The sequence below is a fragment of the Hyalella azteca genome, unplaced genomic scaffold, assembly GCF_000764305.2.
Source record: "Hyalella azteca isolate HAZT.00-mixed unplaced genomic scaffold, Hazt_2.0.2 contig5432, whole genome shotgun sequence".
Classification (NCBI taxonomy): Eukaryota; Metazoa; Arthropoda; class Malacostraca; order Amphipoda; family Hyalellidae; genus Hyalella; species Hyalella azteca.
The window spans coordinates 88,116-232,294 of NW_025935622.1; the positions used below are offsets into that span (position 1 = coordinate 88,116).

Below are 144,179 nucleotides of genomic sequence, written 5' to 3' on the forward strand. Positions count from 1 at the left end.
GCCACCAGCGGCCAGATCTGAGGGAGCCTCCAGCAGCGGCCAGATCTGAGGGAGCCTCCAGCAGCGGCCAGATCTGAGGGAGCCACCAGCAGCGGCCAGATCTGAGGGAGCCTCCAGCAGCGGCCAGATCTGAGGGAGTTGCCACCAGCGGCCAGATCTGAGGGAGCCTCCAGCAGCGACCAGATCTGAGGGAGCCTCCAGCAGCGGCCAGATCTGAGGGAGCCTCCAGCAGCGACCAGATCTGAGGGAGCCTCCAGCAGCGACCAGATCTGAGGGAGCCTCCAGCGACCAGATCTAATCTGAGGGAGCCTCCAGCAGCGACCAGATCTGAGGGAGCCTCCAGTAGCGACCAGATCTGAGGGAGCCGCCAGCAGTGGCCAGATCTGAGGGAGCCGCCATCAGCAGCAGTCAGATCTGAGTGAGCCGCCATCAGCGGTCAGAGCTGAGGGAGCCACCTGTAGCGGCCAGATCTGAGGGAGCCACCAGTAGCGGCCAGATCTGAGGGAGTTGCCATCAGCGGCCAGATCTGAGGGAGCGACGCCGGTTCTCTTATCGACTTGGTCCATTGCAATAAGCTAAATTAATGGGCCTATGGGAAATATTTCACAGCTGACCCTAATTTGGCCCAGAGAGAAGCATGGAGTGGAAGGGACCTGGGAACGGGGCTTAGGAATGTCGAGGCTCCGATTCCAGAACTGGAATCTCGAGCTGTGCTCGCTCCAGTATGCCAATGAACAGAAAAATACGATGCGTTTTGGACGCTGAAATGAAGTCTCGAGGCTTGGGTAGCTCATCAGGAAATTTAATTTAAATTTTCCAAATTAATTTGGGAAATTTTTTAGGCATTTATACACTTTTATTTATGATAAATCACGTTCGAGTATAAGAATGAATGTCCCGATACGATTAGTTTCATCAGTATTATGAGTTCCATCAAAGTTCAATAATTAATTTTTTCAATCAGTCATGTGATGCATGATTAAAATTTTTATGTGGACATCACACTGACACAAAAAAATGACAAAAAAGCAATAAATTTTCCCCCACTTGGAGTTTGAATAAATTTTTTAAAGAAATATACTGAAAAATTAGCATTAGATACATTGCAAGTTTTAGAAACGGATTTTTACGATATGAAATATTAGTTTGATTGCTGAGAATAATCGTAGTCATAAAGGAATAATAAAACGATGCTTTCTATTAATTTTTTTTCAACTATCTGCTGACGTTCAGAATACTTTTGGAGTGGAGATTACTTGGAAATGATCGATTGAATTTATAAAAGTAAATAAAAACACCCAGGATTCAATTGAGGAAAATGTGAAAAGATTAATAGAAAATATTTTTATAAATTTAACAAAAATACACTTCAAATCAAGAAAGTCTTAGTATCATATGAAGGCGATATAAACCTTCTCATTTCATCGAGTAGTTCGTGATTTATAATATGTTCGTGATTTATAATATATATAATTACTTGTGATTGCCTTGAACTTTTTCGTCAACATTTTCCTATCGCGTGCAGGAATATTTTTGCAGAGTATTCATGCCCTTGCACTTTCTTCGTAAAAAGTTTTATAGAAACGAAAATAAAATTCAGAACAGTCTAGAAAGAGATGGCAATGCCATTCTTCTATGATAATTTCTCGTTTAGATATATTATATACTATTAGATATATTGTAGTAATTGTACACAATTGACGAGATAAATGTTTGTTTAGAAGGTAATAATAAGTACAGAGTTAATTTTCCCGATGTGTTTGCAAAATAAATAACTTAATCTATAAATTTAGTACAGCCGTTCTGTAAAAACAAATTATTCGAATTTATCAATTTAATGTAATATCCACGATTCGGAACCACATTATTATTATTATTATTATGCATTCTCTAACCTAGAATGTCATTTTATTGTATTACAGGAATCCCACCTCAAACTATCTGCAAATAAAAAATTACCGAACTATTTCCACTCCCTAACAACTAATTCAGTTTGACATGAATTTGTGTATAATTTACAACGTATCGCCGTACCTGACGCTGAATATCCTCATTAATTAATCTCGGTCTCCAAGTAGCTTTGCAAAACAAAATTTGCTGAGCTCGTCCCTGTGAGCCACAAGGGTTGTGCATTAATGAACTCCATGATTAATTTCTTTCTATTCATGTGGCGAATTGAGTCCCTTCATTTTGAGATTATTTCATCGTAAACATAAAGTAATTAATACTGATTAACCAGCAATTCTTTAATTGAAGGGTTCAGAGATGCGGCAGCTGAGGCAAATTGTCAATGAGAATAATTAGACACAGAGAGACATTGCAAATGACGAGCGTCGAGTTTATTGAACGGTAATGCGATTCTTTCTTTTTAATTGCATTTGTCCCAAATACTTGCAAATAAATTCGAGCGTTGTTCCAACATTTTAGGGAATCTACAATTCATTACATTGCCTACATGATGATTGTCCGTACAATTCTTTGCATTTTTTGCGCGACGATTGCCTGGTACAATTTTGTGAATTGCCTATTCGATGATTGCTCGCACTATTTTTTTGCATTTTTTGCGCGATGATTGCCTGTACAATATTGTGAATTGCTTAAACGATGATTGCCGACACAAACAATTCTTCGCATTTTCTGCGCGATGATTGTTCGTACATTATTATTCCTTGCATAAACGATGATTGCCCGCATAATTCTGTGTACTGCCTCCACCATGATTGTTCGTAAAATACAGTGCATTGCCTAAACAAAGATTGCCAGCTTTAATCAAACAAAAAATTTAATATATTGGACAATATCGCGAAAACTGCTGGGTTTACAATCAACGATGCATGAAGCGTGTGTGATTAAAAATGCAGAATTCAGCAGAGTGATGAAAATAGCGATTATTCCAGAGTAGTAGTTTACTTAACAGTAAAAACATAAAACAATATTGAATGAATACGATTAATCCATTATATAATAATGAAAAAATTTGATTGAAATGTTTCTATAGAAGAATATTTAATTTGGAAAATGATGCTTAAGTCTTCGGCATGTTTGTGAATGTACAAGTGCCGTTTAGAAGCCAAATTTATTCGATGATGAAGCATTTTGTAATTTGCCTGATTTAAATGATTTGAACATTTAACCATTCCATAAAGATCGGTCTGTCCATCACGACCACGCAGCAACATCAGCGCTGTGCATCACACGCAGCAACATCAGTGCTGTGCATCACACGCAGCAACATCAGCGCTGTGCATCACACGCAGCAACATCAGTGCTGTGCAACATCACAACATAATGAGCCACCACATTACCTAACATGAACATAACATGTCCGTAGCGTTACATTCCGCCTCGCACGCTACTTGTAGCGTCACGTTTATAGCGTCACGCACTCAAGCGTGCGATGATGACACGAGTCTTGCGTGACGACACTTATCGCTGCACGTTATACTGAGAAACAAATTCAAAACACATATACACTCCATTATTATGCATTTGTTTCATACATTTAAACATTGACAGTGAATTTATTATCGATTTTTATTTACACCAGAATTTGGTTTCAATTTCACAAGCACATTTCACAATCGCTTAAATTAATACTTTTTTATATAAGGTGCAATATTTTGGTAATAAAATAAATCTACTCGTTTTACATATTCCGATGGACATGAAAATTAATTATTTGACGAAAAAATTTCCCAGAAGTGACAACTTTAAAAAAACGTATTTTCTTTCATTTTCTTTCAAGATCATAGAGGATATAAGATCAACACTTTGGCATTGAGGTTTCCTTCAAAAGATTTCCTTCAATTTAAAAAAATAATGGCTCAATTATCTCAGCACTTAATCGTCAGAAAAACAAAGGCCTTTGAGCGCGGTGCTAAAAAAAACGCCTATTTTGTTCAGTGAAAACTGATGGAATATCTAGAGAATATTTTGCGGCCATCTGCTAAGTGATGATACACTTGGACAATGATACACGAGAGCAATGATACACTTGGACAATGATACACGAGAGCAATGATACACGAGAGCAATGATACACGAGAGCAATGATACACGATAGCAATGATACACGAGAGCAATGATACACGATAGCAATGATACACGAGAACAATGATACATGAAAGCAATGATACACGATAGCAATGATACACGACAGCAATGATACACGTGGATCAAGATAGACGAGAGCGATAATACCAGAGCGAGATGATGAACGGAAGCAATGATGCTAGCATCGGGTTCTGAATGGCGTGCTTCCATCATCACGACTAGAGCAGCACTCGAACAACGAGATGTAAAATACCTCAACGAGGATAAAATTTGCGAAATCAACACTTATTATTCAATGCGTGTTGAATGATACGTATTGAATAACACGTATTGAATTATACGTATTATTCAACTTTTTATCAAGCATCTTCAGAGAGTTTCGGAATTGCAGGTAGAACCTATGTAGAGTCGGAGATCTGATTTGAATTAATAATTTTTGGTTATAAAAAGAAAAAAAGAAAATGATTTAAGCTCAGAAGTTTGCAAGTAAACGTGATATTTGTAATCGAAAAAAGTCCAATAAAAAAAAAGCAGCAGGCTTAGGCGCAGTCTGAGGTGTTGCTCAAAAGAAGTAGTTGGTTAAAAAATCTAATTATATGATAAATTTATAAATGAACAAGAATAGCTACATAAAATATGCATACATGGTGGCAAGCCAGAAACGACAATAAGAAATAACACCGACAATATGACATAATTATGAACCTTCTAAAGCCTACACTAAAATTAGAAATTAATGAATGAATTAAAGACTACAACAAAATTATAAATAAATTCACCTCCTGCAGACTACCGTAATAGTAGAAATAAATTATCTTCCCGCAGACTGCACTAAAAAATTCTCCGCCTACAGATAGCTGTAAAACCATGATTATATTCATAACTTATAGCTGGTGCGAAAACTATCCAATTCTCCGTACGTTCAGTGTTGTGACGGTTGAAAATACCGCTGCGTATACAAGTAGACATGCAGGAGCGAAAGCGAGACGGAAGTTTGAGTCCCAGGGCCTATACTTTCAAAAAAAGTTAAGAGATCGTAAGTTCATCAGCCAATCATTGACGGCCTTTTGAGCAAAAACCTCCAATCATAGTCAAGAAAATAGAGCGTAAGTACTTACGTTTACTTAGCGAGTTTTGAAAGTATAGGCCCCGAATTGCAGGAAGAGCGTACTTAGAGTCATAGATCTTATTTTAATCACTTATTTTAGACGACAAAAGGCATTATCTTGAAATCAATTAAAAAATATTTGTTATCTTGTATGTACCACCTACATAGACGGTGCCTCTTTGTATAAAAGCAGACAACAGCGAAGGCAAGATGGCAGTTGTGCACCAGATGCCCCCGGTAGCGTAATTATTGTTAGTGGCTAACGAAGCAGAATGAAGACGAAACGCTCGACTTGAAGACAGGACATGGACCTGAAAAGGTGCGCCTATTAGACTTTTTGCGCAGTTAATTAGCGAGACATTTAAGACGCCTTATGCTATTAATGCTTTTTTAAAATGAGTCGGCGCTTTTAACAGCTGACACGTGGCAGTCCGGGAATACGTATAATGCAGAACATGTTGCGGGCATTCATGAGTGATAATTTTATGCGTATGCATTGAACTGAATTAGCTAATTTAACTTATTACTTGACGATACAGTATTAGAAAGTAGTAATTCTTCAGCGCTCTATACAAAGCTGGACGCAATTTAATTATACCTGCTGTAAGTGGTAATCTTGCGATCGTTACAATTATTGTCAAGTTCCTATGGCTTTGGATTAAAAAATTCAAAATTCAAGCTTAAAAATTTGGATGCACAATAAATACTTCGATTATGTGTAATTCGTTTTTTTCTATATTTCCAGCATAAAGAATATCTCAGCGCATAATTTGGTGCAAAACGTTCATATATGTCACGGAGATCTCATTCAAATCTTGAATATCAAATCAGTAATCGATTACTGCTAAAAAGACGTAACTGAGTTTAACCGTCCGTTAGAATAAGAATTGGGTGCTACCGGCTCATGTATACGGGAGCCGGAGCAGCTACACTGCCAGTAATGCTGGTGGCTCATGAGCACGGGAGCCGGATTAGCATCACTGCCAGTAATGCTGGCTCATGAGCGCGGGAGCCGGAGTAGCTACACCGCCAGTAATGCTGGCTCATGAGCACGGGAGCCGGAGTAGCTACACTGCCTGTAATGCTGGCTCATGAGCGCGGGAGCCGGAGTAGCTACACTGCCAGTAATGCTGGCTCATGAGCACGGGAGCCGGAGTAGCTACACTGCCAGTAATGCTGGCTCATGAGCACGGGAGCCGGAGTAGCTACACTGCCGGCGCTGCTGCTGCGATTTGCATGTAAATTACTGACCAGCGACCGAGGCAAGCGTTGGTGGGCTCTCCACGAACTACCGATCTCCATAAAATAAATAACGGCTTTAGAACATTAAATTAAACTCCTGCTTCTTCTAATTTACTTCAACTGATATGTGTCCGAGTAGAATACCAAATTTATTCCTATATATCCAATAATCACTTTCAAAGAAACGATTTACGAAAAAAAATTGCTGAGAAATCTTTGCAGTAGTGGCAGTTCCCTGCAATAAGAAGCGCAGCATTAGTGGCAGTTCCCTGCAATAAGAAGCGACATTAGTGGCAGTTCCCTGCAATAACTCATCACGCTTCCCAGCGTTCCCTCCACACACAATTAATGTTCCATTGCCTCGCCAGGATTTCATATAAATGAATAGTAAATGAATGGGGATTATTTCGATGTTACTGACCACCTGGAATACTAAAGCGTCGCTGGCGTCAGATTCATAATGGACTCGCTGTCAATTACGATGCCCTGCATAAATAAACTAGTCCCCGTCCAGCAAATGACGTTAAAACAACGTTCACCACGAGTTGATTTCGTGGAAACAACGTTTAAAGAACGTTATTCCAACGTCAGATGCCAGATGGGATGCGAGTCTCCATCGGGAATTACAAACTTGAAGGAGTGATGCCATCAAATTGCATGCATTGCCACAAATAGAATGAATATCGTTTTAAGGGTCACCGTTGCATATTATTCCTTGGAAACGGAATTTTCCTGTATAGGAAACTTTTCAGAAAGGCATCTAAATTCATCTTTGAATGGCAGGTTGGACAGTTTAATGTTATTACACAATGATTGCAGTACAATTTATCTTCAAACGCCAGGATATATAAGATGCCATCCAATAATACCTCATGACTATATATTCATCGCAGAACTGAGCGAGCACCCTAAATACTACAGAAATAATTTATTTAGTGATAGAAATACACGTGATTTGATGCGTCTGTAACAGCGGATACATACGATCAAGTGAAGGGTAGAACTGTAAAGACCAACAATATTTATGAGGGGTCTGCAGTATTATACTGCAAAAATCATGGATGCAGTAAATAAACTGTAAAAAATGAATGCAGCAATTTACTGCAGGAAAAATGAGATGAAGACATTTACTGGAAAGATGAGGGATGCGGCAAAATACAGCAAAAATGGAAGTACAGAAACATACGACACGAATAAGAGGAAATAAATGGAGGTACGATGGACTTTCATCTCACTTGTACTGACAAAAAAAAAATAACTTTAGCCTTGAGGGTCTTAATATATCACTGCGGATGAATAATTTGGGATGAAAAAGGGTGAAAAATTAATTAACACAACTATCAAGCAAGTAATCAATATTAATTAAAACAAAATTTAATATTATTCGATTAATAAACCCGTATCCAGAGCAGTTAATACAAATTTTATCTCAAAGAATTTTTTGTGGAGTATCATTTCACTTGCATTCTTTTCTCCCTTCTGGCCACTCTGTTGCAATTCTCTCATTCCTTCATTAAAGTGCAAGTAACACACCCGTGAAGTGAAGAGATACGTGGCCACGTGGGAAATGTTATAGTTTAATTACGAAGCCTCAGAAAGCACCCATTTGTGTCTGTAATTTCACGGACATCGACAGTTGAGCTTTGATCTAACACATCTTTTGATGAAGCAATGCTAAGAGGATCAAGAAAATTCGAGGGCGTGTTTAAATAAATACATAATTCTAACACTGATAAAACTGAACACTTGAGATGAAGCAGTGATAGAGGTCAGTCAATTCAGAGGAGGGTTTGATAAAATTAATACCTCTTTCACTGATAAATAGCACTGAATGCTTAAGATGAAGTTGTGTAGATAGATAAGTAATGAAACTTCAGTCAAAAACGCGTTTCATTGATATACCTCTCTAACAATAACACTGAATGCGTGAGGTGAAGCCATGCAGGTAAGTATAGAGGCCACAATCTATTCAGACGAGCTTTGCATTAACTTAATATCTCCAACATTGAAAACACTGAATACTTATGATGTTCCACTCATGGGAGTCGAAAGTTCTTAAAAAAACTTAAAAAAACTCAACTTCTACTGGAACAACAAAAAAATAGAACTCATAACCACAATGAGATACCAAAGAAATAAATTGTCTGAATACAATTTTTTCAAATAAAAAGTTGTGTCTGAAGGTTAGTCCACCTTGAATGACGAATTCTCATATGATAGTAATGCATTTGCGAAGAAGGCGCGAGACAGTTTTGTACGAATAAATGAAGATAGAAAATAATTTTATACGTGATAAGTGTTCATGTGGAGTACATGTAGAAAAAAATATAATTAAGACCATGGTCGTATGCCTAAGGACACAATTAAGGATGCATAAAATTCATATTGACATGAAAACAATGCCGATGCGTGCCATTGATAATAATGAATATGCAAGACCATATTGATGAATCATTCAGATGACAGGGAAAAGAGATCTTCAATATAAGTAGAAATCCTGGGATACTTGATGATTATCAAGACAAGTAGAGATTATTTCGGTAAATAAAGAATACTTCCCTACATGCAGTAGAGAGTAAGGATGACTGCCGGTATGGATACGTTAGCTTTCGTCACTGATTCTTCTTTTGAAATCCAGCGATCAAAACAAGCCTGCCTGATGCCAAGCGTATAATAATGTGCCGGAGGCAGACGCGATGTAGTCATGACGAACTTTCACAATCTGCTGAGCCCTTCTATACCCTAGAGAAGGGACAAAGTTCTCCAAGAAAAAGAAAATCCTGAGCCATATTGCGCTCCAGATCTCTCTTTCTCTCGTAACGGTCGATATTTTTCTCTAGTGACGATCACGACGCTGTCTGTCATAACTATAGAGACGTCTGACAGTTATGTCAGTGGCGAACACGGCAATTTGCTGAGCAGTTTTCTACATTTCAGCTCATCAGTAGAAAGATTTGTGCTGTTTTTAATCAGTCCTGATCATTAAGATGGCCGTATATTTTACATCCCTGTAAAAGACGCACTCAAACGGTCTAATGACGAGAAATTTTAGAAAATGATGAAAGGCGTGACGGCCACAGTGGAGAAAAACTTCCCCCATGAACATTTTATTTGCGATGTGATAGCTGAATTAATCAAGAATGAATTCTATCGACATAAATTCAATTTTACACTAACCTCATCCAACGTCAATAAATATTGTTTCAACGAGTTTTCGTTCTGTAAATACAACGCTTGTGATGTTAAGCCTCCTGGTCTTTGCAGTCGATGTTTACATCTTAGACCGAAGGTCTGGTGCCGTAGGCCTGCTGGGGATGCAAGCGTCTAGGCTTGCCGTTGCAATTTACCGCCAATTAGCGGATCTCCAGGCGCGAAGTTCATTAAAATTGCGATGTCGTGACCCAGGTTGAACGATCTAGACTGGAACGAGCACGAACTGCACAAGGTCACCGAGTTAAATTGTTGTAAATTGAAGCACGCACTGAACTACCTCACCTAATTAACAGGTACAGGCGTCCAATCAGAGAGCGCTAAGCGAACTTAGATAGTGCATCGTTGATGCTCAGGATCGAGAGTTTCCTAGTCTAGGTTTTGAAGGATAATAATTAAACACAACTTAAATATCCTTCAGATTTCAGAAGGATAATTTTAAACACAGCTTAAAAATCACCGTTGGTTGAATTTTAGTATTAATATTCACACAGAATTAATTATGAAAATCATTTATTACCCGTGTATTTTTATGTAAAAAATTTCACCAAAGAGAATGGTCAGTGCAAACGACGTCAGTGATGATAAAAAAGATTTACCAAGTAAATGTGATATATTTTAGAAGTCATCTTTTTTAATCTGAAACATCATAAGCTATTAAAAAGCTCTGGCAGAAAAAGTTATAGATTTGAGATTAAATAATTTGACTAAAATTTTCAAATAGAGGAGTTACACGATCTCTGCTTATGGCTCAAAAGAGGTAGTTGAAATATTCACAACGTGGAACGTTTCGACGAAACATTCAAATTGAAAACCTTTGGACAAGATAAGAATTATATTTGAAGTTTTTTCTTTGTTAAATAATACAACGGCTTCATCAATATATGCGGCTGCTCCATCAATAAATTTGGTGTAGTCACTGCTCCATGTTTACATGGTATTTATTCCGTAGCCGCGTGTTCAGTGCAGAAGCTATAACAGGATAGTGAGAGGACTTTCGGCTACCGCTGAAACAACAATCTAACGTACATGCACGATATAATTCAAAAGCAATTCAAAGACTGTATGTGTTCTGAAATAAAAAAAATATAACTCAGTGCTCACTGCAGTGAGTGACAGAGAGCGCATTTTCTCGTCGGCGAAAACGTGAAGTCACGGACGGACAGACAGACGGACAGACGGACATGGCGAGCACAATAGTGTATTTTTCCATAAATGAGGAAATGCGCTAAAAATATAGACTGTAAATCATGGAATAGAGTTTAATCTGAAGGAAATGGAAATATTGAAGACTGAAGTAGGACTCTAGGTCATGTGCTGCAATGCTTTGCCCGCCAGGCATCGCCTTCCGGTTAATTATTTTCTCATCATTGAATAATTCTTACAGGCTTCACTTGGATGTAGGTGACACAATTATTACAGCTAATTGATTAATAACTCGCAAAAAATGGCATGCTGAGAGATTGGCACGAGTCGGCAAGTAAACACAAAAATGTTGGTAATTGAAAACGTTAATCCAATAATAAAAGTAGATATCATAAAAATTTACTAAGCGCATCAAGGTGCCAAATTTAATATTATCTAAAGGTTTTTCTTATATTGTCTATAGGATTTTTTATATTGTCTAAAGGTTTTTCAATTAATTGCCATGGTATAAATATAAGAAAAACTCGGGAAAATTAAAGAATTCACGAGGTAACGGACACGAGCGTCGATGAGACGCGTTTTATGAGACTCCGACCCCTGCATGTTGCACGAGTCTACTGGCCGGGCGTCCACTGGCCGGGCGTCCACTGGCCGGGCGTCCACTGACCGGGCGTCTACTGGTCGGGCGTCCACTGGTCGGGCGTAAAGAGTTTGGACGTGGAACAACTACGCTAGATGTCCCATGAATAAATAGTGCAGTATCCGACCTGATGGAGAGATGCTTCAGTGTTTGTGACAAATATTACTCTTTAGTAATTTGCGTTTGTTTATGCAGGCCTCAAGATTATCCCAGGAAACTGGTGCTTGAATTTATTGAAGACAGAACAATCACGTGGACCACGTGCTCGCTGCCATCAATGACTAAGCTGCTTACAAACCGCATCGCACCAAAATTAATGCTACATACCAATCCATCCATCGTCTATCACGTATTCAGCGAGTGGTATAGACTTGGCAATAGAGAATTCAATAGCATTTTTTGCGGTAGAATGAAAGCAGAGGTCACTAGTAAAGACAATTTTATTTTTTACTCTGCAATGAAAACCGTAAAAGTAGATTAGATGCTGCCTCTAGTGAGGGACGAAGCACGGCTGTCTGTATGAAGGACAGGGGGGTCGTAATTTAAATAAGTAACAGGCAAATAAACAATAAAGTTCTTTGGTTATTATTTTAGAGGGGTTAATTTTCATTAAATGACATGGAGTGATATATAGCGCATGCCTAAATATTTACAAATCTGTCAATTATGCATACTCACAGCCGTGCGTATATTTAATATCAATTAAGAAAAATTAGCATTCATTAATAACAGTAAATAAAGTGAAAAAATACGAATTGATAATAATATAAAATAAGTAAAATATGAAATATAATGGTAAAAATGTAATTTTATTTGTGATGTTTCCGTTCAAATTAAATGCTAAATAATTCCTAAGCAAGAATAATAAAAAAGAAACCGCATGACTGCCGCTGAAGGAATTAATAAAAAAGCGACAATTTCCAAACATTTGTATTGATATTGCAAGCACACGACTTGCATAACTAAATAATTGAAGAGAAAACGTCACTGTTGAGTTTGACACTGTGCGATAATTCTTTCACAACATCACACATAAATTTCCTGATGCTACCAGTTCTTCATTTTTATTTTTTATATCAAATATTTACAATAATTTTTCACATATTTTATATTATGTATATATTTTTTTATTTATATTATAGTAGTATTTTATCATTATTTTTTCATATATTTAGAACAAGCCGTGAAGGTAAACTTCTTATTACAGCAACATTTTGCGGGACTACATTTATAAGTCAACACAACTTCAAGGGTGAGGCGAGACTGGCTTCATTGCTTCAACTATTTTCCAACACAACAATAAATTAAGACTCATTGCATTCTCATAGTTTCACATCAAATTATTTAATTCTTCCAAACACTGTTTTCTTTACGTATTCGTTTGTGCTGTCCAGTAATAAAACTTAAAAGGCCAATAAATTTAATCTCTGCACGTTACAAACATTTTATCTTATACCTAAAAATCACAGATATGAAATAAAATCATAAACATGTTAACAGGTAATTGATATTCAACTCGGCAACAGAACGGTAATAATAACACATTTCGTAAATTTCAAGCCATCTTCTAAAGCACGGAAAAAAATAATGCCTTTTTGCTTTCGTGTATAACATTTTTGAAAGGAAATAAAGCAGAGCGTCAGACGGGAGATATTTCATGAAGTGCTTTCATAATAAAAACTTGGAGCAATTCATTCATCCCTCCATGGTGCAAAGATCAAAGCTACGTCCCCCTAAAGTGCAAAGCTAAAAGAAGCTAAATTTAAATATGACGGTGCGAAACTTGCTCGCAGCTGAGACGAAATATCATAACTTTTTTGTGTAAATTTTACGGTGTAGTTTTGTGTAGAAATTGCTTCCTTCTCTATAACATGGACATCGAACGTTAAACCTTTTAGAGTTTCTTTCATCCTGCGCGTTTTCTCGTGTCACCTGCAAGCATATAGAGATACTTTTCAATCGAATTAAAAAATGTAACTCGGTACTCACTGCAGTGAGTGACTGGGAGCGCATTTTCTCGTCGACGAAAACGTGAAACCACGGACAGACGGACGGATGGACATGACGAGCAAAATAGTGCATTTTTATAAATGGGAAATGCGCTAAAAATGCATCACCTCGACGTATTGACAAAAAACAATTAAACACATATGTATATTCAGAAAGAAAGTAATTCAATCTCCAAAATGTTTGATGAGAAAATTGACATTTTAATATTGACGGAGGATTATTAGGATTATTAGGGTTTCGGCATTCGCGTGGTATAGCACTAGCGGTAAAATTAGATGTGATAAATAAAAGGTTTGCAATTTCAAGGGCTCCACACACTGGTAGCTTTTCTTGATGAAGCGAGAACATTTCTCGAGCAGAGCACCATGAATTTTTTTTGTGACTGCGAAGTATGTTGGTGTGACAAATGCGACGAAGCTGTACGCTGTAAAATTAAAAAAAAGTTTTTAGTTAAAAACATCGATGTTAGGTAAAAGAAGAATACAATGTACTCATTCTTTTACACAATGTACTCATTTACAAAGTTTAATTCAATAATACTAAATATTTTCAGTTTCCACCGAATATCGAAAAGATAAACTGATTTCAAAAACACACAATTAAGTATCACAGCTTGCACTAAAGTCCGACATTGAAATTATCAAGCGCCCTCAAAACATTCGCCATACCATCTGATTGCATGCATTTCAGAACATCAAACACTCTCAGGCTCTTCAAATTCAGTCGAATCGAAAAATTTTCAAATAAAAATCACGTGGTTTTAATTTAAATGAAGCACTTGCATCCATTTGGAGCCTCGCTCCTGATATGGAGAATTGTTGTTATGGCGCTCGCCCTGCGCTCTCCAAGCTAAAAATTGTGCCCAACATCGAACTCTTCATCAAAGTCCAACTTTTAAAGGACACTTTTTGCGAGGTGCAATTAAATGAAAACATTCCAGCGGGATCGAACCGGTGGAATAAATTTCCAGTATACCACATTCAAATTTAAAGAGGAATTAAATTTTCGAATTATTATTTGGTTAGAAAAATTAATACTGCAGCGCATGCGAGAGGATATATCATAGTTGTAATTGAAGCACGCGTGTCATTGCGTGCCTGTCGTTTTATTACGAACAACGAAATTTATTGCATTGTAATACTTGTAAAGAAACCACTAGAAGTTCTGGAAGCTCTTCTCTTGAATGAAAGTATCCTTTAATAGTTATAAAGTTTATTAAATATTCAATTGAAAACTGAACAAAAAATTGACCACAATCTTTGAGGGAAAAATGTAGGCCTCCTCTTGACAAGTAATTCATTAATTCATGAAAAAGAAAAAGAACAACACTTTAAAAATTTCAGAACAGCTTAAAAAATGGTTAGCGGATGGCAAGGCAATGTTTAATTGGCAGCGATCTGACTCTTGATTAAGTTGAGCAAGTCAAGGGCTTTAACTGAATTTATATTGACGCGGTGCTGCGGCAATCCAATAACCCTGAATTTTTTGGCGCAATGTCGACAAGTTTTCTGCGCCGCTTCGTGTTGTTCTGTTAAATGAATTACGAATTCTTCAAACTATTCTAATAAACATTCGGAAAATTCAAACCAGAAGTGAAAAATAACGTGGAATACATGCGGGAACGGAAAGCAATCAGAGGCTTGTGCTTGAAGCTGACATGTGCTGGCGTTTTAAAAATAAATATCACGCATTGGTGCCAGTAATGAACAAGCAACATTTAGGCTTATAATTGAATATTATGGATTTCTGCCAGCATTCAGGTAATATTGCAGGCAATGATACTTGAAAATTATTTTTCCTTGCAATTTAGGAAGTTTATTAAAAATTATTAAGAAGTCTTTGTGGCGAGTCAGAAAAAATCTTTCGATAGTCTAATTGATTTTAATTCTATCATTTGAAATAATACAAAGTGATTCACGGATACTTCCTGATTTCCAACCTCAATAAAAAAAGATTTAGTAAGTATATTATAACAATGTAAAATTTATTGAAAAATACATGACCTGAATTTTTGTGTCATTTAGTTGTAAAGATGTCATCGGACAAATGACGGCCCCTATTGTCAATGCATTCAGTTAGTCTATTTTTGAAGTTCCGTTCAACTCGCTGAAGCATATTGACGGGTATTTACCTCATCTCCTTGAGAGGTGATCTCCTTTGGCCGGCCCCATCCCCAGATTTGGCTCCCTGTGATTTTTTCCTGGGTTTATGTTAAATAAATTGTTTACAATGACTGTCCAAGGACCCTACCTCATTTGAAGAACAACATACGCTAGGCCGTCGCCAACATACCCGTCAATATGCTTCAGCGAGTTGAACGGAACTTTAAAAATTGACTAACGGAATGCATTGACAATGGGGCGGTTATTTGGCCGTTGCCATCTCAAATACTAAATTATAAAAAAATACAGGTAATATATTTTTTAATTGAATCGATGTTGTAATGATATCTTTAATTGTTCTTTTTTATTGTGGTTTAAAATCAGAAGTTTTTGTGAATCACTCTGGTTTTGTTCTCAGATCAATGATTCTTGTACGACTGAAAAGTGAAATTATTCTTAAAGCAATAATCGCGATTAGTAAATTTATGAGAAAATAACGATCTCAGAGATCAAATATAGTTGCCAGGTATTATATGATAAGTCGGAAAAATCGCAAGGATTTTTATCAAAAGTGATCCGAGATGAGCAATGTATTCAGAAGCGGTAAAGTTATACTTCAAAATCCACTATTTTGATCCTTTATCCGGGGAATGAATACGGTCATGAAAACTCAGATGCTAACTTTTATTATAAATGTATTATGTTAGCTGATGAAAATAATAGTGTGTAATATATAGTATCTTATGTGATGTGCTTCAGAAGTGAGACCGAGTAGGAAGAAAGCTGGTCTATAGAGATGAGGACGAAACTATTTATTTTAGTTGATGGATAGTAGTTTGTGAATGCAGGAATTAAAGACAGGCTATGTATTGTGATAGTATTCTACGTACTGTGATGTACATACATATACTACAGAGCTTCATTATAAACTTTTATTTGCGTTCCATGGAGCTTTATAAAAAAATGCAGTTAAATTACGTCCGAAATCTTCGGTCGTCAGTTAAGAAGGTTCTCACTTTTTTCAACACCGCTTAATAAATGCACAATAATTGTAGCAACAAAATCGAGTATGCGCGATAAACATTATAATTGTAGGAACCAAAATTGTTGTAACTTGTAATAAAATCAAGTATGCGCGTTAAACATTAAAATTGTACGAACCAAAATTGTTGTGGTAATAAATCAAGTGTGCGCGTTAAACATTAAAATTATATGAACCAAAATTGTTGCAATAAAATCAAGTATGCGCGTTAAACATTAAAATTTTATGAACAAAAATTGTTGAAACAAAATCAAGTATAATGCGCGTTAAACATTGAAATTATATGAACCAAAATTGTTGTAATAAAATCCAGTATGAGCTTTAAACATTAAAATTATATGAACCAAAATTGTTTTGTATGAATTTCAATTTTGCGCGTTAGTGTCGCTGCAAACCAGCATTCCATAGCGAGGATAAGGCAGAAGCTTTACGCCTGACCGGCTGGCTGTAGTTCGTCCTCGTTTTCTGCAGCCGTGCTAGTTTTTTCCTCGATGAGAGAAAGTGAAGAGCGACTCTCACGCATTAGGTTTTCGAGATCCTTATCTATGCGTAGAATAAAATCTATTGAATAAGTTCTCCCGCATTTTGTTTAATCTATGCTGTCAGTACGTGATAGAAATTTCTCCAATTGAATTCTTATGTTCGGACACAATAAGAGAACAAAACAAGTATATGTTTTTTTATATCCCCATGTGTTCATTTGAAATTTCCGAACGCGAGTTCATTAGTGAATGGCTTTACGCATGAGGTGCATATCCGCGGACCTCGGTTTCTCCGAACGGCTCATTACTGGCGGGAACCTAGCCTCACTATTCAACGCGAATAACTTATTCACTACTTCTGTTGAATGATATTAACAGCTAAATGCCAAAAATATCGCTATTTTTGATATTGAGGGAATATTTACGCATTAATTGCCGATCAACGTGGAGGTACTGGGAAACACAGGAGAGCAAGCGCTCGGAAAAGGTACAAGCACGACCGATGATAATGATTTGCTTAATCGCTGATCATCAGCTGCTCGATCAATGGTTACTATTATCTTGGCAATTGATCATCATTCGCTGAAAAGGTTGATGATCATCATTAGTCTGACCGATGATCTGGTTCACGAATGATCAATAAGGGCGGGATGATTGTTAGTAGACGTGACCATACGAGGCTTCAGATCGCATCGCAGGGCCGCGCGACGGTCAGAAAGCAGCAGTAATGACCAGCTTACCGCATGATCGACCAACAGTGCAGCATTTGACGAGATTTACGACTCGAGCGTGATAACAGTATTTATACAGAAGGTAATAGTTATTCTATTAATATCGTTATCTGCTAGTTCTCTCCGTAATGCAATTAGTGGGTTATTACCGGTATGTTGTTGAAGTTGTATAATAAAATTATATTTTATACCATATATATACGATACACAAAATATTATAATGGCATCTGTCCATTAATCCATTAATCCATCGCACGAACACGTGTGAATATATTAAAAAATATTCACACAGTTTTAAGAATTTTAATTTACATGAGTACTTTGCTGAAGGATGTATGACGCACCGAAAATATTTAAACGAGTCATTAAAGAGACTTACGCGTTGATAAAAAAGTTTGAGATCACATTCGTTAATGCGAATCTCTCACGCGGAACAAAGTCGGCACAAAAGCCACGTGTGAATCCTTGTAAAACTTGAAGGGAATAAAGCAAACCAGGTTACTTACGTTCATCATGGCGCGCTAGAGCGCTGCATGCAATTGGGACAACATGCCAGGAAAAAACTAGAATTATTTGTATTATATGTTCAAATTTGTATTGTATTATAGTATACTATTATATTATATTATATTATATTATATTACTTTATATTATATTATGGTATTACACGAGCCGGGCGCAGCTAGGGGCACCGCGCGGTGCATGCCCATGAGGAAAACATGAATTAAACTCGTGAGCAACTAATCCCTGTTGGCGCAATAGTTCATATTATTTGCAAAGTGCTTAGCATTTCATGAATTGAATTATAGCTAAAAAAGGTGGACATATGCCTCCACACTCAAAAAATTACTGGATAACATTCTCCAAATGGAGAAGCACTTTCATATCCAGAGCTCGAGCAGGAAACGTACGTAGCACTGATACGCTCTTTTGCTGGGCCAAACTAAGTCAAGACGATCCACACAAGGGCAAAAAGTGCATCGGTATTTGGACAAAGTCTCACTAATATCTCTGAGTGTAACATCACTCATGGAGGGAGCGCAAGCCGAGGCCTGCAATAACTAAGTGGCGGCAATCGTCGGCTTGTCTCATCAATCATTGCAATATTGGCATATCATCGAAACATTGCCGTCCTATCAGAATAAATATCACACAGCGGAATATAACCCTTTGTTTTTCGTATAGAGCACCGAGTGACATAATGCATACGTTACGAAAAGTGTTCTAAATTCCCTAAAAATTCGAAGTTTTCTAACATTCTTCAGAAAAGGTATGTATGGAGGATTGAAACAATTTCTTCTGTTTGTAAAATAGTTTAAGGTTATGGCAATACAAATATTTTTCAATGGCAAATAATTATGACAATAAAAGGTTATAAGATTAATAAGGTTATGAAAATAAACAATTAAAAAATTTAAATTGATGACAAATTTTTAAATATCTTTATTTGAAGAAATGTAACAACACACACAAAATTCATAGACATTCGAAATGAACATTACTGATGCGAAGAGATAGTAATGAATGGGATTGTAGCAAAATATACATATGTATTAATAATTATTTATTAATGACTGCAATTTTGAAAACAGAACATAATTTTGATCTGCTCGGTAATGATAGGCCGCAATGCAGCTTCTCAGTACTCATAAGTTTATCATAAACTTTTGAATTGTTTGGAATTAAAAATGTTTGTATTTCCGGCGGAATTCTTGTATATCTATTACAATATATAATATAATATAATATACTAATGAGAGAATTTTATTTTTATTATCAAATATTATAAGTTTTTGTTTACAAAATTAAACTAACTACACGAAAAAGGTTTTAGCCAACCATGCTCGCACTATAGGTAGATCTCGCGTAGACATACGCATGCGACCTACAAACAGCGTCTGTGCCGGGTTATGTTTAGCAGTAAAGCGCATGAGTGAGAGTGCGACGAGTTTCCACACCCGCAGCTTTAGAAAAGCGGGCCACGAACTGCCTCTTCCTTGCAGCCCCGGCGGTCTCAGTCTTCAGATTTTTTAGCTAGTCGACATTCAGATATCGTTTAAGTATTAAAAACATGTGGCGAGAAAACCCCCTAGTCTTTCTCAAGTTTTTTGACCGTGATTGGATTCTCCCTTGAATCTGGATAAATTGCCGGGACGATTCACGGTAGAAATGCAATAAAATTTTCAGGTCGGAACGGAAAATACGATAGGTATTACCATCAGCATAAGAATTCAGTGTCGAAGATTATTTTTATTATCAATATCCAATCGTTTGATATCAATGAAACTCATAAAATCATTGGTTAAGAAAATTTTTGTTGTAGGTACATCATACATGCTAAGGCCACAGTAAACGCAGTGCGTATACGGAAAAGGAAACTACGAAACACAATTCCGTACATTTGAATTAAGATCAAGGAATTAGTGGAATCGCCAGCAATGAAAAACAGTGTGTAGCCTGATTATTATATTTTCAGTAATCAACTAATCAGTGATCAACTAACTTTCAGTAAGTAATTAATTATCATTTAATGTTTCAGTGCAACTTTGATACGTTACATTAGTTGCCGTTCCAATAGCAACGAATTCATACAAAATGGAGTTAAGCATGGGTGCCACGGGTAGATATCATCACTTAATAGTAGATACCGATATCGACGGGTAGATGCCGCTATGTCGGCAAACAGATGCGGTTATTGCCGAGTAGATGTAGTTATTGACGAGTTAATATTGTTATCAGCAAAAATATGCCGTTATTGCCGAGTAGATACAGCTAATGCCGAGTAGATACAGCTATTGCCGAGTAGATGACGGTATTGACAAGTTGATGCCGTTATCAGCAAACAGATGCAGCTATTGCCGAGTAAATGCAACTTTTATTAGTAGAAATTTTGCCGATTTTTAGAAGCACCTCTGGCAATCAGCTTAGGCCACCCAGGCTATTTGCATGAGAGCTTCCTGAGCCCGCCTCGGACGCCATGCAAATGTGGCTGCATTACATTACGTATGATGGTCATGACTGCATCATAATGTTCAGGTCATGTAGACATCATAATATCCAGGTCATGTGGACATCATAATATCCAGGTCATGAATCAGAATATCCAGGTCATGTGGGCATCATAATATCCAGGTCATGTGGACATCTAATATCCAGGTCATGGCGGCATCATAATGTTTAGGTCATGTCGGCATCATAACGCGTCAGTCATGTCATGCATCATAAGGTGACGTTCATATCGGTATCATAATGTGACCGTTAAGTCGGCATCACAATGCATAGGTCACGTCGGCATAATAGCCAGTTGGTTATGTCGCCATCATAATGCGTCGGTCATGTAGCCATCATAGCAAGCAGGGTAAATGGTTAGGTTAGTCGAGCAGCATGAAGTACTTGTAAAGAATGATGCATAACATACCAAGCCAATAATAAATCAGTAATACCACCGTAATTAATTTAGAATAATGATGATCAAATGGGGATGTATTTCTGATAGTATAAGACAGGGAGCGAACACGATGGTCTTTGTACGGGTGTATGACAGCTCCAAGTAGTAGACCCACATTGAAACTCGTGTACCTTGCAAGCCTCATATGAAACTTCCCGACAAGGAGGCATTGCGTTCGCTGTTTGTTGGCATTTGTATTGATAGAAACTTCTTCACTGCCTAGGATAGTTCAAGGAAACCTCGAACTCTACACAGCCAAGTTAGACGCATGCCTACGCTGCCAGTGTATCGCATATTGTCAATACAACTGCTCCCAGAATGCCGGCCGCTTAGAAACTGATCCAGAATGAGAGGTCTCGACAACGCATGCAAGTAAACGCATAAGCGCATGAAAGTAAGCGTATGAGCGCATAAAAAGAGGCGCATAAGCACAATAAGATTAGCGCATAAACGCGTGAGAGATGAAGCGCATACGCGCAAGAGAAGAAGCGAGCGTATAAACAGGTGAGATGAAGCGCATTAGCACACGAGAAGAAGCGTATTAGCTCCTGAGAGAAAACGTATAAGTATATGAAATGAAGCTCATAAACGCATGAGAGGAAACGCATGATCGCAGGAAAAAAACGGCCTAAGTGCATGAGAGGAATTGTCCAGAGACAAAGCTTCTTGCACAACTTGTGGATGATGACGAGAAATGAAGTTGTTGGGACTAATGGCCTACTTTAAAGATCTTATTTCGCAATTATCATTATTATCAAGCTTCAAAGCTGAAAAAGCAAATATCAGCGCTCATTTTAGCATGAAATTTGCAGAAGAATTTAGTGGTAATACTAAAAAACTTTATAAATTATAATTGATGGCAAGTTTGGCAAGGCTTGGAGGATAAAAAACATTAAAATTAAACAAACAATAAAACAAACATCCTCTCTCCCCCCTGGAGAGAGGAAGAGGGACACGATTGTCTTAACTATTAATTAGAAGCCATACAAGTAGGAAGTAGAAATAGCGGAAAGTCATCTCTTGTCTACTATATAGCAATCATCAGAAGGAAATCTGTTGCCATCAGGAAGCGATCAGCAACAGAATAAGAACCGTTGATCAGCAGGCTAACGGTCGCTATTATGCATGTAACGATCCTCAGTGTCAACTTGTTTTAATTGTTGAGCGGGTTGGCTGCTGGTGGTGACTCCAGAGTGCCCATCTTAGCGAGGGACTCCACGTCGCGAGTGTAGGGAAGAGGGACACGAATGTCTTAACTATTAATTAGAACCCATCTGGAACAGGCCACCTCATCTCTAGAGAAGTTTAGAACCGTCAAGGGATGCAATGACAGGCGCTGTCTGGGTCATTGTCTTAAGTTGACGACTGATTCTCTGCCGTTCCCAACTTTAATCAAAATATTGTGGTCGTCGTCATTGTCGCCGATCGAATGTCGAGAACAGCCACCTGAAGCCCACCAGTGTTCCGGAACGCGATCAGTTTGGCTACTGTTGACTTATGCGTTGCTGTTTTACGAACTTATATACGAAAGATAAACATTCAGGGCCTATTTTTCAAAAAAGTTAAGAGATCGTAAGTTCATCAACCAATCATTGATGGCCTTTCGAGCAAAATCCACCAATCATATAGGTACAAGAAAATAGAGCGTAAGTACTTACGTTCACTTAGCGAGGTTTGAAAGTATGGCCCCCAGGTCCTGAATATTGCAGTATTTAAAGGTATTTACCGTAAATAGAAATAATTGATTGAAGTTATATTTTTGCCATTTAGTGGTATTATCATATTTTAAAGTAAAAATTCGATGAGCGAATCGGAATTTGAAACTCCGTTCATCCAGAAAAACTTTATAGCCCGGATGCTCCTAAAATTTTTTCGTTGGCATTGAAACTAGCAAAATGTATTGTGCAATTCACAGAAGATATTGGCGTTGATAAAATTCGTGAAAGTTCTTATTGGAATTTATTCATTTTTCGCGCCGGTGTAGCATAAGGCTCGTCGTCATGAATATCGAAGCAATTTCGGCAATCAGGGAACAGGTCTGGACCACACGCTCCATTTGCAGCGCCAGGCTTCGGCAGTCGCTTGCAGCAATCGCCGCTTGCGATTTACAAGAAGCATTTTCCCTCTATTGCAGAGACCGTTGGGCGCGCGAGCTCTCCGATACTGAGTTATGGCTGCGCATTGAAAGGAGCCGAACAGTGAGGGCTTCATACCATTTTTGTGGCTGCTATTGTGATTATTAAATAAATTACTTCTGTGATAAATTTCACTGCTATGAAATACATCAAGCTATACAGTACCACCTACCGAGCAAGTGAACTTGTTGCCTTATTTATTTTTATCCGTATTTAGAAGTTACATACTTGCGATAAGCACATCGTTGCATGTATATTTTAAATGGACAGTAGAGTATAGAAAAGGTGTTATTTACAAATTATAGTCGGTAGAATGAAAGAAAATTGTCTGAAGATGGCAAATAAATAAAACAGAGTACTGCTTGAATGTTTATATGAAAATTATGGCAGACTGAAATATATTTGATTCCCAAAATGATGGCTTTTGCTGCACAACTCTGAATTTAAGATAAAACCCGCATTAAGCTGAAGGCGTTAGCTGTGAAGCAAGTAAGGAAGACGTGGGAATATGCCAAACTGTTTGGGAACAGTTGTCCTGTTTTCAAGTCTTCTATTTACCAACGTGCTGTTTGACCAGGAGTTCTGTTATCTCTATCTGCCTTTTCTTCATGTGTTCTGTTCTCCCATGAGCTCCGTGACAATTATAGTACGCCATACATCTTACATAGATTATAGTAAGCCATTTATCACAATACGTGTTCAGTTTTGTCGTGTCTTTTGTTTCTTTATTCAGGACTCATTATTCACCGCTAACTCGCTAGCCTCAAGTGTAGCCTCGCAACATGGGGCTTATTCCTCAAGTCCTCTGAGTGCCCAGACTAAGTTTCAATCAAGTTCTTGTCAAGTTACGACTCGACAGAACTTCTTAAAAGCGATGCTGGCAACTCAGCCGTCTGAGGCTCGGCTTGACGAGATCATAACTCCGTTAGAAGCAAATTCACTTTACGGACTTTGCGTTAATGCCATTTCGGATTCAAGGTGGGATTACAGAACTTGAAACGTGAATCATGACCGAAAATGTAAAAATTAAATTGTTTAAATGAAAAAAAGTAAAATTTTAAATCACCGGTTAGAGCACAAAATATTGTGTGACAGATCCATGAGTGGGAACATTATAATGACACTGTTCATCTGCGGCTTTATTGGCTTTCAGTTTGTTTTAATTTTCCGTTTAGGAAATAGCGATATTTTTAGGAGAGTTGACGATTGAAAATTCAAGAATTCTGCAGTCGAATGAGCTTAAATTATTTAATGACGCAGCAAAATAAAAGTAAATTATCGTGAATGGGGATCATAACTTTAAGGGTTTCAAATTAGTTGATTTTTCACAGCTTTCAGTTCCCATTCTCGCCGAAAAGCAGATTAGCCGACGGTCACGTCCACCAGACATCTTCATCCCGACAAATGAGTCTACAACGACCGGTATTCCTGCTGGAAAAAAAAGAATCATTCTAGTTTGGCAATCTCGCGTTGGGAATTAAAACTTTCATGGCCGCTCAGGAGATGGTCAGAAAAATGGACTGGGCCTCAGAGGTTGAGAAACCGACGAAAACTGACTCTTTTATGGGGGGTGAAAATATTTTTTAACGACTCATCGAGATTTTTCCTGAAAATTTGAGAAACGCTGGAGCACGATTGCGGTTTGGGCATTAATATTGAAGTGAGATTATCAAGAATTATTAAAATGATCAGATATACCGAGCAGTCATTTTTGTGCTAACATCACATTTTCACATTTCCGTAACTTTGACGTGCGTCTTTTGATGATGTCCAAATTGAATTCATCAACTTTATTGACACATAAAGTCGAGAATTTTATGACTTTCAGCACAGCTGGACGCAGTAAAGTTGATATTTTATAACTTCTGCTCTGAAAAATTCTTCACGTTTGCCCAAAGCCGCTAGGACACCTTTCATAACAAAGGAAAACAAAAGGCTGTCTAATTTAATTTAAATCTTGGATTTGAACAGCCGCACAAGTCTTGTCGTATGACTTGACGTTAGACAATATGTTCATCGAAAAAGATTTCATGTTTGTCTCATAGAAACTGCCACAAAAATGACTATTCGATCACGAAAGTTGCGTAGGCAAATCAAGGAGTTTTCTTCAATTTTAACACCGGCTTGCCAGTGAGAAGCGTGTGGAAGCTTGCAAAAAATTGTATCACGTCATATAGTTAACTTTTTTAAATTAAAAAATGAGTTATTCTTGAATTTAAAGGTCTTTTGATCGATCGCCCTTGTAAGCAGCACGTAATTTTCATATGCAATACGAGACGAGTAAACGCACGTCTTGTTCTCGCGGCTGTTTTAAATTAGGGAGCGTACATGGACTCAGAGTCAATCTATGTTTTTTTTTATTCTCAAATTCATCAAGAATAGCAGCGCGTGGAGGCTTGGCCAACGCAAAGTCAGGAAACCTGTTTGAAAATATAAAGGAAGCCGCAGTCGAAAGCAAACTTTTCGCTTTTTGAAGTCGGACATTCATGTTTTTAACTTCAAGAGAACTTCAAAGAACGCAATTCCACGCCACCTCATGGGCTCGTCGAAACACATTTTATATATTTCACCGATAACTAAACTGGAAATCTTATATTTGGATGCGAAATAAAATATGCTACGTTTTGCAGAAGTTTGACTTACTTTGTTTCCCCGAACTGACATGCTGCAGTGCTGCGTAATACGCGAGTTTCCGTTTACTGATGAGCATCGAACATTATTTTAGTAGTTACAATTTCGCGAATCAAGATAAAATACGTATATATTTCTTGACGTTTTAACTGATGGTACAACAAATATTTTCTCCTGCGATTTTTTTTTTGAAGCTACTTGGTATTGATAGGAAGCCAATATCTTGTTGTAAACGAAATGGACACATTTATTCACAAAAAATGAATTTCCCCAATATAACTCCACAACCAATAACTCCTTCAGGTGTTTGCTTTTTCAAGATATGCGTATGAAGCTCTCACAACAGCAAAGACATTGATTAAATACTAAAAAATTCTTAAAATTAGGATCTCGTAAGCAAACTTCTAAGAAGCTTTTGCTCTGACAAATTTTTGAGTTTTTAACCCCGGGACAGTATGCCGTGGAGGCGCGCCCGAATAACAAGCGTTATTCGCTCCGAACATTTAGGAAAAAAAATGAAGGGAAGAAGTAGAGTCTCATTTGTCTGGAGACGTCCTTCAATCTCACTTATTTTTTTTACGACTCCAGCGCACCAAAATAAAAAAATGTCGGCATCAAAATTTTCTACGACCTAGAAAATCTTCAAGTTTTTGAGATCTGAGAGCAACTCAAGTGAATTGACGCGGCCACGGGGGAACGCCTTCATATTTCGAATATGCGACACATATGAATTCATATTAATTTAATCTACAGAACCTAGTGTGGAAATCAAAATAAAAGATAAATAAGACCTCAGTTATTCGAGATGAATTGCAAGGTTCAGATTTCCAATCGAGAAAATTAAAAAGTTCCCAAGGTCAGCGACCCTGAGCTCTGGAGGCTTGACAACAAAATACGATTAGAAAATATTTCCGGTACGCAAAATTGCAGCATGTATGTTCGGCAGATATCAGGCTGTCAGTTGGCCGGTCTAAGCACGGCTTTGATTATTGCTACGGTGAAACTGGCAAGAACATAAGCTGCTTAGATCTAAGACTTGCAGGAGATCAATGAAAAATTGCAGCAAACTGTTCTTATTTATCGTCGACCGAAAAATAATACGATTTTCAAGTAGCTTTCAGTACCTCGATGACTGTCGAGCTTTACATGTGAATCATGCAGCAAAATATTCCGTGAAATAGGTAAAAAATATGATTTCTAGTTGGGCATGGCAAGTCGGTTGTACTGCATTGAAATTTATTCAGAAAAAGAACGTACGGATTGTTTGAGCTTCTTCGAACTACCAACACAAGAGACGTACTGTGCCGACTCTGGTCACGGGTTCAATTAAGGGTCTCATTATAACACCACAGCCACAGAAGAAAGATTTATTGAAGTTCTTAGTACGTGATATTTTAATTATGGAGATCATAGTACGTTGTTTATGAGATCAACGACAGAGAGATCATCGAACGCTATTTATCATTCAGACATCATAGTACGCCGTTTATTATACAGATATCATCGTACGTCATTTATCATATATATAGATCGTAGTACGCCATACATCATACAGATCATAGTACGCCATTTATCATACAGAGATCCTAATAAGTCATATCATAGATCTCGGGCGTGCGTGCCAAAATGTACTTTCGCGATCGCGGCAACTGGAGCGCAACGCTGGAGCTTCTGAGCGAACTTCATGCTTCACATGAATGATTTTGATGAACGGAAAGCGTGACGACTGAAATTAACGCACACCGTAACAATATTAATTGATCTGTACTTCATCATAGCAACGAGAAATAAGGCATTATGCACACCACGGAGATAGTGAAATGATTTACGAGATCTGAAAAAAGAGGAATTGAGCCATAGGATCTGAAGAAATGGAAGCTAAGCCACGGACATAATTAAATTTAAAACTATGTATATAAAGAAGCATGAACTAAGATACGGATACGAGATTAAAAAATGGAAACTAAGCCACGCGGCCCAAATAAATGAATACTAAGTTGAGGATTACTTTAAGAAAAAATAGTCGCTGATCGGAAAATTTATTCAAATCAGTCAGGATGAAACTTGCCTTACAATACAGGGCACAATATATCATGTCTCTGTATACCCCGTTGAATGCCATATAATACAGGAAACAATTTTCACGTTTCTGTGTAAGGGAAGAGTGGCCACATAACTTGCAGTCGTTGTGTGCATGCCCGAACGATTTTTAATTAAACTTCACTGATATAAATTGAGGTGCACATGCGCTGGTGACATGACCGCAATAGACGATCAAAATTTTAATGTCGTTCGCTCCGAATGCGACTCAAAACGATGAATTTTTAGATAGTTTTTTTAGGATAATATATTAATGCATGTATTTCTACGAAAAATGTCATTTGTTTAGGAAAAAATTATTACATGCAACAAAAATTTCCTGAGACTTCGAATATAAGAATCGAGCAAGATTCGAGATTCGGGTAATCGAGATTTAAATCAAATAAGATTCAAAAGTATGGAAATTAAACGATAGGCTATTATGAACGACAAGCTTTTTTTCCAGATAGGATGATTGGGTCGACAGCTTTACTTGCAAAAAAGTAAGTATTTTATTAGTATAATCAGTAAAATTGAGAAAACTTCTTCCGTACGGAGAGCTTCATAGAATTGCCGATGGGTGAACAATGTAAGTCTTATGAGAATTACCCCTTAGCGCTCATAGTCAATGATACAAAACTACCAATATATGGGGCGAAAGTATATAGAGGCGAAACACGCGATTCTTTCGCACCAATGAGAACAAATAATTTTACTGGACTCGTACAAACACACATCTAGAAATAAATGAAACAGTCCAGATAGTTGCATCAGTACGTACTGCCTTTAATACCATCGGGACATGGTAAGCCTTGACGGTCTATAGATTCCCTCAGGGCAAACGTTGTATAGGAAGCCGAAATGCAAAAAATATCGCCCAAAAGTTTATTGGCGCATGCATGTATTTCAATTGTCAATTTTCCGGCGATAATATGCGGTATTTAAATCTTAAATGCTTCAAATAACAAAATGCAAAAATTATTAGATAAATATTAGTTTCGGGATAAATTGAAAACACCCAAAACGCAGTTGCAACGGTTTGCAGCAATCAGTAATATAACAAACTATTCTTCTAAAATTTCATATTTTTCAATGCGTTAAAGAATATTGAACATAAACGAGGCACATTCAATACAAGAAGAAACCAATTAAGCATTTAGATCTCTCCAGAGTTCAGCAACATCCCTCGTCTTTTCGTTGCAAAATTTTCTTTGCAGAAAAACGTCAGCGCAGAAAACTTGCTGAGCATCTCGAGTCTCAGGTGCGTGATTAAAGTTGATTGAGTGGAATGAGCGACTCAGCTCGTCTCTCATCACCGTAAATTGCAATAACAAATGACATCAAAGTAGCCTTAGAAGATCCTTCTAATAAAAGCATTTCGCGAAGAGCTCTCTAGATTTCTGAGGAACACTTTAAAAAATATGAAAGAGAAGATTTTTTTCGGGTGGTAATATTATCAAGGCGAAAAATGCGCGGTGATTTCAAACTTGAGATTGCAACGAATCTTATAGCAAGTATAAATTTTAGGGCATGATGGTGACGAGTGCATTCTACGAAATTATCTCGCTATCCCAATATTTTATTGTGTCTATTGATTACAAACTTCATCACTCAACCACCACAGAATCAATTAAAGAGACACCACACACTCGTGCAATAGTTTACATTTTATCACTGATCCATACTGAAAACCTAACCCAGGCTAAACCTCGCGATGAAAGTGGTCTGAAGGTGTCTGGGAGGTCGACTAAATATTGAAGGTTTGACGATTGATGGTCCGGTTAGCCACGAAAATTTTCAGCCAGCCGTCGGCAGTAAATCATTTTCACCAAGTTGTTGAATGTCAGAAAACTAAGCCTGTTTTACAGCGAATAATTAGCAAGACGAGTGACGCCGCCTGAGCGGCCTGACGCTGCAACACACGGAAGGAAAATTTCCAGCCTGGGTCGAAGAACTATGATATGTGATGCAGGTTTACCATAAACTATCAAGAAATTAGAACTATTATCATTAAGGATAATATATAAATGCTTCCATCCCTCGTAGGAAGAGAGCCCATCATTACCATATCATCACAGTTATAGTTAAAATTTATTTATTATATGGTCTTATCACTTCATTACAATTTGTTACAATGCTCGCGAACATCGGTGTAGTAACAATAAAAAATGCTGAGCACATGAATGCTGCAAGTGTTGAGAGCAAATTTTGCTAGTCAAAATATGGTTGCCAAAAAGAATTATTTTACGATAGTACAAATGCATTTAAAATGAAATTACCTACCACGTAAATTTGAAGAGCTCTGAAGCCTGGGCATGGTGAGCTGTGCCCCGCAATGGGCCCGCATGACTGCAGGCATTGGTAAATAAATTGAGCTTCTAATGTCCTCCAACTTTACGGTCTCCATATCTATTATTGGCCGAGTACACGGGTGCTTTATTTTTTAATCAGAGTAATAATATCCCGTGTGTTGAATAGAAATAATTACTCACCCAGCATGCGAAGAGTAGTCTTGAATCTCATGGCTTCAGCGCTGTAACAAAACTGATCACTCTTGAACATGTTCATAAAAGGCCTGCTTTCATTTCGAGCTCAAACACAAGTGGTCACCACTGGAACATGTCAGTTAACTCAGCTGTTAGGAGGAGCAGCTGCGGACCTCCACACTTCACGGCGTCTATCAACCGACTGAAGACCGGAGCTCGGAATCCGGAGGACTTGTTCCGGATATTCACTGGAACGGAGAATTGACAGGTCAGACTCGGCGTGGGAAATTCACTATGATCCTTAGATTCGTCGGATGTGATCAGTCTCCCGATTAGTTCCATGTTAATGAATTAACTTCCAGGACGATATTTTGCGAAAGTATTATACGAGTCATTACTCAGCGAGTTAAAATAAAATGCATAGAATAAAAAGTATAAATTAAATTGTTAATACATGAACAATATATTTAAATAAAATATACATCAAATTTAACGGCAACCAAGAGCCACTCTGCAGGCAAGAAAAACATCAAAACCAATACAAGGCTCTAAGAGATTTGGTCATTTGGCGCTTTTCAAACAAATTTTTATAGTTTTGTTAGGCCTGCACCCAATTAAATTATTTTATGATGAAAATATCTAACAAATCCATGGCGCTCGAGTACCATCGTGCCCTGAGCATCCGCGGCGATGCCTTAGACCTAAATTGGAATTTCTGCGGCCAATTCGCTCCCAAGGCTCCTGGAATCAGGGTTTTTGAATACAGAATTGAGGCATCGAGAGCTTGGCTGTCAAGGTTAAAAGGAAATATTGATAATTAGAGCCCATAATTATATAGGCGGCCTTTACAAGCAGCCTTCAGTGGCAGACATGAGTGACTCCCGTTTGTCAATTATGTCTGAAAGATTGCCAGCAGCCTACGTTAGACACGAGTGGCCTAGCCGATGGTTTAGTCTGAAAGTTTAAGGCTAAAGATGGAAACACCGTAATAATGAAATTTATGCTTTCGCTTAGCGTTCGAATGAATCTCATAATTTCCAAAATAAAAATATTAAAAAAGAATATCGGATAATGTATGTTATTTATAATCAAATGAATAGGCACTACTGATATTTTTTTTTGCAAGGTAATCTCGCACCATTAGATTCTATTATTTTTAGGACCACTGATATTCTATTATTTCTATGTTTCTACCTTTCTATGATTCTATTCTTTTTGGGACATTATAGATATAGATATATATGAATTATTTAAAAAAAATAAACAAAAGACATATAAGCAAAAGACAAAAATAAATAAATAACAAATCCATTCAAAACCAACACCTGCTGTCTTCAGATCAACTTTTATTCTTCTAAAAGCCAGTCGCTTCGTTGATGTGCGCTCGCATTAGGTACTCCACGCATAATTCCTCGATTAAATTGTGATATTACAGCTCTAGAGTTTCGAGGCTATGAGCACAGATCATGAAAATGCCGTTAACGGAGCCATAACCTGGTGTTTATGTCCGCGAGGTTGCGTCGGTCATCCGCACTCCGGCGTTCAGGGTGAACGGTGCCAGAGTTCACACAGAAAAATGTGGACATAATGTCTAAATAGATATACACTTTCTGCGCGTGACACTGTTACGCCCATTTGGTTGACCTACTCTGGTGTAAAGAGTGCATCGCTTTTTTTGACAAAGCCTCACTGGATTCGCTGAGTGAGAGTTCACGCAAGCGTTCCTCGCGAGGGTCTCGAACCCGTGACCCGAACTCTGATAAAATATGAGAAAAATGTATTCATAAGCGAGATTTTTAGGTAATTGATTTAATCTACAGATAACTTTTACAATCGCCGAGGCTGATTGTGATTGTTATCATATCGACGTCTTGCTTGGGTTATCTTAGGGAGGAAAAAAAAAGAGAGCGAGCTAACTTTTCCACAGTTGTTGATGTTCTCAATGTTTAAGAGTTGTCAAAAAATTCCAAGGGAAAAGAGTTTCGGTTAAACCCTCACGTTCCCTCGTAAGTTACAAAAGTTTCATTGTTAGAAAACATGACATAGGTTATTTTTATCAATTCTCTCCGTGAAACGAAGAACTTTGGGTTCCATCCGAAAGGTATTTTTGGGTCTCCCAGTGAACGCGAGCCATGAGCTGAATAGCCCGACTAAGTGCGGCTACTAAAGCCGCTGGGCTTTCCTAAAGTTATCATGATCTAAAGGCATTGAGATTTGTGTTCAAAGTGGACCAAGTATGGCACAACCTCAGCTTCAACGGGGCAAGACGAAAGAATTTTGAACAACATTCATGCTATACTTACTGATGAAAAGATTTTACTAAGGTAATATCTCGACATCAGTAATAGTTCACTGCTAAAAATTTTTCTGATTCAGGAAAGAGTTCTAAATATATATTCCTTAATTCTTCGTATTTTATTCTATATTTAGCATTTATTAAGAGTAATTTATCACCATCACCTAGCTGAGAGTTTGGATGAAAATTATCCGTTATCATCAGAGCTCATAACGCAAATGATAGTTTATGATTTTGTCTACGCATTTTATACGAGAGCTAAGTAGGATCTACAAAATTTTCGGATCTTGGTGCAATTCAGCAAGGTTTCTTGAAATATGTACAAAAATTATGGAGACGTAGCATTACTATTAACAACACAATGAATATAAACCAGTAAGCAGGAGACTAATATATGTTTGCAGCCTCTGATTCACCATGCCCGAACTCTATAGGTAATAAATACTCCACACTTTACCTCCTGGAACGTTGCAATACACGAGCCCGATAAGGTGAACAAAAACGTGGCGTCGATACAGACTCCGCGATACTCGCCATTTTTCTCGAATATTGGAATTCTGGGCACGTTTGAAGCGCTTGATTTACTGCGCTGAACATGACTTGGTCTCCTCAAATGCCTCAAAGAAGGACGGTCTGTTAGATGCATCAAGGGGAAACGAACGAAGCCAGCACCAAACGAACGATTGGCTTCGATTCGATTGCTCGGGTTGAAAATTTTGGGGTGGTAGAGTGTTAAGATGACAACGTTCAGAAATGATGGCAATATTCACTTCTATTTAAAAATTACTTCAACTTTAAAATTTAGAATTATATTTTCTGTTACCACCTGCAGTAAACTCAACTAACTAAAGTAAATCAAACTAAACTAACTAAAGTAAAACTCAACTAAACTAAAACTTAGATTTCCTTAACCGCGTAGTTATTAAAGTGGTCAACAAAACATCTTTCGTTAAAAAAGCCACTCGACAGCCATTTTAGATGTCATGCAATTGAATTACTAAGCGCGTTCTTCTTTTGGACGAACCATCTCTTTCTAGCACCGATTTCGAGGACAGGCTAGCGTCTTTGAAATTTTCGTTCTGTTGAATTTGGAAGGCCCAATTAGAGGCGATATTTCTCAAGTGCATGGCATTCATGATTGATTGCACGCGCTTGGGCTTTTCTTGTCTTTACAAACGCCACTTGAGCCATCCACTTTCTGCTGTATTTTTTTTTCGAGTTTCACTGACTTTCTTAAAGCGCTTTTAGGGAAGATCGTCATTGATGTTTGAATAGAGTAATTGCCCATTGAAGAATCACAGTTCGAAATTATTTGAATGCGAGTTGAATTGGGATAAACGGCACAAATAGGGTGTGCACGCGTCCAGTCGCCAATTTTTGTTTCACTTTACTCTGATTGTCGATGTTAGAAAATTATAGTCAGATAATTATAAAAAGTTTAACCAGTTTACCGTATGCAGTACATTTTTCGGTGTTACATACAGATTTCCGATGTCCTATATCATCACTTCACTTAATTGGAAGCAAACTTAAATATTAGTTTATAACTTTAGGTACGGAACTCTACTGATATATAATAAGCTATTTGCTAAAAAGATATAGTCATGATATTTACTAGCAAAGGAATGTCATGACCCGACATCAGCACACTTGACGACCTGATACACATTCTCGTCTGTGAAGAATTTAATATCTCGTGCGCGCTAAGAATTTCCAATGCATCGCTACACAGAACTTGCAGTGCAATCTCTGCTAAGTTCCGGCGCGCAGAGGCACAGAAATAGACGTAAGGTATCGAGCTTTGCAGAATTGCTCTGTGATGAAGTAACTTTGTCTCATAACATGCGAGTCCAATAATACACGAGTAATTAAATCGTTTTTAACGTGATGTAGAGTAAGGTATGAGAACGGATTTTAAAAATATGATGGCTCATACGATGAAATTTAGAACAATAATTTGACTTCATAAACCATACAAAAAAGGTTACAATTAATCAGAAGATATATTTGCCAGTTTACAAATAAACCCCAGTGCATACTTTTTACAAGGTTTTCGGTGTCTGTAATAGGTCTTACAATAAAACTTAGAAGTTTATTAGGCAGAATTTTGCACAAAATCCATGCTGTGCGTATGACATAGGAAAATTAATTTCAGAGGAGCTTATAATAGGCAAAATGCATGCTAATGTATCTAAACATTTATAAATCATATTGAAATATGATATATTGAAAAACTTTAATTAGAGGGTCTAAAGAGTGATAGACTTGTGGAAGTGATAGACTTGTGGATATACCTTGGAATTGCGAGAAAGGTTGTTCATCGAATAAATAGATTACTATGTATTTATAGGACTTTAAAGATCTGCGAACTGACGGGCCCTCTCTTTACCAAACCATTGGCTAATAATAGCATTGACAACGGTAAATGTCTCCTTAGATAAAGAGTTAAAACAGCCTGAAGAACTATTTCTACATCAAATGTTTCCAATTTTTGAAATTCGAGTAGAAAGGGTTGATTTAAGTAGAGTGACTCAAGACACTACACAATGAATTCATAGTCTTTATTTTCCGTTCATACATGATACATGATGCTGATGATGCATACATGATACTGTAAAGTTAGCAAATGCATCATCTATTCACGCAGACGTCATTGCAAGGCGGAACTCATCATAAACGAATATAGCGGCACTCAATGCAAACGCTCAGCCTGTATACGAGTCTTCATCAATTAGATGAACGTCATTATCTGCAGGCAGCTGGTGCATTCAAGCTGTGCACCATCTGCTACCTCGTCTCATAATCGGGAATGAGAAGTGCAGTTCCAGACACAGCGTTGGAATCTTGGAATCATCTTCCATGGGCCGATTAGACTGAGATCGTCGGAGCCTCAATTCTCCATGTTGACCTAGTATCAAGTTGTCAACATGTAGCGCAATATCTCTCTGGAGCGGTGGTTGCCGTATTCAGAATTAAAATTAAAAAGTCATATTTTGTATGAAATCGATTAACTTTGAGGATCAGAAGACGTCTTGGCGTCTTTGAGCGCTTTTGACGTATTTTGTGGTTTCAATATTGCACGTTTTCCAGTTTGTTATCGGGCTTCTTTCATCCACTGGTCAAAATAAAACTCCCCTCCGTTGCACATGCTCACTCATTCTGCACTATATTTCAACAGTGTATGTTAAATGTCAGAAAAAAATGTTTCCAGAAAGAGCATTTCTAGAGCGACATCTAGAGACTTTCCGCTGCAAAACACTGCCAGTACAGTACGGCAGTCCACAACAATGTCTTTTTTTCACAGGATCCTGCAATTATTTCAAGGATCTTGCAATTAATTTGTATTTCGCACACAAGCACTCTAAGGTTATTTTCAATTATATAATTTTCGTGAAGAGACTGACCTAATTATCAAACAATTTAAGCTTGAATTAGATGTTGGATTTAATAAAAATGTTTCATTATACTTGTTCATCTATTTATTGTACAATTTGCAACCTGTTTAAAAAATGAGTTATAATATTTGTGAACTTAAAACATCATATAAAATTGAGCACAGCTTAAAAGGAATGCTGTTTTTGTTGCATGCAAGACACGGTAAGATTACACAGCCTCCCTCTTCTCCAGTCGGTCACGTCTAATTGCATGTCGCTGCTCAGCCGCTGTCTTCTCACTATCCTTTGCAGGATAGAGGCGCTAACTGCTAGCTTGCTAAGCCTACCGAGTTATTTTTACTCCTTGTTTTGCTTCCTGCGGCTGTAATTAATAATGTATATTTATGGATAACAGGTACGGAATTATTAGTTGATTTTATATTACGTGACGAAATATTAGACCCATGCACTAGTTTTGATGATCAAGAAAACATTGTATTCCTGACTTAATTGCCATATGCACTGTGATTTAATTAATAGGTCATTGAATGGTCAATGCATTCCTGGCTTAACATCCTTCTTTGAATAATCGTGATGTTCAAGAAATGAAACTTTATTTACATCGGACATTTATTTATTTTCATTTATTTTATTCACAGTTATTTTGCGAAGTTGAATAAGAGCGTTTATTTCCTAATATTCACGACTGGCGATAAGAAGTTTCCAGCTTCACGAGACAATATGCAGGCTATGAAACTACAGTCAGAAAAATAATTGACGCCCTGTCAAAATTGCGATACACTTTCCGCTTTTGTGTGTGTCATCATGACCCAGTTTGGTTATGCACAAGGGCGTATCAATGCTACGTTAATTCGCTCTCCGTTAGTGCTGTGGGATAGAAAGTATCTCACTATTTGAACGATATAACGCATGAATTTTTTTAGATCGTATATAAGTACTTATATCATTAGTCTGCTTATATCGCAAGTTCACAAGGAATTTAAAAGCAAAGAAAACGCCAAGAAAATTCACCATATCGATATTGAAAACGTTTCGGAGTCCAGCTCCATCATCAGTTCGATTAAACTAAAAATGAATAAAATCACTTTAAAAGTCAAAATTCAAAGACAGACATAAAACCTAAACAGGACCTAACATTATATCGAAATAAACAGGACCAGTTAAGAACAACTTAGTCCTAGGGGTACGACAAGAATATAAAATCCTAGCGATTTACTATTTCCAGATTATATGAGCTAAACGCATTATTGAGACATGGTTTTCGTTTGAAGATATGTAAGAATTTTGACTTTTAAAGTGATTTTATTCATTTTTAGTTTAATCGAACTGATGATGGAGCTGGACTCCGAAACGTTTTCAATATCGATATGGTGAATTTTCTTGGCGTTTTCTTTGCTTTTAAATTCCTTGTGAATTTTTTTAAGTGTAGTAGCTGATATACAAGGTGAACCAGAATTAACTGACCCTTTTAATTTGTTAATAAATAAAAAACTAAGAACGTATGAAGTTGAAACTTGTTTTATATAAAAGATAACATTTTTATGTTAATATTGTATCCTATTACAATATTTTATTATTGTATGAGTTAAAATATTTATTATGTATTAATAATATGTATTAGTTAAAATATTGTATGTAATATTGTATCCTAGTTAGTTATTGTATCCTAAAAACTAGGATACAATATTACCATAAATATGTTTTTCTTTTAAATAAAACAAGTTTCAACTTCATAACATTCTTAGTTTTTTATTTATTAACAAATTAAAAGGGTCAGTTGATTCTGGTTCACCATATATATATGCTATATAAGCAACGCACTGTAATGCATGCGAGTACCAGAATTCGCAATACGTAAGTACGATTCTGAGTGGCAGAACCTGAAACTAAGAAGTTGAATCCCGCGGTTGAAATTTGAGGCCGAGTTTAGGCCGTGCTACCGGCGTCGAACGAAGCAAGCACGAGAGCTGGTTTGAGGCTGGCATGTCCGCTTTAGGGGACTATTTGCACACTCCAATGAAATTCATGTTGTATAGTGTTATAGACAAAAAAGTGGTCATGGTTTCAATTATGTTGTAAAAGTTCATCTGCTTTCACAGCCTGAGCAGAGTTCCGCACTGAATTTTCGCTGGGCTATGATTCGCACCGGATGTTATTTAATTTTCAATTAATTGATTAACGAATAAATGTCACTTCCAGTAACTAACAAAATGACTCAATGCGGAATACACCTAATTGCCGGGTCAAACAGTGTCAAAATGACGCAAAAAGGGCAAAAAGTGCACCGCTCTTCGGTCAAGTCTCCCCTATTTTACTGAGTGTAGGTACAGAGCGGGCATTTTCTTTATGGCTTCTCAAGAGCGAGAAGCAGCGAACATTTACGGGCGAGGGACCGTAAGGCTTTGACGGCACCAACAAATATTCGCTTCCAGGCGATTTATAGCAACATTGCACGCCGCCCCGACAATGGGCTTTGGCCGCATACAATGCCACGTCACCTGCTCTTACGGTAATATTGTAACCGCGTTATTGACAACCCATAACACGCGGTAACAACTTTGTGATGCAGCAAATTCGTGCTGCAATAGTTCTGTGTTGTAGTAAGCTAAAGAAATAATAACTCGGAACTGCTAGGACATTGTAATGTTTTAACGTTATTTTTATATAAATGCTATAAACGTGAACACGATTTCTTGACTGCACCGACAATGCTCACAGTCCAATTAATTTTTAGTTGATACCCTTTGTCTCATGCTTATTTATGGAAGTTTAAACTCCACAAGACGGAATATAACATTTAAGAAAATTTGCCTGGCATCTAAAATGCGTTTTCTGCATTTGCAGGGCTCAGAAAAATCTGAAAAAATTTCCGCTATACGCTTTTACTAAACCTGATCGCAGCCGCGGAAGTAAACTTGGTTCGTTTTCACCAATCTGATTGGCGAGGAGGCGAACGGTCTGGAGATGCAATTTATTGTATCCATAAGAAGCGAGAACAGTATGAGTACTTTTATCCACAGTCTGCCTAATACTCAATATTTTCTATATAGTTTAATATTCTATTTTTAATGCACATGTCCTTTATATTTTTGAACTGATGATAGGGCTGGTCTCCGAAACGTTTTCATTGGTGATGTGATGAACTTGCATGGCGTTTTCTTCGCTGTTAAATTCTTGGTGAACTGTTAGAAGTTGCAATGCCATCAACTATTGAATTACAAGCTATTACAACGCGATGATTGATCTTCCAGCTAGGCGGTCAATTGATTTATTGGTAGGCGAGACCGTTAACTGATCGGAGAGCACAATTGCATCACGAGTGTCAGGAAGGAACATTCACTCTTGCCTTAAGGGATGCGGACATTCACTCTTGTCTTTATCCCTGAATTGCTCGATCATGTTGGACAAATGTAGAGAATTATTCTTTATGGAAGCAATATACTATATAGGCTTATTTTTAACGATATGCTAAAGAAGAAGTTACACACCGCTCCTTTAGTAAACTGGTTACCTACACTACATGGAATTATATATGCCTGCTAGAGCGTCAAGCAAATTAGCGGGATTTTAACCCAAGAAAAGGTGCATATCAGTGTGGTTAAGAAAGTGTGTCACTATCTGGACAAAATTACCCATAACATTTTCTGAGTGAGCTTGTTGTTAACGGCGATTACAGTAAAGAATCGCACCAGCTTTGTTCCCATGCTAATCGTCCTTGTAATTAACGAGCTCGAAGAACATTTCTCATTTCCAACGCCTGCCTTTATTTTAATTCTAGGTGCATTTTTTGCATTTCGATTTTCCAGGAACTCTTTTCTTCGAAAAGTTAGTCGCTGTTGAAAGTCGCTGACAACGTCTGCAACACCGCAGCCTTAAGTGCCTGGTTGTCGACAAAATAGAAACTTTCTATTTTTTGTAAGAAGAAAATAAAACTTTTCAAGGGTAAAAATATATCATTAAGTTAACGTTAAAACAACTTGAAAAACAATAAGTGAGTTTTGGAGAATATGTAAATAGTTTGGCCTCTGGGTTTGCAGTGCGATACACCTGCGTAGAGAGACGATGATTGCAGTTCACACAGAGACGATGATTGCAGTTCACACAGAGACGACGATTGCAGTTCACACAGAGACGATGACTGCAGTTCACACAGAGACGACGATTGCAGTTCACACAGAGACGATGATTGTCGAAAATCCCTGTCTCTGAAATAAGGAGCACTCAAGAAAACAACCGATTAAATTGTCCAATTATATTTTTTTTACACTTTCTCACCCAGCGTGAGCAAAGAGTGGGCGAAACACTGAAACGTTTTTTGAGACAAACTGGGTCAGAATGACACATATAAACACACTTGATGTTCAATGCAGTTTTCGATGAAATGAAACAACATACAAATATTTATTGGAGCTTATGAAGACGCTATAATTTTCCCAGCTTCTGCAGTTTACTTCAATGGTGTCGTAGATAAAGTTGAGCGTAATTTATAGCTTACAATCACAGAAAAGTAATAAAATATTTATTTTGGAACTTCGACAGATCAAGGTTTGATTTGAAATACTTGCATAATTCTCAAGCCGGCAGCCAAATGCCGTAGCTTCTGAGCCTGCAACGTAGCAGGTGAAGCTGCCTTGCTGAAGCTGGCGCTGTGAAACTAAAAATACATATAAAAATAAATAATTAAATAACCGCGATGATAAACTGGAGGCAAATGAAGACGCGATGGTGGCTCTAATTAAGAGTCCATGCAATTAAAGGTAGGTTCTCGTACTATAGTTCTGCAATCCAAGAAAATTTGTCTTACAGGGTGACACAAAAAAAACAGAGCTCATAAAAAGTTGAATAATTTCCACAATACTCAAGTAATCCTGTTATTTGTTTCAGATTCATTAAGAACACGGATTGATCTAAGAGTCTACCACGTGTGAGCTTCGAGATGCCTTGGACTACAGAGCAAAAGACATTTGCAGTTGAGACATATTTTCGGCTAAAGTCTTTCCGGGAAACGCAATTGCGATTCANACAAGTCTGCCTGCAGCGCCGGGGCGCGCATCTGGAACATATCTTTGAGCGGCTGTAGAACAAAGAGTTTTTGTGGTATAGAATTGAGATTTTGCAGATGTTGGCTACATAGGTTGTACATAATTCCATAGAATTTTTGTTTCAAACTGAATAAAATTTCAGGAGTTATAAGACTTTTAGTGAGCTCTGTTTTTTTTGTGTCACCCCTGTAATTAATTGACGCAAACAGAAAAATAGTAAAATCAAGGATCGCACGCATTTATGGATATTTAGAAAAAAGCAAATGCTACACATTTGTTGGTGGTGCAAATTGGCTTACTGAATAAATTACAGAATATTTTTGTATTTCTCGCATTCGCAAAATTAATGATGCATAGAATGTCTCGTTGCTCCTGTTTGATCCGAAACTATTGCTTCTTGCTCATAAAGATGCAAGTGCATGCAAATTGTGGTACAGCCTAACTCATGTTCATTCAATAATTCGAAACCAAAGGCTGCTTTTTAGTTCATTAGGAGAGGCATTCAAGCCTAATAAACTTTACAAAATACTATAGCAACATGTCTTCAACATACGCTGTGATGAGTTCCGTAATATTCTCATTAATTAAACGCACATAATACTTGTAATGTTCTAGTCAGGATTTGACTCCATTGAGTACATTTCTCCCTCATATTCTCAGAAGTGAACGTTGTTAGCACAAACTCGACAAGCTAAAAATATATAACAAATGACGGCACGTTCCACCATTGTACACACGTCATCTCTATATACTCGAACGTCGTTACCCCAACATACCTTGTGAACTTTCACTTCTCAGTCTATTATTATGTCCAGGACGAAGTTTAATGAGCAAATACGCCAAACTCCTCGTCATTTTCTCGCGGCAAACTCGCTCGAAATAAATGGAATTAGGTCCGAATTACGGAGGCTTGAAGGCGTTTGAAATGATCGCGGTAATGAGATTACGAAGGCTCGTCGATCCAAGGCAGCTTTTCACTCCTTCAGTTTTACAGACGCAAGTCCTGAAAAATTCATTGCCTAGAGCTTATCATTTCTTAAGTTATCCAGACGACAAATTGATCACTGGCAGCTTATATAGTTTATCACTCCTCGAGCTATCAAGGCATCATTCACAACAAATTGATCACTGGCAGTTTATCACTCTTTGAGCCATCAAGGCATCATCCACAACAAATTGATCAATGGCAGTTTATCACTCTTCGAGCTGTCAAGGCATCATCCACAACAAATTGATCAATGGCAAATTATCACTCTTCGAGCTATCAAGGCATCATCCACAACAAATTGATCACTGGCAGTTTATCACTCTTCAAGCTGTCAAGGCATCATCCACAACAAATTGATCAATGGCAGTTTATCACTCTTCGAGCTATCAAGGCATCATCCAACAAATTGTTCACCGACAGCTTATCACTCCTTCAGTTATCTAGACGACAAATTGAGTACCGCCAGCTTAATAATCCTCTCAGTCGGTTTCTCTTCTCGATGTCAACGGCGCGGTGAAATAAATTATTCTGAAGATTAAGCTTTTATACCGAAGTGAAATCTTGTGATAATTCAATTAAATGAATACGTAACCAGGACTAGTTTTTTTCAAGGATATCTATCAGCTGAGGAGATTACATTCAAGCAAGCTCGCAGTTCAGTTGGAATTGATATCATCATTGCCATTGAATATAAAAATAGTTCCCAAGACTTTCGCGGAAACGATAAAAAACCATTGATTTTGCAAAACATGGATTATCGTAGTGTGATAGATAAAATAAAGTTTAACATCACCATGATTTTCGTTCTCGTCCTGTAATAGAAATGCTTTAATCAGGGACCATGATCTTAAACCCTTTATTTATCAATAATTTTTTATGAAAATGCATGCAACTAAATATGCAGCTAGGGGCAATTGGGTAACAGTATAGTTGTAGGATTCGCCAAGAATGAGAATTAATGTTAATGTAATCAACAATGCTGCTCTTCCTCCAAACGGTTTACCGTTGATATGTTATTCATTGATGTGAATTGATATTAATAGAATCAACAGTAATGTTCTTAGTGTTAGCCAATGAGAAGTAATCAATTAATGCACAAAATTAAGACGCTTTCCAAATAAATTTTGTTAATATAAGTATAATAAAAACGTATCGTCGAAAAATAGAGCCAAGCGTCGACCAACTTATATAATATAACGATGATATAATGAAATAAGTTTGTTATGTAATATAATATAATTTGGTTATAATAATGATATTAATATATATAATAATATAATAACAATTAATAAATAAATAAATACTACTTACATAATACAATATAATTTGGTTGCAACGCCTGGAAATGCAATACATGTTAGCCAATAAAGGTTTTTTGTTCATCGTCTTCACTGCAATAGATGTGTTGTAGAAAGTCGAATTTATTTACTGAAAGTTTCTCCGCCTGAAGAGCGTTACGGGAGCAGGAAGCGTCATGCCACTCGGAGCTAGCACGAGAAAAACAGCATTACGTGAGCATTAAAACATCATTCTACTCGCTGATAGCTTAAGAAAAAATACGGTGTTACCTAAAATGGAAGCGTCATGCCACTCGGAGTTAGCACGAGAAAAACAGCATTACGTGAGCATGAAAACGTCATTCTACTCGCTGATAGCTTAAGAAAAAATATGGTGCTACTGACCAGGGATGTGTTATGCCACTCGGCGTTAGCAAAAGGAAAAATGGCGTTACGGGAGAATAAAGGCGTCATGCAACTACCACCCAAATAATCAAGTGTTTTTTTAAGTACTGTAAGAATAATGGTAAAAATGTTAACTTTTTGTGAGACATTAAAGCAACGAACTTACACTGTCCCATCCGCGTGCGAATGCAGCCTTATTCTCCAGGATGTCAAGAATAAAGATAAAAAATAATGTCCTACTTTAAGGTTGAATAAAATAGAAGAATAACTGCACTATGTAAAAGTTATGAGCACACATACAAAGTAGGTAAATCCAAGTCAGGAAGGAGCAGCATTATAATTATCATCATTGTTGTATTTACGATCTGGAAGCCACGAGGCTCAAAATCGCAACACGAAATAAATGGCTGCATGAAAAGTAATTTCCCTAACAAAATTCAAGGTATGCTTCAGCCTCCGCCCCAAAGTCGCTATGCTCGCGTTAGAGTTATTCAGGGTTGGTTTGGCCACCTGACCGCGATCAGCGACTAGTCAGAATCTGCTTTCCGACTTTATAGTCGCCTTATAAGGACCAGGCTCTGGTAGCCGTCTGATTCGGGGACCGGAATGTAGACCAAAACGCGGACATAGGGATGCTGGTGGACTATGCTCCCCGAGTCCTAGGCGGTACTTAATCCAGAGCCGCCCTCGTCTCTAAATTTTGTTAGGGTTGTTTCTTGTACTGACTTGGTTGTTTTTGTTACGATTTTAGATCTGAAAAAAATTCTTTTTATGCCTATATTTTTATTGAAGCAAGTGAACGCGTTCGATGCTAATAAGTGGTTTGAAGGAAATGAGCCCCACTGTTAATAACAGGATTGAATTTTTTTAGGTATATATTTTTCCATATCTTTAATTACCAATTATGAATTATCTTATTCATTTAATTTTGACAGCTCTGACTTATAATCTATATGTACACGAACGCTCCAGCCTTTGAACTAATAGGCCTTACATTTCACGCACGAATTACACGAAACCGGGAGAGTAAATCCGGTTTTCCGGTCAGGATTTCGCCCTGTCATGACAAAGACATGCACGGCCGCAGGCTTCACAAGGACGTCTAATGCATGGTTCACGACAAGCACTTATATATAGTCCCGGGCAAAATAATATTCGTAGAAGTCAGCTGAAGAAGGATACATAGAAGCAGCTGTATGAAGCTGTTGAGAAACAGCATTCAAAGAAGATGTTTTTTCTTAGATATCTAACCCGTACTTTGCTTTTGGAAAGCCATCCAATCGGCAACAGTATGTCAAAGTTGTTAGAAATGAAGAGTAGGAAATACAAATTCTTATAGAATGTATTTGGTGTACCGGTTCGCAATATAATGAGTTTGAATAACAAAAGTCAAGAAAAGCTTACGATAATTTATTTTCGATTGGACTATATATTTTATATATATTTTATTTTCTATGTTGATTGATCCTGCAAGAGCTTGATTCTAATTAAGCAGGCTGACGAATGGGTCACTGCATGTTGCTATTGAGCTCTCGATTTCATACGATTTGAGAAATGCAATCGTACTCGAGTGCCTCAGTATACGATCAGCATGACTAACGTTGATCACGATGAGTAGCGATATGTATAACGATCATAAGTAATTTCTGATTGCATAATAATAAATTATATTTTCACTATACATTTTAAAATGAGAGTATCTATGAGGTGCTTAACATTACAACGCTCACATTTAGTGTCAAGCTTCCGAACAATTGAATGAAATCTGTACGAGTGGAAAACGCACTTGTGAAAATCTGTCTTGCAATTATTCTCCTTTCAGTGATTGGTCTCGCACTCAATTTGTTCAATTGCTCGTCTGTTCCACGTTGATAAGTTTTCTCTTACATAGGGAAATAAAAATTCACGTTAGATTGTCTATTTTGAAGTCATATATTGCGTCACTTCGAAAGCAAGGATATTAGAAACGAAGTAGAATTTCGTGTTGGAAACTTTCAGCTTAAGTGCGCTGTTGCGTAGTTTGAAATAACCTCTTAGTTCACGATATATGTTACTCATAGAAGTAATATAAGTCCTTGCTAAAAATTGTTGTCCCATTTTGAGTTAATGAGTCCACGTTGGGCGTCAAGTTCACTTGATGTTTGAGAAGTCTTCGCCATGAACAAACAATGAGCAAGTTTGCTTGTTATCTCGCCGGCGAGTTTTGCAAGCCAGCAACTCATTTCGAGGTCCGAGCTCTGAAAAATTTAGAAACTAAACTGGGTGGTCGAAACTAAATGCTGTGCGCGTGTTGTGAATAGCGACCAAGTCTGGAGAATAGTTGATCGATTTCTCTTGTTAACTTTATTCGAGTAACCGAAATGAATAGAGATAGAATGAATTAATAGTGTACGATCATTTAATTGGATCTTGGAGGAATGAGAATTATATCTAAAATAGCAATTATAAAAGTAAAGATATGCTAAATTTTTACCCGCCAGCAGTTTAGAGTGCATATGAAAGTATGCACACACAAAACATTTAAAAACGCCAAATAAAATTAAAAAAAAACCACAGTTAAACGAAACGTTAAAACATAACCAACAATCTAGAGTGCACTCGATTACTTAAATTCATTATATGATTTCATTCTGGAATGCAATGCAAATTTAGGAAAAATGTTATCCATTACATCATATTCATTGAACTACTCGATTTTTCTCATAAAAAATTAGCTCCGTTGAAATCATGTAACTTGATATATTCTCCGGGACAATATTATGATTACTTCGATTCGTTAACAAGAACCTGCATAAATGACTGCAGATGATCGATGAAAGTCGTACGGTCTGGCAGCCCCGGGCAGGCGGTGCAAAAAACTCTGAATAAAACGAGTGTAAAGTATGCCACGGGGAGGCCGCTTTGGACGTTAATTTTTTTTTCTGACGTTGTTATCTTAATCAACTCATGAGCGAAGATCGCCCAGAAGTAGTCTCCTACCAAACATGCTCGCAAATCTTTAATTGAAAATTTCAGTTCATTTTTTCCTTTAGTGAAACAGGACTGAATTTAATTTCCTTTGTGAATGCAGTTTACGTATTAGCCAAATTTAGTTATTTACGGCAGAGATATAGTCAGCATTGCCTAGTACATTTGACTTCGAGCGCTTAATAGCGAATAAGAGAAAAAATATAACTCAGTACTCACTGCAGTGAGTGTCAGAGAGCGTATTTTCTCGTCGACGAAAACGTGAAGTCACGGACGGACAGACAGACAGACGGACGGACAGACGGACATAGCTTGCACAATAGTGCATTTTTTTCCATAAATGAGAAAATAAGCCAAAAATGCCCGAATTTAATTTGAGAGTAACCCTATAATGGCGCGCACAGATATGGAAGATTTGCTCAAGTGTGAAGTATGAGTATAAGCATGAGACTCTGTTTGTGAATTCTAGATGTTCTAGAAGTAAGGAAATTGGAACTTCAATTCTGCACCTCAAAGTTACAATAAACCACTAGAATTGAAAATTTTCAGACCTATTTAGAAGACTTTTATATAGTATTGAGTAGCAAATTTAGAAGGGCACCGGAGAAAGTAGAGGCCAATATAGACTGCGTTGTTCGGAATGAGCCTCGAAGAACGACAGTTATACACAGCACAATGCATGCTCCAGGCGAAAAAAAATGAAGAAGACCAGAGAAGGAAAGCCGGTGAGTGAGAGTCTTCAGTAAGGATAGCTGGGGGTGGGACTAGGAACTTTCTTCTCCTGAAAGCGACAAGCTTGCACGGCAGCGCCGCTGCTGATCACGTCGAGAACGTTTCTTGCGAACCTTTGAAGAAAGCTACTGCAAAAACTTGCTCATGTACGCCTTTATAGGGAACTATTTTGTTGGGCGGGGTAGGCATTGGCTAGGGTAAATGAGATTCATTTCCTGGTCAGTTCTATGCATTGGAAAGTTGGCAGTTTTCATCCATTTTAATTATTGATGAAAATTTGATAATAATATTATTAAATGATTATTTAACCTATGAAAAATTCTAAATTCATTTTGTTTAATAATGAAAATGATGTTCCTATGTGATTGTTGTAAAGAATCTTCGCTATGACCATTGGAATATAGTAGAAATTACAAATCTAAGTTATTAGACCGTATTAAAAAAAATTTTTGGGTACACAGATGTGTTTGAGGGCTTCAAAATGCGAAGATTAACAGCCGATAACCGAGGAAAAATAATTAAGTCACGTCTCGCAAGCGCGAAGTGCTCGCGCTGTTACAGCTTTTTATTGAGAATTACACCACCTGGAATAGTACATTTTCAATGAAATAATGTAAATTATTTAATATCAATAAAGACAACAATTTATTTTAAACTTTGAGGTCAACGAATTGCGTTGGGAAGATTTGCAAGAATCTCTAAATTCAGAGTTTAATTGCAGACTGTGACAAGCCTTGATGCCCAGGCTATTTAATTACTGATTTCGTTCTTTGGGCACCAAAATAAATGGAAATTCAACGAAGATAATGAAACCGTTTTTTTTGCTCGCTGAATTGCGACGATTTTGCTGTACGGCCGAGCTTGTTTAATTTGAATCACATCTCGACTGCGCTATGGTGATGACGTAATAAACTCATTTAGTTAATGATATTCTTGCGCCTCTTGCTTCGTGTGACATGAAGTTAATTTTTTTCATATTATCAAGTGAACAGAAAATGCACGATTTTTTTATTTTAATTTTATTTTTAATTTGTTTTGCGCCAATCAAAGTCATGGCTGAAATTGTGTTTATCTAAAAGAATGAAATTAATTTTCAACAATTCTTTTCATCAATATCATACATCAAAACTGATCAAATTTGAAATCAACTTTCACGGACTTGAATGCATTACGAAGTTCGTTTTTTTGGGATGCCCAAATGTTGGGTTCGCATGAACAGACCAAAGTTAGTCAGTAATGCATGCTTAGGGGTTGGATGTGCCTTCCTGAATAACAATCATGTCAGGACTTCCTCATCATAACGACAATACTAACTTTGAATTTGTGTCGCTTCTGCGTACAGATCGACAACACGTGTTTAATGTATCCCCTTTAAGTGAGAGGTCGGTAATAGAACCATTTATAATTTTCTAAACCCTGAATAAAAATACATTAAAAAATTATTTAAAATCCTGTAAAATTGAAACCGATGAAATGAAAATAAAAAAATCGAATCTCAATTTTCATCATATTCAATATGCAGAATCAGGATGTTGATAATGGTTTCATATTTTTTCACTATTTGTGTGTGTTTGGAGTGTGGTGGTGTTTTAATACAAATATCCTATGAAGGAGTCGACTGTTAAGGAGTAAGAAAGTCTCTATATACCCGCATTAGGTAAAAAAAATCGCATGAAATTGCTTAATCCCTTTATCGGTCGAATAAGCACACTCCTGTGTTGTAAAGTGTCTGAATAATTAAGCGCGTATGCAACTACTGAATGATATACATCAAACAACAAACGCTATTTGAATTAAACGTTGCAATCCATAATTTCATGGGTCACAATATTGAAAATTTATCACGTGTCGTGCTCTTTACGAAACACAATTACCACCTAAGAGCAATGAAGTTAATAACTTTTTGTCTTCTGTTAAATCATTAGCAATGTCAATGACGAAGCACATGTATGCAATGACTTCAGACAATCGTAATTACCTCATTCCACATTCAGACTTACTCTATTAGCGATAACGCATCTGCGCGAGTCATATACACGCTTTCTATTTTCTGACACGAAAGGAAAAATGTAACGGTACACGTCGGGATATGGGACGTTAACTTGAGCCACGTCACCCGGCGGGATATGGGACGTTAGCTTGAGCCGCGTCACTCGACGGGATATGGGACGTTAGCTTGAGCCTCGTCACTCGACGGGATATGGGACGTTAGCTTGAGCCACGTCACCCGGCGGGATATGGGACGTTAACTTGAGCCGCGTCACTCGACGGGATATGGGACGTTAGCTTGAGCCACGTCACCCGGCGGGATATGGGACGTTAACGTCACCCGGCGGTATATGGGACGTTACCTTGAGCCGCGTCACCCGGCGGGATATGAGACGTTAACTTGAGCCTCGTCACTCGACGGGATATGGGACGTTAGCTTGAGCCTCGTCACCCGGCGGGATATGGGACGTTAACTCACGTCGCGGTGACCCGTTGGGATAAGAGACGTCAACTTGAGCCGTAATGACCAGTCCCGATATTGGACAGTTACTTGGGCACATGAGAATTTTGTGGCCAATAAAAAAAGTCCTCAGGAGGGCTGCGGCAGCGATGGCTGCATGACAATGAAGCTGTAGCCATCACAGAGATGACGCTGCCATTACGATCAAATTGCGATGTGTTGAGCGAACGCCTTTAATGACTTGAAAATTAAACGCAACTAGAATTCGTTTATTGCGTATTACTATGATGAGAGGTGTGATGATTGCTATAATTGCAGTTATTAACGCTACTCGATTTCGTTTATTGCGGATTACATGATAAGGGACAGCAGTAATAGTTACTATAGATTGTATTGAGTGCAGTTTTGCAAATATTTTCTTTCACTAAATAAAATGATAAATTTCCACAGCATGTTTTCTTTATTTAAAATTTCAACGAATTTGTTCAAATAGAATTTGAACCAATTTTATAATTTGTTTCCAACGTGAGCTTCTTTTTCCGGATTTAGGCCCGTATGCTAAATAGGGCACTAGCACTACGAAGTAGCACTATGCACTACGAAGTGTCCTGTTGGTATGCCAAATACGTCACAGACACTTAGCACTTCGAAGTAGCTCTACAATGTTTAGTGTCGCTTAGTGTCGCACTACTGATTCGTATGCAGAAAGACTTTGAAGTGCTACTTCGCTGTTAGAGTACTTTATAGTGCCGCACTACGCTATGAGTCTATTGAAGAATGGTAGTTAAGTGCTCAAATAATTAATTATTCCCTAAGTAATTCTCATTCTTTGCAGAAGATTGACGTAGAATGTCTAATTGTGATGGTAATGGTACTAGTGAAAATTGTGATGTGAGCTGAAATTCACAATGCGTCTGCGCACCTTTCTCATCATATATTCAAAGGCCACGCTTCCCAAAGACATCGAACAAAAGAGAGAAGCATGGAAAGTTCTTGCACAAGAATTCAAAATGACCCCAGAAAAAAAAACAAAAAAGAAAATTCAAAACATGGTATCAAAAACAAGAAAAGTATTTTCTACTTCTACGCTGTTTATCTGTTTCGCCAAGGAAAATGTCAGCCATAAGAATAACATGTTGTTCACTGAAGCGATACACTATTTTTTTTTATATTCATGGCATGTAGTTCCTGAGGTTTTTACGCGATGATGACTTTGCTGTAAGCCAAACAGATCCATGGTTGACGAAGTAAACAAGGTTAAATATACCGTAGTGTCGTCGTGAAGTGCGGTGTGTAGGACATTTCAGATTTTTGTAGTGCGCGTTATGCTTTTGGCCCTATTTAGCATACCAACCGTAGTGTTCCATGCCGCACTAGTAGGCACTACGGCTTGTAGTGCGTAGTGCTACTTCGTAGTGCTAGTGCCTATATTTAGCATACGGGCCTTAGTTTGACAAATTTTTTTTTTTCGTTTTTTAAAACCAATAAAAATTGGTGAAAAATAATAAAGTTTCAACAATGTCTGTCCGAATATCCCGTTGAATAATGCTTATTAATTTAATATGAGATCTTTATTCTTTGGAACATAATTTGAATTTAAAGTGAACAAAAAATACAAAAATAAGTATTGCTATTTCGTGACTTCCTCGCACACACAGAAATTGTTATCATGAAGGTTAATAATATAGTATATGTAATACTCAACTAATTACTGATCACTGATGTACGGATGCAAACCAAATTAAAATTTGCTTGAAAATTTGTTGTATCCATCAGAGCATCTTCCTATCTCATGCTCAGTTTCGACTATTAAAACTGATGATTTTATAATTTTATGAGTCAACAGTAAATTTACATCCCCTAGCCTAAGATGGTATCGCCATGACATCTCAAGGCAATCAAGTCAATTAAAGCGCGCTACTGTCACGTGACATACAAAGAAAAGGTCTCCTCGATGCCAGACGACGGTGGAATCAGTATTAAAAATACGTGCCATCTGCGTTTCTAACACAGCGTGAATGGCAAGAGAGCGAATCTTTGTGTTGATATTAGTCTTTTGTACGAGATCTGTCGTTATTCATAAGAGGCTAGGCTACGGTGTCTGCTGATGTGGAATAAAATCTAGAAGGACCTGGCTAGTGTCACGCGTACCATAAGTGTAATTGCCTGATATTTGTACTAGTTATTCTTGGGAAAACGGTCTAGACGACTACTCTGTTCAGCACCCTAAGGCTGCGGCTGGGATGGTAGTAATAATGTTAGGGGCATAGAATGCAGTGATATTGGTTTGTGCTCTCGTGCAGACTGTCTTGATTTTTCACAGAAACTTTTGTTAAAGCGTGATCAATATACAATTGTACGTATTCCGTAATTCGCTACGTCACAATGGCGAGATTGGTCTTCATTTGGTGAGTTCGTACACCATAGTGCGGGGTTTAAAAGATGCCACCATTGTAAGTCATTTCCACTTGAACTGCCCTATGTTTTTACATAAATATTAAGTTATACGATAGCGCTCAGACTTGCTGAACTTTTCAATACAGAGGAGAGACGTTTATGCATATATGCCAGGTTATTTCAATGATCAAAACGCGTGAATAAAATGTCTGAGTTTATATTGCGTTTGCCCTGTCTGAAGACCCACTGAAGTCACTACAATAATATAATACTAACCTTCCTCCACAGCCTGGCATGTTACCTTTGGATCCTATTTCCCTCCACGGAATCTACACTGTCGTCGGCTGTGAAGGACGCAGATGAGTCTAAGTCTACCCTGCAGGCTTCAATAGACTTTCTAATTCCTTCAGAGGCTTTCAAGCTATCGCCTGAAATGAAGAAGAAATTGAACAAAAAGAAATTGCTCATCAAAACCGAAGCTGCGAAGTACATAGCTCTGAAGCTGGCAAAGCTACTAGAGGTTGCCGCAGCCGTAGAATGGGGCTCTGTGAGTAGAGTCCAGAAAATATTATCGTAGTTACAGATTCTCCATAATTTGTCCATGCAATGAATATATGGGATTCCAAGCTATTGATTATGCAGAATAGCTCATGTCTGCGGTAGATTTGAATGCATATGGTTATGTGGCGTCTAAGATTTAATTTTGTCCCTTAGCTTTTGAAGAGCCAAGCAATGCACCTGGCAACAAAATCCTACAATTTGTTCCCTGACCAGACGGCGGCCGCCATCCAATGGGCATTCCACACGGTAAGCCCACCTTGCACATAGAAAAATTGACATGACATAGTCAGTGTAGCGATGCACATATATTGGTGTATAGAATGTCTTCACACAATTTGGCTAAGAGAAGTCTAGCGTCGCGATGCTGCACGCAGCAATTGTCAATTCGTGTACTAAATGACACATTCAGAGAATCCAGTAAACTGGAGAAGCATTGAAGTCCAGTGCATTTCTGCAAGTTTGCAAGCCTCCTACTTTGGTCACTTGAATGCCGTGCCTCTCCCATGCAGGATTCATCTCACGGAAAACTTTTAACCAGTTTAATTTTGTTGAATAGTCTTGCCGCTTATGCTTGAATTAAGCGGGTTGAAATTCACTTCGATCTTTGACAATGCAGCGAGTGAAGCGAATAAGAAGTCTGTTTCATAGCCATAACCCGTTTCTATTTTATTGGGCAGCCTAACCGCGACTCCTACTACAAAGTGTTCGGCAAGTCGCAGCTGCCCAACAGTTTCTTCTGCCCTAGACAAGCGAACGAGACGTTGGCCTGCGCCATCAAGATTGCTGGAAGTTCCTTCTCGAACATATTCAGCTTCTTCCTATGATGGGACGATAATATCAGTTGAACGATGTAGAACAGCTTTAAAATAAAAATTTGCACAATACGATTTTGTTCAACAAGCTACCTGTGAAAGAAATTGAATTATCGCTGTGAGTCGGAATTTCAACAGTTGCCATTACTTTTTCTATACCACTAGAATTTTGGTAGGGAATTTACGGAGAGTTTGTAGAGGACGTGTGGAAACCAACGTGGCTCTTGACTGGGAAGTAAGGTTTCCTGACAAGTGTGCCAACCTTCTTTCATCGCCGTGTTACTTTCTCGAAGAGGCTAAGGGTGTCTACATACGCGTAGTCGGGAAGACAAATGAATTGCAACCGGTCGTTAGCGCACAACAATTGATTTTCAAAAATTGCCATCAGCTTGAACGGCGTCTAAGCTTGGCAGGCCGGTATAGCAGGTCAAAGTCTTAGTTGGGCGGGTGAAATTTGACATTGAGTGGCGCGCAACTTGTATTCCTGAAAGAAGCGAAAGGTAGTTTACTTCTAATGTGGTTTATTCTTCACGTTGATTAAAATATTCGAAGACCAGTACGAGATACTGGACAACACATTCGCGTAAGTGGGCAATAGATAAATAGTCTCTAGGCATAGAAAGCCAGTGGTCGGTGTCGCTTTGGGGATCGTCAGTTTTGAACTCTGATAAGATATAGATATATTATTAGCGAATATTGACTATAGTGAATTGTTCATCTATCGCTTAAAGATGAAATATATTCTCATTCTTGAAGATCGAGAACGAGTTTCTGGCGTGACTGAAACCCACGAAAGTGGCGTGAGCCACCCAGTCACAGAAGTGCGCTCGTTTGCTTGGGAGTTCGTTAGGCTGCGATCAAAACAGATCCTGCATAACTACTTCAACTTCGAATCGATATAATTTTAAATGTATAATTTTAAACGCATTGGCGTACGATGTCATTAAAATATTCTTTTGCATCCTTGTTTACAAATTGAACTTGCTATTCTGCCAAGTTTTTAGCTGGAGAAGCGTATGGGCTGATGGTAATTAAATTTCGTACGAACTGCTTAGTTGCCCGATTCATTCGGAACCTATACTGTGATACGCGAGGAGATATAAGGGCAAAGTTAAGGTTCTAGATTCTTCCCTGCACTCTAAGAGAAAAAATTTTGTCTAGCTGGTCTCTCTTGCTTGTGAATCACGAAGGATTATTTTCATTTAAATTGGCATATAGGAGCGCGACTATAGTTTATTTTAGTTAAGCATTATGCCAAGGCATTGAGACTGAACCTAACACTAAATTTTTTATGTTTAGTATGTATTCCTTCGAATATTTAGTGCACAAGTTTACCGAAGCGATACTTTTCAGAACTAACCCGCGAACTAGCACGCGGATTCAAACGCGGAATGCAACTTTTTCGCTACCGCCCCCTTATTCTCACAATTCTAAACGTCTCTGCACGCAATTCAGAACATGAAATAATTATCAGCAATACCCGCGCCAAAAAAAGATAATTATAAATTATTTCTTTCGACATTACGTTCTAGATTAAAACGTAAAAACGAAAATTTTGAGCAACTAAACGGCTGATAAACCACAATTCTGAACGGATCAGCATGAAATTCCGGGCATGAATAATTATTAGCAATGCGCCACGATTAGAATTATTAGATTCCCGTGAAATTCATTTTTTAATTCGAACGAAACCTTAGTAAAATTAGGTTAGTAGGCGAAGAGGGGAATGATTAGGTTAGGCGATTTATTATTTAATCATAATGAACAAACGTATCCAAATTAATTAAGCTTTCCTAACGTAACGTACCTTACTCTAACCTAGTCTAACTTTTTAAGTTCAGTTTTCATCACAATACGAAATATAGCAAAAAACTTCAACAATGTCTATCGTGGAGTATTGTTTATATTTACTAATGCCCTAAATATTATGTAGACCCGTTCAGAATTGAGAGATTTATGAGCTGTTAGTTTGGAAAAGTGTCGACGAGCCAAAAAGTTTATGTGTGGTTAATGGGACCCAAGCGACAAAAGTGAATGCTTGATTTAAAATAACTAATATTATTTAATTTCAAAGCCACAATACAGTGTTATAAAGAAATTTCTATTCCAGTTAGTTTTATGATTAGTGTGAAATCAAATTAAATGAATATTCTAACAGGACAGGAATAAACTTTAGTGAACACCTAGCACAAATTTCCGATGTACTGAGAAAAAGCATAAGAGAAACAAGATACCCTTACGTAGTTCGAAACCGAATTCCTTTGATACTTCCTATTTTATGTTTCTTACGTGCAGCAGTTGTGATGAAGGCGGAATTGATAATTGCCTCCTGTAAACTTTGATTTTACACGTTTACCTCTTGAAGATGAGCGGCCGTTGAAAGTGCATCTAGGGAGGACAGTACAATATGAATGAACGCTTGCAGTATAAAATTAAATCTATATCACAGTACAGCTGTAATAACTTATTAGCCATTCCTGTTCCGTGTAAATATAGTCTATTTATGGAACACTTTTTCCGGGCGTCCTAGTTAAGCTTGTGTTCGACCTCCAACAGGTCTGAGCGGCAGTAGTTTCTGTCGGGCGGAACAGTTGCACCTATCAATGTGGTGTGGTGGATTAAGTGCTTACCGGTGTGAAGTTCAACCTACCACGCACTAGGGAAATGAAGATACACTTGTTGGTTTTGACGTTTCCAATTTATCACCTCTTGATATTCCGGTCTGTCATCGCGACCGCTGGGCTTTTCATTTAGGGTTTACATCTCGTGTTACTGCTAGTGTCTTAGTTTGAATTGCAATTATCTATTCCAGGTCTGCTATAGAGTAACTGGTGAGCTAGTATTATCCTGGGCTTGCAGGCTGCACATGAACATGTGGGTTGGACGGTGAGTCATCACCGTTAGTTTTTAAATGGCTATTGCCAGGCTCTATGACAGAATTGATTAATATAAAATATATATGAAGTGGCTTCCTGACCTTCTCGGTCCGTGGCCTAATGGGTTCGCCTGCTGTTGATATTAGACTTGTAAGGTAAGTGTGTCCGACCATTCTCGCGCATACTTAGTCACTGCCGAATTGGTTGCATTAGATTTTTAAAGTGTTGATGCATGTAGCTTTCTATCTGTAAAATTGAAAATGCTCCGATTTTTACCTAGATCGATGCTTGCCTTGGCTGTACTCTTGCTCAGCGCACGCGCTCAAGACATACATTCACACGTCGAACAAGACGCTTGGCACGCTCCTCCATCTGTTCCCTCGCAACCATCCGCTCCTCAAACTGATGGGCCAAAAGTCAACTTCTACGGCACCAGATTATCTCTGCCGAGTGCAGATCCCGAGCATGCAGAAAGGGTTTTCAAGAACTTCACAAAGATCCTTAACTCGACGGACTTCAGTAATTTCACACAGAATCTAGTAACTACGCTTTTACCCAATTTACAAGGAAACCGAAAAGGTCCCGAGGGCAGATCCACTTCAGCGCCCGCCATTTCCATGCAGGATGGGCTTATCCAGTACACTCAGAACATGCTGACCAATGTGAGTCAGGTAAGACCACCGCACTTTGTAAATTCCTGTAATTATCGAGTAGAGCCTATGAAAACCTTAGCGACTTCGGCCTAGAACACGATGACCTTAATTGACATTCGTAAGAAGTTCCTAATGCGCGGTAACAGGAAGCTTGATAGTCTGGTTTTGATGTGTCAATTGTCGCATTGCTGCCACTTGCATACGCTAAGGCTCCTCGTCTCTCGTCTCCAAACGCAGATCTTAGATGAAGCATTGGAGTTAGCCTTGAATGTGGCTTACTTCTTGGCACCTAACGCCACCGAGAGTCTTCTTCGCACCTTGGGGGTAAAGTATGCATAAAATCTAGTCGATCTGTCTATATAGCAAGCTAGCTTGGATACGAATTTTAAATCCCAAATTGAATCTCGTATTCCACATGCTCATTCCATTTCTATGGACGAGAAGACATGTTCACGATTTAGTCTGTGTTCAAAAACGGAAAGGGGGGTCAATTTATTCTGATCCTGAATTCTTCATTCAGCTCCTTAGCCCGAAGGCTAAAGTTTCAGATACCGAGAAGTTAATTATTTTAATTTAAATAGAAGTATAACTGTTCCGTGTAGACAACTTTCTGCTGATGTCAGTTGGAATTTAAAGATTGCTTCACTATGTTATTCAGGTAGAAGACGAGCCCAGCGTGACCTTCTTCCCCGAGGGAAGAAGTGCCGACACTCTGGGGAAAGATTTTTTGAAACTGGTTGCCGGTGCTTCCAAGAAGGCCCACCACAAGTGTCCACCAGACTGGGACACGTACAGAAATTGCTTCTACGTGAACTCCGTAGACTACGTGACGCACGTGTCGGAAAGATGGGCGGCGTTCATGGCGAACCTGTTTGGGTACCGCAGTAAAATTTAGCTATTATCAAAATGAAGAGGAAACTGCATCAAAGACGTGATGAATCCCGGGTGATCGTTAGAAAAACAAAGACAATTTTCTTAATAAAGAATATCCAGACTACGTAGCGTTTCTGTGCCTTGCGTAAGCCGAATTGTCTGACACTACAAATTTCAGCTAGAGTATTTTAAAGAGCGCTACTAGCTTCATAGATTCGATAATGGTAAAAAACCTTCTGGTATCGGTAGCCTGACTACGATGAAGTGGGTATCAGGATGTGAGCGCATTGCCTCTTTCGTAAAGAACCATAGGGTGGGGGGGGTGAACTTTCCATCGGCATGGCCACGAGTCAACAGTGATGGGCGAGTCTCTTACGTCGATAAATGGTCGATTGGAATTGTTTACTGAGAGACATTGATTGGAGGACAGAATTCTGAGAAGGGAGTTGGCACCGGTTCCAGAAGATTTAAAAACGTTCGGGAATGCTGGACGGAGTTATTTGACCAGATAAAGTTGACTTGACAGGCATAGATTGCAACCGAACACTAACAAGTTGAAGAAAAATTCACGTAAGAGGTTTATGAATAATGTGAAATGGTCGTGTAGGCGTTCAAATTTCGAGACTGCCAAATTGGTTTAGGGAAAACTTGGAAGCGTTATTAGTCATAGGCGCTCAAGACGAAGAAGTTCGGATAGCTCGACTAGGGAGGATTTTCTGGGGTCGCCTCACTGCAGCGTATACGACCAAAACTTAGACTCAAATCACTTATGCCTGCCTGCGGGTTTAATGTATTCGATCTAAAATCTGTTCCCATAAGTGAGTTTGTTTAGTTTTGTATCCCAGCAGCAACAAACTATTTACGCTGACCCCGGATTAGTGAATGAAATAATTGAAGTACCTGGATGTTAGGATGCCTTGCTTTCTACTTCTGTGAAATATTTAACGTTGATAATTAAAAGTAGAAAGAGAGTCGTCAACAGTAAACTGACATTTCGCATTGTCTGATGGATGGAATATAATATTCAGCAAAAATGCATGCAGGAGCTCAACAGAAGTTTCATGTCGGTCGTAAGGATGTAGTTTTAAAGTAGCCATGGAATTTCTCTGCAATATTCGTTTCTAGCATCAGACGCTAGCTGTACACAAAATAACAAATTTTAATCGTGGTAATTTTTGTTCTGGGTGCTGCATTCATGATGAACTCATAATAAATATTTTCGTAACTTCATAGAAAATATCCGATATAACTTTGCTGGGATTAATTTGCTGGTCAAAAATTCAATTCGTCTTTTGGTCTTTATATCCTCTCAAAGGACGCAATCATAACTTCAAGTTTCCGAGCGAAGTTTTCGGAGATTTTCTTACGCTCTGACGGCCTCGGATTTTGCAGGCCTAAAACTTGGCAAGTTTCTGGTAAATTTTCTTTGTTCTTCTTCAGTGTAACGCACAAGCCCTTCAAGAACAATGGTGCCTTAGCGCCGTCAGGCATGTCATGTTCCCGTCTGTAGAGGAACTTCAAACAAGAGACGTTAATGAAGAGAAGGGATTCTTATAATAACTATTATGGCGTGCGAGCGGCCATTTTAAGTCAATCGTCTTCGCATTTTGCGAGGTGCTATTGTTGCTCCTTTGAATTCTAGTCCATGATTAATTTGAAAAATATGAATAATTTGTATCACGCAACGGTTTAACGATGATAATTTAAAGATAGATTAATTGAAGGGCATAAGCAGAATGGTGAATTTCTCTCCGATTTTAAACTAAATTCTATAAGATATTATAGAATGAAGTATACGATATTCTATACGATATCTAAGAATGAAGTATACGATATTCTATACGATATCTAAGAATGAAGTATTCTTAGATATTCTATAATCTATACGATATCCAAGAATGAAGTATACGATATTCTATAATCTATACGATATCCAAGAATGAAGTATTCGATATTCTATAATCTATACGATATCCAAGAATGAAGTATACGATATTCTATACGCTATCCAAGAATGATGCATACGATATTCTATACGATATATCCAAGAACGAAGTAAACGATATTCTATACGCTATCCAAGAATGAAGTATTCGATATTCTATACGATATCCAAGAATGAAGTATACGCATTCTATACGATATCCAAGAATGAAGTAAACGATATTCTATACGATATCCAAGAATGAAGTAAACGATATTCTATACGATATCCAAGATTGGCTATGCCTCACAAAAATACCATCATGTAAGCTCTGTCCCGTGGCGTTTATCGCGATGTTTGTTCCCACTGCAGCTGTCTTCGCTGCTGCTCCCCAGCGAGAGCGGGGGGCGCGTACGTTGCCCGGCGCATGCTTGGCTTCAGTTTCAGATCCCTGACTTGTCTGCACTGGCATCAATACGCTGGTCTAGGGCTCTGTGTGTTAATCAAATTATAATCAGCGTCCAATTATCTTTCAATTGAGTTTAATTTAATCAAAATTAGCATCCAAATTTGCTCCTGCGCTCCGAACTCTATAGTTTCCTAACCTAGATGACGCGCAGTCGTGTAGTAGGAACGTGCGAACTTGCATATCATCTTCGAGGATTTCATTGTTAATTAAGATGATCGTATTAGTTTAATATTGAACTCAGTGTGCTTCTTTCCTCCCACTGGTCCTTTGACTTTCTGTTATTCGGTTTAATCATTATCGCTTTGATGTCATCCTTAAATGAAAGAAATGAGTTCAATCGAGACACGTGCAGTTGTATATGTGTTAGAAGTGTAATGGAGGAACGCACAGTTATTTTTTTTTTTAAATGTACTCAATGGAGCCAAGCACAATTGTATTTCTGATGATAATAAATTCAACAGCGGCTCATGAAGTTGAAATTTTGATCGAAAAGAATTTGATCGAGACGTACCGTTCATTCGTCGTATACCTGATGGAAACGTATTCATATTAGGCGCGTATGTCGTCGTACACCTCATAGAAATGTTTTAAATTGATACACATACATTCGTTGTACACTAGATAATAATGCGTTCAAGTCATCCATTATTATTACAATAATAGCCACTATTATGACGTGTCATGTTGCTTCTCTCTTCGACTATAACAGGTCGAACTTTAATGAAAAAATTGAAATCCCTGTCCCTCTGCCCATGCATGAAGCGACACAAACATGCGTAGCTCAATCATGCTCATGCAGCGGCGGGATGAGGATGTAAAAGACATGGATAGGATTGGCTTTCGTTCGTATTTGAAGGAGTAAATTTAAAAAGTTCAAATTCCCGGCCTTACGAGGGTAATGATCAAAATTCTATGCAAATGGATGAGACATTTATGATTAAATTATACCGATGCTGTGGATGCAAATATTTCATCACGGGTATCACGTGCGTCCGGCTGACTTTGTTTTCGAGCGCCGTTAGGCAGATACGCGCCCATTTTGTTTATTCTTTATTGTTTGGCAAATACTGCCGGTTCTGTGTTGGTCATTTGTGAAAACATTTGTTCCAAATTAAATTATTTTCAAGCCACTCCGAAATATTCGTTCTGGCGGCGTCATATGAATAGAAGTAATAGTTTAATTATTTGGCTGGAAATGCCGTAGATTGAAAAATGCAATAGAAATTTTGCTCTTTTATGCATCGTTGGATTGATAATAAACATATCAAAAGTTCTTTGTGTTGCTCGAAATAGTGATAAATAGGGATTTTCATCTATTATATATATATACTTAATGATACTATAACATGAAAAAAGACTCCGGTGGAACTGCATGATCTGGGAAACATCGGTCTTGAAATGCGGTCTTAGGTCTCGGTTTTTCAAGGCCGGTCAGCGGCGTTTGCTTTGCGCTTGACACGGTCTTCGGTGGGATCGGTGTTGGGAGCGATGCAGTGCAGGCATCCTCACAGTTTATGACCTCATTATAATGATGGAGAGGCCTCTGCCTAGGCCTACCAATATATCGTCTAGCTCCATACCCCAAACTCCTGACTCAGGAGCGCTAATTCTTTACACACTCGTCGCGTGAGGCATCCATTAAGCATATGCTACTCACGTGATAAAGAAGGATTTTAAAATATATCAATCGTGGCAATACAGATTAAGAACAAATAAAGGGTATTGGGGATACAGCGTTAAAATTAAATATTTGTAATCAGTATTTAAATACCGTATCCAAAACCTAACTTCCATTTGGACCATCGTCCTTCCTAAATTTCAATTTCAAGTGTTGCAATACTCCTGAAATTTAATGAAAATCTTGAAATACTCTACAATAGCAATACGAATATGCAATATTCATTACAAGGTTTCATTGAAGACCAGAGAATTTGTTTTATTCGTTAACGCAATATTCGCAATTTAACGAAATAATATTCGAAATTCAATTTAACGCAATATTCGCAATTTAACGCGCATTTATTCGTTTTATTCGCAATATTTATTTCGTTAACGACGTTTCGAATGTTTCTATCATTCATTATCAAGTTAAAAAGCGCATTGAGTGATTATATTATTATTATTGATTATTCATTATAATTGCATAAGTGATAATGAATATTGCATATTCGAAGCATCGCAATCTATCAAAATATTTTTTGGGAACCTGCTTTTTGTTTTGTATACGCCTGCAAGAAATTTCGTTCAATTCATTGAGAAAACGAGCAATATGAAATCATTTATAAAAACATTCACTGGTCACCAATGAAACTTGTATAAATTTTAATGGGGTATGAATGTGAATTTTCTTCTTCAAATAAAATCGATATAAGGACAAAAACTGCTACATTGAAATGGAACGACTTTATTCGACACAATAATAAACATTCAAAATAGTTTAAAACCAGTCATTTCCCTACATCTGCGTTATCATTTCCGCAATCATTTCCAAACATATAATATGTTGATCTAATGTTTATGTAAATAAGAAAAACTTTAATTAGCTTCAACATTACCGTCAAACCACCCAACTCAGGCCACCATATAGAAATTTGTCGCCCAGTGGCATTCTTCCGCTTTTGGATAGTATTTTTTTTAACCTTACAACGATCTTCACGTGGCATATAATTTCTGGTATACAATTAAAGATTAATAGTGATTTAATAAAATAAAAGATTAAACAAAATAAAAATATTTAATAAAATAATTCGTTGTCTGAGTGATTTAATACAATTAAATCACTCAGACAGCGAATACAACTTGTTATGTTGTTTTTAATTTTTTTTTTATTACGTCACAGACTTTCTTGTTTTACCAACTTGTAACTGCGCTACAATTTTTTTGGATTTATAAGTATTTTAACGCCTGTTAAATGACTATACACTGATCATATTAGCTCAAAAATTTCTAGATCGATCTAGATTTCCTCGCTTCATTTCTCTCAATTTACCATTAGAAAATACCGATTTCGCTTATTTTTTCTTCCATTATGATGTCGCAAGACCTTGAATATAATATTTTTCACTAAAGGAAATTTGTATTCCGCAATTCCATTTATCTGCTATGGCATCATTTGCGTCAATGTAGCGTCCGGCTTGATTCGACTCATATTTTGCCATTTTAAACTTAGATAATTGATGGAGATTAACGAAAAATTATTAGTTTTGCTTTATCTCTGATAAATAAGGTGCTTGTTTTGACCGACTTGTACCAAATAAATCATTAAACGCGTGGCTTCAGAAAGAATTTAACAGTGGCCAAATTTAGGCAGTTTTACGGTAACTACGTCGACGAAGAGTCACGAAATCCATTCAGTCAGTAGCTATCCATCTGGTAATTTTTAACTTGGTAAATAATTATACTAGAGTATAAATTACTGCTACTAAATTTTTCCGAAGATGAGTTGATTCGTTTGCAAGCAAGCAGTTAATTAGGTTATTTAGTTTATGAAAGCATGCCTCTTCCCCCAAAAAATTTCCACAAATTTTAGTATTTGTTGGCGTAAATTTAAGTAATTGTTGTATTGTTGAGTAGGGCAGCTATTTTCATTACTTTTCTCTGCAAACTCAGCAAATCAGAAGACTTTCAACATTCGTAAGCAACAACAATGGTTGGGCTACAAAAGACCAACAATAATCATATATCTCTAAAAATGGGGTCTTAAACTGGGTTCTGTTATAAGGTTCAGATCACAATATGGGGATATCATCAGTATTTAGGTAGTTTGATAAGAACGATGACTACACAGTTCTAACTCTAATATCTCACAAAATCTACCAAAAGCTCCGATAACAACCGAGACGCATATTATATCCATCAACGATCTATTACTAGCCTATATGAGTTCTCTTCCACAACAACTCGTGCTTGAATAATAAATTTTTAATTCCTCGATTATATAAATTCCGCCAATAGTTTAAAACTAAAACTAATACTTTCGGAAAATTCATCACACCAAGATTTCGAACCAACAAAGTGTTAGCTAATGCGACTCGTTTCTGTGGTTCCAGTTCACACTTTTCCACGACTATAAGCGTCGAAGACTTTCTATAACTGATATATTCGAAGGCTCATTCCTTGCAAATGACGTGTTTGCGGTAAAATATGCTACTTTATAGGTGTAATTAATGTAATATATTATGCAACGGCTTTACGAACGAATGTGGTATCTACAAAGACCTTGAAAAGTAAACTATTTTAAAGATAGAGATTTATGTGAAGTTATAAATGCGGGCTTAATAGCACACTCCATAACACAAGACACTATAATATCTCTCCGGATCATTGTGCGGTGGATGAAGAGTGTGCACTCAACGACGATCACATTGGCGACAGTGTCTGATGTCGACAGCGACACACCGTAATATCGATATAGTGAGTATTTATTTCTACACGACGTTTCCGGTAAAATTCTGAGTATAAACTTGATACTATTATAATTACGAAATAAATGCACAGTTATCCACGGCAAATACAAATGTTTGTTAATGATTATGCATTTCCTGCGATCGCATCAAAAATCATGCAGTGTAAAAAGACGTCGTAATTAAACTGTAATAATCTTGTACGCATGAGCTTAGAAATAAAATGTCACATAATGTCTATTTCTGAATTAAGAGAAACATAAACTAAGACTTGCACAACAACAGAAAAAATCATTTCCGTAAACGCTAATTAAAATCAAGCATAAACAGTAAGACGGAATTTCTGAATGGGAAATTTCGGACAATTGCTTACAAGAAAATTAAGTCGATTGAGAGAAAATTAAATCGCTCGAAAGAAAATTGAACAACTTGAAAGAAAATTAAATCGCTTGAAAGAAAATTAAATCTTTCGAAAGAAAATTAAATCGCTTGAAAGAAAAACAACTTGAAAGAAAATTAAATCGCTTGAAATGAAATTAAGTTGCTTGGAAGAAAATTAAGTTAACATGTACAAAGCCGGAGCCATTTTTTGATGTTTTGGTTGTGTATGGAAAAGTTTCCAATCAAATACAGGTCATAAGTCAAGTTAAATTCAATTTACTTTTCGTTTAAGGCGAGACCAAAATAACTTAGTTCAATGGATTATCTTGATGTATAGAAATTTTTTAATACTCTTAGTAATATTATGATAATTATTATAGTTATTTTCAGTTCATTTACTCCCATCCATATTTTTAGCAAATCAAAACAAATTAGATCATTCCGGTTTGATTTAACAGGTTAAATTTGAGTTTTTCATTCATATAAGCTAAGGATGTAGATAATGTGCAGTAGGAAAGTAAGATTAGATGCAATATTAACGTGTACTAGAGGAAGTGTAGGAGCAAAAATCAAAGTTCTAAAATTGAACGTTCACAGCCACTAAAGGCTGCAATAGGCTTGATGAAAAGGATGGCCGACATTAAAACACTAATAAAATTCAATAGAAACGACTAGCATGCTGCTAAAGTGCTAGCCGTATTCTAGTGACTAGAACATCTAGAAAGAAATCCACCAAGACTGGGCATGCAATCTGCCATGACCGCTACAGTTATCTCAGCTAAAACATCAACAGGTGACACCAATTCTAAAATGTCACTTGAAATCTAAAGAGACAATGTGGAGTTTGTGCATTGCTTGGCAAGAATTGTGCCCAAGGCTAAGAAATAAGTGCAAAAAAACATGAATTATTTTCATAAAACTATTTAACCAGCACAGAGCCAGCTTGAAAATATTCGTTCTAATATCTAAATCATTCGAACTGGTGTGAACTCATAACCTCTCTATTTGGGACTTAGGTAAGAATACGGAGCATTTATGAGAGAATAAAATTTCTTGTAACGACAAATTTAATCTGTGATTCAGACAACATGGTTAGAGGTGGTTTCAAATGGGAAATTGAATTTTACTAAAAATTTCAAAACATTTGAAATAAAATTTTCCTGCATATTGGTTTTATAAAGCATGCCTCACTAAATTTCTAATTCATCCTTCAAAAAGTGACAGCCACTCTTAAATTTGAATACTTCTCAATTGTATTTTCGTTCGTTAAATACAAAAATGACGTTATTAATTTCATGTCATGTTGATCTCCCAATGACAAACATAGCAAAAAAATACCATAAATTTAAAATAAAATATTTGACTCAATTCAGAGAGAGCTTCACCAGAATTTGTATGGAAATCAAATATTAAAGTATAGGATAATGAAACAGAAGGCCATTCAATTCTAACTACGATATGGGTTAAAACTTTAGGTGAATGTAATGCTTGGTATTAAATCAGTAGTAAATACAATCTCACTTCATGTTACGAGTGCTAATGTTTAAGGATTTAACTTTTCACCAACTAAGTTACAAAAATTTTCAATTATTTGAAACTTTATAAGCCATCCGCTACTACGGTTGTGGTTTACGTTAGCACAAAAATCTTTTCGAATCCGCAAGCAATACAAGTTAAATATTACTCTAATGCACAACTCAATACCATGAATCAGAACCTCAAAACGAAATTTCGATGCAAAAAAGAGCTTAGATATCGTCATCATATACTTTCATTGGAAGGCGTCAGGGGATTATACGCCTAGTCAAGGAAGCCTGTGTGTACAAGCCTCGTCTAGTCAAGGAAGCCTGTGTTGACAAGCCACGTCTAGTCAAGGAAGCCTGTGTTGACAAGCCACATCTAGTCAAGGAAGCCTGTGTTGACAAGCTTCTCCAAGAAGAACTTGACGTCTCCGAGCTCAGAGTCTTTGATGCCGAGGCTCTTCAGCAGACCGATGTCGCCGTTCTCGACAGCCATGAACACGCTTCGCAGGTGATCTACGTCGTTCTTCTCCAGGCTCAGAGTGTGGCCGAACTCATCGATGGTCTGTGATTCTGAAACGCGAAGATAAGTCAGTACGCTACTCTCCACTGCTTGGTGAATCGTGAAATTATATTTTGATTATTGTTGGCGTAGCTAATTGATAAAATATTGTGAATATTTTAATAATATTTCTGTATAGCCAGTAAAATTAGTGAATTAAACAGTTATGTGAATGAACTATTAGCGACGCAGTTATATAATTCAAGAAAAAATATAAACGAATTGGTAAAGGTTTGCTTAATATCTAATTTTGTAAATACCAAGGCTGATGATCATCCATGGGAAACTTAATATGAAAATTAAGACGCATAATTTTGCAAATGAGAAGAATGTTAAGGCGACGCGTGCCGACGATGAAGGCGACATTAATTATGATGAAGATTCAACACAGCAAAGCTTTGTCGATGCATTGCCGGTTTTTGACAGATGGGGAAACGTCAGAGGGGCCAACTCGTACCCCGTTGGGGACCTTTGATGCTTGTCACGGATCATCAAAGATCCTCTCACTCACGAGATAGTGCGATTGCCACGTTGCGGACGCCACCCATCTTCTTGAGCGCATTACGCGCCTTGACGCCGAAGAGTTTCTCGAGGTAGTTTGGCCCATGCGAGGCCAACAGGCTGTTCAAGAACGAGGCGGTCTCTTCCACCGGCGGGCGCTTGGCTGCAATGCACAAAATTGGTCACAAATGCTACTTGAAAAGATTATAGCTAATCAAGGGCCGCACTAACAAAACTCGCTTAAGTACATGTAACGGCCCGAGTACATGTTGCGACCCAAGCGTAGCGGCATAAGTGCATTGAGCGGTCGATGTACTATTTTTGATATTACGGGCCCAAATAATCACAATTGAACTGCTACTGGAACTAATTGACAAAATTAACGATGGAAAATTAAAATGTGCAATTTTAGCGCTATTGCTCAATTTCTTCTGAAACAATAACAGCCAAGACGAGCATAAATAATACTAAAAATGCAAAAACACCGTGCAAAAAAAGAAACAAAATCAACAATAACCACCGTAAAAATATGACAAAATCATTTAGACTAGGGCATAATAATAAACTTTTTTCAACGTGTTCTCCAATTCAACGGTTAAATTGGTTGTTTTTCGGATTTCTACAAAATGCTTAACCCGCTTATTTCTCTGCTATTGCTATTCTCTGCAATTCAAATTATATTAATTAATTATAATTATAAGAATATATATTTCTCTGCTATTCAAAATGCTATTCTCGCTTATTTCTCCGAGTGTTGTCAAAGGAGTCGCACCAGCAGTGCAGAGAGTCGTCTTCTCGTCGTGCCCACCAGGGCAGTCTGGTGCGCCGTCGCAGAGGTACTGGATGCTGATGCAGCCGTTGCCGTGAGGGCACCGGAACGGCTCGAAGTCGGGGCACTCCATGCCTGAAATTGTTCAACATATTTTAGTCTAATATTTATAGCCCAAGTTAGGTTAAACTATCCTATTTTATATCTACGAACAAGAGGTTTGGTTCAAATTCGGGGCTTTCCATGCCTGAAATTGTTCAACATATTTTATTACAATATTTATAGCCCAAGTTAAACCAAACTATCATATTTACTATCAACGAACAAAAGGTTTGGTTCAAATTCGGGGCAATACATGCCTGCAATTATTGAACATATTTTAGTATAATTTTAAAGCACAAGTTAGGTCAAAATATCATATTTACTATCTACGAACAAAAGGTTTGGTTAAAATTCGGGATATTCCGTGCCTGAAAATATTGAACATATGTAGTCTAATTTTTAGAACACTTCACTTCAAGTCAATTTAAAAATCAATTGACAGAAAAAATAATTTCAAAAATTTAATTTTTTAAATATAATAATATTATTAAAATTAAAAAATTAATTTATATTAATATATGGAAATAAAATTAGAAATTCATTGTAGATGTGTAACATAGGAGACACTGCATTCTTTAAAAGTGTTGTCTTTAAAAAGTAATTTTTAAACGCATATTATTCAATATTAGAAAAAAGTAAAAATAATTTTGTCTGTTACAAATCTTATAATCCATATTTGACACACTTTTACCTGTCCGATCGACTGAAAATTTGCACACTTGCATAAAGTTAGAGACAATGCATGAATCAGTTGACAGAAAAAATAATTGTGAAAATTTACAAAATTTTTATACATTAAAAAAATTTGAAAATTATTTTTTTATTGTTTTAAAATAAAATTAGAAATTCATTGTACATGTGTAACATCAAAGACACTGGATTCTATAAAAGTGTTGTCTTTAAAAAGTAATTTTAAAACGCATATTAATTTTTAGCCCAAGTTAGGTCAAACTATCACAATTACAATATACGAACATAAGGTTTGGTTCAAAATCTGGGTATTCCGTGCCTGAAAATGTTGAATATATTTTAGTATATTTTTTTGGCCAAAGTTAAGTTAAACTATCATATTTATTATCTAAGAAGTAAAGGTTCGGTTCAAAGTTGAACATATTTGAAAGAATTTGAAAAATGTGGAACGTATCTAAGTCTAATTTCTTTAGCCCAAGTTAGGTCAAACTATTTACTATCTATGATATAAAGGTTGGCTCAACTCTAGTACGTTCCGTATATGTTGCCTACATTTTATTATCATTTCGCCAACATTTTCTGTTGCCTGCAGTAGAATACGTTACCTACATTTTTTACCTGCAATAGAATATGTTGCCTACTTCATCTGTTGCCTGCATTACAATATGTAGCCTACATTATATTGTGTTTTCTGAATTTATTAATTTGTACACACAATTGTAATGAGGGTTAGTATTACCTTGAAATATAAAAATTTGCCTTAAATTCAGTGTAGATGATGACAATTACGGGGCGGAAACGACAATTAAGTTTCCCTTTGTTTTTATAGACCTTGTGTGCTATGCGAACAAAATAATAATGAGGCTTAAGACTGTCTTTATTAGAGAAGATTTGGTTGAGTTTAAAGACATTCAAACCTGTGGGGAAAATGGCCTTCAATAAGCTAATGAATTCCGAACCAACATTATAATAAAATGAGTTAGGTAATTCATTCAAATTAGTTATTCATTCAAATAATCATCAGAACTCCTAATACATAAAAATGCTGGTAAAAAAAAAACTTGTGTTGACCCAATTAGGCTCAGGTTCAGGATGTAAATATTCTGAGGATAGATCCTGAGGATATACAGATCTTGAGGCTACAGAACTTAAGGAAACAGATCTTGAGGATACAGAAATTGAGGATACAGAACTTTAGGATACAGAACTTGAGGATACAGAACATTAGGATACAGAACTTGAGGATACAGAACTTGAGGATACAGAACTTGAGGATACAGAACTTGAGGATACAGAACTTGAGGATACAGAACTTGAGGATACAGAACTTGAGAATACAGAACTTGAGGATACAAAACTTGAGGATACAGAACTTGAGGATGCAGAACTTGAGGATACAGAACTTGAGGATACAGAACTTGAGGATACAGAACTTGAGAATACAGAACTTGAGGAAACAAAACTTGAGGATACAGAACTTGAGGATACAGAACTTATGGATACAGAACTTGAGGATACAGAACTTGAGGATACAGAACTTGAGAATACAGAACTTGAGGATACAAAACTTGAGGATACAGAACTTGAGGATGCAGAACTTGAGGATACAGAACTTGAGAATACAGAACTTGAGGATACAAAACTTGAGGATACAGAACTTGAGGATGCAGAACTTGATGATACATGACTTGAGGATACAGAACTTATGGATACAGAACTTGAGGATACAGAACTTGAGGATACAGAACTTGAGGATACAGAACTTGAAGATACAGAACTTGAGAATACAGAACTTGAGGATACAGAACTTAAGGATACTGAACTTGGGAATACAGAACTTGACGATATATATTTTTAGGATATTCAGATCTCGAAGATGCATCCTGAAGATAGGTAGATTTTTAGGATACCTTCTGAGGATAGATCCTGAGGATAATTATCCCTGTAATACTACGATATACGCTCCGACCATGTGAATCTACGCCATGCTATACACGAGGCTTACGACAATCAGATCAACCATTGATTTGAACAAAAGATAAACAAATTATTTTTTTTTTATAAATTGATTGGACTGACGCGGGGGAAATCTACGGGTTTTGCTTACTTATTTGATTTACTAAATATCTCGTATTCACCTATTCTTTTGGAAGAATTTCAAGCAGCATAGTTCTCCACTGTTTGATTAAATGAAAAAAATGGCGAAAAGGTCGAATAACGTTCAGCGTGATGTCATGAAAGGTCGACTTGTGTTTTCAAAAACAAATAAAAGGTGAAGCGGCATTAGTGTAAGCATTTCCTCAATCACAGCCTGCATCATAATATATTTATGCCGAAACACTCATGCGTAAATTTTCCTGCAATGGCTTACAATTAAGGTAATAATTAATAAATTAAAGAGATGAGCTGAAATAATTTCCTCTGGTCCAGCGACCAAAAAGCCTTAGTTGGCGAAGAGACTTGTACAACACAGACAACGTAGCAATTGCGGTGAGGTAATGCACTAAAAATACTGCACATTTGTGACACATACAAACCAAAGTTTCCCTCCTGCGTCCAATTGAGCTCACTTTATTCAACAGTTAGGACAATCATCAAAGAAGTTTGTAAACATCTATACTTACTCTCTTTTCTGTTGAACTGCCGTGGTCCGTAACCTGAGGGAACGACCTTTTTGTTAATTTCAATCAAAAGAGGGAAATTTATCACATAAATAACACGATTTGCGTTTTTAAATCATGACCAACATTTTACCGTTCCACAGCTCAATAATTTGTTCCTGAAGCCTTAAATAGGTTTTTCATACACAGACAAATAGATTTGTCATACAGATCATCACTAGATTTATTTTGTGTGCCTTGAATTGCGTATCCGATAAGACATTTCCCGCAATAAATTGCAAGAAATTCTCAGGAGAATTTCGCTGTTGTGCCTCGCATGAGAAGAAGAGAGTCATGAGATCACCAATTGTTTGGAGCTAGGCAGGGTAAGGGCTAAGTTCGTCAGCAAGCTAAACAAAGTGCGGACGTTTGTGCTAGCGCCGCTGCGACGTGTGTCAACAACCGCAAATATTAGGGCGCCGGAGCTGCTTCACTTCCAATGACGCACTCGAAATTTCAGACAAAGAAAAATAATCGAGCTTTTATTTAGCTGCAATCGAATTAAAAAATAAATAAAATCAAATAAAAATAGTATAATAAACACAATTTTGCTTAATTTTGCACTTATGAATTTGGTCAGGGAATCAGACATGGATGATATTGGAATATTTAAGACGACAGAAAAAGACGCTTGCTTCTGCGTACAACAGTAGAAATTTCAATCAGAGAACTTGCTATAATTGCATTGATAATTCATAATCCTTCTGATTTTTTTTGTTAAAAGTACATTCTATAATAACGCTTGATTTAATATTATAACATTACTGGTTCTTGATCCATCTTTTTAATTTTAAAACACGTGTAAATTTTGTCTTTCGTTTGTGTTAGTGCAGGCTAACGAGATGGTTGATAATATTTTCGCTGCCACTGGATGTGAAATAGTTTTCAATGAGCTATTATACAACAATTATTGATTAATGGCGAAATTCATTGATATCATAAACATGTCTTAAATGACAAAGCCAGTTATGCTTTGTTGGGGTTAGAGTTGACAGCTTATGCTGCAGAGCAAAAATTTATTGTTAAATCGAAATGATTACTATTGGGGTCTTGTGAAATGCTTTCATTAAAATGCGAGGATTTATATTAGGTATGGTAATGGGTTCCCTCATAACAGGTCAGAATATAATTTTATTAATTGTAGATACTATTTTATGGATATGGAAAAGAAACGATATTTCTATCCAGCAACTAATAAAATTCGTCTTCTGTATTACTAAAGGCTCAATGCTTCGAACCAGCAATCCGGAGCAACTGTATATATCTTGAATCATGCGCACCGAGTTCTATTTTGGTAACTTCTTTATAATACGGCGGCCTTTTTTCCACCTGAGTACGCATTCTCATTTTATGTTGCTGATCGAATTTATTTCCTTAATAATTATGGAGGTCACTTCGTATTTCACTTTATGCTGAAAGCCATGATGCGGGCGCTGGCCTCGAGTAAGGTTTCGATTGTGTCTAATAAGTTACATGTCAGCGCGAAGTTACATTTATTAATTAGTTACATGTCTGTGTGAAGTTACATGTATTAATTAGTTACATGTCTGTGCAAAGTTACATGTATTAATTAGTTACATGTCTGTGTGAAGTTACATGTATTAATTAGTTACATGTCAGTGCGAAGTTACATGTATTAATTAGTTACATGTCAGTGTGAAGTTTCTAGTACATAGACGACTATATCCTCAGTTCATATCACATGATGTGAACTGATGACTAGGAATTGATGTGAACTGAGGACTATGAATTGATGTGAACTGAGCTTTCAGTTTATATCAGGCACAACTGATCTTGTTTTAATTACTTCCAACATCCAATCATGAGAAAATTATTTAAATTCGTTTGCGATCCCTAAGCACTTCTCGATTTTCTCGCCTTTTATTGCTAAGAATCACCAATTGCAAGTTATTGCGGGGTTGAAGAATTTAAAGTTTAATGCGATATTTTTAGAAATTAAATTATTTTTCCAGTGTGCAATGAATGATCTTTGTACATGATGTCGCCTGTATGTCGGCGGACAGATTTGGTTAGTGAACGCGTGTGAAGATGAATGACAATGTGATGAAGACTCGACAAGCTCGTCTTTAATAATTATCTCCGCAATTGATTTATGATTCAACCCAATTTTCATACGAGTTTCGGAGTTTCAACAGAATTTCAGTCCATGCAAGATATTTAAGTAGCTTAATATAAACATTCGAAACAATTATATAACAATTATCACAATGTGTTCTATAGCGAAAATAAATATTCTATTTTGCCCCTGCAAAAAAAATGGTGGCACAATTTTGCCACAGCGAAATCGTTTCGGATTTTTTCATCGCCATCGCTTCGAATGGATGTTCTTCTATCTGTGAACGTTTTATGAAAGCACAAAAGATTAACTTATTTTACCAGTCATTCCAATAATCTGAGGTATGGTTGTTTGCGATTCTTAATTGAAAAGTTTAATCTTTTGTTTAGCATATGTTTAACTGTGGATAAAATTGCGAATTTGTTATTCTATTTTCAAATTTGCAGGGAAGACAACGATCACTTAAATATCGAGGCTTTGCTTAAAATGATAAGGATGCTTTTCTGACAATTAGTTTCAATAACTTGAACTGACGCCATATGGCAGGGTTCATTTCGTAGGCTAGAGGTACACACTAATAGAAGGCTAAACTTTACAGATTAATTTTGTCCATTTATACACATTACTGTGAGAAAACTATTAACGCATTTATTTGGGGGCCATATGTACACATTTACTTTGGGGCCGTTGGTATATATTAACTTTGCGGGCCAAATGTACACATTAATTTGGGGGCAATGGGTACACTTTACTTATGGGTTCAGTTGTACACATGTACTACGGTAGGCCATATGAACACATTAATTTTGGAGGCCACTTATACACACTACTTTGAGGGCCATATATGTACACATTTACTTTGTGTTTAATATTTATACAAGCGGAATTTTTATGCCATAAAGACAATGGATAAGAATGAGCAAGATTCTGCGACAGCAAAGAGGCAAGAATGACAAGCTCACCCTGAGGCCCATAAGACATGCCGCCCCTCACTCCGCCGCGGCTGTTGTAGTGGCTGTACAGCTGAGGGCTGCCGTAGCCCTCGCCTGAAATGAGAGAAATATCAACGGTATTCCTCACGGCTCATCGACTTTATCAACGGTCTCTTCCCCATTTTATCGTCATTATCAACGGGCCTCCTCCCATTTATCTTCATTATCAACGGGCCTCCTCCCAGTTTATCGTCTTTATCAATGGTCCTCTTCCCATTTTATCGTTTTTGTCAATGGTCCTCCTCTCAGTTTATCGTCTTTGTCAACGGGCCTCCTCTCAGTTTATCGTCTTTGTCAATGATCCTCCTCTCACTTTACTGTCTTTATCAAAGGTCCTCCTCCCAGTTTATCGTCTTTATCAATGGTGCTCCTCCCAGTTTATCGTCTTTATCAATGGTCCTCCTCCCAGTTTATCGTCTTTATCAATGGGCCTCCTCCCAATTTATCGCCTGTAATAACAGCCCCCTCCCACTCGCTCGTCTCTATCAATAGTCATCCTGCCTCTCCGTCATTTTTAGCAACGGTTTTCCTCGCGGTTTATCGTCTTTTTCAACGTTCCTGCTAACGGTATGACGTCTCAAGCAACGGCGTTTCTCACGGTTTATCTGTCTGATCAAATGGTCCTCTTCACGGTTAATCGCCTTTATCAACAGTTCTCCTCACATTATATCATGCCTATCAACGGTCCTACTCAAGGTTTGTCGTCATAATCAACGATCCTCCTTCCTCTCTACGGCCTTCGTCATCATCTCTCGTCACCGTCCATCGTATTAATCAGGAATCTTGTTCTGGACCCATCGCCTATATCAACAATCCCACACAAGGTTTATTGTCTAAATCAGGAATCCTTCTCACGATTGACTTCGCAAAAAATAATGTGCATCACGGTCCATTGATTCAGTGAATGATTTTAATCTGCCTCTCGGTTGATTGTCTCATACGGAGAACAGCTTGTTCATTCATCCACAGGCTGTTAATAAAAAATGATTTCCATATTTCCATCATCATTATCGGAACGTTCATCATCATATACTTCGGAAATTTGTGCAATTAACAGAACACCGAAGGTTCATATTTTTTATCTGAAGGCAGTAATCTACCTTGCTTTAAAAATTTTCTGTGGCGACTTTTGATATTTTATTTAATAAATGAGACTCGTATTTGTTCATATCCTTATCTCGAGAATCAACCAGCTCTTCGAATTTAATGAGTTTTCAACCTGTTCTAATATCAGATGGTTATTTGCATTATTATAATTTGAACACACTAGATATTAACCTAGAATTTATGTTAGTCATATAACAAAGAGAATGCGAGCGTGAAAGGAGCACCTTAAAATGCTGAGAGTTCTTTGATCGGAATACGAGAGCAAGTTCATTAATATTACAATGCCTAGTTGCCTGAAAAGTTAAAAAAAGCTCTCAAATACTTGAGAAAACTCTTAATGGAATCTAGTTTTCCCACTACGCGAAAACGAAGATCTCTATTCAATCAACACGATGGAAAATCTAATCAAAGAATTGACTTCCCACGCAGTCTAGCTGCATCGATTTGTCTGCAGCAAGATTCACGAGTGATTGACTGCGCACTTACGTTGAATGACACAAACTTGCATTAAAACGCTTTCATCTAGTAAATGAAATATCAAAAACTCTTTATTGGTTTCTGAAATGCTTTATACCGTTTAAATTTTGTTCAGAGTATCAGTATACTAATTAAGTATACTGCTAATTTAGTTGTCACGAGACGGGAAGCATTGTTGTCAAAACAAGAAGGCGTGCGATTGGTTATGGAATGCTAATTATATATCTCTTGAAAATTACCATCATATTAATTGTTTAACAACACACAAATAAATTTATATTGCAAGCCTAGTATGATTAAATGTATTACAATGGCCGAGTGTAGACCTACGAAGAATTTTCTTGGCACACACGGACGAATTTTCAAGTCCACAGACACCATAATGCAGGAGTTGTGCATCCTTTAACTTGTGGATCTGGAGGAAATAGCGTCTAGAGTTCTCTAGGATACGCATCTGTATTTTTACCATGCTCTTTAAGCGCACAAAAGTGAGCTGAAACCCTTCCAAGCACTACACTGAAGAAGCGACGCTTAGCAAATAATTTACTCGACCGTGAGCGATGCACAAGCAAACACGGTAGTCATGCGAAAGGTACTGTGTAGTAAAATAACATAATTTTCGTTACTGCGTTCGAAATTTAAAGCTCAAATCTTCGATAAAATTGTGTGCTTAAGATCAATCAGCAAACGGTGCACTCATTCAGAGGGTCTGATGAGGAGACCGATTTTTTTCGCAGTCAATATAAATAGCGAGCAACTAGCACAGAAATGTTCAAACGCAATTATTCTGTGAATGTCATCATAAAGTCACTAAAATTTCTGTATTGCGTTGCAAGCAATCTCTTTGAATCATTATATCTTGAGACATTAAACAAAATTAAGACGTCCAGTTCAACGTCCTCAGTTTTGACCGAGCGGTAAATTTACTCAGCAACTGTGCACGCATCATTCTGGAATTATTGCAAGCCATTTGCAAGTTAAACTTCGAATGGCTTCAAGCCACGGCAAATATACGGGCGTATGTACCTGGCAAAAATGATGGAATTATTCTGCACTGCCGTAAGCCGACGAGCTTTAGCGAAGGGTGCCGTCTCGTGGACAAGTTGCAGGGGCTGTACCACATAGAGATTTTTTTATGACACGGTCAGTGAATGGGGCTTCAATGTTCGTGAAAGGGGTATTGATATTCAAACTGACTTGTTGTGTAGTCCGAGTTGTGAGAACATATCTATTATAATTTAAAATCTGTTATAATTTAAATTCGCTGAAGAGGTAGGTTTGAATCACCATCGGCTTCCAGTGAGTCTTGCTTTGAAATTTCTGGTCTCTAAAGGTGAAAGATTTATTATATGTATAATTTTCGCGAACTAGTGTTTACTTATTACTATGATGTTTCATTTTAGTTGTCATCTTTAAATAGTATTTTCGTCGTAGTGTCGTAGATGACGCTTATTCTATAAAGACTAAAAATCTCTGAAGTTAAGTTAAATTTAATAGAGTTGTGTTTGTAATAAATTAATATAATGCCGTTATTAATTAGTGTAAAGTTATATAATTTATTGCAGTGTTGTTGTTAATTACTGTAGTGTTGTTATTGTCTCCCTTATGTTCATGTTTAGGCGACATGTTGCTGCCAGTTTCATGGAAGGCTAGTTTAAGATAATCTTTTAATATTAGTTAATTTCTGTTCTCTTATCTTTATCCCATTATTATTTAACATAATTTTTATACCATCCATGTTGCCTGCAAAGTGTCTAACAAGAGCATTCAGGCGCACTAGGAAGTATTCTGTGTATTTTACTTTTCCATTTTTATCTTGTATTATTATATGTTTTGTGTTCTGTGTAAATAAAGTAATAGTTTGGCATATTTCATACAGATTTATTCGGCTGCATCTAGACCACAAAATACATTAAAATACCTTGTGATATCAGATATGCAGGAGATGGAAATGGTTTCTTTGTCAAGAGAAACCTCACTGTAGTTCCATCAAGAGAAATCAATTTGTATGAATCATGCGTACTATTTTTAATTGCATAATATTTGTATTGCATTGCGCTGTAACATGCCACAGTTCAGCGATATTTTGAATTGTTTTTCCCCGCTTGCCATATAAGTATCTGACAGCCATATCCTCAGGATAACAACTTTAGCTTCGACCCTCGTTTACTTTGTTCCTTCATTTCGTCGACTACTTCGTTATTGTTAATTTGTCCGTTGGGACAGGAGTATGAATGAGGCGAGCAATTGTATGTTCCGTTATTTATTTATTCCTTTAATAATAATAATTTTATTCCTTTTAAGTTGATTCTTTTGTTGGATTTTGTCTTGTGATCTTATGTGAATGCACCGATCTACCGGAATCTGGGTTTCATTTTGTTCTATAGGATTGTAATTTTTTTCCATTAAACAGCGACCAGCAGAAAACTTTTGCTCGTGTATGACAAAAACAAAACAGCTGATTCATTTGTTCTACTTATCTGTTTTTAAATTTACTACTTAGGCATAATAAAATTCTAGCAAAAATATAATGCTTTTAGATATTAATGCTTTAAGAATGAGTACTTCTTGATGCTTGTGGCGACAAATTTCGATTTAAATTTTGTCAAATTAGATTTGCTCCAAATTTTTAAATCAAATTTGAAACTTCATTGATGGCAGGTTTTATCGTGAAATAAAGAGTATTTACCTCATGAATTCCCCCACTTATACTGAAAGTCTGCAAAATTTAATCATCTGTCTACACAACAAAATTTCTTCACTTTTCCAAAGCTTATTCGCCACTGTTCATAATATAATACCGTGCATTTAAAATCTATTTAGACGACTTTGTTTAAGGTTATTGAGAATGAACGTGCCATTTAGAGCTAGTCCTATTCAATGGAGCTGATTAGTTGCCCAGGAATAGAAGAAAATCGTATTCCATTCAACCCGATTCCGGGAATCCTTTCTCACTAATCCGCATTTAGTCTCCAAATGAGCAGCGTCATGACGGTGTTCGTCTCACTGCAGAAGTGCGACAGCTGCTCCAAACGTCCGGGAAATGGACGGTGCTGCTATCTTATTTCAACGGAACGCCTGAATTGAATAGCTTAGCGTCAAAACTAACATTTTTTGGGGTGGCATTGATGTAATCACAATGCATTAAAAAAATTTGTAGTGCCTTCTCATTAAATGTAGAACAAAAGAAATTGTAGTGACTGCTACTTCTTCGATATTATTGTGTTCTATTACTATCTCATTCTGCTTCGTTCATAGTCTAAAAACTGGTCTCATTCTCGTAAAAGTGAAAACCTGCTCTAAGGCGCGAAAATTCCAGTCCTCATCATATCATAAGTTTTTGAAACGGTATTTGCAGGCTACTAACATCAATTAAAACCGCAGTCTGCTCCAAGTTTGCGACAATGGTGACAACTTTGTACTATGGACGGTCGTTCTGTGCAAGAGTTTGATTATTCTTGCCCAAAATGGTACCATGGTACGACCATAGTTACCATGGAACGACCTGACCCACATTGCAGAGGTTGGCTAGCGTTCAGGTGGCTCGTCAACCACAATCCATACATGGAGATCGATCCATCGTCGTTCTCCTGTACTCCATTCAAGGTCTCTCCCGCGCTAGTCTGCCCACCTGTCTCGGCCTGAGCATGACCTTTACATGCTTCAAATGTTAATAATTTTTCCGTTCTATATTTTTACTCTTCCTGCGTAAATTGTACAGCTGCTACGTGCAAGGGGATACGTAAGTTTTTAAATTGTGTGCACAGCATTACTTAAGAACTGTTTGCCATTGCGAATAATTTATTACATAACAGATTTTTGTGTTCGGGTTAGAACGTGGTGGAGTTTGTGAGAAAAATTTTGATTACATATAATAATATAGCGTTTCACAGCTTGTTGCGGTCTCGAACTCATAACTCAATGCACCAATTCTGCTGTGCTTAACCGCCCGGCCTCCTCGCCGATTCTGACCAGAAACTGGCGCACAGAGCTGGGATCGAACCCGCACCTCTCTGCTTCAATCCTTGCACTCTGAACTTTAACACTGGGCCACCCTGCCCCAACTTGAATTCTTCTTAAATGAATGAAGAGAAAAAAATACAGTTGCTTATTAAGAATACAGTTGCAATCAAGCCGCCATAAGCAGACAATCCAAGTGCATTTGGGTACTAAAATCGAAGATAAATAATTTTCATGACACTAGATGTCTGCGGAATACGAAGGTCTACTCTTGTAAGATTAAAATACGTATTACTAGCAAACACTTGAAAATTAGAGAGTCCTTAGCGACGAATAATGTTCAATAGACCTGATGAAATTTCTATAAATTTGTCCGGCTCTTGCATCCAGTAACCGAGCCTTCGAACGTCACGTACGGTGACGTGGTATCTTTTCTCGCTATGCCACTTGGAACCCAGGGAGGCATTTCTCTTGTAGCGGCAGGTTGTAAAGTGTGTCTTAACGTGACTTACGATCCTCCGGGGCCTTAAGACTTACCATCTTTCATCTGCCGTGGCCGTCAAATATGAATAATTCTAAGACTAGAATATATTATAGGATCATGCAGATATTTTTCCGAAAACTCCCTCCACTAAACTCATATGAAGCTTCAGCAGAATTTGACGAAAAGCAAGTTTTGATTGAGGATGGATATAACGATTTTTAATGAACAGTGATATTAGAGCTATTCATTAATCAATCTTAATTTGAATTAAATGCCAGAATTTCGAGCATCATTGAAGGAAATGATATTGATCGAGCCTGTATGGCAGGCTGATTATTAGTAATTATTAAGTTTGTTTTGCCGTTTTAACTGCTTTCGTTTGCCCTTGTTCTTATAAATTGAAAATAAATCATTAATTTTAGCATTTATTACTAATTCATATAAATAAAGCACGAATCAAGTCCCTCGAGTGCGAGCCAGTGTCTGTTCATAGAACATCCAATGTGGATAAATTAAACCAATATCCTAAAAATTCAGAATAACTTACAGCCATAAATAAAAAAGCAGGTAAAATATTTTTTTACAAACATGTTGGTATGCTGTATATATTCTGAATTCGTAATGCATGTACGTCTACAATTTTTTATGTAGGGTTGTTCAGAATTTTCAAAGTTTTTAATTAATTGTTGAAGTACTTCAACGTAGCTGGCTAATATTATGCTGTTATTTATGGTAATTGATGAAATATTGTTCTTTCTTTCAAATTCTGTGACAAATATCGTCATAATATTCAGCCCATGTGTACACTCCAATTAACGAGTTTATCAGGCCGACCCCTAGTGCCAAACCCCTAATTTCAAGAGCAATCAAAAAATTTCTTGAAGGGTTCTGTCGGGAGTTCATATACAAATGTCTCCATATTTTCCCAATTTAAACCAAAAGACAGATAAAACAAAAAAATCAGAAAATGTCAGTTTAGCTTTTTTTGCGAAAACGGCATAAATTCTATGCAGAAGGACGGCGGTAATAACTTATGAATTGTGCAGGAAATTGAATAAATACAAATTTAAAAGGTTTTTACATTGATTTTAATAAAAAAAACCTAGAGAACATCTGTTCTAACTAGCCAGAATGCATAACGTACTTCTGATTACCAGTGAATGGAGTTTCGAATCAAATTAGAAGTTAGACAATGAAATCATCTATGCAGAGCTTTTCATTTCCGGCCCGAATCCCCGACTTTTGGACAAGAGATTTAGAACTTCAGCTGTGTCTAGAGAATGCCGTCAACTTTTCGGACTCACGTAAGTGCTGCGCTACTTGAGCGAGATTTTTCAAGTGTTGCTGTATTCAAAATGAGATTCTCAAAGAAGAACCTATCTATATGTATGTAAGAACCTATCTCCTTACAGTGAAGATTGAATTGCATCGTAACTTCTCAAGTTAAGAGACTTTAACTTGAAGTTTTGAAGCTCATACATTTAACATACATTTAGCTCATACATTTACATTTTCATACATTGAATTGAAGAAAACTGCCCGTTTGGCAATATGTTTATCATCATCAATGGGAATTTCCGCAAGGTTTTACAGAGTAAATAAATGCGTAGACCAATTTTGTTGTCAACAAATTTGTTGTCAGTCATTTAAAATTCTTCAACAGTCATTGCATAAATATATTTTCCTGGTTGCATTTAGAAAAACTCTACGGATATTACAACCAGTATTCAACTATCTTTTTACAGCGTCGCATGTCAGGAGTTTCATGACCATGTAAACTACTTCGATGTGGAATTGCATGCTTCAACAAGCCATATGTGTTACAATGCATATAGCACATTTAGGCGTAAATTGAATACTTTCCAATCTTCTATTTATTGAGAATTGAGAGATGCACACCTTCCGACACGGCATGGATAATTTTTTGAAGAGCATATAATACCAGTCTTAATTATTCTCATGACTTAATTGTACTAGCAAATCCACTACTAGAGAATTTCGGCTGAGTTACTTTATTAATGTTAGTGTTTTAACATAAGAAGACGACCAATGCGAAAATGATAACGCTTATGCCGTAGGTGTCATGTGCCCAATGAAAAAATTGTACTCATTCACCTTGAACGTAGCTTATAATACCCATATTTTATGCAATAAATATTATACCATGTGAATAATAATAAGTATAGATGCTAATAAAAATCTTGATGTTAAACTATAGAATTTTCTGCTTACTTTCTATTATTATTATTATCACAGTTAAAATGGAGAGTCATGTTTTTACTTATTTTGTAATCTGGCTACAAACTAAGCCAATATAACTTCGAAGTCTTTTTTATAGTTTGACTCGTTATTGTGAAGTAGATCGAATATGCATGAAATAATTAATGAATTCGTGATCTATTCTTTCTCATTTCATTTTTAATTTCAACATCTTTTGAAATTATCTATTACATATTTTCGAAAGTTTTTGTGTTTAAAACTTGACCTTGAAAATATGTATAGCTTACTTGAGCACACTTTGATAACAATGATCGCGTAGAAATATTATCAAGACCCGATAATTTAATTTTAATTTTGGAATCCTGAGTCAATTTCAAAAGTGGGAGGATGGATTGAATAAAAAAATAACAATTTCCGTGAATCTATGCGTTTACAAGAAATCTGTACGGAATAACAAAAAATTATATAATCCCGCGACAGCGTCATAAAAACATCACTATGTTCTTTATATTATAGAAATTATAGTAATTATCACAAATCTTGAAAATCGAGGTTGTGCCCCAAAACATGGGTTCGATATAACGATCTCGTCATAAACCAAGCTTTGGTCTCGCGATGCGGTACCAAGAAATCATGGCTCCGAAATCAAGCGTCCCTTCTGCCATTGCGCCAGGAAACAAAAAAAAAAAAAAAATCTGCCTAGGGATCGCATAACCTAACCAAACTTTGGTCTAGTGATCATGCAAAAAGAAAAACCTCGTCTAGCAATGTGCAAAAAATAAGAAACCAAGAAAGATCAAGAAAAAGACAATTCCCGTACGTGCACCCACTTCGGAGCCCACCTCACCGGGAGCTCTTTTGTAGAGGCGCTGGCCGAGCGCTGCGGTGTCGGGGTAGATGAGCGGAGTGGCCGACGTCAGAAGTACGATGGACGCGAGCACCATCAGCACCAGCGCCCTTGGTCCCAGTCCCACGCACACTTTGAATGTTTTAATATCCATCTTATCCACTCAATTGTCCTCTGTTATTCAGAACAACGCAGCCGTCTATAGCCACAGGCCAATCCAATTGAGAGACGCTTGCGGGGACGTTGAATTATGATCCACTATATACGCTTGATTCTGTCACTGGAAGCAGTTTACTTCAAGATTGTATATAAAGTTGCAGTCACTGTGCAGAGGAATTAAAATTTCAGCACAAATTTAATCGTTCGCAAAAGTCACTAGAAATAAAATGGTCATACAACTCGATACATCGACTTATAATGCATATAACTAGGCATCATAAGATTGCATTACAGCAAAAAGCTATCACAAGTTTGGTCTTCAGTACCACCTTAATCGTAACCAGTCAGCGTCTGCAAAAAAGGAGAATATGGGCATGAAACTATAATAATTTTTTAATCTGTGAACTGAATTGAAATTACTGTCCTACAATAATCGCCAAATGACTCCATTCTTCATTCTCACCCCGAAATTGAACGTCTTAAACATAGGATGTTCCGGATTCTGTCTGCAGGTAAGCTAATTAATATGAGAGTCTATTGGGTAGACAATAATTAATATCAATTTGCGCGAATAGAATTCCACGAGTACATTTTGTTGTAATTCTTACTGCTCCGCTGGCATGACATGAATTAACTGATAATACACATTTAAGTCTTCGACAGTTGAGACTGCGGACGAGTTCTTCGGCTTGAATATTCCAAAATCTTTCATTCAGAAAAGTGATTCGAGAAGACTTCTACGGAAATAATTTACGCATTATATTCTGTTACTGAACACTAGTTGAAAAAATTCAATTCGTAACGCGGAATGCATAGAAAAATTGTTAGTAAAATAGTGCGAGCGATTGTTAGAGCAGATGTTCGTCTAGGAGCAAGATGAACCTGAGACACATCCCCGAGACTGCCAGTTGAACACTGGTCTCACTACCTCTGGGGCGCAAGTACAAGTTGAGCGAAAATTCCCTAAACTCTTCGAGTTACCCGCAAACGGGGGATCGATTGTGAATGCTGGCAGGGCAACACCGGGGGAATTTTCACTGCGCACATCACTTACGCGTTCAAAAAATGTTCCTTTTTATGGCAAAATTAAATATTAGTATTTATTGTTGCTAGACTACATATGTGTATTGAGCTACAAGCAACGGTCGTCAATAAAAGTCTATATGAATGATTTCAACACAATCTCTGGGTAAATTAGGCAAAAGTGGTGCGTGAACATCAATACTGAGCTTTGCTTGAAACGTTTCCTCTTGTCTGTGCAACTCGCCCAGCATGCATTACGCCTTCTTGCTTCACCTCACAGGGCCCATTGATTTATTGTCGCTTCCAACTTCCGAAGGTGAGCTCAAAAAATTTTTGACGAACAGTTAGCTATTTAAATGTTAAGTTGGGGTGCTCGTAAAAATAGTCTTTACTCTTTCTTATTTCACACAGGAGTTCACAACACATAATGAGAGAACATAAATAATTTAGAAAAGACTAATTTCTTTCTAATCTTATTCCCATTTTGAACATTTTCAGGTCAAGCGTATTGACCTGAAAATGAGCCATTTCAATAGCATTGAAATGGCTTTATTTCCTACATAAGCATTATGAAAATTGTGATAAAAATATCTGCCTTAGTTTCATATTCAGCGATTGTATTAAATTTTACTTTAAAGTAACTGAATTATGTACCGTCAAATAACACTTGTTCTGCACTAACTTTTATTCAAGCCACATTCCGGGACCGAAATTCCGTTAATTAACTCTTTCCCCACAAGGGCATTGGCAGCGAGTGTCATTCCCAGTGGAGGTTCCATTAGTTGCTCATCAACGTTGACTCTGCCGCTCGCAATTTAAAATTTTAGGTGGAATTTCTAATGACGAACAGGAAACTGGTCACAATGGGCTTGCTCCCTAATAACGTCATAAAAATTGCAGTTCAATTGAATGGAAAATCGATACTTGGTTAATCCGTTGGAAATAAATGTTACAAATTTTTTAATTGATCTTGGCATTGATTGTGGAGGTAAAGTCACTATTCATCAAAATAATTTATCCGTGCGTAAATTCAGAGTAGAGTTGGCGTTATAAAAAGCCTTTCCTAACATTATATAATTCTCTCAAGGAAAAAAAAATGAACAGGAATTGGCACTAAACAGAAAAAATATTTACCAAATTTACGTTTCGGCCTGCTAGTACTATTCTTTCATCTTGATTCGTCTAAAGATTTAATTAGTTTTAGCTCAATTGCCTGACATTCGTCTCTCTTTCCAGTTTATTTTGTCGGCGACAATTTGCAGACTTGTAATAATCCTGCAATGGACACGAAATTATCGCACATCCAACAATGCTTCCAGCAAACCCACGAATTCCTCTCAAAATATACGTGTAGGAAACCTGAAACAATCATACAATGTCATATGTTTAAAGAGACACAATTCAAATGTTAATTGTAGTTAAAAATTCTACAATCCATGAGCAAGAAATACGTAGTTTATATCCAAAGTAATTGGAAGCGAATGGAATAATCCGCAGAATACTGCGGATTGTTCCAAAACAGACATCCAATGAAAATCTAAGTTGAATATAAAATATTGATCACGATAAAGTGCGCATGCAGGTTATTTATTGCGATGTTTTGTCAGTTCGTGGCCTTCACTTTATCTAATTTGAGGCGAGACAATATTTAGAAGTAAATATTTACGGCGGCCCAGTCGTTGGCTTGCCGGCAGTCCTCGAGGCGAGGAAAACATCCGACGACCTCAGACTTGGCGGAGAAAAAAAAAGTCGCGACTGACGCCACAAGAATTATAAGTTTGACTTATCAAATTAAATTATTTATAAGCATTCGTTTGCTCTAGAGACACGAAATTATTTTTATATGGAATTTTGAAATAATAAATCTGGAAAATAATAATATGAAAATAATGAAATAATAAAATAACTTTTATGATCAATTTAAATGAATAAACATGTTCCTTATATTTCGATGAGAGTGAGAATATCAAAAAATATTCATATGCACTTCCGGGTTCAGCGAAGGGGTTCAAAGTAAAAATGTTGATCCTATAGAGTCTGGCAGCTCACGCTTCGGCTGTTATCGGCTAGACTAAATATTGACAGGAATTTGCACCAGTCCTTCGCAATGTTAAGTTCAACAGCGGAAGAATTCAAACGAAGATGAAACAGAAGATTAATTTGGCAGGCACGCGTGAATTTCCGCAGCTCAATTAAAGGAACCGAAAATGATTTCTAATTAAAGTTGCTCATTACTGCCGACTATTGGAGCTGCTGTCAATTACGGACAACTAATTGATGTTGACGCCGGATTATTTTCGAGCCGTATTCATTTGTCCGAATCTGAAAGGGCCAATGATATATGCAGTGATCGCTTCTGTGTCAGAATTTGTACTGCGAGATAAAATATTCATTTCTGGCAGAATATTACTGATAATAATACAGCAGTAAAATAACGATATGCAGAAATACAGTGCATTGTGTGTAAGAATAATTACAATTGTAATTGATTTGAAAAGTTTAATCGGTTCATTATGCGTTATATCTGACGAGTTTGTCTTTGATATCACTTATTTATTAAAACTTCTATATTAAGGTTAATTTCTGACGCGTTCGTCTTTATTAGCCCATTTTCAGCAATAAGTAGCTTTTTCTGCCTTTTTTCACTGTAACTGCTCATTCTGTTTGAAGTATCATCTCCGCCGACGGAATATTGCGTTATCATAAAAAGTCATTGCTAATTTGGGTGCAGTTTTTCGAAGGAAATGGCTTGCCCTTGGCGTTGAGCTTGAAGGAATTAAAAAACTCTTTTTAATTTCCGTTAAACAATTGATATTTTTCTGCCATTGACCAGATGACCGTGACCATGATTCCTTTGTTGCACCGAATGTCCTCCGCGTCGACTGCTTGGCGGTTGGGGACCCATAGGCATGATGAAAGTGCAAATTTTTCTTAGAAATTACAATGAAAATAAATTTACCTCAAGAAATTTAAAGCTGGTAAAGAAAAGTTTCATATTAACAGGACAAATTCTTTGAAAAATGGATAAATTTGAGAAGAGTGGCCTCGTGATGAACGATCACGGGAGTAAGAAACATTCCAAAAAAATGGATGAAATTAATATAAAATGCATAACATAAACAAAACGGAAAGTGCATTAAGTCATTTGTAATGGCATCGTAAGGCAGAAGTTGCTTCTTAATATTAGGTTTCGCTAATAAAATATGCACTTTGTGTGGACATTGGTCTTATTCTCAGAGTAATTTTAATTTTTAATTTTCCATTTCTATCCATGATACCCAATTTTCACAATTATATGTCACTTTGAACATTTAAACCTTTAAAAACCATCACTTTGCTTGAAAATGACTAATTATATTCAAAACGCAGTAATATTACATAAAGTGTCTTTGGCATCTTCGAATAATAATAAGCGTATTGCCAAATAGAAATAATCTCATATCTCAAACCAAACCTCCATTGTGAAATTAAATACAATATAATAAATAGCCGATAATTAACATTTCATATATGCTAATGTAACAGTTTCAGTCTTAATAGAGAAAGTTTGCTGAAAAAATCCATACTCACGATAATTATTGTCGACAGGTGGGGTACGATTCGCCACGAAAATTCAAGTCGCATTAAAATTGAATGAGCCATTGAGAAATAATTATTTTATGTTGATCAATAACAAAATAAATTGTCGTCAAGGAAAATTGAAACAATAATATCATTGTGGTAATGCATATTGAATTCAAGCAAACGCACAAGCTTGCTTATATGAGTGTCTCTATTAAAGAAAACGTATTTCATATCCTTGAATATTCAAGCTGCCATACGTAAATCAGTTTTCCGAGCCAATTTGACCCAATCAGAAAGTTTCCCTTGCACAGAAATATTGGTTGGTTATCAGGAATGCTGAATTTAGCATTCGAGTTGTCAAGTTGATTTTGACATTTGAGTTATGATATCTATCAAGCATCCAATTTCGTTTAAATGTCTATCATATACTGAAATACGGAAATTGCACCCGGAAACGATCACCATTTATATTTCTGGAATTCAAAACAATAGTTCTGTTATAGCCATTCATTCCGCATTTGGAGCAATACGGCCATTACATTATCTAAATCATAAGCTAAAATATCGCCAATTTTTACTGCTGGATGGACGGACTGAGTGCATTGGAGGCAGCCTGACGCGGCTGTTCACTTCCAGTCTCAAAGTGCAGCCCGTCGCGTGAGGTGATGTGAAGTGCGCTCGCCCTTAGGGCGCTTTGATTTAACGGCTTCATGTCATGCCAGGCATCTGATGTCGAAATAATGTTAATAAAACATTATTTTGTTGAAATCAATTCGTGATGAACGTTCTTTCAACGTCATTTGCCTGGAGATGCGATATTTTTGTCCACCTCAGTATGTGGTATCTTTATCAATGATTTTTGTGGTGATTGTAAAAATTTCGGCTGGATAGATCTTTGCAGAAACCACCGTAACATTATTTGTTACCAGTGAATTGCCCTAATCAGGCCCGTATGTGATTTTATGGATGTGTGCAAGCTTTCTTATCCGGTTATGTAAGGTCATGCACGGGAACCACATAGAAAGTCTTAAAAATGCACACACACCCAACCTTTATGTGAACGTTGGCAGGGCAAACAGCGCGGATTACGAAAAAAGTGAAGAAAAAACCTTGATAAACGTTTTAAATTCATCGGATTATAAACTTGGAATGGAAAGATTTAAATAAGTCATTGGTCAGCTCAATTAGGTTATCCTTTTGTGAGCGAACAAATGGTGGTGCAAAAGCTCATGATAAATTTCAACATAAGTCTAGATCTAGTTTATTGATCGCAATTCAATCTATTTTTGAACATCTGGAATAGGGGTGATTAGCAAAGCACGTGTACAAATTCTTGTAAGTAAATGAATAGATAATGTTTTTTCATATATTGAATAACTGTCAGTCCGATCGAATTTGATGCTTTTAATTTTCCATCTCTCTGGAGCGGTGGAAGATATTTTAGACAAAAATTGTCATGTGCTACACATTTCTAGCCTAAGCACTAAGCAGGCAAATTCTTCGAGTGAGAAAGCACCTGAAAAACCAAGTCAACATATCCCTTCAGATATCAGTGAATTCTTATGTACGCTTAAATACGCCACAAAAATTTAACTCACGGTAGAAGTAACGTAATCTTTTTACCTTGGCAGCTTTCAACCACTGCTGTTAAAACTTTAAAAACCGTTGACATTTTCAAGCCCCTTTTCATAAAAAATAAGCATTATAAGAGTCCAAATAATAAATATTATAAAATAAAGCTTTGTGGCATTTCACTTTTCAAACTGCAGTTAACACTCTTAATTACATGCTACCGAAAGCAATATTCTAATTTCAACACAGCGAGTGATACGTAATTCCTTTACGGCAAACTTTTATTAACCGTGGACCTCTTTTTCATGATTCGCATTTGAAATCTAATGAACCGTTCTGTTTCTCGCGGAATCGTCTCTAGCGCGGCTCAGACATAACCTAGAAAGTGAAAGTACAGCGGCCGAAGTGTCGCGGTACAGACGAGAGGGCGGGAGGACGCGCGTCTCATTCGGGCTATGTGCTACCGTGGCCAATGTAGAGATACCCATGTACGTTGGTGTCGAGTAAATCAAGAGCATGTGTGTATGTGATGGGGTATGTAATATACGAGTGAGGTGTGTTGCACAGAAGTATGTGCTTATTAAAACACAGTGTGTGCTTCTTCATCAAAGTGTGAGATGCTTTTTTAAAGATATGAAATTCACTCCAAGAAATGCTTACGTTACTTGTGCTACACGGAGGTGTGTGTAAATACAGATACGAGTAGTTTATCATTCACAGAAGTGTGACTGTCTACTCATTCATACATACCTATATTATGTAAGTTTTATTAACAATCAGAGAATGATTTTTATGATTTGTGTAAAGGAAGAACTTCTCCCGAATATAACAGCATATGCATAATCATACATGATTTGCTGAACAGAGTTGTAAGAGAGCGCACATACCGTGGGATGTGCTACTCGTTAATCAACGTGTATACACAAATACACACCACGTGTTGTGCTACTCATTGATCTGTGTGGGCATACAAATACACCATGTGTTGTGCTACTCATTGATCTGTGTGGGCACACACATCCACCATGCGATAAACAAAGGTACATGTGAATGACGCGGTGATCAGCATGGCTATGTGGTATTGCTGCCCTATGCAGTTATACTGTATATGGGCTACGTGAGCGAGTCCCGAATCATGTGGTGTGGAATGGTGTAGAGTGATTTCAGGATTTGAAAACAAATTTCTTGTACATATTGAATCTTCAGTGTGCAACTGAATTTATTAGAAATATACTAATAATTCAATAATTGAATGAATGCATTAAATTCAAATTGTAATAATATTCTCTGAAAATGTCAATGGAAAAAATACAGTACACAGTTTTCGAAGCATATATTGGATTTTGGTGCCTTCTGTAGAACAGATCCACTATATCTGGATGCTTCATAAATTTAAGTTAAATCAGTGAAAAATGAATTAGCTCAACTTTCTATGGCAAGAAATCGTCATCATATACACTGTCGCATCGATCGTTGCGCCTCAGCTTGATCGCGTCTGGAAGTGAAAGTGAATTGCCGGTGAACTCTTCAAGGTGTGGATTGCCGGTATAGTGACGAACAACATCATGTCACTGGAGGAAATGTCTAAAATTACCGCCATTATTTCGTATCATCTTGTTTTTTTCCTGGTTTTTCGCAAATAAGCGTGTATAATGGTTGTTTGAAGAGATATCACCAAGTAACGTGGTTAGAATCGAAAGAGTGTGAGTGCTGACAGTTTCATGATAGTTTCATAACAGTTTCAAAATATTTTCGTAACAGTTTCATGACAGTTTCATAACAAATTCATGACAGATTCAAAACAGTTCTATGACAGTTTCATGATGATTTCATAAAAGTTTCATAACAATTTCATAACAGTTTCATGATAATTTCATAACAGTTTCATGACAGTTTTATGACAGTTCCATAACAATTTCATAACAGTTGTATGACAGTTTTATAACAGTTTCGTGACTATTTCATAACCGTTTCATCACAGTTTTACAACAGTTTCATGACAGTTTCATAACAGTTTCATGACAGTTTAGTAACAGTTTCGCGACAGTTTCATAAAAGTTTCATGATAGTTTCATAACAGTTTTATGACAATTTCATAACAGTTTCATTACATTTTCATAATAGTTTCATAACAGTTTCATGACAGTTTCATGACAGTTTAATAACAATTTTATGACAGTTTCATAACGGTTTCATGACAGTTTCATGATAGTTTCATAACAGTTTCACGACAGTTTCATAACAGTTACGCGACTGTTTCATGATAACAGCACTCATGACAGTTTCATGCTAGTTTCATGACAGTTTCATAACAGTTACGCGACTGTTTCATGATAACAGCACTCATGACAGTTTCATACTAGTTTCATGACAGTTTCATAACAGTTTCGCGGCAGTGTCATGAGTGCTAACAGTTTCAAAACAGTTTCACGACAGTTTCGTGAGTACTTCTAGTATACCCTTTTGAAGCTAACGAGAAGTTCATGCGGTCAATGAAGTAATTCAGTAAGCCTCCAAAGGAAAGTGAAAGCATTATTCTGTAAAGCACGTACAATGCAGTACGCCGAACCACGCCATCATTTTTTGCATTATTTACAAGGAATGTCAGCGGGCCTAGCTGCTTTCACTCACGCTCGCCACAGAGTTTGCGTAGCACAATAATATGTCATTTGTTAATATAATATTTCACTGCATTTTACAGGCGTACAATAAGTGGTTCAGAGAGAATCGAGCATATACTATATTCATATTATCGGGCTGTACTTACATAATTGCCACTCAAACAAAATTGTTCCAAAAATGTCAAATTCAAGTAAATTTGGGTTCACTCATATTTTTGCGGCTCTATTTTTCCATATAATTTGTAGTCATTCAGCTGAAGCCCAAATTTCTCTCCACCGCTCGATTGACAGAAACTATGACTCATCTCTGCAACAGCGAGTCAGCAGGCGACTCTTATCATCCAGCATCGTGACGCCAATATCACCGGAGCTGGAGCACGACCCGATGGCGGCCACCGTATTAGGTGGAATTAACCGCATCGGGAGATCCACGGTCCAAGCGGCCGAGCTGCTCTCGCTCACAACGGACGTACAGCAAAAACGTCACTTAGTGAACCAAGGAGGCAACGTCGTCTTGAACCAGAACGAGCAGCCGCTGGTGCTTAACAGTCAAGTTAACACGATCGATCAAAATAGTCCCTTCAGTCACATTAGTCCTCATAATTTTCACAATGACAATCAAAACAAGCAGGTCAATTTCATCACCACACAGAGTGTCCCAAGCGGTAATCACAATAGAGTAAATAATTTAAATCATAATACTGTCCTGAACAGTAATCAAATTAGGCCCATAAATGTAGTGCACCAACAAACTTTTCTTGACACAAACAGCCAGAACAGCCAATCCAACGTCATCAATCAACAAAGTAATACAATCAGCAATCCAAACAAGCAACTACAAATTGTCAGGACGATAACAACACCTGCATCTAATCGACAAACAATAACAACTGTCACGAGTAATAACAACAACCAGGCTCTCCTAACATCAACAACCAATAATCAAAACAATATCCAGAATCAACTGCCCTTAATATTAAACCAATTTCAGAGTAACAATAATGGCTTCAATAATGCTAATGCGCGAAACAACATCCAACATAACAAAGTAAGCGTCATTCAGAGCGGTTCAGTCGTGCAGCAACACAATCCAATTATAAATAACGAGAATGGCAATAACGATGGTAAACCTAGCTTTGTTCAACAACAATTCAGCGCAGTCAATCCTCATGATGGAAACAACAGGGACAATAATAATAAAAATGACAGAAAAGAATCTGATAACCGACAGTTATTTTTGGCAAATTCGTCTTCGAACTCAAAGTCCCCTTCAACGGCAGTCACATCAGGGTGAGCAAAGTGTCTTCAACTATCAATTAAAATTCAAATTATTTACAATTTTAGAAAAAAATGTTTAAAATTTTTTTCAATCATCAATTAAAATTTTGTGGAATTGAATATATATGCTTCATATATATTCATCTTGTAAAGCTTTATTTACATTTTATCCCTCGAGCAGACCGTGCGTAGCAGCCTTCAGTGTCCGGAAAGGCATCGCGCAAGACACTGACAAAAGCAAGCCACGCAGGCTTACGTTCCAGGTAACTTACTTTATTTTATATACAATATTTATACCTAATATATGGTTGTAGTGGAACATGTGATGATGGCGAAATATATGATTGAGGTGGAATACGTGACTTGAGGTGACTTTAAAACGATTGAGGACCTCGGTCGTAGAGGCCTGTTCGTCGCTCATGTTCGCAGCGCAATGCTTGAGGTAGCGTTTCAAGGATTGTAATCCACCATCCGACATGATGGCGAATAGGCTCCCACCAGGTCCTTCCAAAGAAAGTCAATGCAACATTTGTAGCCGTTCACTATTGGGGCCGATGCAACTGGATCCGAAAAACTGTTCCATGATTGAATATGATTCTCCGGAAATACGAGAATGTGATGGTGGTGAAATGCACGAATGTGGTGATATATAGGAGTATATTGGAATAGTCGAATATATGATGGAGGTGAAACATCTGATTTTCCTGAAATATATGGATGTGGTGAAATATAATATGGAGGCGAAATATATGAATTGTTATGAAATACATAGGCTTATTTGCCATGTTTTTGTACCAGGACGTTCTCACAAACACCGGCGGTTGGTCCAAGAAGCGCCAGCAGTTCGAAACGCCATGCACGGGACTCTATTTCTTCTCCTTCCACGCAATATCTGCCAAAGACTCGGATTTCACGTTAGTTGCCTCTTTAAAAAGTAGCCCAAGAAATCCTTACATGTGGTCCATGTAGTGTTGTAGTCCATGTAGTCCTTACATATGGTCCATGTAGACCTTAAATGTAGTCCATGTAGTCCATGTAGTCCTTACATGTGGTCCATGTAGTGTTGTAGTCCATGTAGTCCTTACATATGGTCCATGTAGTCCTTAAATGTAGTCCATGTAGTCCTTAAATGTAGTCCATGTAGTCCTTACATGTGGTCCATGTAGTCCTTACATGTGGTCCATGTAGTCCTTACATGTAGTCCATGTATTTAATTTTATTATTTTCCTGTCTTGGTGGTTTTTTATTACATTACAACGTTAGAAATAGGTTTAATTAATAAAGAAGCACACACAGAAGCATATATTTTATTGAGATATTTTAGCTTGTTATTAAGATTGGCGTCAAATACTGCAGCTTCAACTGGTAAGTTAATTTGTGGCTTGAGCAGCAAAGAACGCATGTAATTGAACTTATAATATATAACAGCTAACATCATTGATGAGAGTCACTACTAGGCTAGGTAAGTATACTAGGGCTTTAAATAGCTAATAACAATACCCCTAACTACCGCCTAATCAAATAATTGATGGTCAGGCTAAGACAAGTCGCTCAGATTGTATCAGATGCCGTTCAAAAGCATTTGGCGTTTTTCCGGATTGGGCGAATTAGCCGAGAAGTATATATATGCAATTTTAATAAGTTATGTTCAACTCAATATATTTGTCAGAGAGGCCATGTTAGCAAACTGTGAAAAGTCGTCCCAACTCCGGAATCATTCTGCGGACAGGGCGTTAATTGAGATCAAATGTTTTTCCTGAATTTATCGATAGAGTGCAATTTTTTTCATTGACCATTTGCTAACAGTTGTTCAATGGGGTAAATTGACACATCTATGTGAAGAATTTTCAGTGAAACGGTTTAGACAAATTGCTTCGTTATCTCAGCTCAAAATAATATTAAACCCAGGCCTCATGCTAGACTAATGTCGATTGGTTTTGCACAACTATTATTTGCACATTATTAGTTTTGCACAACAGTTCATGTATATTATGATCCTTAACAGTTCACATTTAGAAATGAAAATTGCTATTGCTAAAATATCTGATTTTTTTATTCATGTATTATGAATAAACTTCAATGCTGTAATTTGTTATTCGCTGTTTTCTAGAATTGCGTTGATGAAGGACGGACATTTCCAAGTAACGGCGTACGGAGGCAAGGATGGCTACCAGTGGGGTGCCAACTCTGTGCTACTCTTCCTCAACCCTGGCGAGAATGTCTATCTGGAGCTGCAGCAGGGGGAGATCTACGAGCATCCATACGAAGAAGCATATACTACCTTCTCTGGCTTCCTTATCAACAGTCTTTGAGAGGGTATACTACTGAAGATATAGTTTGAATATGTGAAGGATGACGCTCGGAGTTTAATGTGGTATTTATATGCGAGAGAAGCTCCATGATTTTCTGTTTAATGTTTTTAATCGAGGATCCTGTGCAAAATCGGTGCTGATGCATACAAATTTTAAGTCAACAGTCAATCAATGACTTTGTTGTAAAAATTGTAAAAATTATTATTCAACTATAGCGAATGCAAAGATATGGGGTTATGTTTTCTATGTTCCCATGCTCTATTGTTTTTACATTGTTGGAGGCGCTGTTCACTGTCTGTGAACCTTGTTCAAAGTTGTTGACTTTTCTGCTTCTGGTGGGAACCTCTTGAATGCTTAAAACATTCTGTGTTCGTTGCTTGACCAACGTGAACGGCCTCAATGGCCTTGATGTCCTTCCGTTATTGAAGCGGTTAAGTCAGAAAGTTAGTAAGTCACTAAAATTTTCAATCAGAGTTACTAATATTTGCTATTGGATCTAGAGAGTTTTTATAATACATGTGCCCTGCTGAAAAATTCCTGGTGTTTTCGGACGTATTTGTAAGCAGATGTGATGAATGCATGAGTGTAAATTAAAGCACCTCTTGCATGTCTAAGAATGGGTTTCATTTTCGAAAACGATGTTAAGTATTTCTGAACGTTTAGCATCGCTACAGTACTCGCCTGATGTTAAAGGACCTATAACAGTATCAATACATAACCTATATGGCTATATCGGCATAGAAAAGTTGATGGTTCGCATGTCACACATTGACTTATCCCGAGTATAATATACATGTGACTTGCCACACGATTGGAGAATTGAAAATCATGCTGGATGATTTATTATATTTCTTGATTTATTGCTAGAAGTGTTTCACTGATATAGGCGTCGAAAATAACTCAAAGTAGATTTAAATAGATTTTATAAAAATTCGAAATTTACTTCAGGTTCCTTCTGGAATTTTATTCCGAAATTCACATGAATCAGGGAGTAGTAACTGGTACAATTCGTATAAGTAGACAAAAAAGTCTTACGTTCTAAATATCCTATGTTTACGAGTAGTTTTATTTGTCGTTGATAATTTGTATATCATATGGAAAAATTTATTGTAGTTTGTGCTAGAATGTTTTTCTCTAACAATCAACTAAAGAAAACGAATATGAAATTAGCGAGGCACTTCGCAATTTATTGAGGCACATGAGAGTGTGGCATTTCTCGTCGATCATTCGTCCTAATTAAGTCCTCAAAGATATCTAGGAGCGTTGTTCTCTCAAGTCTCAACCATAGTAACATCGGCCCAAATCTAACCATTTCTCAAAGTGGCGCATCTTCATTGTGGACTAAAGCAGTAAGTAGAAATTTACACGTAAAAATTTTGTAAAAATAATATTATGAAAAATGAAATGACACTGAAACTCCACCATGGAGGTAAGCTATTCATTAGACGCTGGTAGAGGGCGCGGGCTGAATAGCGCGCTGCAGGAGTCGGGGGGCGGAGGTCATGATGGCGATGGCCCCGATGGGCGCAGAGATCAAAATCACCAAAACTACGATGGTCAGCACCTGCAGCACCGTAATTCTGTAAAATTACTGACGCTCCACAAACATAAATATATTTGGGTGAGCAAACCCATGCAGGACATTGCAATCTTCGCTAAATTGGCTGTTATACTTTGCTTTTTTTTGGGATTTTTTTTAAATTGTTAAAATCCAGCAAGACTAATGGAAATTCTTCCCCTCTCCTCACGGACCAGGCAATAAGTCCAGCAGCTATCTCAATCAATCCTCAGTTATGGAAAGATCGGGTTCCAAAGGCCGGATCACTTGTGAATCAAGTCACGAAAAGTACAAGACATGGGCCTATTTCTTCAGTGCCGACACTTCTATTCTATTCTATGGCTTATTTCAGAACCTTTCACAACAGGGCATTAATTGGAAGCAGTAAAAATCTCCCGACTAAATTATGTGCAGTAAATTAAAGTTACACGTCGGACAAAGGTTTAAGCCGAAAAAAAGAAAAGGATATCAAACTTGAGCCTTAATTACCACATCAAAAAATCAAAACTTTACATTGACTTTTACCCAAATTACTAGATTTTATAATGCACAAATTTGTTTCGTGGAAAAACTGAAAATTTTTCCATTCATTTTCCACCAAAAGGATTAAAAAGATTGTGCCATTAATCAAATGCTTGGCTTAGAAACAAAGTAAATGTACCTTTTTGGCAAGAGCGATCTCGGTTTCGTCGGCTCCGATGCGAACGGCGTAGTCCAGCGCTGTGGAGCCTATCGCAGCCTAGGGTAAGAAATTTGTCATATCAAGTCAATTTATTATTCAAATTATGATTAAAAATTGCTCACAATCTAGGGTTGTGGAGTTCCACGAACTATTTTTTGTTCATGACTACTGATTCAATTAAGAAAATGAGTGTGAACCTTCAGCCCGATGCAATTTATATGAATTAAAATGAAGTTATTTAAACATCATCATGCTCATATAAATGAAACACATGCAACAAAATTGGAGGTACAACAATTACAAACATGATTTTAATGCCGATGAGATATAAGCCGTAATGGGTGACTTGGTTAAGGATTTCGATATTAGATTAATGTACGATTTCATAAAAGCAGCAGTACCTGGATTGTTGCTTTCGGTAGCCAGGCGAGGGCGACGAAGAATCGCTCCCTGATGTTCAGGCCGCTGCCGAGCACCACGAAGAAGGTCGTCACCACGCGACACGTCAGGCTGATGCACAACAGGGCAACCCCCAACCATATGGTGTCGAGCTCTAGTTGCATGATCTGCGCACATTTTGTTCGCAATATGTTACAAAATGTCTCTTTTTTATTAGAAATTTACTTTAAGAAATGGACTTCAAATGTGATAATAAATGAATGTAAAATATTAAACGTTAGACCAACTTAAGATACATAAATTCTCGTACTCGGTAGTGGTCCAATTTAAGAAGTATTTGAATATTTGGAAGCCGAATGTGGATACTTATACTAGTATTTTTCTCGATCATGAGTAGGAGGTAGAGCCGTATTGTAACTTTTACGTATACATACTTGTATCTCGGTGCCCATGAGAGCAAATAACATGGGCATGAGGTAGCCCCAGGCGACCGTGAAGTGCTGACCCACAAGGTTCTTGTCGCCCCCGGACTGCCGCCTGAACCCGATGCCCGCTATGAACGCCATGCACAGAACCGCTAGCGCTCCTGCGCCGCCGAAGTTAATCTGGAATCGGCAATGAATCGAATTTTGTAATTCACATGTACAGGGTTATTCTAGACGATGGACACAATTTAATAAATTCGTATATATTTGAGTATCAATTCAAAATGCATAATTTATACACCAATTATCCAAAGTTTTCTATTAAATACTTATAAATGTTCAATATGTCCATCTTGTGCTGCACGGCAAGCATCTTAATGGTAACCAAACTCATCCTACAGAAAGCATATCTTAGGTAATTATAACACTCGTTTACCTGAATCGCTAATTAATAAGAGACTTAAGAGCAAATATAATTCCACAAAAATTCATACTATCTTTATAGAAAACGTTTCGGAGTCCAACTCCATCGTCAATTCGAAAATTCTACAACACGGATAAATCAGTAATTAGTACAGTCAAGATTACAATAAAGCCTTGAGGTGTGGTGGTGCAGTGGTGAGAGACTCCGTCTCTCGCACCCAGCTCCCGGGTTCGAGTCCCACTGAGGACAAGTTCTTCTGGGAAACTCAGCTCATGGTTAACTCAGCCATTCATCCAACTCTAGTTGATAAATGAGTACCTGGCTTGTCCAGGGTGTTGTGTAATACAAAAATGGTTCAGGCGGGTCAGCGAGCTAGTGATGGTCGTAGAACTACCAGTGGCACCAAGTGCCCTGAAAAACTGACCTATCACTCTCCCTCCCTAGTCTCCACTATCAGGATGGGCAATTACAATAACAACAAAAAAACCGTATCAGTAAAACCTATCAATTTACAATTTCAAGTGGAAACAGCTATTAGCTGAATTTAAACAAGGCCTCTGTTTAAAAGTGTACATTGCAATTTAAAATGCGCTAATCGAAAACACCGGAAATGGAAGCTAAAACCATGAAGTAACCTTCATGAATTTGAACATCGCACTACTCGGTGCGAGTGCGCACAGCCGAATGAGGGGGGGGGCGATCCAGTTCTATGTACAACTCTTCCTTTTATGTACTGCGACCCTAGAATAAAGATTACAAGTCATCGTCACGACATACGCAGATGCACATCGTGCACAACTGTATTTATAAATTAGGGACGCTCGCATTTGAATAGGGAGGATATCTTGGTACCTAAAAAGGAATCAATTTAAAAATTGTTTACCAATAAAACACGAAGACTAACATTTGGGAAGTACATTGAGAACAGAGGTTATAGCTCTCTTGACGTATTTTCGGAGGCAGGGCTGAAGTATGAAGAGAGCAATGACAAACATTCATACTGTCGTGCTCGGTAACAACGTCATTGTACCGCTTGGACATGAATTTATTTATTTGGGAAAACACCAGATTAGTCAGAAATTCATTAAACGAGCAGATATTGCGCATGATTTGAATTCAGCGAGCATAGCATGGTAAATATAAAAAGATGCAAAAGCCCTGATGTAAAAGTATTCATTAAAAAAAGCCCGGCTAAAAAGTGCCCCTTAATTTTAAATAGAAAACAATATAAGCTGTGAAAGTCGATTTTCGGAACACAGAAGTGTGAAAAGGGCTTTAGATTTAGTAATATTGCAATCGAGGACGGACAGGCTGCAGGGTAAATTTGATGGATTTATGTTGCAAATTTAGGTAACTGAAGTAGAGTTTGACGTGAGAGGTTGAAAATTAAAAAAGTGCCATAAATGTATCTGTTGTAGAATATTGGCTTAAAATCAAGGCCCATACTCTCAAAAAAAAAAAAAAAATTTATAGTCGTGATCTTTGGAAATTAATTAAAATTAAGATCATCAAATATCTCTCCGATCGCTCAAATTAAGCCCATACTCTCAAAAAAAAAAAAAAAAAAGATTAAGAAATCGTAAGTTCATATCAGCCAATCATTGAAGGCCTTTCAAGCAAAATCCACCAATCATAGACAAGAAAATAGAGCTTAAGTACTTGAGTTCACTTAGCGAATTTTGAAAGTATGGCCCCAAGAGGGTAATTGGACGGCCAAGAAACCTCGTGAAAACACACTTGACTGTACCAATTACTGATTTACCTGTGTTCTAGAATTTTCGAACAAAGTCAACTTACGATGGAGTTGAAATTCGAAACGTTTTAGAAAACAAGACAGTATGATTTTTTTGTAGAATTTTCTTCGCTTGTAAGTTTCTAAATCAAAATTTCTGTTACTGAGTGCACTGCAGCATTGATACGGTTCTTCAGATCAACCTGAATTACTGGTAGAGGCGGGATGTAAGCAGAGTTCCTGGGAGAGGCGGGACGTATACAGCTTCATTGACGTAACCCCATAACAAATAGTCTCATGGGATGAGATCAGGTGATCCCGGTGGCCAGAAGGCCCAGAAGTGTAGAACCACCAGATCTTTATTTCATATGCGTCCTAACCAACGCTCAAAAAGTGACTGATTCCGCATTTGAAAAGGATAAAAAATTTAGTCCTCCCAATTCCGCGTTTGAATAGATTGAAGAAAATTGAATCCTTCTCTTTCCATAGGTGTATGAATTTTCATTATGAATTCATACTTATTTGTATACGAATGTATTAAATTGGGTCCTGCATATATTGCAGGATTCTCGCAACTATGAACACCCATAAACTGTGTGTGCATATTTTCCCACTCTGATGGTTCGTAAGGGGGTTTGGTCATAAGTGAGCTGTGCTGTTTGAATGAACATCGTCAGCTGACAGAACCTAGCCTAACCTTCTGACTGCCGAAGAGTGCAAAGAAGCCGGCGCTGATAAGAATGGTGAACTGCTGAAACGAGCGGCTCTGGTGGTGTTCGTTAGGCAAGATCCAGCAGATGAAGCCCATCATGGCCCCGTAAGACAAGCCCATTAACACTTCCAGAGGTCCATGGAGAAGTTGCCACGTCAACGATCCTGTATGGGTGCAGGTCATTCCAAACTAAAATATACAATTTTCATATAAGAGGAGCTTTTAAGCGGTTGGGAAATTCCTGCCAGTGATTGTGAGACAGATGTAAGGTATTTCTTCTTGTCATAGAATGTGAAATGTATCATAGGAAATCATCACTGTGTTGTAGGGTAGAATTAGACATTTCTGTATTGTGTATGTATTGCCTGTCTCACGCTAACCTTACATCAAATTCTGATTTAGAAATGTATCTTTATTTTTTAAATTTCCTTGTTTGATAAAATTCGGTTTTGTTTTTATGTTCGGTTAGCGGAGTTACCGCTAGCTGACGAGGTGTCTTCGATCAGCGGCGTGTTGATTCGAGAGCTAGTTTTAAGAGAGATTTACTCGCGGGCGGAGCTCGTGAGCATGTTACGCTGCCCTTGCCACGAAATGGTTTTGTGTTGAAAGTGTAACTGTAACTCTAATAAACGCTTATAACCTGTGACCTGTGCCACGTTTTCCCTGAACCACTGGAACGAACGACCCGACACCAATTCTATCATAGGAAATGAGAACAATCTGAAGATGCAATGCATATTTTTCAGATCAATGCCTACTTTGTAATCAGTTTATGCACTGAAAAAAATTCGCAAGAATTCCCTCAAGTGAACATACTATAAGAAACTACTATTTAAGTATTGAAAAATTCTTTCCGGTTACACCTGATTTCAGAGAGAATTACTTACCTTCAGAGAACGTCATGCCGAGCATCAGACCGAAGCCTGAGATGGCGAGGACATCGTCGAGGGTGGCCGCCGCGATGACGAGGGTGGGGATGCCCTTGTCGACGCCGTAGCCCTGCTGCGACAACTGCAGCAGGCACGGCACTACTACTGATGGTGATATTGCCGCTACGATGAATCTAATTCAAGGTATAATGTTAGGATAGGCACTATTCTCAGAAAACAACTTATGAATAAAAAAATGTAGATGATAAATAATAATCAGGCATTGAGTATGTGGGTAGTATCGCCAGAACTATCAGTTGATGAATCGTAATAAATATAAGGCAAGAATTTTTGCTTGTGGGAATTTTAATTTATATTTTGAATATTTTTTTATATTTTGCTCCGTCTATAGTCTGTAATTTATCATACGTTGAAGAACGCTAACACGGTACCCGAGCATGAAGCTCCACAGCCAAGGAAAGCCGAGGAGGAAGTGCGCAACGATGGCAACGGTGGTGGACTCGACGAGGCTGGGCACGAAGGCGAGCCTAAAGACCGTCAACGACATGGTCTTGAGGGCCTTAGGGTCCAGGCCCAGACCGGCCCGAAGCAGGATCACCACCAGGGCCATTTTCCTGCCAAAAGAATGGCTCATGAGCTGCCATGGCCTGACAACCAGTTAAGTCTTTGTGATTCAAAGTAAATTGCTGAACAACGCTGGATAGGAAGCATGAAACAAATTTTCAAAACTGTATCTAACTAGCAGTTTGCTGAACATATTGGTGTCGCATCTTGTAGGATCAATAATGCTTACCTGAGACATTCATGACCTAGGTTCAATTTGTCTAAAACGCAAAAAAGTCAATGAATTTGTAGTACATTAAAACGGGAAAATTCAACTAAAGCAGGATTGCACAATTTTTTCATTAATATATAACATAATATTGATCAAATCTATACCTCTAAAGAACAATATTGAAAAATTGAAATACTGCGGTTGAAAGGAACTCATAATTCTGTTCACATTAGACTGGAGCTGGAACACGACTAGACGGTTAGGTATAATGACCTACAAACTCCACCTGATGGAGGCAGACCAGCTGGGGTTGAGACTATCCCCAATGATCTTGACGCCCGGGATGCTCCTCAGCGCAATACCTGCCAGCAACATCCCTAGCAGCGCGGGTAGCCCGCATGCCTGACAAAGATGTAATCTTATCAAAGCTCTTCTACACGTACACCTTCAACATCGAGGAATAAACACAAAACATCTTGCTTTTTAAACCAGCTTTCTCTAGAAATAAATAGGTAAAAGATAAAAACTTATAAAAACAAATTATTGCAAAAGTTCAAACAACCTCTGATATGAATACGGTTCTTCCTAAAACCATTCAATAATCGCTCCGTTAATTTACACGGAAAACGTAAATTATCGAAAAATACTTTTGAAGCCCGTTGCAGCACATACGGAAAAGGAACATATTGATCAACATTTAAAATTTTTTACTAGAATAAATGACTAATGTTACCCAGTTATTATATATGAAACAGACGAACTCAAATTTCAAACGATCGTTTAAAGGGATAAAAAGTTAGTTTAGTTGGTATGCTGGTATGCTATTTACCTGCCACATTACCGGAGGGCCGCTGTCAATAAATCCCCGGCCATTCGTCACCCACCAATAAAACACGTAATATTGTCCAGTAATATTTGTTTACCTCGGTGACTTTGCCGCCCATCACGGAGCAGACGAAGACGACGAGGAGAGAGAAGATGTGTCCGCCCGGGGCCGCGGCGTCCCCAGTGATGGCGTACAGCGCCCCCCAGACCAGGAGCAGCTGGACTACCTGCGTCAGCACCTCGCCCACCTCACGCCAAAGTTTGAATATTAATATCATAGCTATTACAACATATATTAATCACTGAATCATATTTATTTGTATTAATTAAATATGAATTATATATTGATCATTATTTGATATTATGTTTTCCCTATTATATATCGATATTATAGTTAATATTAGAGTTAAATGACCATCGAAATCAGTTTAACTCGGCAGTTTTAGAATTATAGGTGCAACACTAACGGAATTCTCTGCTAGTTGGTAGCGAATACCGAAGAACGACTTAGATTTATATTTGAATTCAACGCATTATTGTTTGAAAACGGTCATATTATTAGCGCATTTTCTCATTTATGGAAAAAATGCACTATTGTGCTCGCCATGTCCGTCTGTCTGTCTGTCCGTCCGTCTGTCCGTGATCTCAAGTTTTTGTCGACGAGAAAATGCGCTCTCTGTCACTCACTGCAGTGAGTACTGAGTTATATTATTTCCTTTTTGTTTCTCATTAAGGAATGATGTTTTAAGTAGTGTGTTAAAATTCTTTCATTTCCTTGTTCTCATTCAAACAACAGATATTTTAAACACTTTCACATGTTCGTAACATTCTATCACTAATGCTGCAAAGTTCAGCAAACAAAAAATTCTCAATATAATGACCAGCTGGGGCCGGATTATCAAAACATGCTAAGTATACGTAGCCGCTAACGTTTAGCGTAAGTACAGCTAAGTAGACGTGACTCTACTGAGTGTTATTATCGAAACATTTGCGCGGGAAGCTACGTACAAAAATTTGTGCATAACTGTACGCCTGCTCGGAGGTGTCGTAAGCGGAGTTACGTACAAATTTTGAGTGTTGAAGCAATATGAGACTATTAATTTACTAGATGCAAGTTGAATTGTAATAGAATTTTGTAAATAATGAGACTTAGGTATAATATGGGATCGTGCTAGTGCTTTTAGGAAAAAATATTCTATTGAGTTTATACCAGAAGCTAATTTGTTTTCATCCTGTCTTTCAATTTACAAGCAAATGTTGATATTCAAGTTCAAGAGTTTTATGCCTTTTGATTCAAAATATCTTCATGCCTTTTTGATTCAAAATTATGTGGAGGTTGACAAGCCAACCATTTTTTTAGCTCCGTACACATATTTCTTTTTTTCTCTGACAGTCACAACTCCAACTCGTAAAATTTTCTAAATTCTATGTCTCTCTAAAAAGTCTTCTAGTTTTGAATGGGCATAGTGCAATTTTTTTGCCCTGATTGCAAGAAATTTTGATGAATGATCACAACAAGTGCATTGCTATTTGGATAACGTCACACTTATTTCTCCATATGCACCCTAGTCAGTCTACTCTGATGCCGCTGACACGACACAACCTCCTTCCATCCACGCGCTCTGCGCACTGAGTCGACAGGAGCTAGGAACAGCAAATCCAAAGCCTCTGATTGGTCAGTTAGTTGGATGGTTTCGCTAATACCTTTTCAGATGAGTCATGCGTAAGACAGTTTTGTTAATGCCAAATTTTGACTGACTTACGCCATACGTAACTTTTTGAACGTAAGTACGAAAAGTTACGTGAACTTAGCGAAGTTTCGTTAATCTCTGCCCTGTTATCATCGTAGACGCGATAAAATCGAGCCGTTTTAGTGGCGTAATTCAATAGCTAGGAATTTAATTGCTATCTGAAACGAACTATTTTATGATAGGCGGTGAATGAGATAAAGATGAAATGCAAATAATTGTACTAGATAACATTGCAAGACAATAATAGAGTCCAGAAAAAAATAGCCTACAGCGAAACACATGAACCTTCTATACAGTGAACAGCGGAAGTGAACTTTCTGTTTACCAAGGTGATGGGGCAGGGAACCCCTTACGCGACGTTTTTTTTAATTATTACTGGCTTTGCGCCACCTCTAAAAATTTATTTGTTACGAAAATTCTTTGAATAGGATTCATTTAGCTGGTGTCCACATAAAAAATAGTAGTCGGATGTCAAATCTCCAAGAAAGTGGTTTTCCGGTCCTCATCACTGGCCACGTCCGCGTGGCCATGCAATATCTTACTCGAGAAGAGTAGCCAGTGCTAAATAATGTGGTGGCCTTTAACATGGTACCCACCTTGCCGTGAGGAGGACATGAGAAGGCATACTTGATGCGGTCGCCCCAGGTTGGAGAGGGGGGCAGTGCGTTGTATTTTTTCATTACCGGGCTGCAGCAGCACCACAACTCACGACACGATCCAAGGTTGCCTTGTTCACGCCCAGTCGAATTTTAGATTCCATGCAGGGTCGCCCCGGGTTTCATCCACTCGGTTCAGAAGTGAATCAGGTTCAAATCGGCCATCTGCCCTATTCGGCTTGCAATTTGGAGCTTATTGCGGGAGTCGATTGCACGATTGCCGAATCTGCGTAAGAATCAAAAAGAGCAGCTATCCAGGCTGTTTCATGTCAGACGCTAGTATATGAGCGAACCATGACCATCACCCGCTCATGGAATGGCGTCGCTGTTTGTACAAGCGTACGTTTGTTAAGACATACGATGATACGAAATGAGAATTGAATTAACCAATTTTTTGAGCTTACGTAATAGTTAGATTTAATTTCATTAATTATAGGACAAAAATATCTTAATTTATTTTGCTATATTTAAAAACAACAGGCTGCTTGAAGGCATGGGAATATGATTTAAGGGTGCAGGAGAAATTTCTTAATATATACGTGGCAGTAAAAAAATTTATGCCTGTAGCTTCAAGAGATAAATTTCAAATCCATATCATAGCACACATAACTAACATGTAAGCGTTTAATTGGCAGAAAGAGCAACAGAAGAACGTTCGGTTTTGCATTCAGGGCCTACGAGTATTTTATTTAATTTTCAGGTCGCTATGATTTGGGATGAAACTGCTTGATATTGTGATGACAGTGCATTGCCTGATAACAGGCACTGAAAAATGTACCTTCGGTTATTCAAACAAGGAATACAAAATTTCAATATTTTCAGGTGAGGTTTACAATTGTATCCTATTGTGGTGCGGTTTACATGATTACTTCAGTGAATAATGATAATTTTAATCAATGGCGGCTACTGGGCGTTACTGGGCGTGTAGACAACTCAGTATAGCTTAAAAAATTTTGGAACTGGCAGTTATTGAAATTTTCAACTTGAGGTACCTATATGGTGACATGCTCGTGTATTTTAGCTGCTCGTGCCCATATACTTCAGGTTCTAATTTCTAATTCATCGAGAAAGCTGGATCCATGTGTGGAATGCCATTTCACGCAAGAGTTCGACTGCATGGTTAGGCTTAGTCTTCACCAGTCAAGCAGTCACCATGTCGCTGCAAGAGAAACGCGAGAAACGCGTACGAACAAGGATACAAATCGTTGTCTCAACTCCGTAAGTAATCAAGTTGCTTGTTCTCAGTAATTATCTGCTTATTTTTCGTGGTATCACTGAGCTTGGTACCAGAGTGAAATCGAAGTATTATGAATTGGGTGACTTTCGAAAAATTACAAATTATTGGAGAATTAATGTCCGAACTTTCCATTGAACATGGCAATGTTAGGAAGGAAGGATAAGGTAGGAAAAAGCTACATTGTTGCAAGAGGTTTGTACTACAAATTTTTCCTCATTGTGATTAACGAAATATGCGAAAGATAGGTAAGCATACAGTAATTTGGATAAAAAATTACTGTACAATGCAGACGGCCTAACAATTAAGGGCCAATCAACGGTACTTTACAATTTTAAAATCATTCCTCTCTTCACCCACCTCGTATACAATGTGTGATGACAAAGATAACCAATGTCCTATATGCAGACTTGAAACCTTAAAATCAGTGTTCTAATTCCGCAAAATCTGCAAAAGATTTATAGCACGTTGTGAGCATCAAATTCAATTATTGAACAAAACACTTGATACCAGAATGTTTGCCGCAAAAGGTAATGAACTGACTATTGCTCTCGCAGTGAACAATGAAGAAGAAAATAAGTTGTATTCACCTGAGTGATATTCCTCTACCTATGATTCGGTAAGGCAACTTAGATAATAAGAGCCTTCAGCCGAACGTTTGCTCGTCCAAACCCTGGGATAACAATGACAGTTTAGGAGACGCAAGCATTGATCAAAACACAGCCTTGAGGCCATGAATGATCCCGGAATATTAACTACTCATATGTTATTGCCTTATACAATATACTATATATGAAAATTGAATTCATTTTCGAGAACCTGTATTCTCAAAAAATGTCAAATTTTGTGCTCGGAAAATAATTTAAGATGCATTCAACGCTGACGTAAGTCTTTATTATTATTCTTATTAATTATTAATCACACAACACATCACACATTTTTAATCACGCAACACATCACACAATACAAACCTGATACACAATTTATTGAAGCCTAAAATGCTACCACGACAAATCACTTGAGGATGTGTTGGACATGCTGCCTCAGCTTTACATAAATGCAGGGGACACTAACAAACATGCTAGAGTCCTAAATTGAAAGCTAAGGCATGGCAATGCTGAAGATTGAGATGAAACTGTACCTTGAATTTTCAACTGAGAAAGATTCAACTCAAAAATGTTAATGGCTGCATAGTCTGGTCATTTAAATATATAAGGCCTCAGCATGAGCGAATGCGGTAAAGAACATTAAAACCATGCCGATTGCCGAATCACAATGTTTTCACGATTGTGAAATCATCAATATAGATATTCTACGCAATATATGCGTCGAACCGGATTTTAGTTTGAATACCACACAATAGATTTTATATCAATTAATAGATTCGAAATAATGGTACTCTAAAATTTCAGCGACTAGAATTATAACGCCCTGCTAACCTGACAGTTGTTAAATTAATAATTAAAGCTAAGGAGACAAAGTTTTCGGTCAAGGTTGACTCAATCAATTAGAGCGACAGTCGATCTTTTTTACCGTTGCACTTGAAACAGGCCACGGTATTAAAAGCAAGGACGTATTATTCATTTTCTAGACATTTTCTAGAAAGACTCAATAAAATACGACGTTAACATTAAGTTAGTTCAAGAGGCGAAACTATGTCATTCCTACTAATGTATTTCCAGCAAAACTAGTTCAATATGACATTAATTTATGCAGTTGCGCATTGTATCAGTAAGGGAAAATCCGTATTCTATACATGCATTTGACCTAGTGTCCGAGTACCTTTTATCTGTTTTCTACTGACCATGCAATGACAACCTTGGCCTTGCTGCTTGCGTGCTAACTTGGTGGTGGTGTTTGTCGTACCTTAGCTATCATATCTTCTTCCATCGTTCAAGCATTAACACGTTTGGCTGGAACCTCTTTTCGAATCGAACACTTCAATCATTCGTATCCGTGGAAGGGTAATAAAAACGTGTAAGTAACGCAATTAGTTGTGTTCGAGTTCTGGTTAAATGAAATCTTATTTTGCTTTGCGACTGGTTTCTTATGCTTAGCCTGCGTGTTTAATTCACATTTGGAGTCATTGAATTAAGTTTGACATCCCATCACTCATATTGAGAGGGACTCGTACACATTTATTCACGCAGGATTGCGAATTCATTTGGCCACGAATCATTTCTTCACCAAGAGGTCAGTACGAAAGAGCGCTAAAATTGTGTTCAACATTAAGGGCAGATGATATCTGCGTTTCTTTATTACGACGAATGAAATTAAGGAATATTAGGAAAAACAGGCATCAAATGATGCGCTAATTAACATTCTGCCGTTTATGTGCTAAAAATTCATTCAAGACGGTTTGAATCAAGTGAAGGGTCTACCCACAGAAAAACGATTGATCTTTCTGAAACCCCATATACCTATGTATAACACTAATACAGGCACATTTTGTTCGTACAATTTGGGGAAAATTAAGGAAAACCTGAATTTACACGTAAAAACGACAAATTTCCTATTTTAATTTACGAGTTACAACATCGAGAAACACGTCATTTTATTTGTAATGCAAATATCTAGCGACTTAAGAAGTTAATTTTTCAAAGTCGATTTTTTTCTAGTCGATTCTATCTTTTTTCCCCTTCCCCCCTGATATTTCTCTCATGTTATAGCACGGGATTAAAAGAATATGATGACTTTTTGCAATGGCATCAACTGGAAATTTTAATTGTTGAGGAGAGGCGGAAAAGAACTGGAATTGGTTAAAAGAAAGTAAAGTGTAAAAGTAAAAAAAAATTGCTTGATACTGTATCTCAGGATTCCCGTCGCCCATAACTCGTATTGAGGGTAACATTATACGCCACATGACTTATTGCTGTCCAGTTTGACACGAACATTTATCTATAAATACAAGCCTCAGGCGCAAAATACAGCACGCATATACATTCGCTTTGCTGCGTTAACAGAGTAGCAGTTTATTTTTTATTTCGGGGTTATATTTATATTTTATTTCTTATTTTTATTTTACCTTTCACTTAAACTTTAATTTGGCTTAGAAGCAAGAAATTTGTTCGCTTAATGCAGCCTTATGCATTCAGTATAGAGGCTCACTCATCGATAATGTCTCCATTTATCACTGCCCTTGCCCACGGTTAGACATACGCACATTGTTTTAATTCCTGAGCTCGCTGATTCTGCGTAATATTTTTCAGACTTCGTGCCACACTTGCTTCAAGAATCAGTTCAATTTTTATTTAATGTAATTTGATTCAGTTAATAAAAAGTACGTGCAGTGCTGAGGTAACATAGCTACCTCTAGCCTCATGTTGTTTCCCCCGTTGTGTGCGTTGTATCTATACTCCATCAGAAACTTGGTTTAAAGAAAGCTTGTTTTTGTTGCGAAGATCAAGACACCATATTATTAAACTATGGACTAACTGCACTAGTGTCAAAAATATGTGAAATGTTAATAATATTAATTAAAAAATGTACTCTGCGGAACAATTTGAAGCCTGAAATTTACTGAAGCCTTGAGCTTGATATTTAAGTGAGAGTAGTTCATTATGTAATTAGTACAGTAGTTCATTGCCTTCGTTGGTAATAATTAGTATTCCGTATTCGTACACTACCTGAGTTCATATCATCTTTATTAATACCCTAATCATACGATTTAATTACTTAGCAAAAACGCGTACAACAAAATGCAAGTTTTATCTTTTTGCTTGATGTAATACGCAAAAAGATTGATTTAGTAGTGATACCTTCTTTCAGTTACACCGCCGCTTTTTACAGTACAAGTAGATTGTCATATTTACTCTACTTCATATTCGAGTTTAATTTATTTGGTTTTCTCATCGGTTTCTCATCAGGACTCAGTGCAAGGATTTGATCCTATCTATTTTTAACGTGTGTTGAAATGTCCTTCTGTGATTGTAAGTTTTTAATACTCTCAAAAATTTTTCTTAATACGCTCAAAGTCGAGAGACACGGGAGCAGTTTCACCATAGTTAATTTGGTCGCTGCCAGTTAAGCCTATTTACTTTTTCTTTTGTCTTTTATTATATCTAGCTTCCAAGCTTTCTTCTTCTTGCTTTACAATAATTTGTTTAGGGGAATTTTGTTTATGATTAACGTAAAATATGCCCAGGTGTGCGGGCTGCCTCCGCTGCTCGGCATGCTGCTGGTGGGCATGGCGCTGCGGAGCGTCGCGATCGTAGGCGACAGTGTCGACCCCAACTGGTCGTCCTCAATCAGGTTATGCAATTTCGGTTATGTCGTCAATTTCTCATGTTAAGCTTCAGATACAAACATACGATTAAACCGTCCACTTAGTCAGCCGATAAATTTGTTCTTAACATATACATATATATATATATATTTTCGAAAAAATTGGAAATTTTCTAAATTATATTTCGCTATCACAATTTGTAATGCATAAAAGATTTTTTCTTGATGAAATAATTTACTGCGAGCTTATCGCTTGATTATGCTTCTTGTAAAGTGCTGACCAGAAGTATTAGTATAGTATATTATAGTATCCTCGGCATTGAAGAATAGGCCTGGATAGGCCTGTCGCCGATTCTTGTACTTTTCTTGACTAGACTGGCCTTTAGATCAAATCTTTTCAACGGACGGCAGATTTAAAATCGCTTCTAGATTTCAGTTGCTATCATGTCAGGCGTCTTTCTGATGACATAGAAATGGCAACACGAACTGGTTGTAGTTCATTGGAATAATCGGATTACATGGGCTAGTCAATTTTCGTGACATTTGACGTGCATGCCAGGTCTTCAGGCATCAAAATTACATTCGCCATGCATATCTCAGGAACATAGCGCTGGTGGTGATCCTGCTTCGGTCCGGTCTGGGCCTGGACCCTAAGGCCCTCAAGGCCATGTCGCTCGTGGTCTTCAGACTCGCCTTCGTACCCTGTCTCGTCGAGACCACGGTCGTCGCTTTCGTCTCGCACTTCCTCCTCGACTTCCCTTGGCTTTGGGGCTTCATGCTCGGGTATGATGGTGGCAATGTTGCCCCTACTGTGTGACTTGAGAATGACGGTGATGAAATTTATGATAACATTGTGGCTAGGTTTCCACCGTTTGCCATTCAAAGTCCAATCTTGTCTGGCATCCAAAAAAACATTAAGACTGTATCCTTCGTCAACACGTGATATTGTCTCCAGAAAGAAATAAGATCGATCAACAAAGCAATAATCTGTTGATATCATGAACTTTCAATTGCGGTTACTAATGTTTTACGTTGCATTAGGTTCGTTTTGGCTGCGGTGTCGCCGGCGGTGGTGGTGCCGTGCCTGCTGCAGTTGTCGCAGCAGGGCTACGGCGTCGACAAGGGCATCCTCACCCTCGTCATCGCGGCCGCCAGCATCGACGATGTTATCGCCATCTCAGGCTTCGGCGTCATGCTCGGCATGACATTTTCTGAAGGAAAGGTACGTTCTATAGCAGTAAATTCGATTCACTCAGATAAACAAAATTCCTCAAAACAATAATTTCAAGTAATATTTTGTTCTTTCGTTCGAAATGCCCTCTTTGATCCTAATGAAGTTCTATTCATATTGTGTTTTCATTCTTTTTTTCGAATTCGCGTGCAGGTTCGTTGATGCAGCAGATTTTTCATGGGCCTCTGGAGGTGGTGATAGGATTGTCATACGGGGCCGTGATGGGCTTCATCTGCTGGAACCTGCCAAGGCCCAAATGTCGGGCTAATGAACACCACCAGAGCTGCTCGTTGCTTCAGTTTGCAATGCTTTTTACCGGTAGACTATTGGCTCTCTTTAGCGGTCAGAATGTTTTTGCACTAATTATCGATGTTTTTAGTAGTTGATGGTGCAGCATAAACTTGCGTTTCGATGTTCCACCGTTCATATATAGAATTATTCATAATGATTTGGATTAACATAGCAATGTATGTTGGATGTGCCTGGTTTTAGATTGAATTTATCGGTGCTAAGCATGGCGTTCATTGCGGGCGTGGGGTTCAGGCGGCAAGGCTGGGGCGATGACGACAACCCCGTGGGGCAGCACTGCAACGCCGCCTGGGGCTACCTACAGCCCATGCTGTTTGCCCTCATTGGCACAGAGATACAAGTAAGTTTGTGTAATAGTTGTGTGCGGGTCATGCTTATATATACAGCTGATTCAGAGTAAAAAAACTTGCATGCAAATATACATGAATTGATGCATTTCTTCTGCATGGCACAAGAATAGTTTTGGGAGGCTTTCGTTTTCCAGAAAACGAAAGCCTCCCAAAAATTTTTTTGCTTAACAAACACTTTATAGTAACTTTCCACAAGAATCATGGAAGTTTAATCTTTACTTGTATACCGCTAATGAGGAGTATCTTCGGGGATAAAATGAGAGCTGACCAGAGCAATAGAAAATTATTAGAAAGGTTAGACGAAAAATCACGAAATGGTTCTTCGTGGTTAGAGCGTATGTTGCAAACATAATAATCCATGTTAGGCTCTTGTACGGAACTAGAACAAATAAAAGAGACGACGAATTACTAATTGATTTACGATGGTCGTAAAATTGGAAAGTTTTTGTGTTGTGTAGCAGCAAGTGTGTTAGTTGAATAGACGTTCATACAGGTTAAGAGAGAACCAGGGTTGGCGGTTTTTTTGATTTTTTAAAAAATCGAAAAAATAAAAAATCAATGATTTTTTTATTTTTTCATGATTTTTTTATTTATTTGATTTTTCAGCTTTTTTGTCTCCTAGGGATTTTCGGGTAAACAATTATTGATAAGTCTATTCATTAGCTTTGTAAAGTTTGTATGGAGCAAGGTAATGAGCTAAATATTGACCATTTAACTGGCTTCAATATACAAAAACACTTCAGGAATGCAGATTTCCTAAACATTGAAGAGTCACATAACAGATAGGTAGCTGATTGCACAGTGCACAGCACTATCAATAGATCTACTAGTTTTATGTCCTATAAATCTACCAGACTCTACCTTCTATACACACCGACTAGTAGTGACTGAGCGACTGACTGCACTGTTCCCATTTAATTCAGACCAATAAACCAATACTAAACATAAACTGAACAATAACCAAACAAACCTCATACGACTAGAAACGAGACTTAAGTTATGAGAAAAGCTAACACTGTTTGAAATAAACATGTGCACAATTCAAATATTTTATATCCATTTACTGCATTTAATTATTTTGTATATAGTCTTATAATTGTAATTGTTTTGTTTCTAGTTTTAAATTCACATATTTAAAGATTGATATTAAATATTTTAATTAGAATACTCGTATTAGGGTGGAAAATCTTTCTAATTGCCTAAAAGGTCAATCCAATCTCAACCTCTCAATATACAGGGTGGAGCAGAACCGATTAAGCAGTTTTGAGGTAAAATAAAAGAGTAATGGAGGTACATAAAGAAGAAAGTTTATTTTCCTAGAGGTTAGCATAATATACCATTTAGAATACTTATGTTTTGAAAACAATATCTGGAAGATGCGGGCTGTTAGCTGCAACACACTGTTGGAGTCATTCTCAGAGTAGGGGGTAACCGTAACAGCGAATTCCAATCGCTATGCTGCAATGTTGCAAAATTTCTTGCAGCCCATAATGGAAAACATTGTTGAAAATGAAGCATTGAGAGACGTGTGGTTCCAGCAGGATGGGACTACAGCCCACACAGCTTGAATGTCACTCAATGTTTTGAAACGCATTTTCCCAGACTCTGAGAGGTGATTTACAGTGGCCTGCGAAGTCACCTGATTTGAGCATTTGCGATTTCTTTCTTTGGGGACATCTAAAAGAAAGGGGTTCAGAAGTCATCCTCACACCCTACCACAGCTAAGGGAACAGATTATTGCAGCAGAGGTTATGGCCATACGGCCCATACCTCGCCATATGTGTGAACGTGCTGTTGGAAACTTCCGAGAACGACTCCCAACAGTGTGATGCAGCTAACAAACCCCATAGCTGGACACCATAGGGCTGGGGGTGGCGACGCTGTGCATCAGCCTGACGTGTCGCGTGGTGACGACCTTCTTCGTGGTGCTCGGCAGCGGCCTGAACATCAGGGAGCGATTCTTCGTCGCCCTCGCCTGGCTACAAAAAGCTACTGTCCAGGTTCTTATCCTAAAACACAATGAATTAATTGTTTACAAAGATTATCACAATAAATTTGCAAAACAGCGAATTTCATAAAATTATTGCAGCGATTATGAAATAGAATGCATATGTCAGCCTTCCATGCCGCATCATTGAGAAGAACTTGCTGCAGGTCTCATGTGAGGTGTAATGAAAGAAGCTTGTGTTTCTCTATGAGAAAGTAAGAAAGCTAGAGAAATTAGTTGATAAATGATTCTCGTGGTGCAAAATTTAGGACCTTTTGTTGTGCTGCTGCCTTGTGTGCACCTTTTGCTGACGTAATTTTGTTGAGAAACTTTTCCTTAACTGATGTGTTTGTCAGGTATTTACTGATCCGTCTTATGATAATAGATATTGTAGCAGGGCGGCCCATCTAGTGTTTACAATTTCAAGGTATCTTGATTGGAGCAAAGAGGTGCGGGTTCGATCCCAGCTCTGTGCACCAGTTTCTGGTCAGAATCGGCAAATGGCAGTGAGTTGTGCGTTCGAGACCACAACAGGCTGTGAATGTTTTGCGTTGTTAAGAATCGGCGACAGGCCTATGGTCTAATAAACGCTGAAACCGCTATGAGCCACTACATATCCCGAACAAGTAGGTCTAGCGCCTTAGACTTTTGGTGTCTCCAATCACGCTTGAAGTAAGGCCAAGAAAACCTGCTTGCGTCGAGCAGCTGTAACGGAATTGGCCTCAGGCTGCTTCCTGCGGAAATTGAAGAACAGCCAGTGAAAAAAGCTGTCCCCTTGAAACCAATTCTATTTCCTGAAAACCATATTTGCTATATAGATCTGGTTTGATTAATTACGCTGCAGATATACAGACCGCACTATTAGAAGAGATGACAGATACTGAGCTTCGATTTTGCACCAATGGGCCGTTAAAGGTGCTATCAGAGTTCGACGTTGCAATAGCAAGACCTTTTAAATGGTGCAAATAAACGAATTTCAATGAGCTTGTATATAGCATTGAAGCGGGGCAACTTTTGGCTGCGCTGTTAGTTTAAGTCGCCGTACTTCTCCGATTGTGACTAAAAAAGATGAGTAGTATTGAAGTATAAGTAGTATACTTCAGTAGTATTATATATAAAGATGAGTAGTATTGAAACTCATCTCTATTGGGATGTACGGAACATTTGTCGGTAGCTGCGGCTATCATCTTTACTGTCACGAGTCGTTCACAATGTAAATTATTGCTGATTTGTAAAACTGTAATGAAGTCTGTTTGCTTTTCTTAGTTTCACTCTTAATCTCTGTTGTACTGAGAACAATTGATGCGATGTCGCAAATTATCCTCTACTCTGGTTCGAGTTACTGTCACTTCTCGACTGGTGAAATATACATTTGAGCCCCTTACACATATAACCCTGTATGTACACTTATGCCCGCTGACTGAGACTCGTAATAACGTACATGTAGCATATTTATCCCGCTATAGCTTCATATCGTCCAGGAATTTCATTCTTAATGTTAGATAATAGGGCAATTTTACTCTAGGATAATTATTAATTATCAGCAGACATTGGAGATTATATAAACAACTGTATGTAAACAATTGAAATGACAATATTAATGACATCAACAAATATCACAGATAAACTCCAGGATGTAGGATGCGTTTTCTCTCTGTATTCCAGGTACTGACCATCGCGGTGCTGGTGATCTTGATCTCGGTGCCCATCGGGGCCATCGCCATCATGACCTCCGCCCCCAGACTCCTGCAGCGTCCCGGTCAACTTCCGACAGCTGACGCCGTCTAAAATCTTTAGTTCAAAGTTTTTCCTGATATTTTAACCTAAATTCTTGTTATTTCACTGTTTCTAACTTTGTGTGGCCCTGATTCAATCTCATCTTTATGGCCAACATGATGCTTATGTTCCATGATTTTTAAATGAATCGTGTTTTAGTTTATTGTTATGTTGTTATGTTCCGGTGCTATTTGAAAAAATTCTCAACATCGGTTTCTTAAAAAATGTAGTTTTTAAATTATCTGGACTTAGGCTTTTTCTGATAAATTTGATCGAGAAATAAGTAATTTTTGTTACCACTCGAATGCTTCTATTTCGATTTATGGGACACCATTTCATGAAATTCCAGATTCTCAGCAGCGCAGGTTCATTTTTGAAAGAAACTTGCAATTGATGCAACATATTGACGTTTAGAATCTTTACTTGTTTTCCTCAATATTGTTTTACCAGCGCTCGTTAAAATATGTATTATAATTATCCAATCGCTCTAGTCTTATTATCAAAATTAAATGAATTGTCAATCATGATTGATCAAAAATGGATTGGGTTTTGCGAGGCAATTGAGACAGCGATGCTCATTAACGTTCTAGTTGCAGTGCCGTCAAGTCTGCAGCCATCGTTCACGCGGCGCACTAACCCAAGAAACTCTACGTTTACCATGGATTAATTCTAACACTTATAATGTAGATCTTTGAAAATTGTAAACCAAATATCGTTCAATGAGATTTCTTTTTATAATCATAGTTATTGGATAACCATCAGCAGGATTATTCATGTATTCAAATCACTTGATTGCTTAAATCGCAAGTTAATCAAAAAAAAGTTAAATCGCAATCGCATAAAAAGAGGGAGAGTATCTTAATACCTGAAGAACGAGCCGATTTTACAAGTTATTCACCAACACCACTTGCAGATTAATATTCGGAATGTGTTTGTTGAACAAAACTTTCAATTTCTTAGCCATAGTCTCAGATGCATAACCGAAGTAGGGAAAGAGAACAATTAATTAGGTTCTTACTCTCACAATCGGTCGGTAATTACTTCATTATATTGCCTAGACATTAATTTCTTAATTTGAGTATAAACCAAATGCGACGGAAACCAATTTAATGAAAAGATGCGCAAAAATTCAAATTCAGTGTGCATAGCATTGAAAATTGAGCAAATATGGAAGACACGATTTATTAATGTTTTAATCCGATAAAATTTGAAATGAAATGAGCAAATAATAAGAAAGCTGGAGCTTCAACCGGTAAACGTTGACTTTCGGTAGACAGAGGTCCGGAAACAGCCATTAGTTTTTGTAACATTGCAATCGAGAAAAGATAAACTATTGTTGGTTTCAAGCTCCATAGTGAATTTTATTGACTAATATTGGAGATTAAGATAATTAAAGAAAATGCCCACATGCGAGGGATGCTTGAAAAGTAAGAAAGTATCATCGACATATCGGTTATAGAAAACAGGCTTTAAATTAAGAGGAAAGTAACACCTGAAAATACTTGCAAAATAGGACCGAGTGGGAGACCCATATCCAAGCCGTCAAAATGTCTGAAAAATTTGCCGACAAATACAAAACAAGTGTCTAAAACAGACAATTCAACAAGAAGATATTTAAAAAATTTGCGGTTCAAACCAAAGAGAATGTCATTAATCTCTTTGAACAATGAATTAAGGCAAATGTCAATAGTTTCATGGAGTAGTTAGTTATCAATAGTTATCTCATTTGTAAACATATTCTCTACATAAAATGAAGCCATAGTTAAATCCTGAATATTCGTGAAACTCTTCAAGCGGTCTACGAAAACGTAAGAATTGTCTCTATACCGTATATTGGTTGGTTGTCAATCAGTTCAACATCGGGACCAAAAATTTATCAAGCTTGAAACTCGGGGTTTTGTAAGCAGCAGAAATGGGGCCAAACTGAAATTTCGAAGCACAATCTGGCTTATAAATTTTAGGAAAGCCATACAAAATACATTGACAAGAGCCAGAGGCATCAAGTTTCAAATAAGTTTCAGATGAGAGTGCAGCGGAATCTTTGAGGGGAGCGTCTAGTGCAAAAATCGACAATTTCGACTTTTCCTGTTTTTATGCTCATCTTAAACCTGACATTCTGACCTATCCAACGGTACCAAAACCATCTCTGTACGTTGATTTATGCGTTCACGACAGATCGCGAAGTTAGGGGTCGTGGAACTCTTTAACATTTTCTTACGGAGGAAATTAGCCAGGCACATAAGAGTAACGTCTGTATCGTCACCTACTAGCTGTCATGCGAGAAGGTGCTCATGCAGTCGTTCTCTGCATCTGTGAGTGAATTCGAGCTCAAGTAACGCCTTGCCTGATAACCTAGCTCCATAAATGCCTTTACATAGCGCGTCGCGCACTTATTGTCACTGGGGAACGTTCACCTCCTACAGTTTTGAAGCTACAGAATTGTGAGATATACCATTAGATTTGCAAATAAAAGATCTAGAGGATGGTTGCAGTTTTTAAAATTCCGTTATAGTTTTGAAAATATTTTGAAAAAGGGGGAGGGCCAGGGGAGGGAGGAGAAATCGAAAAATTTACGAAAAGTGCCCCCTCACCCACATACAGTAAATTCGAATAAATTCTTTACGCATCGAATGAAATTTGTCTCGATGTTGTAGCTTGAAAATCCCAGGAGGAGATAGATTCTACAGTACCCTCTTTTTTGGCCGTTTTCTAAGGATTTCACGTTTTCTTTCATTTTTTCGAAAAATTGACATGAACAAAACATTTATATTTTTCTGTTTTACACATGTGTTCCAAGTTTCAAAGTGATCCGTCTGTAAATAGCCGAGATCAAATTTCAAATTTTTTTGCCGAATTGTTTTAGTACGTGGTTTTAATTTTTTGCGATTGTCAAATTTTTATATTTTTTCTTATGACAGCTGTGAATATGGTATATTTGAACTTTTTTGTTAACATAAGAGTGTGAACTTTTAATTTTTTTGATGCTAGTAAATGTTTTTTAGGCAGCGTGTATGACCGATTTAAAGGTCGTGACCGTACGTCACCACGCACCCCAATTCCAATTCCATGTTGCTCCTCACTTGATCCGACTCACGCCGATTCGAGACATCGCTGTGTTTTTTTACGTTGTAGCTGAAAAACAGAATCCATTACTCGCTCTCAAATCTGCGATTTCGAGGGCTCAGCTACCCTGCGTATGTTGAATTTTCCTAAACGTTCCGGCGATGGTTTTGGATTGAATCGGGTACCGTTTAGTTCATCCATCGTTTAAAAATGTACTTTCAACACAATGAGGATAGAGCAAGGACTTGTCTGACATTTTTAATTGGTGACGCCTGAACACACCGTCGGTCGCCAATTCAATCAGTAGACGTGATAGAAGATTATGAATACGAATATTTATGCCTACGATGTCAAACTTTTAAAATGTCCCGAGTATTAATTTCGCGAGAATAATTTTGTGGAGACGATAGAGAGTCGCACACGCTCTCCGAAGCTTGGACCGCTAGTCACTTCCAGGTTTTAGGGTATATATCTGATATGACAGGGTAAGTTGTCATAGCAGATTTCTACAGTAATTATCTAAACATCGAGTGTTAGGTATCAACGAAAATATTGCTCTTAGCTTACTAACAAATGACTATATAAATATTTTGTTGAGTATAAACTTTCCGTTTCAGGAGAGATGAGTTGCCAGATTTTTAATTGTAGTAATTTTTTGGTCAGAACATGTGTTTTATTTGAAGGCATAAATTCGAAACTGAGCCCTGAGAGTGAGAGGTTCCTACTTTAAATCTTTTATTCTTAGTAGGTAAAATTAGGAATTGGTTCAAAACCAATCAGTTTGTAAGTTGACCGGACCGGTGGATCTTCAGTTAACTGAAAAGATAAATATTTGTCATTTTTTTTATTTAGCTATCCAGAAAAATGTCTCGCAGTTCTAAAACTACAGCTAATGCCAAGCTAATCCCAAGTACTCTTTTGGAAGTAAAGAGTAAGGTAAGAAAGTTGACTATTAATGGAATTTTCAGTAAAATAATAAATAATTTTTAATTATCATATGATAGCCTATTTCTTCTATGTAACTGCTAGCTCTAATTTCAATGATCAACAACTAATATTTGTTACATATAATAGTAGTGGCAATTTTATTTTATAAATCATAGTGGCAAACATAGTGACAAACCAGAGATTTTTTAGAATCAGTTCATTTTTAATTTCCTCATTTACTCAAGACTTGAACCAATTTCTTATGTAAGATAATGCTGGTATCCATGATACTTTACTGGTCTACTTATAGGACTCAAAAATGAACTTGAGGGAGAGTCTAAAAAACTCTCTGCTTTGCCACTATGGTGGCCACACTCAGGATGATGTATGTTTTCGATGAATTTTCCCGTGCATTTTCACATTTTTTAAGCTATTGCTGTGCACAATTGGCGCAATGTAATGAAAATTGATTCTCTTCATGCACGTGTTCGCGCAATCCCGGCCATCAATTCTACATCGCGCTGCCGCGCAGTGCGCATGAGCAGTTTGTGGAGGAACAGACATAATACTCACATTACTCAGTACAGTATGATTTTAATTATCTTTCAATAATATATGATTTTTCTTGATACGGAAATTTGGTGAATGAGAAATCTAGAACTTTATTTTGAAGAAATTTTCTCCAAAGTCATATGGCAACACTGAACACTGTCTGATTACATTTTGTATGTAGAACAGCTGCAGTTTACGATTACCGTACGTTCCGTATCCAACAAGGCGGACAAGCGGAAGAGTCAGAAGTAACCCGGACATGTCTTACATTTTATTATTGTCAGTTCAGTGGCATGCATTGTCTCTCTTTGGATCTCAATATTTTCCCACTAGATGGCCAAGACCTAGTGTTTTCTGTTTTGGCAGTATTTTGACTCGCAAATGCATGACGTCACCATTTCAACCATCAACAAACGCATGGAACTAAAAAACAAAGCTTAATATAAAGGAAAAGCTGGAGAGGTGACGGAATTACCTATGATGTCGGAATATACCGCGTTTACCCAACATAAAAAAGTAGTTTAAATCTTGAGTAGGTACCTAATGAGGAAATTAAAAATGAACTGATTCTAAAAAAATCTCTGGTTTGTCACTATGGGCCGCCTGCCCCGACTCACTGGCAAAGCAGGGAGATCTTTAGCCACTCCTTCAAGTTAAATTTGAAGTCTTATACCTGCATAGTGGCAAAGCAGAGAGTTTTTTAGACTCTCCCAGACTCCCTCAAGTTCATTTTTGAGTTCTATAAGTAGACAAGCAAAGTACCGTATCATGGATACCGTAAACTGGGGTAACTTAGACTCCCAGTCTCCCGGGGTAACTTAGACTCCCGGGGTAACTTAGAACACTTCATTTTTTAACAAAAACCCCTAAAACTCAAAAACTATTTGACATAGAAAAATTTCGTCAATGGGCATTAAAGGCCTAATACTGAGTCTACGTAACACAATAGAAAGATTTAAAAAGTTTGCATATCTAATAGGTTAAAAAATTAAAAATGTGACCCACGAAAAAAAGCTATTATTCAAAGCCTGTCGGAGTATACCCCCTCCAATTTTTTTATTTTTTGGCAAAATAACTCCAGGTTTTGATGCATTGTAGTACAACTCTTCTAGTTACATATGCAACAAACAAATTTTAGGAAAGTCTCATAGTTTGCAAATGGGGGGGCGCCGCCCCCCAATGGGGGAACTTAGACCACCTAATGTCAGCCCTAATGGGGTAACATAGACCGGCTTGGAAATTAATTTAAAATTACCATATATAACATTTCATGTTTGAAGTGAAGCTAGAGTATAGACCTGTATTTTGCATGTTTCAATTTAAGTTTAACTTATCTAGTAAAAAAATTGCATCATTTAAAAAAAAAAAGTGGTCTAAGTTACCCCAGTTTACAGTACCAGCATTATAATACATAAGAAATTGGTTTAAATCTTGAGTAAATAAGGAAATCAAAAATGAACTGATTCTAAAAAATCTCTGGTTTGTCACTACCGGTATGTATAATAAGTAGACCAGCAAATTATCATGGATACCAGCATGAAGCATCATCCTACATTACCATGTTCAGGAAGATGTGCCAGGTGCGCGGGAATTTATTTTGTCATTTCAACGACCTGCGCGGTGCGCCATACTATGCCGGTAAAAAAATCCGCCGCGCGGCATGCGCCGTACTTTTAGAAAGCTAAAATAGTTTAAATAAGGACGCGCGGCAACGCAAATTACGCTATCATATTCACACTGACCGTACAGCGTACACACAAACGTGTATCCGCATTGCGTTGTGGTTGGATATGAGTTAACTAGATTTGCTAATGCGTCAACTCAGGTTCTAAGTGTCAGCACAGTTATGAATATTCACTCATTGATTTTTTTTAAGGCCTCCCACACTCACCATTCCAACAAAAAGAAAATTAATAAAATAGATCACAATTCAATCGGACATGAATTACCAAATTAAAGAAGGCAACATGGCTTTAGATGTGCCATCGGTGCCTTCTAATGAATGACTGGAGTCTGGACTGGTTGCGGCAAGTAAGGTATGAACCTGTACGTCAACAGTACAAACCTGCATGACAATGTTGGGACTACATTCCTGACATCCTCCCGGCCAACAAAATTGACACAATCAATAGGTACCTAATAACAATGCGCGTAAATGGACTATACCGTTAACTGGGGTAAATTTGACCCCTTTTTTTCAAAATGATGCCATTTTTTTACTAGATAAGTTAAACTTAAATTGAAACATGCAAAATACAGGTCTATACTCTAGCTTTAAAGTGCCCTTTTTAGCCATCCATTATGATCCATATACTGTTATTGTTAGTTGGCTAATTGCAACATAAAAAATAACACCTCAAAAAAGACAAAAAAAACTGAAAAAATCAAATAAATAAAAAAAAGCATGAAAAAATCATTGATTTTTGATTTTTATTATTTTTTTTTTTTTAAATCAAGAAAATCGCCAACCCTGGCTGGCGCATAGTGTAGTGTTTTGAGAGTACGGTCAACCGGGGCTACTCGGGATGTGCAGGGTAACTTGGGACAGTCCTATGACACGGCGTAAAACTGTTTTAGTAGCAAAACTAATTGGAATATTGCAAAACTAAATATAGTGGCGTAAACGTCAAAATTTTTCCTATCTATGTAGTATAAAGGAGGTTTGAAAATACTACATTTACTAGCTTTGAAAAATTCCTGAAAAAAATGGTGAAAAAACAAAATTTTGAAGTTTCTTCTGTTAAGGTCTGTAGTAAAAAAAATATTTGACGTATTAAAAATTTTGCTTAGAAAAAAGTGGCGGACAAGTGTCAGCATGAAAATTTTATTTGTGGAATTTGCATACCGTAAACTGGGGTAACTTAGACCACTTTTTTTTTTTAATGATGCCATTTTTTTACTAGATAAGTTAAACTTAAATTGAAACATGCAAAATACAGGTCTATACTCTAGCTTCACTCACCATAAATTGCTGGCTCCTGCCTCTCATAGTTTTGATGTAATTTAAAAAAAAGTGATGGTCTTTGTTACCCCAGCTCTTGGGGTATCTTAGACCGGGTGGTAAAATCAATTATATTTTTTGGTAAAATAACTCCAAATAACTCCAGGTTTTGGTGCATTGTAGTAGAACTCTTCTAGTTACTTATGCAAATGACAAATTTGAGGAAAGTTTCATAGTTTGCAAATGGGGGTCTCGCCCCCCAGGTGGTCTAAGTTCCCCCATTGGGGGGCGGCACCCCCCATTTGCAAACTATGAGACTTTCCTAAAATTTGTTAAGTGCATATGTAACTAGAAGAGTTGTACTACAATGCATCGAAACCTGGAGTTATTTTGTCAAAAAATAAAAAAATTGGAGGGGGTACTCTGACAGGCTTCAAATAATAGCTTTTTTTCGTGGGTCACATTTTTAATTTTTTAACCTATTAGATGTGCAAACTTTTTAAATCTTTCTATTGTGTTACGTAGCCTCAGTATTAGGCCTTTAATGCCCATTGACAGAATTTTTCTATGTCAAATAGTTTTTGAGTTTTGGGGGTTTTTGTTAAAAAAACGAAAAGTGGTCTAAGTTACCCCAGTTTACGGTACCACAATCCAAAAAAATGGCAGCCATTTCCACACGGCGGGGCTACTTGGGACACTCCCCCTGGGGCTACTCGGGACACCCCCAAAAACACATTTACAGTAGAACCTCAGCAAAGGCTCCAGTTAAGAAAAAAATTGATTAAGAACAAAGAATATTGATTACATTTACCTTGCTCAGCAAAAAAAATTCACTTATCGAAAAATTAGTGCATCATCGGTCATCACAAAATTGTGCATAGAATGTCATATATAGAATTGTGCACCAGGCATCATAGAATGAAAAGTAATTGACCTAAACTAAGATTTATTTCTCCAAATCATATGTTGGTTGTCACTGAAAAATTCCTTTCTGTTTCAGGTATGTTTTTCACAATCTTTTTTTATAGTAAATTCACTTTACCCAATTAAAATGGTGTGAAATGACAAGCCATCCTGTAAGCTTACAGATACAGAAAAAATGCTATAAGGCTGCTAATATGAAGCTTGTAGTGGACAAGGTTGTTGTAAATGCTCAATGGAATGTTCATGGATACGGTAATATTGCGTCAATAATACGGTATTATCGCATCAATAATACGGTAATTACCGGTAATGTATATGGTTCTCTCATTTATTCTACCTCTACATCATCTACAATGAAAGAAGAGGACTTCAGAGTACTGTTAGTAATAGATGAGTACGCTCTACAGGCTTCAAATGTTTTAAAATGAAGTTTTATATCAAGTGTCATTTTAGGAAGTTTTAAAAGGAAGTTTTATTCCAAGTAATTATATTACCATAAAAATTTTCTTCTTTTAAATAAAACAAGTTTCAACTTCATAACGTTAGTAGTTTTTTATTTATTAACAAATTAAAAGGGTAAGGTAATTCTGGTTCACCCTTTATAACATGTCATATCAATATAGGAAAAATGAGTACCAAAAAATCACAGAAAATGTCAGTTATTTTACATCTACATCATCTACAATGGAAGTGGAGGACTTCAGAGTACTGTTAGTAATGGATGAGTGCACTTTGCATGCTTCAAACGTTTAAAAATTGAGTTTAATTTCAAGTGTCCTGCATTACCTCATTTAAAGGGGTAATTTGGGATGCTTTTATTTTGGGTGTGGCACTTTACAAATGCATATAAATTTTTTGAAGATGCCATATGATAGCCCTCACAAAGAGCTTTAAAATGAGCCCAAACTTATTAATGAAATACCGTAAAATGGGGTAACTTAGACCACTTTTTTTCTTATAAATGATGCCATTTTCTTACTAGCTAAATTAAACTTGAATTGAAACATGTAAAATACAGGTCTATACTCGAGCTTTACTCACCATAAATTGCTGGCTCCTGCCTCTCATAGTCTTTATGTAATTTCAAAAAAAGTGATGGTCTTTGTTACCCCAGCTCTTGGGGTAACTTAGACCGGATGGTAAAATCAATTATTAATTGTGTTATGTAGCCTCAGTATTAGGCCTTTAATGCCCATTGACAAAATTTTTCTATGTCAAATAGTTTTTGAGTTGTGGGGGTTTTTGTAAAAAAATCGAAAAGTGGTCTAAGTTACCCCGCCGGTCTAAGTTACCCCATTTTACGGTATTTCATGGTAAGAAGTTATTAACAAAAACACTTAAAACCGTCCCTTATTACCCTGTTTGATGATAAGTGATTTTGAGCCATACTATGCCAGTAAAAAGTCAGCCCTGAGTTATAATTACCATGTGAACACAGAACATAACATGCAACTGTTGAACATACATACCTCTGTAAATTGATAACATATAGGTATATGTTATGGGCACATGGTTTCTGTTCTTGTACACATACCTACTTTAGGTTGATAAAAAGATTTCATATTGAATATTCTCACTCTACTGGCATTGAATGAATTTTTTTCAGTTATAAGTTGCAACACGAATAGAAAAAATTTTGGCTACATTAAAAAATAACTATTCCTCTATATTTGTAAATAATGAAATGGAAGCAGCATGAAATTTTCTCTTGCATTTTTAATACTGATTTTCCTTTTACAGTTTGATGCAGAGTTCCGACGCTTCAGCATAGAGAGGAATAAATTTGACACTCTTGATAGCTTCAGAGATTTAGTGGAAAGCATTCACTGCCTTCCGAAGAATGCAGGAATTGTTCTGTCATATACAGACCCTGGAGATGGAGATCTTCTGCCACTCAGCAATGATGACAACTTCAGAAAAGCTCTTCAGATTAGGCGGACACTACTGCGTATTAGTGTGCAAAGAAAGGGTGAGGATAAGGGAAATTTCTCATGCTATTAAGTTCAATTCATATATCTATTATGAAATTTCATTTAACATCTGCATGTAACTAAATAATTATTCTTAAAATTTGGATTAAATTCATATTGCATAGAAAATGTGAGAAATAAATTCATTATTTTACTTTAGATCAAATCATACACAATTTGGTACAGAATTTTTCTGATACCATGCCTTTTTGTGGCAAGAGCAGTCATGCCTTCTAGACACTAAAATATTTAAAATTTGTTGTGATTTTTTTTTTCACCACAATTTTAGGAATGTGATTCAGGAGCCGCCCAACTGAATTTGATAGCAAATTGTGAACAACTTAACTGATTTTTTATTGGGACATATTGGCTTGTTTGCTCACCAGGGGAGAGCTTGGATTCACTTCCAAATGGATCCAACTCCAAGTTGAGTCTTTTATCTCCGTTTGGTGGAACACAGAGCAAGAACAGGTTGCAGATATCTTATCCTCAAGACTTCAGACAAGTATGTCAACACTCTGCATGTTTCCTAATTTTTACTTTGCAAAATTAGCTGATTTAATTGATGAAAGTGATGATTTTAGATCAGGTATATATACCTAGTCACTTATTTCCATTTATCTCCATATTGATGAAGTCTATACCAGTTCAATTTTTGCAAGAAGGATAGGCAATCTCTACAGGAGTATTATTTATATCATCAGTAAGTAAAAATTACCTCATTTTTGAATACTGGTAATTGAACAGCTTTTGCTGCTTGGCAATGTAGCTTTTTTGGCCTATTCTTTAGATATGCTTGTATGTGCTATTCTTGCTCTATAATTACCAGTAGGTTGGTAGCAATGTCAGTGTTGCAGTAGAGTTTTATTCAATAATGTCTGAAATTGTAAGTATACAGACTTTTTCATTATTATCTTGTTAAAATTTTGCATGAATTATAATTGTCTGTTCAGTGTTCACATACTCTCAGGACTGAAAATTGTTTCTGCTAAGCCTCGTTACTCCTGGCAGGTTGCAGCCATCATTGATGTAGATGTTGTGCCTGAAGTGTGCCGGAGAGTGCGCCTGCTGAAGCATGGCAGTGATAAGCCTCTTGGATTTTACATTCGTGATGGCACGTCCGTGCGGGTAACAGCTCAGGGACTGGAGCGAGTCCCTGGTATATTTATTTCCCGGCTTGTTCCCGGGGGCCTGGCTGAGAGTACGGGTCTCTTGGCTGTGAATGATGAAGTCTTGGAGGTGAACGGCATAGAAGTCAATGGCAAAACCCTTGATCAGGTGAGTAGCAATACTAAGGTACCTATAGTTTTTGAAAAAAATTCCACTATAATATGACAAGATGTGAACTGATGAATTCAAAGATATTTTAACTAATTTGCTCTTTTTTATTACAGAATCTTAGATAAGTTTCATTAAATTTCGCGTCCTCCAATGTTTTCCCCAATTGTTTTTAAACATCAACAATTTTTCAGGTGACGGACATGATGGTAGCCAATAGCAGCAACCTGATCATCACTGTGAAGCCTGCCAATCAACACACTCTCAGCCAACACCCTCGCAGGGGTTCCTTCTCCCGCAACTCTGGTGTATCGTCTGCCGGCTCTCAGCTCTCCAGAGCATCCCACCTGTCACAGAGCTCGCAGCAAAACAACTCTGACGACGATGCATATGACGTTGATGAAATTAAAGACTTGACTCAAGGAATGTCGCTTAAAGGCAACGTCACACAAAATTCTGGTGATGCCAAGTCTGACGAAGGTGTGCTTCATTTGTAGATGAAGCTGGCGTTATAGTATGCTGAATGTGAGCCTTATGTTTATCATGATTGTTGAGTAATGTTGTCAGAGCTTCACAGCATCTTTTTAGCAATCTTGTGTTTTCTTTTAACTCGTGTAACAAAGAACTTTTCTAATGTCTACTGTCCTTTAGCGATACTTTTGCAACTGCTTTGATTATATAATGCTGCTAATGCTTAGAAGAATCACTGCATCATATTAATATCTGTCGATAATGCCACAACCAAAGCACTGCGCTAACGTAGCAAGCTGACATTCTGTTTCACCTTTGATGATCAGATGCCTTATTGTGCTCTTTATCAAAATAATTTGTACTTACGTAATTTGCTGATCTTGATAACCCCTTTCCTTTACCTAGACTAGGCATCAGGGCTGGCATTCAATGATTGAATTGTTTTCATTTTGACAATAAGGGCTTCACTTAACAGATTTTATCAATGTTTTTACTTGTATTTCTTCTTAGACCTTTGAAAGATTCCTAAGATATTATTACCCGTTCCATTGTTTTGAGATATGTGAAAGGCAACTGCCACATGAAGATGGAAAGAATGATAAGTCCTAAATTTCTCAGTTTTTAACTGTTGTTATCAATCTTCAGTCTAACGTCCAACAGTTTTCAGTTAAGCCTGAATAATCAGTTTAGCATCAATTAATCATATTGAATGAGTTAATCAAATCTGTACAAGAAAATTACTCTGTTTTCAAGATTTTCATCTGCTGAATGCAGGCTGCTCTCATCCCAATGGCGAAATAAGTATTTGAAAAGTATAAAATTTGAAATAAATATGAAATTTGATAATTAACTCACTGTTGCTCTCATCAAAATTGATTTCTCGTAGTATCTGTACTAATGTTTTGAGTTTTGTGGGTAAAATTTTCAGTCAATTGGTTTGTTATCTCACCGTTTTTGTTACTTCAGGCACATGATCGTTGATCGCGAAGGTATCTATTGTCTGAATTTAGTAATTTTTGCATCAAACCTCAATATGAAATTTGTTGGTTGTTGAGAAATGTCAATAAACAATGCTTGAGGCAGCTACCTATAGCATATCAAAACACAGAAGCTAGGAGACAGCAGCGTGCAGCTAATGGACAGCTGGGGGCTATCAATGTATTTGTTGATTTTAATGACATTAACTTCTATTTTAATATTGTTAATGAAAAAATTACGTTGTAATTATGGATTGCCTCCTGATTTATCGACATCAGTCCCGCTCGGATGATTTTTGTCTCTAGGCAATTAAGGCGAAAATTATTTCATCAAAGTACCATGTATAATTGATTGATTACATAAAGTATAAATGCATTTAATGCTAGTGAATCAATCAGGGATTTTTTATCGTGCGCCTAAATATGAACATTGCACTGCATTAATATTTTGTATCCAATCAATAGAAATGAATTAATGAATTGTCCATTGAACTTACCGTACGTTTTTGAATTTATTTTGTATCATGGAAGGCTTGGCAGTGCTTTGTGGGATTTTTATTCATCTACCGTGACCTTAGTAACCTTATGAATGTAAAGTTAGTTTTTGCAGATTCTATCCGCAGTACTAAGACTGAAATAAGTAGCTTTGTGATTTCATATTATATGCGCGCCTGAAATTATTTCACTTACATGCATGAATAAGGTTTTTAGAGCTTCGTTCCTCTTGCCTGATCGTGGACTTAGTTTAGGTAGAAGCAGCGGTTTGCGACTGTAACCTCAATCTTTAATAAGGACGAGTGTAGATATTCCTTCAAATTGAAAAAATGGCATTCTTATTAATCTAACTTTTCCTTATGAAGAGCTGCACCCTAAATATACGAACTCCTTCAAACTATGTCAAAATTTGATATTGCTGCTACAAATGTGTACATGTAAACATTTATAATCTGCTCACCTTGCCATCCGTAATAATGTGCCTTTCGACGACGTTTAAAGTGTTATTGTATGTTAAAATAGCTGTTCAAGAGAAATATGTTTATATCTGGGTTCTGTGATTGTAAAATATAATCTTGATTAGGGTCCAAATATTGGTTGTGAGTATGACATTCCTATGCATTTGCACTACTCTGAAACGAACGTTACTATAACTTGCATTTTGTGGCCTTGAAAAGTTGCCGGTCCAGAATTTGCTGAATTTTTATATCAAAGACAAAAAGAATCGTGTTGATGAAATGCATTTAATACAATCTTACATTCCTCGTAGGTTGAAGCCATTGAACACGTGTAAACGTCTTGCTGTATAATCAACATTCTCGGTATTATGTATATGTAGGAACTCAAATCTTTTATTGGGAAACGTGTATTTCTTGTATATATTTTTCTAATACATTCGAAGAGTTGGATTTTTGCTCTACTGTCTCCTAGATAATTGTTGCCAATTGTGTACCGATTACAAGACCTCAATCATTACGAGTGGGAGTACCTGATGGGTTCAGATTATTCCGTCAAATCATCATCTATTATAATCAACTTTCAATAATTTAATTATTTTCTGCTGCTTGTTACCCTGGCAACTCTCCGCGATCTGAATTGTCGCATCGTACGCGATTTCAATCACTGTATCGTACTTGATTTTAATCACTGTTTCGAACGTGATTTTAATCACTGTATCGTACGCGATTTCAATCACTGTATCGTACTTGATTTTAATAACTGTTTCGAACGTGATTTTAATCACTGTATCGAACTTGATTTTAATCACTGTATCGAACTTGATTTTAATCACTGTATCGTACTTGATTTTAATCACTGTATCGTACGCGATTTTAATCACTGTATCGTATGGGATTGTAGTCACTGTATCGTACGCGATCGTAATCACTGTATCGTACGCGATTTTAATCTCTGTATCGTACGCGATCGTAATCACTGTATCGTACGCGATTTTAATCTCTGTATCGTACGCGATCGTAATCACTGTATCGTACGCGATTTTAATCACTGTATCGTACGCGATATTAATCACTGTATCGTACTTGATTTTAATCACTGTTTCGAACGTGATTTTAATCACTGTATCGTACGCGATTTCAATCACTGTATCGTACGCGATTTTAATCACTGTATCGCACGCGATTCGAGTTACTGTATCGTAAGCGATTCAAATTATTGTATCGTAAGCGATTGTAATCACTGTATCGTACGCGATACGTATTTTTGTATCGTAGTCTCGGGCCTGATACGTACACGTAAGATTTGTGCCTTAGTTTTAAGTGGCGGGCTTTTGTGTCTGCGTTCTTGTGCCTTCCAGTCTTCCTGCATTAGATTTAAAAACAATATTATAAACATGGTCGCATTGAACCCTTGAACTTTTTTTCTTTCCCTAAGATTTCTTGTCAAGAAGTGATTATCGATTTCCAGAAACATCTATGATTTCCAAGAAGCATCATTTACTAATGAAGTTTGAATCCGTTAATTCATATTGCAACTTTTCTAAGTGTTTCCAAAGACGAAAAAATATGTATTCTGATCTCGCTGTTCTCGCTTGGTTTAGGAATTCGTATCTTTTAATGTTATTGTCATTTAATCTATATTGTATCTTCAATTACCTATATGATTAAAGTGTCCATGTATTATTGTTTACAAGACCTCTTGCTAGCTACTTAACCTGACGCAGAGTATATTCACGAGAAGTAAATACTTTTTTATGAAACATACGCACATCGGATTGCAGCATTTTAATATAATCCATCGTTTTTCACTCCGTAACTTCAATGATTAACAGTTTTCAAATGGAATTTTTCGGTAGAATCACAATAATTGTAAATCTGACATAAATATATCAATATTCATACTCACACTTGCTTTCGGCTGTTACAACTTTTCTCATCAGCCTCTACAGATCGTTTGGTCCCAGCTTGTCATACTCGTACTCTTGTTCTGCTCTGTCTCAGGTGTGAGGCTGCGTTGATGTAACCGATTTCTGAATAACCAATATTATTAAAACAATTTTAATATAATTTTTTGAGAAAAATTTCATTTTTTTCACAAATTTTCTATCCCAGTCTTCTGGTTTCGTATTTTGATTATATTCTATTGGATTCCTGTCTCGTCAGAAATTTTAGGATCTAAATCCTGAAATTTCACTCAACCTTGTGTTTTAATCCCCTCTACCGATGCGATTACCTTGTAAATTGCATGCCATTCAACCAAATGATAACAGTTTTGCTGTTAACAATAATTCCGCCTCGGGTGCAATGCAAGTGACATTAAAACGTTAGCAAATTATTCTAGTGCACAGTTTACTCATTTACCCATTACGAATTCATTCTGGCTCAAGCTCGTGCACGAAAGATTAGGCGACTTTTTGGCCCTTCCTTTACCGCACATTGAGTATAGATAGTAATTGTGAAAAATCAACGTGTCCAGGAATCAATGGTCACTAGCAACTATTTGAAGCAGGGAGAAAAATTCGTACACGTAATTTTTCACTGCTGTAAATTTCGTTCAAGTGTCAAAAGACGCATGCGTGACACACGCAGCGACTTGTGTGAGATTTATCATGCGGACTACGGTAGCCTTCCTCCGAAGCAGCGGAATGCAATTTCTGGAATTTAATAATTGATTGTAAGGCCACTGTTGCTGGTAACCGCATGCACGTCCTGGTAATGATTATCAAGACTTAGAATAGAATGGCGGTTTCAGCGTTTATTAGGCCGTAGGCCTGTCGCCGATTCTTAGCATCGCAGAACATTCACAGCATTTTGCGGTCTCGAACTCGCAACTCACTGATTCAAATTCTGTTGTACTTAACCGCCCGGCCTCGATCCTCGCCGATTCTGACCAGAAACTGGCGCACAGAGCTGGGATCGAACCCTCGCCTCTCTGCGCCAATCTTGGTGCTCTGAACTGTAACCACTGGGCCACCCTGCTTGATCGAATGTCTTGTACTTAGAGACGGTATCTGATACGTGAGTGATGGAGATCACAGAAAAATTCTGGTATGATATTTCAATCCAGTAAGGTAAACAGGAAAGGAGAATCGCACAAATTATCTAGTTTTTCTGTGATCCAACTCCCGTGATATTTTTTGATATGATTTAGAAAACATGATGCAAACATCAATTCGGTGTCACGGTCCAAAAATTATTGCGCCTAGTTGACGAACTTCATTGAGTTTTGTACTTCTTGTGTAACAGTTTGGTGGCTGAAATGAAAACCTTCCATAAAATCGTGATGAAATCTGTCAATTTTATGCTAGTCCACATTTTCTACTACGTTTTGCCCTAAATAGACCAAATTTAGGGTCAATGGATGCCATGAGCTCATCGCTTTTTCGTTTAGAAAAGTATATGACAGAACCTTTTGAATACTGTCACAACGGCATTTTTTAATAATATATAATATCCTTCGCTTATTATAGAATCAACAGTAATAAACAACAATTATAAGCTAACAACTACGGTATAGCAAACCACAGTCCGGTATGACCTCGCGCAATGCAGTGCTTCTCACCAAAGCCAATCCCCGGCAATGTCAGTGTTCCCAAATTCTTATATCCTTCCATTAAAATATATCCTACCATGATAAATCTTCTTCCAAATTTGCTCGTTCATGCAACGCAATAGAAATTCCTACCTTCTTAGTAGTTTTCCTTTTAAAATATTTCAATCATTCAATAACTTTTATCGAGGCAGCCTCGGCACCAGCAATCACTTTGGTTATCCGAGCCAAAAATCAATGGACAAATCCCACAGACTCGTTTCGACCCACAATGAAGCTCAGCCTGGACAGAATAAATATTCCGATTGAAATCCCGTATTCTATTTTGATCAGATTTTTTATTCGGTAAATTCAGCAGACGAAGCTTTGAAGTTTGCTTGGTGACTCCGATAAGCGAAGTAAGCACTCAGGAAAAGGCTTGGGTTATATTGTACAAATAAAGATAATTTCTTACTCACAACGCAATTAAGAACCGAACGGACATAGCACGTACTGAAACATGCTAAACTGGGTCAGGATGACTCACACAAGCAAAATGTGCATCGCAATATAAACAAAGTCTCACTTATATCTCTGATTGCATTCCATGTTTATTTTAATTATTTTATGTTTATTTCTGTTCGTAATTTTCACTTATGTTTTCAGTGCCGGGCTTGCGAGTATAACAAGTTTTTTTACACGAATGTATTCATTTTTCTTTTGTAATTATCCGGCGGTTGATATTAATTAGACGGGAAAAAATTACGCAAAAAAGCCTTATCACAAAATCAATATTTTTAGAAAATTACTGCGATGGCGACATAGATCAAGTTTCAATTTTTGTCTCTCATGGTTTCGTTTTATTGACTTTAAATAATTTTCTTGCCGTTTATTGACATTGCAGATACTCACTCAATTGAAATGTCAAAGGATCAGCAGGTGATTGACCCGAAGAACAGAAAATTGGATTGCACTCGAAGTCAAAAGTTTTTTTTTTAAAGAATTCACAAGCCTGAAGCAGCACGAGCCTTCAACCTCATCCCCAAACTGAGACCAGTTAAACGGAACTAAAATAAACTCAAATGCGGGAAAATTGCTCAACTTTTCATAAATACCCATATTTTTCCGCGTAAGCAGAGAATAGTTCCTGTAAAATCTTCGTTGCACGAGTTTATTTTGAGTGAACTTTTGAGTAAACTATTGAGTAAACTGTTAGTAAACTGTTAATAAACTGTTCAGTAAACTTCTTGAGTAAATGTAAATAATTTTGATTCCACATGATGGATATACTAATGAGAAAAGCAGCGTCTTTTTTTATAATGTGGGAAAAACGTCCGGGAAGATTTTTTTATAATAATTGCTCGAGTCTACAGTTCTGTGAGAGCAGAATTGCTTAATACCTCAGTTCTAGAAAAATTTCTTTCAAGTCCTCGGTTCTGTGAGGCAGACAACATCTCAAGTTCTCTGTCCTTAGAGTATAACAAATTCTCGAGTTCTTGGTTCTGTGAGAACAATCTATCAGTACTCCTTGAGCACAACTTCTGTGAGTAGAAAAATAGATCAAGTCCTCAGCTCTGATGGAAAAAAATTAACTCATGGTAAGTATGAGTTAAATTAAAATGGTAAAATAACTCTGAGCTCTGCATTGCTTTTTTCGTTCAATCTCCATATGTTTGTTTAGTTCAGGATAAAGTTGTGCTGCCAGTAGATGGCCCTCGTAAAGCTTCCTGTAAATGACAGTGGAACATTTCAATGCAAATGGCGGCAGCCTGGCGAGCTTTGTAATTCACCTGCTCAGAATTACGGTGCAAAACACACCCATTGCTGTCCATGCTGGAGAACAAGTGCGTCTTTCGAGAGGAATGACTGAATTAGATTCCGCTTAGCTCCATACACGCACCTCGGAACGTTCTGTGAACTCGAATACACCCAGAGATTTACTTGAACTTCGCTGCACCATGCAGGATAATTGACTTGGACTCGGCAACACCAGAAAGATTGACTTCAACTAGAAAAAACACGGAAGATTGACTTGAACTCGTCGACACCAGGAGGATTAACTTGAACTCGGCTACACCTAGAGGAATGACTTGGACTCAGCAACACCAGGAAGATTGACTTCAACTCGGCGTCATCCGGAGGATTGACTTGAACTCGGCTATATCAGGAAAATTGACTAGAACTCGGCCAACCCGGAGGATTGACTTGGACTCCTCTACACCAGGAGGACTAACTTGAACTCGGCAACACGAGTTGATCAGATTGCCCTTAACTCTGCCACGCCAGGAGGATTGACTTGAACCCGGCTGCACCAAGCAGGGTGATTGACTTGTACTCGGTAACACCAGAAAGATTGACTCGAACTCGGCTACAACAGGAGGAGTGACTTAAACTACGCTATTCCAGAAGAGCGGATTGACTTGAACTCGGCAACAGCAGAACATTGACTTAACCTCAAATACACCAGAAGATTCATTTGAACTGTTGGATTGACTTTAACCCGGCTACTCCAGAAGTGCGGATTGACTTAACTCGGCTACACTAGGAGTGCGGATTGACTGCGTTCTTTAAGGTGCCAAAATTCCTGGCAATTCTATAAAATGAGAAAGTTTCTACAATTTTCGCTTCATTAAGCTACCTGTGACATGGTCGCTGCACTCTGGCACATGAGTGAGGCTTTATTTAAATTGAGATGCACTTTTAGCCCATATGTGGGTCATCTTGACCTAGTTTTGCTCGGCAAATGGATAAATCAGGTCTACGTCCACTTGATCTCTGCTCGTTCTGCGAATAAAAATTAAAGTATATCACACTACTGAAAATGGGATTTTTTTAACTTCTCCGATTGTAATGCTAATTACCTCTTTGAGAAAGGGGAGAAAAAATTAATAAAGAAAAAATTAAGATAAAACAGCACATTTATGTATACTCATGCATCTAAATGCAACTTAATTAAACGTATGGCTTCACAAAAAAACATGACATTTTATAGGAATAAGCGTCATGGGATGAAGTATCGCTAGTTTTTCGAACGTTAGTATGGTTATGCTGACAGACAGAGCGTCTAACTTCGTATAATACGTTATGAATATTAATCATGGTTGCATGAATAACGTGTGCAGCATTTATTTTAATCTCGTGCTCTGATCAGTAAAGGAATACGATATTAAAATCTGGCGGAAAGCCTGCATTCTCATTTTTTTGCGATATTTTCCTTCACGTTATTTTCCTGATACCGGACATGAAGATAAAAATAAAGATGATTTTAGCAGCCATTTGATTTTGTCAAACTGAAAAAAATAAACTTCAGGAAGACGACGAACAAACTTCTGACATTAAAGTTAGCGTGCAGAAAATATGAGATTAGTGGTGGAATTTTATACGAATAACAAAGGATTTTGGAAACTACAAAAAAAAAGACGATAATTTTTTTCATTTTTTAGATTAGTCCCCAAGCAACTGCATTCTTAGTAACATATTCATGCTGCATACATGACATAATTAATGATTATGCTTCTTAACATGAATTCCAAGTAGTGACGTACAATCTTATTTAAATTCTTGTTATAATATTGATTCAAGAATTAACTAATGACAAATCAAATTTATTCGTAATAATTCGGTTTGTCAAAATTCTAGAAGGCACCCATCCACAAAAAGTAATTAAAGTAATTAATTCAAGAAGGTTAGGTTAACAAATATTAGAAGGTTAACAAATATTACATTGAGTGTTCACCTCCTCCTCCCTTATATGTAAATCCACTGCACTTTAACGAAAAATCTTAAGTTTTGCGAATAAGAATAATGTTTGTACGTAAGAAAATATTTTACGCCAGTAATTCGTCGTGAAAACAAAAAACATCTTAATTATTTTTTGGTAAACCATGACGATTGACTTAAAATAAAATTTTAGATCAATCATATTATATTAGCCAAGTTAATTCTCACATGCCAGATTTCTCGTGTTGAGATTGGAAAAAAACACACGTTTTCGAGCAAACTTCATCAAGTACTGAAATTCTGTTGTGAATTTATTGATATGATTATGCGAGAACAAATTACATTGCAAAATTTTCTACGCTGATTAGAACTAGAATAGCTCTGGAATTATAATTAAAATTAATAAAAACTAGAAATTTATTTCTTAAAACTAAAAATAATTTGAATTAGAAAAGCTGTGTCAAAATGTGTTAAAAGTTAAATTTCCGAGAAAGTGTTTGCCTCGCCTTATCATAACCAACAGAACGATGTTTCCCTTGTCATTTAAATGGGCAAAGAATGATCTTCAATGTGCATCAGGTAATGACAATGGCAAAGCATCCAAATTAATTCTCTCTCGTGTGAGAAGACGTATCCATATATACGCATATCATTAATATATGTTTATTGTATTACAACAGGTCGTTACCGTGCTAATGCCGCAGCCATTAATGTCTCTCTCTCTCTTACAACAGTTCACGAGAAGCATAAGATGCTCAGGCATTATACATTTAAACTAACAAACATTTACCTTAGACGGCCATTTACGGCCATGGTTGAACTATGTGCTCGGCTATGTCGATGCAAGATATTTTTTTGTGTAATCTGTTTACCTGGACTAGAAACGACGAGAAAAGTATTCTGCCGACAGTGGTTATGTAAAATACGATTGGAAAGATAGTTTTTAATTTGAAAAATAATTTTTCATTTGGAAACATTGATGATTATAAATTGTGATATTATTTTTTAACATTTATCAAGATCTCGCTATTCTATATTCAAGGAGTTATAGAATTTAATCGCAATTAAGCCGCAGTTACTTCTTCTTACTATCATCTTATTGACCATCGTGTTTGAGTTATCACTTATGAGGATATTCATGACAGTTATGATATTCATAATTTATAATTGTAATCGGTAATTGCCAATCTATGTAATTATCAATTTTGAATTGTACAATTTAAATTCTTGGTCTAAAAAATCAAATTAATTCAAGTATTAAAAACAGTCCTAGGAAGTACGGGGACTTTTGCACGGTGAGGGCCGAGGATGTCAGCACTTGGCTGTACTCTTGGGCCTATACTTTCAAAAAAAAAGTTAAGAGATCATAAGTTCATCAGCCAATCATTAACGGCCTTTCAAGTAAAATCCACCAACCATGGACAAGAAAATAGAGCGTGAGTACTTACGTTCACTTAGCGAGTTTTGAAAGTATGGCTCCAGGGCTTCACTTGATCCAATGAGCGATCCACGCCCCAGAGCTTTGTTGTACAAGCCATGCTATTCTTGAGAACTTCTTCACTACTTATTAAAATCAAATGAAATGTAATCTTTTAAATTTAAATGAAAAATTTGAATAATGACCATAAATACACATGTTTTAGGTGATTTATTTAAATTATTTAATAAATAAATTGCAACAACCGCTAAATTGTCGTAAACTAATTTTAAATGTTTCTATTAAACATCTCATTGATGAACCCAGCCATTCTCCCTAAATTTTCATATGCACCTTGCATTAATCTATGGATGATATTTAATTTCTAATCTGCACCGTTCATTAATATGCAAATGATATTCAATTTAACAGTAAAGTTCAATTTCTCTATTTAATATCTTCTTTATTATGGTTTAAGCAACGCAGTCGCGTTAGACATTTGTGTATTTATATCTTTATGTTTTGTTATTAGTAGCTTAATCTTTTTTACATCTCCTCATATTTTATCCTCACCGTGGTTGGCACCGTCTTATTCTATAAACGTATTTTATACATTGAGTCATTATACTCATAACTACATTAAATATATTCCTGCTACACAACAATACAATTACACTCTACATTACTCTATCAATTCATGATAGAACCTGTAGTACCTTTCGAAACTTGAAATTTCAAGTCTGTGGTCACTTTGAGTGGTTTATAAATAATACGTAAAAGGTTGACTTGCAGATGTATTTTTACTGGTAATTATGTGTTAAAATTCGTGCAAGTACACGCCTTTGTTAATGAGGACGATAATTGTTTCCCGAGGCCTGAACAATGGGCATAGAAAAATGCCTGTGTATGACAAATGCTCTAGTAACGAATGTTGTTATTATTATCAGGGTGTATTGACTCATTAATTGTGTTTTGTTAAACAACCTGTCAGAGTAATAAAAATTAGTGTCTATTCCTTATTACAATTTATAATAATAATAATGAAAGTATGGTAATAGTATTAATAATAAATAATAATAGTAATAATAATAATAACAAAAATCAGTGTATTTATAATAATAAAAAAGACATACAGTATATCATCAAGGTAGACGATACTTTTCGCCTTCAAAATAAGTTTGAAGCCAATATATAGGAGCTTACTCCTATATTAGCGTTGAATAACAACGACTATACTATGGACGTTGTTAGATGTTATAGAGTATAAACGTTATAGACTATATACATTCGTTATAGACGTTGTAGACTGTAGACATACAGCAAGTTGAATGTCTTCCATCACCAGCTACGTAAAATTTTCACCGCGATGAGTGTAGAAAATATTCGCAAATGAGTGCGTGTCACTTGAGCTTCAATGCACAAGTGACTTTTGAATAAAATAATGCAAATGCGACTTGATGCAATTTTAAAACAGATTCACGAGAAGCACTTTATGTCTCCGGCGAACTGACACGTTTTGACGTATACTTCAGGGAAACCGTCTCTTAGATGACACTGAATATTACTTGCACGCACACAATGAAATGAGCGAGCTGTTGTTCAAATTACAACGCACTTCTGAACTTGTGTTGTTTATCCTTAGCTTGTTCGACCGGGGGCAAAAGCACGTATGAGCATCCGCTCTCTGCTAGTGCTGGGGAGTGAGAAAGTATGTCATAATTTGGACAATATGAGGCATTTATTTCCTGAGTGGAAAGTGTCTACCTCAAATAAACATGTAAAAATATTCCAGTGTTGTATGATGATTTTTCGCAAGCCGCACGAATAATGTAATAGTTTACACATTTTTTGACGCAATAAGTGTCTTAGTGTTCAAGCAGAGAGGAGCCTAGATTCAAAGAAGTTGTTATTTTATTATTTAACAGTTTGAAAATACTTCATTTCAACGGTCCATTATCATTTGAATATTTCAATTGAACCTTAGTCATGCCTTTACATTCTGAAATTTCTAAACTGAGATATACTCATTCAATGTAAAACGTGTCTCATAGAGAAAAATATTGCATTGATTTTACAATTTCATCTACAGAAATACTGCTTAAAAATTTTATTGTCGTTTTATTTATTATTTTTATATACCTCAAATTTGTCGTCAAATTAAAGATATATTAATTAAACCTTGTTTCATTGAATCAACGTAAATTAAATTTTATTTTAAAGTCATTTTCCCGGTTGGTCTTTATTGTAAATTTCACAACACTCAAAGAATTGAGTGGGACTATATAAAATAGCTATGAATTTTATACTCTTTCGTGTGTCACACTGACCCAGTTCGGCCCGACATATGTGTGTGTCTGTGCTACATGCAGGATGATTCACTGAAATTTCCTGTTTTGTATTTAGCGCCAAGTTGCCAGATGTTGTAGAAAGAGAGCAAGGAGTATTTCATATGAAAGGTAAGGTCATGAAGTTAGTCAGTTGCCACTATGCATTGGACAAGTGAGCAGCGTGCGGTTGCTGTCGAGGTGTACTTTTCTAATGGCCGTACAATTATCGCTACTCAACGAGCATTCCG

At 37.2% G+C, this 144,179-nt stretch overlaps 8 protein-coding genes across 14 annotated transcripts in view; 5 read left to right on the top strand and 3 right to left on the bottom strand.

Annotated features, from left to right (window-relative positions):
- The window catches only part of LOC108666341 (mucin-17), a 78,522-nt gene extending 47,791 nt beyond the window's left edge, over positions 1-30,731 (bottom strand). The window contains exon 1 of one of the 2 annotated variants that reach the window (XM_018153188.1): positions 30,552-30,731. In XM_018153188.1, the coding sequence (XP_018008677.1) occupies positions 30,552-30,627 (76 nt within the window). In that variant the 5' untranslated portion in view covers positions 30,628-30,731. The remainder of the gene's footprint in view (positions 1-30,551) is intronic. The other variant, XM_018153189.1, reaches the window with a different exon arrangement.
- Positions 30,732-52,106: 21,375 nt separating this feature from the next.
- Positions 52,107-53,938, top strand: LOC108666333. Its single transcript, XM_018153178.2, has 4 exons — positions 52,107-52,504; positions 52,782-53,040; positions 53,208-53,300; positions 53,732-53,938. Exons 1-4 carry the CDS (start codon positions 52,482-52,484, stop codon positions 53,876-53,878), a joined length of 522 nt encoding a protein of 173 aa, XP_018008667.1. The 5' UTR covers positions 52,107-52,481; the 3' UTR covers positions 53,879-53,938.
- Positions 53,939-56,661: 2,723 nt separating this feature from the next.
- On the top strand, positions 56,662-58,390 carry LOC108666330. 3 transcript variants are annotated; one of them, XM_018153176.2, is made up of 4 exons: positions 56,662-56,752; positions 57,023-57,404; positions 57,633-57,719; positions 58,054-58,390. In XM_018153176.2, exons 1-4 carry the CDS (start codon positions 56,733-56,735, stop codon positions 58,288-58,290), a joined length of 726 nt encoding a protein of 241 aa, XP_018008665.1. In that variant the 5' UTR covers positions 56,662-56,732; the 3' UTR covers positions 58,291-58,390. The 3 variants fall into 3 exon arrangements, with proteins under 3 accessions (XP_018008665.1, XP_018008664.1, XP_018008666.1); XM_018153175.2 differs by having other exon boundaries at positions 56,663-56,752; positions 57,023-57,413; XM_018153177.2 differs by having other exon boundaries at positions 56,717-56,740; positions 57,023-57,413.
- A 7,583-nt stretch (positions 58,391-65,973) lies between these two features.
- On the bottom strand, positions 65,974-84,950 carry LOC108666357 (prohormone-4). Of its 3 annotated transcripts, XM_018153212.2 has the most exons (6): positions 84,414-84,950; positions 75,289-75,372; positions 72,214-72,246; positions 68,801-68,932; positions 68,039-68,191; positions 65,974-67,538 (listed from the first exon to the last, which is right to left on the bottom strand). In XM_018153212.2, the coding sequence occupies exons 1-6, from the start codon at positions 84,565-84,567 to the stop codon at positions 67,345-67,347; spliced, it is 750 nt and encodes a 249-aa protein (XP_018008701.1). In that variant the 5' UTR covers positions 84,568-84,950; the 3' UTR covers positions 65,974-67,344. The 3 variants fall into 3 exon arrangements, with proteins under 3 accessions (XP_018008701.1, XP_018008702.1, XP_047736427.1); XM_018153213.2 differs by lacking the exon at positions 75,289-75,372; XM_047880471.1 differs by lacking the exons at positions 72,214-72,246; positions 75,289-75,372.
- Positions 84,951-93,430: 8,480 nt separating this feature from the next.
- Positions 93,431-97,553, top strand: LOC108666349 (uncharacterized protein DDB_G0287625-like). The gene is made up of 4 exons (XM_018153201.2): positions 93,431-94,642; positions 94,812-94,893; positions 95,429-95,544; positions 96,741-97,553. The coding sequence occupies exons 1-4, from the start codon at positions 93,531-93,533 to the stop codon at positions 96,940-96,942; spliced, it is 1,512 nt and encodes a 503-aa protein (XP_018008690.1). The 5' UTR covers positions 93,431-93,530; the 3' UTR covers positions 96,943-97,553.
- A 6-nt stretch (positions 97,554-97,559) lies between these two features.
- Positions 97,560-109,671, bottom strand: LOC108666350 (sodium/hydrogen exchanger 9B2). 2 transcript variants are annotated; one of them, XM_018153202.2, is made up of 11 exons: positions 109,596-109,671; positions 107,712-107,997; positions 105,463-105,612; positions 104,826-104,941; positions 104,196-104,378; positions 103,762-103,937; positions 102,860-103,038; positions 100,016-100,186; positions 99,584-99,748; positions 99,162-99,239; positions 97,560-98,506 (listed from the first exon to the last, which is right to left on the bottom strand). In XM_018153202.2, the coding sequence occupies exons 2-11, from the start codon at positions 107,793-107,795 to the stop codon at positions 98,384-98,386; spliced, it is 1,425 nt and encodes a 474-aa protein (XP_018008691.1). In that variant the 5' UTR covers positions 107,796-107,997; positions 109,596-109,671; the 3' UTR covers positions 97,560-98,383. The 2 variants fall into 2 exon arrangements, with proteins under 2 accessions (XP_018008691.1, XP_018008692.1); XM_018153203.2 differs by lacking the exon at positions 109,596-109,671 and adding an exon at positions 109,366-109,454.
- LOC108666321 (sodium/hydrogen exchanger 9B2-like) lies at positions 108,925-119,061 on the top strand. Its single transcript, XM_047880475.1, has 7 exons — positions 108,925-108,954; positions 113,150-113,256; positions 113,830-114,012; positions 114,271-114,451; positions 114,924-115,109; positions 116,970-117,119; positions 118,772-119,061. The coding sequence occupies exons 1-7, from the start codon at positions 108,925-108,927 to the stop codon at positions 118,892-118,894; spliced, it is 960 nt and encodes a 319-aa protein (XP_047736431.1). The 3' UTR covers positions 118,895-119,061.
- A 3,433-nt stretch (positions 119,062-122,494) lies between these two features.
- On the top strand, positions 122,495-134,626 carry LOC108666346 (partitioning defective 6 homolog alpha-like). Its single transcript, XM_018153198.2, has 5 exons — positions 122,495-122,881; positions 129,030-129,258; positions 129,646-129,764; positions 130,271-130,537; positions 130,732-134,626. The coding sequence occupies exons 1-5, from the start codon at positions 122,810-122,812 to the stop codon at positions 131,032-131,034; spliced, it is 990 nt and encodes a 329-aa protein (XP_018008687.1). The 5' UTR covers positions 122,495-122,809; the 3' UTR covers positions 131,035-134,626.
- The last annotated feature ends 9,553 nt before the right edge of the window (positions 134,627-144,179 follow it).

Bases quoted from the DNA above. Each gene is read 5' to 3' on its own strand.
- LOC108666321 (XM_047880475.1), top strand. From the start codon at position 108,925: ATGTCGCTGCAAGAGAAACGCGAGAAACGC. The intron at 113,257-113,829 runs GTTATGCAATTT...TGCATATCTCAG, and splicing joins AACTGGTCGTCCTCAATCAG to GAACATAGCGCTGGTGGTGA. The intron at 117,120-118,771 runs GTTCTTATCCTA...TCTGTATTCCAG, and splicing joins TACAAAAAGCTACTGTCCAG to GTACTGACCATCGCGGTGCT.
- LOC108666330 (XM_018153175.2), top strand. From the start codon at position 56,733: ATGAACATGTGGGTTGGACG. The intron at 56,753-57,022 runs GTGAGTCATCAC...ATTTTTACCTAG, and splicing joins ATGAACATGTGGGTTGGACG to ATCGATGCTTGCCTTGGCTG. The intron at 57,720-58,053 runs GTAAAGTATGCA...TATGTTATTCAG, and splicing joins GTCTTCTTCGCACCTTGGGG to GTAGAAGACGAGCCCAGCGT.
- LOC108666350 (XM_018153202.2), bottom strand. From the start codon at position 107,795: ATGAAAAAATACAACGCACTGCCCCCCTCTCCAACCTGGGGCGACCGC. The intron at 104,379-104,825 runs GTGGAGTTTGTA...TTCTTTTGGCAG, and splicing joins AGCTGGTCTGCCTCCATCAG to GAAAATGGCCCTGGTGGTGA. The intron at 100,187-102,859 runs GTTAGGCTAGGT...TGCCGATTCCAG, and splicing joins CACTCTTCGGCAGTCAGAAG to ATTAACTTCGGCGGCGCAGG.
- LOC108666333 (XM_018153178.2), top strand. From the start codon at position 52,482: ATGGCGAGATTGGTCTTCATTTG. The intron at 52,505-52,781 runs GTGAGTTCGTAC...CTTCCTCCACAG, and splicing joins GCGAGATTGGTCTTCATTTG to CCTGGCATGTTACCTTTGGA. The intron at 53,041-53,207 runs GTGAGTAGAGTC...TTTGTCCCTTAG, and splicing joins CAGCCGTAGAATGGGGCTCT to CTTTTGAAGAGCCAAGCAAT.
- LOC108666349 (XM_018153201.2), top strand. From the start codon at position 93,531: ATGTCAAATTCAAGTAAATTTGGGTTCACTCATATTTTTGCGGCTCTA. The intron at 94,643-94,811 runs GTGAGCAAAGTG...TCCCTCGAGCAG, and splicing joins TCAACGGCAGTCACATCAGG to ACCGTGCGTAGCAGCCTTCA. The intron at 95,545-96,740 runs GTTAGTTGCCTC...GCTGTTTTCTAG, and splicing joins GCCAAAGACTCGGATTTCAC to AATTGCGTTGATGAAGGACG.
- LOC108666346 (XM_018153198.2), top strand. From the start codon at position 122,810: ATGTCTCGCAGTTCTAAAACTACAGCTAATGCCAAGCTAATCCCAAGT. The intron at 122,882-129,029 runs GTAAGAAAGTTG...TTCCTTTTACAG, and splicing joins TTTTGGAAGTAAAGAGTAAG to TTTGATGCAGAGTTCCGACG. The intron at 129,765-130,270 runs GTATGTCAACAC...TACTCCTGGCAG, and splicing joins ATCCTCAAGACTTCAGACAA to GTTGCAGCCATCATTGATGT.
- LOC108666357 (XM_018153212.2), bottom strand. From the start codon at position 84,567: ATGGATATTAAAACATTCAAAGTGTGCGTGGGACTGGGACCAAGGGCG. The intron at 75,373-84,413 runs GTGAGGTGGGCT...CTCTCATTTCAG, and splicing joins CCTCTACAAAAGAGCTCCCG to GCGAGGGCTACGGCAGCCCT. The intron at 72,247-75,288 runs GTGAGCTTGTCA...TCGTTCCCTCAG, and splicing joins CATGTCTTATGGGCCTCAGG to GTTACGGACCACGGCAGTTC.